General features: G+C 42.9%; 3 protein-coding genes across 7 annotated transcripts; 1 reads left to right on the forward strand and 2 right to left on the reverse strand.

The window, feature by feature from the left end:
* Positions 1–10,670: 10,670 nt before the first annotated feature.
* On the reverse strand, positions 10,671–53,386 carry CA13 (carbonic anhydrase 13). Of its 4 annotated transcripts, none has more exons than XM_069601213.1 (7): positions 53,018–53,386; positions 47,664–47,861; positions 34,940–35,058; positions 28,327–28,422; positions 27,000–27,062; positions 26,329–26,484; positions 10,671–12,802 (listed from the first exon to the last, which is right to left on the reverse strand). In XM_069601213.1, exons 1-7 carry the CDS (start codon positions 53,052–53,054, stop codon positions 12,683–12,685), a joined length of 789 nt encoding a protein of 262 aa, XP_069457314.1. In that variant the 5' UTR covers positions 53,055–53,386; the 3' UTR covers positions 10,671–12,682. The 4 variants fall into 4 exon arrangements, with proteins under 4 accessions (XP_069457314.1, XP_069457316.1, XP_069457313.1 ...); XM_069601212.1 differs by lacking the exon at positions 10,671–12,802 and adding an exon at positions 20,745–21,434 and having other exon boundaries at positions 53,018–53,146; XM_069601215.1 differs by lacking the exon at positions 34,940–35,058 and having other exon boundaries at positions 53,018–53,142.
* A 24,083-nt stretch (positions 53,387–77,469) lies between these two features.
* Positions 77,470–85,173, forward strand: RBIS (ribosomal biogenesis factor). Its single transcript, XM_069600693.1, has 4 exons — positions 77,470–77,930; positions 82,441–82,557; positions 84,662–84,778; positions 85,044–85,173. Exons 2-4 carry the CDS (start codon positions 82,444–82,446, stop codon positions 85,113–85,115), a joined length of 303 nt encoding a protein of 100 aa, XP_069456794.1. The 5' UTR covers positions 77,470–77,930; positions 82,441–82,443; the 3' UTR covers positions 85,116–85,173.
* Positions 85,157–118,525, reverse strand: E2F5 (E2F transcription factor 5). 2 transcript variants are annotated; one of them, XM_069600691.1, is made up of 8 exons: positions 118,118–118,525; positions 92,236–92,345; positions 91,245–91,406; positions 89,922–89,965; positions 88,228–88,292; positions 86,665–86,932; positions 86,097–86,144; positions 85,157–85,925 (listed from the first exon to the last, which is right to left on the reverse strand). In XM_069600691.1, exons 1-8 carry the CDS (start codon positions 118,253–118,255, stop codon positions 85,816–85,818), a joined length of 945 nt encoding a protein of 314 aa, XP_069456792.1. In that variant the 5' UTR covers positions 118,256–118,525; the 3' UTR covers positions 85,157–85,815. The 2 variants fall into 2 exon arrangements, with proteins under 2 accessions (XP_069456792.1, XP_069456793.1); XM_069600692.1 differs by having other exon boundaries at positions 86,097–86,141; positions 118,118–118,512.
* Positions 118,526–124,601: the final 6,076 nt, after the last annotated feature.

The following is a 124,601-nucleotide window of genomic DNA, read 5'->3' on the forward strand; positions in this document are numbered from 1 at the left end:
TGTTGCTTCCTGGCCTGCATACAGATTTCTCAAGAGGCAGGTCAAGTGGTCTGGTATTCCCATCTCTCTCAGAATTTTCCACAGTTTATTGTGATCCACACAGTCAAAGGCTTGGGCATAGTCAATAAAGTGGAAATAGATGTTTTTCTGGAACTCTCTTGCTTTTTCCATGATCCAGTGGATGTTGGCAATTTGATTTCTGGTTCCTCTGCCTTTTCTAAAACCACCTTGAACATCAGGAAGTTCACGGTTCACGTATTGCTGAAGCCTGGCTTGGAGAATTTTGAGCATGACTTTACTAGTGTGTGAGATGAGTGCTTCTATCACCAGTCACATCCACAGCTGGGTATTGTTTTTGCTTTGGCTCCAACTCTTCATTCTTTCTGGAATTATTTCTCCACTGACCTCCAGTAGCATATTGGGCACCTACTGACCTGGGGAGTACCTCTTTCAGTATCCTATCATTTTGCCTTTTCATACTGTTCATGGGGTTCTCAAGGCAAGAATACTGAAGTGGTTTGCCATTCCCACACAGCTATGGAGGTGACTGGTGATAGAAGCAAGGTCCGATGCTGTAAAGAGCAATATTGCATAGGAACCTGGAATGTCAGATCCATGAATCAAGGCAAATTGGAAGTGATCAAACAGGAGATGGCAAGAGTGAACATTGACTTTCTAGGAATCAGTGAACTAAAATGGACTGGAATGGGAGAATTTAACTCAGATGACCATTATATATGCTACTGTGGGCAAGAATCCCTCAGAAGAAATGGAGTAGCCATCATGGTCAACAGAAGAGTCTGAAATGCAGTACTTGGATGCAATCTCAGAAACAACCGAATGATTTTTGTTCATTTCCAAGGCAAGCCATTCAATATCACAGTGATCCAAGTCTATGCCCCAACCAGTAACGCTGAAGAAGTTGAAGTTGAATGGTTCTATGAAGACCTACAAGACCTTTTAGAACTAACACTCAAAAAAGATGTCTTTTTCATGATAGGGGACTGGAATGCAAAAGTAGGAAGTCAAGAAACACCTGGAGTAACAGGCAAATTTGGACTTGGAATGCAGAATGAAGCAGGGCAAAGACCAATAGAGTCTTGCCAAGAAAATGCACTGGTCATAGCAAACACCTTCTTCCAACAACAAAAGAGAAGACTCTACACATGGACATCACCAGATGGTCAACACCAAAATCAAACTAATTATATTCTCTGCAGCCAAAGATGGAGAAGCTCTATAAAGTCAACAAAAACAAGACCAGGAGTTGACTGTGGCTCAGATCATGAACTCCTTATTACCAAATTTAGACTTAAATTGAAGAAAACAGGGAAAACCGCTAGACCATTAAGGTATGACCTAAATCAATCCCTTATGATTCTACAGTGGAAGTGAGAAATAGATTTAAGGGTCTAGAACTGGTAGACAGAGTGCCTGATGAACTATGGAATGAGGTTCATGACATTGTACAGAAGACAGGGATCAAGACCATCCCCATGGAAAAGAAATGCAAAAAAGCAAAATGGCTCTCTGGGGAGGCCTTACAAATAGCTGTGAAAAGAAGAGAAGTGAAAAAGCAAAGGAGAAAAGGAAAGATATAAGCATCTGAATGCAGAGTTTCAAGGAATAGCAAGAAGAGATAAGAGAGCCTTCTTCAGTGATCAATGCAAAGAAATAGAGGAAAAGAACAGAATGGGAAAGACTAGAGATCTCTTCAAGAAACTTAGACATACCAAGGGAACATTTCATGCAAAGATGGGCTCGATAAAGGACAGAAATGGTATGGACCTAACAGAAGCAGAAGATATTAAGAAGAGATGGCAAAAATACACAGAAGAACTGTACAAAAAGTATCTTCATGACCCAGATAATCATGATGGTGTGATCATTCACCTAGAGCCAGACATCGTGGAATGTGAAGTCAAGTGGGCCTTAGAAAGCATCACTACGAACAAAGCTAGTGGAGTTGATGGAATTCCAGTTGAACTATTTCAAATCCTGAAAGATGATGCTGTGAAAGTGCTGCACTCAATATGTCAGCAAATTTGGAAAACTCAGCAGTGGCCACAGGACTGGAAAATGTCAGTTTTCATTCCAATTTCAAAGAAAGGCAATGCCAAAGAATGCTCAAACCACCACACAATTGCACTCATCTCACGTGCTAATAAAGTAATGCTCAAAATTCTCCAAGCCAGGCTTCAGCAATATGTGAACCATGAACTTCCTGATGTTCAAGCTGGTTTTAGAAAAGGTAGGGGAACCAGAGATCAAATTGCCAACATCCACTGGATCATGGAAAAAGCAAGAGAGTTCCAGAAAAACATCTATTTCTGCTTTATTGACTATGCCCAAGCCTTTGACTGTGTGGATCACAAGAAACTGTGGAAAATCCTGAAAGAGATGGGAATACCAGACCACCTGACCTGCCTCTTGAGAAATCTGTATGCAGGCCAGGAAGCAACAGTTAGAACTGGACATGGGACAACAGAGTGGTTCCAAATAGGAAAAGGAGTACGTCAAGGCTGTATATTGTCACCCTGCTTATTTAACTTATAGGCAGAGTACATCATGAGAAATGCTGGACTGGAAGAAACACAAGCTGGAATCAAGATTGCCGGGAGAAATATCAATAACCTCAGATATGCAGATGATACCACCCTTAAGGCAGAAAGTGAAGAGGAACTAAAAAGCCTCTTGATGAAAGTAAAAAAGGAGAGTGAAAAAGTTGGCTTAAAGCGCAACATTCAGAAAACGAAGATCATGGCATCCGGTCCCATCACTTCATGGGAAATAGATGGGGAAACAATGGAAACAGTGTCAGACTTTATTTTGGGGGTCTCCAAAATCACTGCAGATGGTGAGTGCAGCCATGAAATTAAAAGACGCTTACTCCTTGGAAGAAAAGTTATGACCAACCTAGATAGTATATTCAAAAGCAGAGACATTACTTTGCCAACTAAGGTCCATCTAGTCAAAGCTATGGTTTTTCCAGTAGTCATGTATGGATGTGAGAGTTGGACTATGAAGAAGGCTGAGCCCCGAAGAATTGATTCTTTTGAACTGTGATGTTGGAGAAGACTCTTGAGAGTCACTTGGACTGCAAAGAGATCCAACCAGTCCATTCTGAAGGAGATCAGCCCTGGGATTTCTTTGGAAGGAATGATGTTAAAGCTGAAACTCCAGTACATTGGCCACCTCATGTGAAGAGTTGACTCACTGAAAAGACTCTGATGCTGGGAGGGATTGGGGGCAGGAGGATAAGGGGACGACCCAGGATGAGATGGCTGGATGGCATCACGGACTCGATGGATGTGACTCTGAGTGAACTCCGGGAGTTGGTGATGGACAGGGAGGCCTGGTGTGCTGCGATTCATGGGGTTTCAAAGAGTAGGACACTACTGAGCGACTGAACTGAACTGAACTGAACTGAGATGAGTGCAATTGTGTGGTAGTTTGAGCATTCTTTTGCATTGCCTTTCTTTGAAATTGGAATGAAAACAGACCTTTTCCAGTCCTGTGGTCACTGCTGAGTTTTCCAAATTTGCTGACATATTGAGTGCAGCACTTTCACAGCATCATCTTTCAGGATTTGAAATAGCTCAACTTGAGTTCCATCACCTCCACTAGCTTTGTTCGTAGTAATGCTTTCTAAGGCCCACTTGACTTCACATTCCACGATGTCTGGCTCTAGGTGAGTGATCACACCATCGTGATTGTCTTGGTGGTGTAGATCTTTTTTGCATAGTTCTTCTGTGTTATCTTGCCACCTCTTCTTAATATCTTCTGCTTCTGTTAGGTCCATACCATTTCTGTCCTTTATTGAGCCCTTCTTTGCATGAAATGTTCCCTTGGTATGTCTAAGTTTCTTGAAGAGATCTCTAGTCTTTCCCATTCTGTTCTTTTCCTCTATTTCTTTGCATTGATATCTGAGGAAGGCTTTCTTATCTCTTCTTGCTATTCTTTGGAACTCTGCATTCAGATGCTTATATCTTTCCTTTTCTCCTTTGCTTTTTCACTTCTCTTCTTTTCACAGCTATTTGTAAGGCCTCCCCAGAGAGCCAGTTTGCTTTTTTGCATTTCTTTTCCATGGGGATGGTCTTGATCCCTGTCTCCTGTACACTGTCACGAACCTCTGCCCGTAGTTCATCAGGCACTCTATCTATCAGATCTAGGCCCTTAAATCTATTTCTCACTTCCACTGTAGAATCATAAGGGATTTGATTTAGGTCATACCGGAATGATCTAGTGGTTTTCCCCACTTTCTTCAATTTAAGTCTGAATTAGGCAACAACGAGTTCATGATCTGAGCCACAGTCAGCTCCTGGTCTTGTTTTTGTTGACTGTATAGAGCTTCTCCATCTTGGCTGCAAAGAATATAATCAATCTGATTTCAGTGTTGACCATCTGGTGATGTCCATGTGTAGAGTCTTCTCTTGTGTTGTTGGAAGAGGGTGTTTGCTATGACCAGTGTGTTCTCTTGGCAAACTCTATTAGCCTTTGCCCTGCTTCATTCTGTATTTCAAGGCCAAATTTGCCTATTACCCTAAGTGTTTCTTGACTTCCTACTTTATTGTATAACAGACCTGAAAATTGTCTTTAAAAGCCTTTATACCTGCAAAGTCTTCAGTCTCAGAATTGTGAATAGTCTGATTTATATTTACCACGGTCGATGCCTCCCACCTATAGCCCTGATTTCACCCTTTGGTTTCTCATCTTGGCCGACTAAGTAAACAGTGCATCTGTCTGTATCACATATTAAGTTTGCCCAACTTAAATGTCCGTCAATAGATGAATGCCAAAAGAAGATGTGGTATGTATATACACCATGGAATACCACTCAGCCATTAAGAATAATGAAACAATGCCACTTGCAGCAACATGATGGATCTAGAGATCAGCGTACTAAGTGTCGTAAGTCAGAAAGACAAGTACCACATGATACTCTTATATGTGAGATTTAAAATATGACAGAAATTTACTTATCTACAAAACAGAAACAGACTCCCAGACAGAGAGAACAGAACTGCCTTTGCCAAGGTGGGGAGGGAGGGATGGATTGAAAATTTGGGATTAGGAGATGAAAGCAATGGTATACAGAATGAATAACAGCAAAGTCCTACAATAAACCATCACGGAAAAGGATATGAAAAAGAATATACACATATCATTTTAATGTGCAGTAGAAATTAACACAACATTGCAAATTAACTACACTTCAATAAAATTATTTGCCAAAAAAGGTCCATCTAGTCAAAGCTATGGTTTTTCCTGTAGTCATGTATGGATATGAGAGCTGGACTATCAAGAAAGCTGAGCACCCAAGAATTGATGCTTTTGAACTGTGGTGTTGGAGAAGACTCTTGAGAGTCCTTTGGACTGCAATGAGATCCAACCAGTCCATCCTGAAGGAGATCAGTCCTGAATATTCATTGGAAGGACTGATGCTGAAGCTGAAACTCCAATACTTTGGCCATGTGATGCGAAGAACTGACTCACTGGAAAAGACCCTGATGCTGGGAAAGATTGAAGGCAGGAGGAGAAGGGGAGGACAGAGGATGAGATGGTTGGATGGCATCACCAACTCAATGGACACGAGTTTGAGTAAACTCCAGGAGTTAGCAATGGACAGAGAGGCCTGGCCTGCTGCAGTCCATGGGGTCACAAAGGGTCGGACACGACTGAGTGACTGAACTGAACTGAAATAAAATGCTGTTTCCCTAGGAGAAAATCACCATAAAAATAAAACAGAATAAAATGAAGGAACAGGATATACTGAATTCTTTTTAATATGCTGTCTCATTTTTTGTTTTCTTTTATATCCATTCAGTAAATAGAGTCAAATAATACCATTGTTAGTCTTGAAAGATTTACTGAGACTTTCCAAGGGAAAATAAAAAGCCTTGAGAATAAGAAAAATAAGTTTAAAAGTTTACATATCAGCTAAGTAGGTCTATGAGTTTGGTTTTGTAATCTATCTATTATGAATAAGAGCAGACACTTGAAAACTCTCCTTAAAGGACAGAGTGGCCTTCAGATTTTAAACTCTAACTTGAGTGAATGTGACTTGTCCAAAAATAAGTGCCAACTGGGGAAAAGGTTGATTAGTCACAAAAGAACAGAAAAAAGGAAAATTGCAGAGGCGCATATTAATAAAGTTTATCCAAGCATGACCCAATGCTGAGAAAATATTAGCCAACAGACCAAAGTTCTTCTGCCAGAATTATCCGTATTTTAGAGGCAGTGCTGTGTAGATACAACCAACAAAATTCTATCATTATGGTCTCATTTAAAAGCACCCTTTTAGGGACTTGGATGTTTCCTGCTCTTCCAGGTCTAGTCATATGAAACGCTCACTGCTTCTGCTCATCCTCTTTGTTCTGAGTTCCATACTCACCAAGCAAACGTTTGATTCAGTTTTCTGTGTATGGTAGCCTTCCTAGTGGAACTCAGTAAATGTCCCTTGAATGAGTGACCCAGCTAAGGACCATACTCAAGGTCCAGCTTGAATATCCCAAGCTAAGGTAAGACTCGTATCACTCTTCCTAAATTAATAACTTGAGTTTTGTTTTATATAACAGCCTTGCAAACTCTCTTTTTGTGGGTGTGCACTTGAAAAAGGCATTCATTGTTGTGACGAATTGGGCTTCAGACCTTGCAGAGCTGAGCCCTGTGTCTAGACCTGGAGAGTCCCGTCAAGGCAGATCAGCTCGTGAGACTTCTTAGGAAAGTATTGTGATGGCCAAGACCTGGCTGCACCTCGCCCTCTTGTAATGCTATGACCCAGCAAGAAAGCAGAATTATAACTAACCTGACAAGACAGCTACTCTTTTCCAAGAGGAGAAGCAAGAACTGGAAGATAGAGGCCCTGGAGGGATAATTCCCTGAGGATGGAAGAGAAAGAGATACGGAAAGGGGATCATTAAATGTAAAAGACGGGGTTAGGAAAGGATGTGACAAGGAAACTTGAAGGTCATGGTCAAAAGCGTTCAGAAACACCCAATCGGAAAAACAGAAAGGGCTGGGAAGAATTTTTCCAAACTGAGTACTTATAACAGAAGGAAGAGAAGTTTGCTAGGAGCAAAAAGTCAGTGGAAAATTTCTGTTAGCAGAACCCAGAGAACTACTATATAACTCGAGTGACTACAATAAGTAGTGTGGGCTGAATTCAAGGAGTTAACCTAAATTTAGGAAAAAATTATGTTGTTCCTTTAGGACCTAAACAGGAATTAATGCAAATTTCTTGACCTTGAACTTGATATTAGGAAGAATAAATCTAGAAGTACCTGAAATTAAGTGATTAATCCTATGTCAAATAATCTGAGACTATGGAGAAGGCAATGGCACCCCACTCCAGTACTTTTGCCTGGAAAATCCCATGGACGGAAGAGCCTGGTGGGCTGCAGTCCATGGGGTCGCTAAGAGTCGGACACGACTGAGTGACTTCACTTTCATTTTTCAGTTCATGCGTTGGAGAAGGAAATGGCGACCCACTCCAGTGTTCTTGCCTGGAGAATCCCAGGGACGGGGGAGCCTGGTGGGCTGCCGTCCATGGGGTCGCACAGAGTCGGACACAACTGAAGAGACTTAGCAGCAGCAGCAGCAGCAGCAGCATGTGACCACCATTTACCTTTTCTATGTGAGTAATGCATATATATGTGCGTACATGGGCTTCCCAGGTGGTGCCAGTGGTAAAGAACCCGCCTGCCAACGCAGGAGACTTAACAGCTGTGGGTTCGAGCCCCAGGTCAAGAAGATCCTCTGGAGGAGGGAAGGGCACCCTACTCCAGTATTTTTGCCTAGAGAATCCCATGGAGAGAGGAGCCTGGTGGGCTACAGTCCATCGGACATAACTGAAGCGACCTAGCACCCACGCGTGCACGTGTATGACTACTAATACTATTTACATACCACTTACAGTCACAGCCCTGACGCTAAGAAGCCAGCAGTTTTAAACATCATTGCTTTTGCACCAGCACTCCAAGTGTCCAGTAGTGAAAAAGGCAGATAGCTTCCTGGGCAATTAGGCAGTGGTTTTCTTTTTCTTTGGGTTTTTTGTTGTTATTGTTGTTGCTCATTTGTTTGTTGTTTTTTGAATTTGTTACAATACTGCTTCCTTTTTTTTTTTTTTTTTTTTCTTAATGCTTTGTTTTTTTGTCTGTGAAGCACGTGGAATCTTAGTTCCCTGGCCAGGGATCAAACCCTCTGCCTGGGAAGGTGATGTCTTAACCACTGGTCTTCCAGGGAAGTCCTTGTTTTGTTTGGTTTATTTGGCTGTGCTAGGATCTTCCGTATTTTCAGCGGTATGTGGGATCTTCAGTTGTGGCATGTGGGATTTAGTTCCCTGACCAAGGACTGAACCCAGGATCCTGGCGTGGAGAGCTTAGAGTCCTAGTCACTGGACCACCAGGGAAATCCAGAAAATAGTTTTGACTTCATTGACCCCTTGAAACTGTCTCAGAACCCTCAGGGGTCTTCAGACCAGACTGAGTGCCGCTGGTGTGTACCATGTGCTGTGGAAGGCAATTCTCTAGTTGTCCAGATGAGGGCGGTAGAAGGTTTTACTCGGAGGAGAGGTATGCGAACCTGGGCTTTGGCAAGAACCTGTCTGGAGACCGTCCTGGGGACCCTGGTGGCTCAGATGGTAAAGAATCTGCCTGCAGTGTGGGAGACCTGGATACAAAGAGTCGGACACGACTGAGCGACAAGGCACAGCACATCCTGGGGAGAGGGCGTCCCGTTTAGTTACAATACAACAATGCAACCTATAGTCCCTACACATTTATCTTGGCTTAATTTCACAACTGGTAAAGTAACATTTCCCTTACAGAACAAATTGTTTGGATTTTTAGCTTCCCTGGTGGTTCAGACAGTAAAGAATCTCCCTGCAATAGGGGAGACCGGGGTTCGATCCCTGGGTCAGGAAGATCCCCCTGGAGGAGGGCATGGCAACCCCCTCCAGTATTCTTGCCTGGAGAATTCCACCGACAGAGGAGCCTGGTGGGCTACAGTCCATGAGGTCACAAAGGGTTGGACACGACTGAGCGACTAACACACAGAGTACAGATCAGTAACTTATGGGCACTTGCCAGTTTATTGAGGAAGGACACATTTCAGGATGTGCTAAGTTTACACAGAATCAGAGCAGTTATCCATTTGTGTGTTGGCTGGTTAATTCTTTCAACAGATGCTTCTTGAGCCATCCATAAATACATGGCCCTGTGACTAGTAGGCATCATCACTCCACACCAGTTGATGGGCAAGTCCGAAGGAGGCTGAAAGAGTTGAGGACAAGATCTAAGTGAGACACCTTGCTTCCCGGGAACCTGAGAGCTCACCGGAAGACAGACCACAGTGGTCAGAAGCCGGTGTCTACACACGGAGGACCCGCTGATCCGCTGGGTCTCTGTCCCGCATAGGCCAGGTTTTCTGGCTCCTCCTTGGGTACCACATCTGCCGATCTCTGTTCTTGCCTCTCACTGGGGGAAAGGAGCCATTTATCACTTCATGAGAGTTGGACTATAAAGAAAGCTACCTGCTGAAGAATTGATGCTTTTGAACTGTGGTGTTGGAGAAGACTCTTGAGAGTCCCTTGGACTGCAAGGAGATCCAACCAGTCCATCCTAAGGGAAATCAGTCCTGGGTGTTCATTGGAAGGACTGATGTTAAAGCTGAAACTGCAATCCTTTGGCCACCTGATGGGAAGAGCTGACTCACTGGAAAAGCCCCTGATGCTGGGAAAGATTGAAGGTGGGAGGAGAAGGGGACCGCAGAGGATGAGATGGTTGAATGGCATCACTGACTCCATGGACATGAGTTTGGGTGGACTCTGGGAGTTGGTGATGGACAGGGAGGCCTGGCGTGCTGCAGCGCATGGGGTCACAAAGAGTCAGACACGACTGAGTGACTGAACTGAACTGAAATGACTGAGTTACTTTCAAATGGCATAGGCAGTGATTAAAAAAAAGCAAGGTTAACCTCATGGAACTGATTCTTTGGAAAAGACTCTGATGGTAGGAAAGATTGAAGGCAGGCGGAGAAGGGGACAACAGAGGATGAGATGGTTGGATGGCATTACCAACTCAATGGACATGAGTTTGAGCAAGCTCCAGGAGTTGGCAATGGACAGGGAAGCCTGGTATGATACAGTCCATGAGGTTGCAAAGAGCCAGACACAACTGAGCAACTGAACTGAACTGAATCTCATAGCTAGTTTAGCCATGGTTGTGTAGGGTTTCCCAGGTGGCACAGTGGTAAAGATTCTGCCTGCCAGTACAGAAGACAGAAGACACACAGGTTTCATCCCTGGGTCGGGAAGATCCCCTGGAGGAGGGCATGGCAACCCACTCCAGTATTCTTGCCTGGAGAATCCCATGGACAGAGGAAACTGGCGGGCTATATTTCATAGGATTGCAAAGAGCTGGACGTGACTGAGTGACTGAGCGTGCACACACACACACACACACACACACCAGTTCTGTAGGATAATGTCCTAACTTGTGAAAATATACACCAAAGTTTCGGAGATGATGCAGTAACCTGTTGGCAACTTTACTCTCACATTCAGAGGAAAAAAAAAAAAAAAGTGTTCACAGTTTTCCTGTGAATTTGAAATTGTCTTCTAAATACAGAGTGTAAAAGTGTAATTTCATTCTGTATCTTGCATAAACAAGTTCAAAGTTTGTCTCATTATCTTTATTGCAATTGAATCCAATTTAAGTTGAAATATAAAATGCTTAACAAATATAGATCCAATCTAGGTGGGAAACAAAAGATTAGTATTTACAACTCTTTAATCTTTTCAAAAGATAACAATTTTGGATAACACTTAGACCTTTTGCCTCTGAGAGATAAATAAATTAGCAGATAATTTTCAAGGAAATCCATGCTGTGCAGACTTTTTGAGTCTACTAAAGTCCAATTTGTAGCATAGAACTGATGGAATACTGTGGCAGAAACCGTGAATTACAAACTGGTAATGCTCATACACAGTAGTTAGAATCCCTGTCTTGCATGCTAGTTACTTTCTCTGAGAAAACAGACTTCTTTGACTCACTCACTTTAACTTCTTTCCCAACTAAAGAAATTCATTCAACACTGATCTTTCTAAAGCCATTAGAATGTCTGGTTACACAGGCAGATTTAATAAGTATTCCTTTAAGAAAAAAATAATTTTCAAGAGATAAATTGGACTTTATTTGTTACCTGAACTTAACAGTGCATTTGATTGCAAGCAGCAAGATAACTACCGAAGATACAAAATAAAGTTTTTAAAACATTCAATTAATTACATATTTATTATATGTCAATCTCCTACAAGGCCTCAAGCTAGATAACGTAAAGCGAAAAAGAAAATCAAAGGAGCTTTTGTCTTAGGAACTCATCTTAATGCAAATATATATGTCATTATTGCACAACTTTCTACTGGATTCTTTCAATTATGATACTCTACATCCAGAGGAAGACAAGTGTCTGAAACAAATCATCACAATTAAGGAAACTCAATTAAGTTCTTTCAGAAGATGGCAGAGAGGAGTATGTGTTCGTCTTAAATTTGGTTATTAAGTTAATGCTGAGTGTCACTGCCTTTGTACCAACAAGAGCAGAAGGACCTCACGGTAATGACATTCATTAAGGTGAATGTCAAGAGCCAACTTACAAAACTGCTTAAGAGATGGAGGGACACTTGTGTCAGGGGAGATAGGTGTTGCTATGGAAATGGGTTGATGGGACTGTGGACTGAGAAAATATTTGAGACTCAAGTAATTTTCCCCATTAGTTGATAAAACAGTGATCTTCACAGGACTGCTCTCTGCTCTGCTGTCAAAACACAGAGCAAAATTAGGCAGTCTGTCCCTCGAGCCCATGGGCATGCATGGCACCTCGTTAGTTTCAAACCACGCCCTAAACATCATTTATGCCATATACTGACAATCACTGTGTCTGATCAATTATTAGCCAGTTTATTATTAGCATCACCAAGTGAATGAGATAGGTGGTGTAAGTCATTAAAGTTTAAATAGCTACTTATATCCCGGGGAAGTCCTCTCCAAAATTGGATGGGCTCTTCTTGAGCTGTGGAATAGATGCTTTAATTCACTATATCCCATCTCTCCATAGCTCTCATTCTGTTTGGTTTATTAGAAGTACTCTGCAATGAAAACCAGCAACATAATCCAAATGAAAATTCACTTGAAAAGGAAATAGTATCTACTTTTATGAATTGGAATGATATCAAGATATCCAGCAGAATCACCTGTTTAGAAAAAGGTAACACAATCCTATTATTCTGGGAATGAATTTAGGTATATTGCCAACACCACTGAGAGATGTGACTGATCAGTCTCTATGGCAAGCGACGATTCCTAACACATTCTGAGGTTTACAATGCCCGTCATGTGGTCACACAGGTTAAAACAGATGTATTCCATGGGCTTTAACACATCAAACAATGTCTGCTGCTTATAAACCTAAGAGTGCAAATCTGAGACAGGCGACTTAGGTCAGTTTGATGCAAAAGATCTGATTTCCTTTGGGCACAAGCTGGTGGCAAAACGGCTATGTCACCCCATGAACATCACCCCATAAATTACAATTCTGGGAAAGAACAGTTAGTCGGGAGTTTTGTCTTTGTTTTGTTTTTCTCTCCACAGGCATGTCTGGGGTGGTCTCTTGGCGACGACTTTTAACGGAAAGAGGCTCTCACTTTTCGGCCCTTCAAAGGCTGTGGTGGACGGTGATTGCTCAACAGAAAAGCCGCCGTTTCACCCTCCCTGCTGCACAGGAGGGTGCGGAATGCAGCCAGCTGTTGAAGAAAAGAGGAGAATTCTTAGCAGAGAAAGTCACACCAGTGTTAATGAACTGCTCTGCCTGGAAAGTTAAGAAGCTTATAAGCTTTCTTCTACTAGGAATTAAATGTATTTCCATGAAAACTTTCTACGTTATGGCTCATATGTCATAAAGCAACTCTTCTGCCAGAGTCTTCAGTTCAGTTCAGTTCAGTTGCTCAGTCATGTCGACTCTTTGCGACCCTATGAATCGCAGCACACCAGGCCTCCCTGTCCATCACCAACTCCTGGAGTTCAGACTCATGTCCATCGAGTCAGTGATGCCATCCAGCCATCTCATCCTCGGTTGTCCCCTTCTCCTCCTGCCCACAATCCCTCCCAGCATCAGAGTCTTCCAATGAGTCAACCCTTCGCATGAGTCTTACCACTATACAAATACCTATAGCTTCAAAAATAAGTATAGAAGCAGTCTTCATTTGAAGATCAAATAAGGGAGAAAAAATATTTAGGATGTGGTTTAGAGAGAACATATGTAGAAATCAGAAAATGTGACCTCCAGTGGCAGAATGAAAGTGGGAAGGGCTTTGCAGGTGGGGTCCCACTCCTCGTCTGCTACTAGTGAGCTCTGTGACTTCGGAAATTCACTTACTGTCTTTAGTCTTCAGTTCCTCCCCTATAAAGTGAAGCCTGGATTAGATTACCTCAGCAGGAGCCATCAGTTCTTAGAATTACACTCAGCACTTAAAGCACTCCAATATAATGGGAACCACATGCTATTCATCCTATACAATGTTCATCTTTTATGGACTTTTTTCCTTAAACAGTGATTTATCCCTCACCATAACTGTGCCTTATAAGCAAATAACTAGGGGAAAAGCCTAGAGTCCTCCAACTGCTGACAATAGTTCAATACAATTTAAGTGATACAGGCATATTTCTCAACACAAACATTTACTTTTTCATATCACACACACAACAAAATGCTTGCTTACCTTATAACCTTCATATAGTACACAAGTGTCAAGAAGAAAATAGAAATTACTAGTAATCACATCACAAAATTTAACCCCTGTTCACATTATGGAGTATATCCTTCCAGAAGTTTCTCTGCGTATAAACGCTATACACTGGTGCATGCATTCGATAGTTTCAGTGCAAAATAAGCTCAATATACTTATGCATCTGAAACTTTATTTTTTCTCTTAATATATATCCTTTGCTTGTCAATAGGTATTAGTCTACTTTTTTTAGTTGTTGAAAAGTTTATGTTATAAGCATGTTTATGAGTTATTCAGGAGTTCCTTGGTGATTTAACATTACTAAGATTAAGAATAGGTTTATAGTCATAAAATGAAAGTTGGGTAAAGTATCTGGATAACTCTGCTGTCTCAAAAACACTCACTGAAAACATGCTGCCACATGAGTAAGTTTTTGGTGCTTTGCTGTTTGCGTGTGCACAAATTATTAAACTGTTGGAAACAGCCTTTATTCTCTAAGCTTTGATAGTCATCTAATCAAAGAGTCACAGAAATTCTGATCAGGACACGTCACTTAGGTTTCCATCATTACCATTTATCTACAGCCTAAAACAGTTCTCTTACAGGACTAGCCAGGATAGGAGGCAGAGGCGATAGCTGTCCTTCATAATAAATAGGCAACAGTTTATAACCATGCTCCACGGAGATAAGTTCAAGTATCACACAAGCAGTCATGTGTTTCCACAGTGATATTTTGAGGTGTCTTTTCAAAGAGTAGAGATATGAGGAGTATAAGATAAATATTTACAACTTGCTATTACTCATGTTTCATTAGACCACGTCACTGCGGCAAAAGCAAGATGAGAAAATAATTCTCTGGTAAAGTCAAGCTGGAATCAAGATTGCTGGGAGAAATATCAATAACCTCAGATATGCAGATGACACCACCCTTATGGCAGAAAGTGCAGAGGATCTAAAAAGTCGCTTGATGAAAGTGAAAGAAGAGAGTGAAAAAGTTGGTTTAAAGCTCAACATTCAGAAAACTAAGATCATGGCATCAGGTCCCATCACTTCATGTCAGATAGATGGGGAAACAGTGACAGACTTTATTTTTGGAGGGGCTCCAAAATCACTGCAGATTGTGACTGCAGCCATGAAATTAAAAGACGCTTACTCCTTGGAAGGAAAGTTATGACCAACCTAGACAGCATATTAAAAAGCAGAGGCTATGGTTTTTCCAGTAGTCACATATGGATGTGAGAGTTGAACCATGAAGAAAGCTGAGCACCAAAGAATTGATGCTTTTGAACTGTGGTGTTGGAGAAGACTCTTGAGAGTCCCCACTGCAAGGAGATCCAACCAGTCCATCCTAAAGGAAGTCAGTCCTGGATGTTCATTGGAAGGACTGATGCTGAAGCTGAAGCTCCAATATTCTGGCCACCTGATGGGAAGAGCTGTCTCATTTGAAAAGACCCTGATGCTTCAAAACATTGAAGGCGGGATGAGAAGGGGATCACAGAGGATGAGCTGGTTGGATGGCATCACCAACTCAATGGATATGAGTTGGGTGGACTCCAGGAGTTGGTGATGGACAGGGAGGTCTGGCGGGCTGCGGTTCATGGGGTCGCAAAGAGTCAGACATGACTGAGCGACTGAACTGAACTGAACTGGAAGTCAAGTTGTTGTTGTTGAGTTGCTAAGTTGTATCCAAATCTTTGCAACCTCATGGACAGTAGCCCATCAGGCTCCTCTGTCCATGTGATTTCCCAGGCAAGAATACTGGAGTGGGTTGCCATTTCCTTCTCCAGGGGATTTTCCCGACCCCAGAATCAAACCCTCATTTCCTGTGTTGCAGGAGGATTCTTTACTGCTGAGCCACCAGGGAAGCCCAATATACGCCCTTAGCCCTCTTCAATGCCTCTGTAAACTGATAGTGGCTCCCTACCTCTGCAGCGTTCTAGCCTCATCAGTTTAGAGCTGGAACTTAACTCTAGATCTTTCTCTGACCAGTTTGCTCATTTTGCTGAAAGTCTCTGAGCCCGTCCTGATGTCTCATCAAGTTCCTTCCTTTTCTGGCTCTGGCTCACCCTCCCAGTCACTTAGTCCAGCTTGGTAGACCCTGCATCTCCCAGGCCCTGCTTACATTGGTTTGTCTTGGCCGTGGGGTCCTCCACCGCCACACTGGCTGCAAAATGCAGCCCCTTGACTAGCCGCTACCGGCCCCTTGCCCTCCCCAAGCCTCTGGCTTCATTCCAGCAGAAAACCTGTCCCTCTGTTCCTAAGGCTGACACAGCCTCTTCACAGCTCCTGCAAGAACCTCCGCAGCTCAGTTGGAAGGCTGAGGAAGGTAGGACCTGTCTGACTGTTTTCTTGGGCTCTAATACTGAAAGCCTGCACTTCTTCTCTAGTAACCCCAGTAAGCAGATATCGCTTTTCTAATGTTTTGGAAACAGTTTTGATTAGTCACTCTCGGGCTCAAACGTCTTTAATAGCTCTCCATTGCCTGCCAAAGTTGAGTAATAATAAAAATAAGCTCTCTTCTAAAATATGATGGGCCAGGTACTATGCTAAGTGTTTCACATTACATATTGCATTGAATCCCCTGAACAACCCTATCAATAATATACTATTATCCCTATTCTAAAGGTGAGGGACTGACAAATGAACCATCTGGTAAATAAGACATGCACTAACCACAGCACTCCTCTGCATCTCTAAGTGTTTTCCTTGTTTTGTTTTTTTTCACCATTTTCTTCTGATCTTTTCTTATTTACTTTTTATTATGGAAACTTTCAGACATACACAAAGGTAGACAGGGCAACATGATAAACCATCGCCAGCTTTAGCAGTCATCAACACATGGGCAATTCTGTTTCATCCACACTCTCACCCATTCTCTCTCTCCATCTCTGAATCCTGCCCAAATTGTAGTATTTGGAAGCCAATTTCAACTGTCATTTCAGGTATAAACATTTCAAAATATATCTCTAACATACATGACATTTTGAACTTTATTCAGGCCCCAAAACAAACTTGTGGCCACAGCTGCTAAGCCTCTTGGCCACCTGGTTCCAAATCATCTCTCTAAATCGTCTTCTATTATTGCACGCACAGGTCCCAGGCGGTCTTGTGAAGAGGGTGGGGAGGGGGACTCAGAGAATCTGAATGAAAAGACTTAGGTTATTCTTAAAACTTCAGATTCCAGGACCTCATCTCAGACTGCTAAATCAGTTTTCTAATAAGGCTCAAGGACCCACATATCTTTCTCAGGTGATTCTTTACATATATAAATAACTTTATTTATGTATCTGGTTTTGGCTGTGCTGGGTCTTCGTTGCTGTGAGCCTTTCTCTATTGCGGTGGCCAGGGGGGCCTTTCATTTCACAGCCTCTCTCGTGGCAGGGCGGGGCTCTGGGGCACGCGGGCTCAGTAGTGGCAGCGTGCGGACCCTAGAGCGCAGGCTCAGTAGTTGCAGTGAGCGGCCTCAGTTGCTCCGAGACATGTGGGACCTTCCTGGATCAGGGCTGACCGGGTGTCTCCTGCACTGGTGGGCGGATTCTTCTCCACTGAGCCAGCAGGGGAGCCCTGTCAGGTGATATTTGCATACACTAAACTTTGAGAACCACAGGTGCAAAGTTACCCACATGGCATGATGCAAGAGATACAGACAAGTGTTTAAAAGATCCTTGTTCTCCAGCAGTTTAGCATCTAAATCAGAGGATACAATAAAAGCATAAAAACTATAACACAATGGCTTTGCTTGGTACCTTGAGAGGATGATAAGGTATAGGGAAGTTCTTGCCTTTATTTATGCTACTCCTTCTTGAAATCCCCCCTTTCTTCTTACCCCCAAACAGCTCCCACTTTTGAAACCAACCCAAATGGCAGCTCTTTCACGAAGTCTTTTCCTGATTTCTCCACTGAGAACTAGTCTCTCCCCATGTGAACTTCCCTGTACCTTATCATCCTCTCAAGGTACCAAGCAAAGCCATTGTGTTATCGTTTTTATGCTTTTATTGTATCCTCTGATTTAGATTCTAAACTGCTGGAGAACAAGGATCTTTTAAACACTTGTCTGTATCTCTTGCATCATGCCTTGTAAGAATTGGCCATTATTAAACAATTCCAGAAATGACTTGTAGTGTCTTCTATGATTTAAAACTTTAATTGCAAAGCTAAGTAGATAGAGTTTTATATATTAGGTCAAGCAATGTTGAAGTGCATGAATTCTTTTCCCCATTTCACCATAGTCTAATGAGGCAGAAGTTAGGAAAATTTTCCTAGACTGTTAATTATCATTCATTACAAAATACAAAATTTTACTATTAAAAAGGACATTAGAGTTTTGATTCCAGATATATCAGACTAAGAGCCCTGCAGACAACCTTCCTATAGAAGATAACTCTAAAACCCAAACACAATACAAAAAAACAGCCAGCTGCAGGTACTGAAGAGTGAAGGGAAGTACAAGGATTCAGACGAGAAATTCATGTTCACTCAGAAAGGTGAGTTCCTGTCTCTACAGTTTTTCAGCTGGACAGCTGCCATCTGTACTGGAGGCATACCTGCCTTGCAAGGAAAGAGCCAGAGAGAGGATCCCCAAACTCTATACCAAGAACCATACATGGCTTTACTGGGACTGAAACTACTGCAAAAGAGAGAAAATTTCCAATTCAAGTCAAGCCAAGAAATGTATCTGCTAATCCAAAGGAAACAATCGTCATCAGAGAAGAACAACAGATCCAGAATCTCCACAACTTAATGTGTATAACATTTAGGCTGCAATGCAAAGTTACTCAATATACAAAGAACCAAGAAAATGTAAACATGATCAAAGAAAAATCAATGAAGTCAGACTCAAGATGAACCAAATGTGGAACTCACAAGGATTTTAGAGTGAATACTTTCACTAACTGTGAGCTACATGAAGTTAAACAAAGCACATTTCTTAGTGCGTGAGAAATCCCAGTAGAGTAATGGGAATTCTCAGAAAAGAAATAGAAACAAGAAAATCAAACAAATTTTAGAACTAAAAACTATAATTTCTAAAGCAAGAAATTCAGTGGCTAGAATTAACAGTCAAATTGACATGACAGGGGAAAGAACAAATGAGCTTGACTATAGATCAACAGACACTATCCATGTAAGTTCAGTTCAGTCGCTCAGTCGTGTCCAACTCTTTGAGACCCCATGGACTGCAGCACGCCAGGCCTCCCTGTCCATCACCAACTCCCGGAGTTTACTCAAACTCATGTCCATCAAGTCGGTGATGCCATCCAGCCATCTCATCCTCTGTCGTCCCCTTCTCCTCCTGCCCTCAGTCCTTCCCAGAATCAGGGTCTTTTCCAGTGAGTCAGTTGTTCGCATCAGGTGGCCAAAGTACTGGAGTTTCAGCTTCAGCATCAGTCCTTCCAATGAATATTCAGGACTGATTTCCTTTAGGATGGACTGGTTGGATCTCCTTGCAGTCCAAGGGACTCTCAAGAGTCTTCTCCTACACCACAGTTCAAAAGCATCAGTTCTTCAGTGCTCAGCTTTCTTTATGGTCCAGCTCTCACATCCATACATGACCACTGGAAAAACCATAGCTTTGACTAGACAGACCTTTGTTGGCAAAGTAATGTCTCTGCTTTTTAATATGCTGTCTAGGTTGGTTATAGCTTTTCTTCCAAGGAGTAAGTGTCTTTTAATTTCATGACCGCAGTCACCATTTGCAGTGATTTTGGAGCCCAAATAAATAAAGTCTCTTACTGTTTCCATTGTTTCCCCATCTATCTGACATGAAGTGATGGGACCAGATGCCATGATCTTAGTTTTCTGAATGTTGAGCTTTAAGCCAACTTTCTCACTCTCCTCTTTCACTTTCATCAGAGGCTCTTTAGTTCCTCTTCACTTTCTGCCATAAGGGTGGTGTTATCTGCATATCTGAGCTTATTGATATTTCTCCCAGCAATCTTGATTCCAGCTTGTGCTTCACCCAGCCTGGCACCCATTGTGAAGAGCAGAAATTTTAAAAATATTTGAAACTAATAGAGCTTGGGATCTGTTTTGAACAGGTCGAATATATGAATAATTAGAATATAAGATATGGAAGCAATCTATAAGTCTATCATTAAATGAATGGATAAAGTTGTGGGGTGTATTATATATGGTACATATATACATACGGTGTATATGTGTGTGTATGTGTGTATATATATATATACACACATAGACATACACAATAGTACATTACTTTGTCATTAAAAATGAAAATGCCATTTATAGCAACAGGAACAGACCTGGAGAGTATCAAAAAATAAGTCAGAGAAAGACAAATGTTGTGTGTTTACACTCATATTTGTATCTACAAAATCAGTGAATGACTATCAGAAAACAGAAACAAATTTACAGATACAGAGGAAAAACTAGCGGTTATGGAAGGTAGAAGGGTTGGGGAGAGGCGATACTGGTGAAGGTGATCAGATGCACAAACCATCAGGCGGCACAGAATAAAGAAGTCACAAGGATATAAGGAGCAGGGCAGGGAGTGCAGCCAGCACTTCACAGCAACTTCACACAGAGTACAAACAAAAACATTAGATAATTATACTGTACACCTGAAACATACAATATTATAAGCAAACTACATTCCAATGTAAAAAAGAATATCAGAAGGAAAGGAAAGATAATGGAGCATAGCATACACAAAATTGATTCATAAATAATACAAGACTAAAAGGTAGGAGCTAAAACTATTACTTAAAGTAGGAAAAATATTTTGTGGCATATAGCCAGGCAAAGATTTCTTAAACAGGACACCAAAGCACACACTGTAAAAGGTATTTTGATAAAATGACCTTCATCAAGATTAAGAAGTTTTCTTTAATTTTGGCTCTTCAAAAGACATGGTGAGGGCAAAAAGACAAGTTTTGTAAAGCAAATGTTGAAAACAGGGCTTTTATCCAGACTGTATTAAAAAAAAACCCTTGCAACTCCACAATGAGAAGACAAACAGTTTAATTTTAAAGTGGACAAATTATCTGAACAAATACTTCACAAAAGAAGATATAAGCATAATCAGTAGTTATATGAAAAAGTGCTCCACATCATTAGTCATCAGATAAATGCAAATTAAAAATCACACACACCATACATACCCACTAGAACGGCTAAAAGTTAAAGTTACAAAACCGACTGTTAACAAGGATGTAGAAAAACTAGAAACGTTTTGCTGCCAGAAGCCAGTGTGAGGAATCCCGCCCGTGACAAGGTCATGAGGAAGGAAGCTGACATACGAAAGGTGTGCTCAGACTTCAGGGACCCCTCTGGAAATTCCTAAGCATGTACCCCAACAAAAATCTGCCGGCTTTTGTGCTCTGCTTTTCCACTCTTCTGACATTTTCTGGAAAAAGTCAATTCAGGGCTTTAGTCTTCTGCATTTGAAAGAGTGTTTCAATCCAAAAAACCCTCTGATGGCTTTCTAGCCTGCCTGCAGGACTCGTACAGCTGCGCGTGTGATTGTTTGAGGCCTCCTGACTGCAGGAGGCACAGGAAGCTTAAAACATCCTAGGAATGTAGGGGCTTCCGAAGAGTCAAAATCTTTAGAATAGGACTGATTAAAAGTTTCATTTGTTGAGTCAATGCTTGCTGCCAAATTTTCATATCCTTTATTTTTAGATATAGTTGGTATCTAGAAAAACAAGTAGTAAGACCTGGTATTAGCAACATTAGATCTTTGAGTTAAGTACCTTCTTTGTTATAACCCACTGCACCTTTGTTCTATAGAGATGTAACTTTAATGCTTTAAGGAGATGCAGATTAAAGAAAAACACTTCAGGGGAAACAAAATTAACATTCATTAAGGAAGAGAGCCAAAAGGTGTTAACAAGCCTCTTGGCCAGAAGATAATGTAAATCACCTGAGACCTTTTGTATACAAAATGATGTATAGAAAGAGTCTGGGCTGCGAACGCTACATAATTTTGTGTTATCCATTGATCTCCGTGTTTTATCAAAAGTATAAAAGGCCTTCTGAACAATAAAGAATGGGACCAGCTTCTCGGACCAGTTTCTGGGCCTAGTCTCTCGGCCTGGTTTCTTGGGACTCTGGCTCCCCCCGTGTCTTTCTCTCTCTCTTCTTCTCTCCCTTTCCCTCTCTCTGCTCTTTACTTTAATTTCAGGCTGAATCTCCACCTGGGGCGCAGAGGCTCTCCAGGTCTACTTACTTGCCCTGGCTGTTAAGACCCGCGAGAAAGGGAGCCTTAGGCGAGGCACCCTTAGATATTCAAGCGGGCGCCGGTGGCCCAATGTAGACGGTGCAAATTCCTTGTCTGGAATTTTATTGGTCTTCCTCGTAAACCAAGCTATTCAGCCCTCTTCCTCCACTTAATCTTCCTACTATACTATTGTTTCCTAATATAATCTTATATCAACCAATAAATAAGTCTTTCCACGCCAACGCCGTCCACCCTTTGAATTCCCTGGATCCACCGGGGCTGGACCCCAGCATTTTGCATTGCTAGTGCAAACGGAAGACTGAAGAGTCACGTTAGGAAGCAACAGGGCAGTCCCTTATAAAAGTAGGCGTGACCAGTAACCCAGTGCTAGGTATTACCACAGGAAGTGAAAATATGGGTCCACACGGAAGTGTATATGCCAATTATTCCTAACAGCTAAATATGGGTAGTTGCTATTTATAATGGTCCCAAACTGGAAGCAACCCAATGGCTAATCAGTTAGTGAACAGATTTAAAAAGAATGCGTATCCATACCATAAATATTGCATGCGTGCGTGCTAAGTTGCTTCAGTCGTATCTGACTCTTTGAGACCCCATGGACTGTAGCCCGGCAGGCTCCTCTGTCCATGGGATTCTCCAGGCAAGAATATTGGAGTGGGTTGCCAAGCCCTCCTCCAGGGGATCTTCCCAACCCAGGGAGCAAATCCGCATCTCTCATTATCTAACCTGCTTTGGCAGGCGGGTTCTTTACCACAGTCGCCATCTGGAAGGCCCATAAATATTACTCAGTAACAAAGAGGAAATCGATATAACTTAAAAATATTATGTGAAATGAGTGAAGTGAAGTCGCTCAGTCGTGTCCAACTCTTTGCCATCCCGTGGACTATAGCCCGCCAGGCTCCTCCGTCCATGGGATTCTCCAGGCAAGCATACTGGAGTGGGTTGCCATTTCCTTCTCCAGAGGATCTTCCCGACCCAGGGATGGGATCCGCATCCCCTGCACTGGCACATGGATTCTTTACCTCTGTGTACTATATGATTCCATTTTAATAAAATTGTAAAAAAGACAAAATTCTTGGGACATCTCAGCGGTTGCCTGGGGCATGGGTGAGGAAGAAGGTGGACTATAAAGGAGCACAAGCAAACTTTTGGATCTATTCCATACTTTGATGGCAGTAGTAGTTGTTGCAATAATCAAAATCATCACCTGCATACTAAAATGTATGAATCTTACTGTATGCAAATATCATAATAAACGACAAAGTTTTTTTGTTTTTTGTTTTTTTCAAAAAAAGGAGCTCAGAACTAAATTCTGCACATCAAATTTTGGCAGATGAGGAAGCCAATTTAGATAATCTGGGACAAACCACAGAGACTTGGCAAGAGACGTCAGCCTTCCAAAGGATGACAGATCTGTTATGAGAAGTATCAAAACAGTGTATCTTTTTACTGGCCTGGCAGTTAAATCAAGCATTTCAGTAAATGACTCTAGGGAGAAAAATGGACTTGAATCAAGAAAAAGGAAATGGAAACCATCTGATTTGCCCTTTAGGTCAAACAGTGACTTGGCAAGAAATAGAAGCAGGAAAAAAACCTTGAAAAAATCGGCACCAACTTACTAAAAAGAGGATTTAATCTTCACAACTAGTGACATTATATAGTGGAATTGGAAATGAAATAAAAACAATATTTTCCAGATTCTTCTAAAATAAGGACCGCTAAAATTAATATTAAAAATTATCTTTTGTAAAGTAACTCTCAAGTCAGTGGAGTACACAAAAAGGACCTTCATTTAACTTTATACAAAAGAGCTAAGCAACTAAATAATCTTATCAACCCTCTCATGTGATGGAATATTTTAAAATCTGCTTTTTATTTTAGAACAGTTTTAGATTTACCGAATTACTGCAAAGATAGAATAACTCTTGTATATCCCACAATTCAGTTTCCCCTGTTTTTTTTCTTCTTTCACTCTTAAAGAATGCACAAAGAAGTGCCCCCTGTTATTAACATTCTGCATTAGCATGGTACATTTTTAACAATTAGTGAACCAATACTAATATTATTAACTGAAGTCCACCCTTTATTTCAATTTCTTCTGTTTTTACCTAATATCATTTTCTGTTCCAGGATCCTATCAGGAAATAAATTCATACTTGTTGTCTTGTCTGCATGAGTATTTCATGATTATGACAATTTTTTATGTTTTTCACAACCTTGTCAGCTTTGATGATTATTGATCAGATATTTTGAGAACTGGGCACTGCCTGATGCTTTTCTCATGGTTAAAATGGGACTGAACTTTTAAAATATCTTTTACTTCATTCTTTAAATCTTAAAATCACCATAATAATTTGAATTACTAAGCTATTATAGTCATCATAATAATTGTGATTACTACTCAAATAATCATTTCAATCTGACTGAAAATGTCTGACAGTGTTCCTGCTACAGAAGATTTAAGTGAATGCCTCAGAATAAGTTATCACTCACACTAAAGCTCTAAAATGCAGCTATTATTTTATAAACTCTAATGGCATAAAAACCACATTAATAATTAATATTAATAAATGGAACCTCAAAATGAATTATTGCTCACACTAAAGTTCTAAATACAGTTATTATTTTATAAACTGCATAAAAACCACATTAATAATTAATGTTAATGACTAAAGTGAGGTACAATAGTGAATTCACATCTAGGCAGTCATTTGTACATTTGCGGGGTGTTATTTTTGATTAGGTTAAATGTATGTATTGTATGTGCCTAAATAATATTTTGATATATCCTCTTCCAAATCACAGGTGGATTAAAAAAATATATTTTTCAACTGGTTTTAATGGATAAATTAATTCTTAAAATATGAGAAAAAACACGATTCCCTTATTATTACTACCTTATTAACTCTTACTATTAACCTGTTCAAATTTAATAAAGAAAAGTAAAGCAAACCACTTAGTGCATGAAGGGGAGAAAAATGAACTGCATTAATAAAGCTGCTGAGTCCATGAGAGGTCATTTTTCCCATGATGCAACTCACGTTATTTGACGGAAAAAATCCACAGGATTTCCATGTCAGTCAAGCTCTGGCTATCTACCCAGATTTTTATAAAATGTTTTAATAAGTATGAGCCAGATTATTTTCTGGCTTTCATCCTAAACACAAGGTCAGAAGTTGGATGATTCAATACCACAAGGGGAAACATTACCTGATGTGACCTTCGTAAAGGTGAACCAACTCTAGTCTTTGCTTAGGGGAAAGATGAAACAGTTAGGTGTGTGGGCCAGCCCACAAACAGAGTACATCATTAGCTGCAAAAATTACCAGGCTGTGTTCTTGCCAAGATTTCACAGCATATAATTTGAAAAAGAAAACAATAACAAAGCCAAAACCAAATCCATTAGGCAAACAGCATCCACCTGGCAGACTGGTCAGTCCCATGGTGGGCTTCCCCGGAAGATGCAGATTTGACCCTTGGGTCGGGAAGATCCCCTGGAGGAGGGCACGGCAATCCACTCCAGTATTCTTGCCTGGAGAACCCCAGGGACAGAGGAGCCCCACGGGCTACAGTCCATGGGGTCTCGAAGAGTGGGACTGGACTGAGTGACTACACCACCACCATGGGGGTCACAGCTCTATCTGGAGTCTCTAGGCATCAAAGACACGTTGAACCTGCCAACTGTTGGGCCCACCGACCCTGGGAGCCTGATCAGAACGAGAGAGGAAATGTGTTCCCAGGAAGAGCTCAGGTGGCCACCCACAGCTTCTAGGCAAATGCTTTAAAGCCCCTCAGCCAGCTTCACAATAGCTTTGTCAACAAAAGCCAAAAGATCAGATGGATTTCTTCAATCTAGCAAGTACAGAGTGCCGGGCCCACGGCTGTTCTCACTGTTCCGTTTCTGAACGTGGAATCTGCAGGAGGAGCAGGTCCAGGCACCGAGGTCAAAAAGGAGAATGTCGCCCTTTGAAGGAAGACTCGCTCCTGATTTTCCCTTTTGTATCTCACGCAGACCTTTAATACCTCGGACCACACAAGAGAAGAAAGAGCAGAGCCCTTAAGGGGGCACGGCACGTCCATCCATGCCTGTCTGCACATCACATTTCTAGAAACTGGGAAAGAAATAATCTAATCATAGAAGGTCAAACAAGAAAGGAAGAGAAACCTCACCGGGTTCAACCACTCATCTGACTAATGAAAGGAAAACACAGGCTTCATAACAGCAGAAACGAAGGGCAGGGTTTGAAACACAGACACACACACACACACACACACACACACACACACACACACGATTCAGCCCAGTCTCCTCTAGAGAATCAGGGTCAGCGTGGAGGAAGCGATGTACCTGTTGAGAGCTGATGTTTATGGGCTGCTTTAAAATGATCCAAGTGACGCTCTCCAGAAGAGGTGGGACCGTAAGAGAGCCAGGATACGTCCAATAATCCCGGCATGGAGGGAGCAGACATACTGGGTCGAAATTTGTGAACCGAATTTGTTTACCCTGAGGAAGAAAAGAATTCTCATAAATGACAATGGGAAAGCTTTACACAGACCTCAAAAAAATAAATATCTGTGAAATGCTATTTCACTGGAATTCTGTAATTCATGGAATGATTTAGTATCTGCTGTTAGGTCTTTAAAAAAATCTATCTGCCTTACTCTAAAAACTAAAGATGTATTAGCGCCTCACCTAGATTTATTTAAGCAGCACTGGATTTCTTTTTAATGTAAGTGGCCTGACATTATTTGTTTTAGATAATTTTGGAAATTTTAGATAGTTTACATAAAATTTAATGTAAATTTTAATACTTTACATTATTGTTTTAGATAATTTAAGATCCCTTCATAATTTTCAAGAGATAAGTGGCAATGTTACTTCCGCTCTATTGGTCAAAGATGTTTCAAACCCGCTTTCAAGCCAGCAGCATATGCTACGTCAAAGTCTAACAGAAGATAAGAGAATTCAGGAGAAAACAGGGAACATATTAGTCACTGGTAAACAGTAATTAATTTTACCTTTTCTTTAATGGAATCCAAAATGTCAGTAATCTTTTGCAGCTGGGGATTATGTTCACCAATCTGAAAACACAACATTGCAAAAGAAACGGTTACTGACTCATTTTGTTCACTATTTTTCATTTTTTTTTAAACCCTAAGTCAACTCAGAACAAGCAGTGATTGTTCTATAATGAGGCTCTTTTTCACCTGCCAGCCGTATCACACCAAAAAAATCTAAACAACAGGATACTATTACAGGGCTCCTTGGCTGAACTATATCTTTGATTCCAAAGCTGGAAGTAATGGCTTCATATTCTTCCAGCTTTATGAACGTTTAGGGTACAGGTTCTCTCGAGAGAAACCTTGCTTAGGAAACTCCTCCATAACACCTGCACTGTTTAGCTAGATGTGACTTTCAGACCCTGATTCTTGGTGACATCAAACATTAGAGGAAAACATCTCCCACTTTCCACTTAAAATGACTTGAGGTTCTGAATCAACAGACTGTCATCATGAGTAGAAGCCTTCAGAAAATATATATGTACTTATTTTCCTTTGTTTGGGGTGTCCTGAGTTATCTGAAGGTGGTAAGTCATTCAGGGTTCAAGTATAATGCCTTTCCCCACTTGGCCTTCACGGCCACCACCAGACCTGGGGACCAAAAGGAGCTGCTGCTGTGCACGCTGGTCTCCGCTCTGCCCCCGGCTTCCCCCATTCCCGTGCAACGAGTTACACCACACGCAGAGCCGCTGGCATCACAAGAGGGCACACCCTAAAGAATCTGGCGCAGTGGGGGTTGAGCCGCCCTGCCCTTTGCACAGGTATCAGGACACTGACACTTGTCTACCTCATATGAATCCCAGACAAAGGGAAACACAACAAAATCTTTAAAACTGATCATGCGTTTGGGATAATAAACCATAATAAACTAGTGGTGAAACTAGTGCTTCAAGAATCAGGAACTTGAACTTTACCCTAACCTGTATCTCCAAATATTGAGCAATCAGGAAGAGCCTATCATAAAGATTTTCTTCTCAAGGTATCAGTGCAACACTTCTGCTGTTAGGTAATACTTCTGATATTATTGTTATCGCAGCTACATTTGCTATTCACATAAAACTGATCTGCGGAAATAAGATGAATCATAAGACAAGCCTCCTAGGGCAGTCTTAGAAGGACCATAAACTAACATATAAAATGTGAATATTCACTTCAAAAGGAAAACTGCAAGCCTAGAACAAGTTTACTATTATTGAGTAAAAAGTGGTAGACTACTCCGCAATGAAACTCTTTATCCAACACGACTGACTAGTTATTCAAAATGAAACCAGTGGATTTTTTTCACCTGTAAAAATATTCCCAAGACAGCTAGTCCATCTGGCTCATGAGCTGCCTCAACAAAGCTGGGGTATTTGTCTGAATTCCAGTGAACAACGTGGAGCTGAAAGGGAGGAACAAGACATAATTCAAACATTATTTTTTAAACACCTTTAAAAACATAAATGCAAATAAAACATTTATTTATATCTTCCTGTCCTATGCATGAGAACCTTGGACAGAATCCTCCTATTTACTTTGGTCTGAAAACTACACAAGGGAAGGATCCTGTCACTTAGCTGGTCTGTGGTGTCCTGTGCTGAGGTCTACATCATAGAAGGTTCTAGAGCATCCTGCCAAGCCTCTCTAGCCCAAAAAATCTCCAACCATTGCTCCCAAGAGACTTGGGGCTCCCCCATGTCCACAGTTCAGTTCAGGCACTCAGTCATGTCTGACTCTTTGTGACCCCATGAACCGCAGCACACCAGGCCTCCCTGTTCATCACCAACTCCTGGAGTTCACCCAGACCCATGTCCATCGAGTCGATGAGGCCATCCAACCATCTCATCCTCTGTTGTCTCCTTCTCCTCCTGCCCTCAATCTTTCCCAGCATCAGGATCTTTCCCAGTAAGTCAGTTCTTCACACCAGGTGGCTAAAGTATTGGAGTTTCAGCTTCAGTATCAGTCCCTCCAAAGAACACCCAGGACGGATCTCCTTTAGGATAGACTGGTTGGATCTCCTTGCAGTCCAAGGGACTTTCAAGAGTCTTCTCCAGCACCACAGTTCAAAACACCTACGTCCACAGACGGAACTGCAATTGTGCAGCCTTCGGTCAGACCACCCCCCGCCCCTGATATTATTGTTGGCGGCTGGCGGCTGAGTCCAGCACACAAGCTCACGCTCACGGATGGGTGGGGAAATCAACCCCCCAATAGAAGGTAATCGGGCACAATCCTGCTGCTAAGGGCAGTGCTCAATTGTCCTTGAAAAGTTTTAAGTCTTAAACATTTAAGACTATTTATGCCTTGAAAACGCAAATTCACCTTAAGAATAATTGTTTTTAGCAACAGTTACATATATTCTACTTTCTATGAATGTTCAAATTCTTTGCTGAGAGGAAGTTTTAACAGGAAAAAGAGGCCTCAGGGTATGCCAAACAGAGGCATCTCAGGAAGAAAATGAGAGGCAGCTGCTGCCACTGACGAGGGGAAAAGGAAAATCAGGGAGACAAGCAGGTGGAGGGCCTGGCACTCTAGCAGACAGGCTCCACCCGCGTCCAGCTCTCTCGCAGGAGCGGCTGACCGCAAGCTCCAGAGGTGTGCCCCGTGTCCCATATGGGACGCGATGCAGAATCCCCAACTCACAAACAAGTGTGAAGGGCTGCAGAGTGGCAGCAAGGCGGAAAATCCTTCCTGGAGGATCTGCATTCCTGGCTAAGGGAAGGACAAACTGAGGCAGAAGCCAGGGGGCCGCGAGGCACCCACCTGACTCGGCCTAGGTCACAGCTCGGCCCTGCTCAGCAAGGACCCTCCCTGAAGGACGGGCTTCAGGTAAGACCTCCATCAAAGGAGCCCTTCTGGCGCTGAGGGAGGAAACGCCTGTGAAGGGTTTCTTGCACAGATCACCCTTCTAGCTATTACAGAGAGGATTTAGTACCATCAGTGGAATGGTTTTAGCCATTCCTTTAAACATAACTTCCCATCTTACAGGCAACTAATATGGGAAGATTATAAGATAAATAAGAATTCTCAACTGTGAACTGTAAAAACTTTAAAATAGTGCACCATCCAGAAACAATCAAGGAAGACTGGAACACCCAGACAGGTAACACAGGGCGGATTCTTGCGGTGCCATGTTTCATGCTGATTTGAGGTAGTCGGTGGGGGGGGGAAGCGCAAAGCACCTGAAAGCATTGGATGAGGAAACAAAATTCATCTGGCTCAAAGGAGAGCAACGCTGTTCCACAGGGAGGGAGGGGCAGGCAGGTACGCTGAAGCTGTTTGAAACGGCTCCAAGGCAACACAGCAGTTCACTTGGTAAGAGATGAGAGCAAAGAGACAGACAGATGTGAAATGCCCTCTTGAGGTTCACAACCCCAAAGGGCTAGAAAAGGAATGTGCCACTAAGGAGATGTAAACCCATCTATCATCTTTCCACTGGTTAAAAAGCAACAAGTATTTGAAATACTATGGGAAACTAAAGCAAGAAAAATCTTTTGTTCTTTTAAACGAGTGCTTCTCGCTCCCACACACCTTGCTTAACTGGAAGTGTCACCTACGGGGAACTGACGCAACTTTTATCAGCATTCCTATATGAACTAAACTTCAAACAAGTAACAAACGCACATTTCCGAACAGTGACAGCCACAGTGATTTGAACTGAATGACAAAAAGTCATCGCAGCCGATGTATAAACGGAAATAAGACTCTCCTCTGTTGAAAAGCAGTTTCTAAATAACAGCATTATTCAACTTCAGTGTTTTTAAATTGCATACTACTGATACATAAAATGAGCTCATTATGCTGAAAGTTCCCATTAATGTTGAAAGCATAATTTTACTATCAACTACATAGTTAATCTGCTTATCATATATTTGGTATAAATTATAATCAGATAAAGTTCTAAATATGCAATGGACTATTAGCCTACTTTTTTTATTAATAGATATGCGACTCGAGATAAAGTCTTCCATGATTTAGATTATTTTAATCTCTGTAATGTCACAAATCATTAGATTAGGCTCCAAATTAAACTTTTTATATAGGTTACAGCCTTAAAGGGCTTCCCTTGTGACTCAGCTGGCAAGGAATCTGCCTGGGTTCGATCCCTGGGTTGGGAAGATCCCCTGAAGAAGGAAAAGGAAAAGGAGAATTCCATGGACTGTATAGTCCATGGGGTCACAAAGAGTCAGACCCGACTGAGTGATTTTCACTCACAGCTTTAAATGGTTTTCCCTTTCATTTTTTTCTTCATATTTTTATTTTTTAAGAGGATACAACTTGATGATAATTCTGAAGTTAGGTACAAAAGTAGCTGGAAAAACTACTTTGGTAGTTTTGGTAGTAGCTGGAAACTCTTTGGAATCACTTCTATAGCCAAGCACAAAGGGATACTTTTGAACGGAAACCAAATGCAAATGACTCCCAAATGCCTCCGTTGGCAGCTCTGACCTCTTCTTTAGACTCAGGTCTGTATCCAGAACCCTACTTGAAGGCGAGCCTGGAATATCTATGTTGTCGCTGTTCAGCTGCTAAATCACGTCTGACTCTTTGTGACCCCATGAACTGTAGCCTGCCAGTCTCCGCCATCCCTGGGATTCTCCAGGCAAGAATACTGGAGGGGCTTGCTATTTCCTTCTCCAAGGGAACTTCCCCACCCAGGGATCAAACCCGTCTCTTAAGTCTCCTGTACTGGCAGGTGGATTCTTTACCACTGAGCCACCTGGGAAGGTAAGCCCGAGGCATCTCCAAATTAACACATCCCAGCAGTTAATTCCTGTCTCAGCCTGCTCCTCCCTGAACTTTCCCATCTCAGCAAAAGCAGAACCATCCTCACAGCTGCTCAAGCCAAAAGACTTGAGTCTTTTGGCTTGAGTTCTCTTTTTCTTTCCTCCAGTCTTGACGCCCTTCTCCTGGACAGGTCGCAAGGATTTTACCTCCTAAACATATCCCGCACCTGTTTAACCCTTCACCTCCACTACCTCATAACACAAGTCACCATCATTGCGCATGTGAACACGTTCCCTGCTTCCTCCACGTTTGCCCAACCTCTTCGCCACAGAACAGCTAGCTATATTTTATAAAATATAAACCAGAATATGCCATTGCCCTACTTGAAACCCTCCATGGATTGGTCCTGCTACACAGAGATAAGCTACAAACTGTCTGCCAAGCCCCCAAAGCCCGATGCAGCGTGGTCCCTGTGGCCTCTCCGGGACACGACTTAAAACTTCTCTCGTTCGTTCCAATCCTGGAAGCCAAGGTCTCTCTTCTTGAACATGCCAACCTCATCGTTTGCCTGAGAGCCTTTGTACTGGCTGTTCCCAATCACTAGAAAGATCTCCCTGGATCTCCTCCAGGTGGCTTCTTCCGGCCATTCAGTCTCAAAAATGATCACAGGTCATCCCAAAGAGGCCCTCCGTAAGCACACAGTCACTCCACCAGATCACATGGCGGTGTTCCTGTGACACACCTCACCGCGTACGCTTTATCTACTTGTTTACTGTCGACGCCGAACACCCCCGACCCCGAGGTCTGACCCAGACCGCCCCTCCCTCCAGTAGCCTTCCTGTCTCTCGCCAGAAACACGGAGTCCTCCTCGCCCCACGCCCCCCCCCCGCCTCCGATCAATCACCAGACCCCAAGGAAGCAGCACTTCCGCCGGCCAACGCTCCAAGGGCACCCTCTTCTATTCCCTGGAACTGCCCCCAAAGCCTCCCCACTGACTCCCTTGACCCACCCCTGCTTCAACCCAATCCGTTTGCAAACTGTAGCTTAAATTGATATTTTTAAAGCACAAAGATGATCACTTCTTGATTCAAAGACAGCCAGCGGCTTCCCGCTGCACTGAAAGTGTTTGTGATACGTACAGGATTCACCTGCGAACGATCAGGCCCCTCCGGCCTCCCCGACTTCACCCCTGACAACCCCCGCTTTGTTCCTCAGGCTCCATCCACACCGGCCATTCTGTTCCTCGAATGTGTGACGATAGGTGATACTCTTCCCCGCCCCGAGTGCTCACGCACCAGTCTCTGCAGCTCCCTCTCCGCCTTGCCTGGCTCACTCCGGCTCCTCCTTCAGGCCTGCGGTTAGAAACCTCTCCCAGGAGGAAATGCTCCCTGACCACCCCTCCTCATTCCTAGTACTCCCTTCGTGATGAGCACGGGTAAGTGGGCCCCGACTGGGAACAGGCTAGGATCTCAAAAGAATGAATGAATGAGCGCATGCCTGAGCAGATGAAATAAACAGCCTGAAATACACACTAAGAACAGCATCAAATTCCAGTCAAAGCTTCAGCCTCCTCAAGAAGGAACACCTAAGAAGATGGTCATTGTTCTGCAAGTCAGGACTCTGAGCCACTGGTGGGCTGCAGTATCTGAGGGCCCTTTGCAGGAGGCCACTTGCCAGCTCGCAGTCAGCCTCTCTCAGAGTGTGCTTTCAAGTGTAGGAGGCTAGAAGGCGTAACCATAAAGCAAGGCGACTGGCTTGCCTAAGTGATTAGGAAAGTTGCAAGACAGTGACCCAAAGCCAGCTCTCAATCCCCGCAAAGCTCCTGAGATTTAGAACAAGATGTCACATTTAGAACACAAAACTCTAGGAAGCAAACACGAAAACTATTCAGTAGGTGATATAAACTGAGATGCCATACAGATTCAGGAGTCCCACTTTCCACATTCCTGGCATTTTTTTTTGGTCCATTTTAGATGTAGATCTTATTCCTCCAGCCCAGGGACAGGGGAGGTCACATACCCTAAGCACTCGGCCTCAAACAAAAGTGCTTTAGTAGGTAAAAAGGACGCTTTGATTGATGGCTTCAGAGAGCAGCTGTACACACCAATGGAAAAAGAAAACTGGAAAGAAATCTGAATCTGAATCTCTCTCATCAGCAGGACTATGAAAGCATATCTCAACTCCACAACTCAGTAATTAAGAGAAAAATGAAGAAAAATTGAACCTGCCTGGTAACATTGCTCTGTCTTGCTGAGATGACTCACAGGACACATTATATATTTTCACTTAAGTAGCTTTGGTTGAATCCTACAATGATTCACTTGCATCTCATGGTAAAACTAGGTGTTAGCAATATTTAACCATATTAAAACTTGAAGAATATTATGCTTTATCCTTTAACCAGAGGATTAGAAAAAGCAGAATATAATTAATGACTATCAGGTATAAGGAAAAGAAGTAACTCCCCAGTGGAAAAAAACAAGTCAGTGAACACTTCATCCTGTTCTACTTTACCAAGGACTTGAAGAATTAACAGAGACTACATTTTAATACTTGGGGTTGTAGAGGTAAGGTAGAGTTCAGGAGAGTTTGTGACTTTACTTTTTATCCCTAGAGGAATTTTGCCATTTACAATTAACTTTATAAGTACACAGTTGAGCCTGAAACAAATGTTTCTTTCCCTTCCCTCCACTTAATCTGTCTGCAGTTTATCCATTTCTAAACTGGGCACAATAACCCTAAGCTTTAAGGCTCAGAAGGGGCCAATTTGTGGCTCTCATGTTGATAAACTCTCATACTGACACAATAAAGCAATTTCAGCCACTGAGATAAATGAATCTGGTGTAAAGACAGTTGTCTCATGCGTCCCTTAAATCCCATCACAAAGGCAAGCTCCGTGAATATGTATAACTGAACCACCTGAAACTGACAGCACCCTAAAACAACTGTACTCCCATAAAATTTGTTAAAAATGATAAGGACGTATGTATAGCACAAGGAACTCTACTCAAGGCTCTGCAATAACCTATCTGGGAAAGAACAGATATATGCACATGCGTAACTGAATCACTTTGCTGTACGCCTGAAAGTAACATGACTTTGTAAATTAACTATATTCCAATAGGAAGTAAAAATCAAATTAAAACAGAAGGGAGAAACTCTGAGCCACGAATGCATGGCGGCTGACTCACCTCTGCAGCATATCTCACGCCGTCCACCATGTGCTCAGAGCCGTGATCATCAGCAGACCCCCAGTGAAGGTGAAACTGCCGTAACCTGTAGCTTCCAGTGAGGGGGCCCCCACGCAGAACTACACGTCAATGCAGTTTAAATTGTTAGCAAGAAAAAAAAACAAACAAACATGTAAATATCCTGTCCCCAAGCCACAGCATCGCCCTGGATCATCCAACATCTCCATGTCCTCCAAGGGATTTCCTTTATAATTGTGTCCTTCAGTTTGCTGGCAAGAATACAGCATTTAGGTAAGCAAGGAGTAAAACCAAGTGTTTTACAAGGTTAGAGAATCCACAATAGATTTTTACAGAATATCTGGGACATCGGATGTCTGGGAAACAGACAGGCTTGGTTAGAAAGTAGAAAAACTGGGAGTTCATAGAGGTAAAGAATTGCTCTGTGAAATGGAGGCGGTCAGCCTCTCTAAATAAGAATGTGAACTGCAAAGAGGCCCACCTTGAACTCGGGAGACCAGCCCAGCATTCCAGTCCGAGAACAGGCCTCAGTGTTAGAAGACCTGGGCTCACACTCTATTTACTGGGTCGTCTTGTACACACCCTCTAGTTTTGCAACCTCAGCTTTTCTGTCTATAACTTCAAGAATAGTATATCTCCTCCTAACGTCACTGTGAGAACAGAATAAAAACTGGAGGCAGAGCACTTATCACCGCCTGGCAGAGAGGCAGCAAGCCGGACACAGCTGTGACTGCTTTTGCACTGTGGTTACGATCACTACAGAAATTGGCAAAGTAAGCACATCTTCTATACTTGAATCCCATCCTCTCGGAGAAACATGAAATACAAAACAAGATTAACTCTTTTAAATTAATCCATCACATCTTTGTCACTTTGGCAGAGTATATTTTAGTCCTTTGCCTCAATACATATGATCTCTAAAACCATGCCAACAGAATCATATCTTAAGTATAAGCTTCTTAGTAGAAAACAGTCCTAAACTGTCTCCTCCCAATTAATCTTTATTGGGCGAATCTTCAAAGGATATGTGAGGATAAGAAAGCAGGGTAGGCTGATTACATCAAAAGCATGACTAATCTCTCATCAACACCAATAGGCTTGACTGTGGATCGGTGAGGTGCAGCCTTAAACAGTAGTTTAATTTAAATGACCCTCCTCTTCAGAAGAAACATATATACATATATATCTCAAAACTCATCAAGAATGAGCCACCTCATATAAGCAGCAAAAGATGTTAAGCAACATCATAAAGTTTTCTACAAACAAGAAATAAAAGACAAAACAATTATACAGAGTGAAGTAAGTCAGAAAGAGAAAGACAAATACTGTATATTAACACATATATTAGAGAAGGCAATGGCACCCCACTCCAGTACTCTTGCCTGGAAAATCCCATGGACGGAGGAGCCTGGTGGGCTGCAGTCCATGGGGTCGCTAAGAGTCAGACACGACTGAGCGACTTCACTTTCACTTTTCACTTTCATGCACTGGAGAAGGAAATGGCAACCCACTCCAGTGTTCTTGCCTGGAGAATCCCAGGGACGGGGGAGCCCAGTGGGCTGCCGTCTATGGGATTGCACAGAGTTGGATACGACTGAAGCAACTTAGCAGCAGCAGCAGTAACACATATATATGGAATCTAGAAAGATGGTATCAACGATCCTACATGCAGGGCAGAAAAAAAAGACACAGAGGTAAAGAACAGACTTTTGGACTCAGTGGGAGGAGAGGATGGGATGATTTGAGAGTAGAGCATTGAAACACACATTACCGTATATAAAACAGATAACCAGTGTGAGTTCAGTGCATGAAGCAAGGCACCCAAAGCTGGTGCTCTGGCACAACCAGGAGGGAAGGGACACGTGTATACCTATGGCCGATTCATTCTGATATGTGGCAAAAAAAAATCATAATATTGTGATTATCCTCCAGTTAGAAGAAATAAATATCAACATTAAAAAAAGAAAGACAAGGTAATACATTTGCCTAAGGCACACTCCTCTCCCAGCCATTCTGTAGGTGAAAGAATGATCCAGACTCCATCCGTATTGACCAGTACAAGTGAATTCATTTCTCCTTTGCTTAGTTTGACTCAGCTGAAGTTGAACACCAGTGATTAAGAGTTGGTGATTAAGATCAAGGAATAGTCTCAGCTCAGCAACTAAACTGTGCCATCTTTCAAAACTCACTTAAGTGTCTGTGGGCTTCAGCTCTTATCTATGTCTTTAATTGTTTGACTATTTTTAATTAGGAGATTGGACTGAATGTTCTTTAACTTCTATGATCCCCAAAACTGCCTAAGGAAAAACAAATCAGGGGCACATGTAATAAAATCTTTTGTGAGACTGAATGGTTGGGACTTCCTTTAGATTCATTTACGTCTAGATTTCTTTAAGACAGATAAAGAGCCCTCTGAAAAACAGAAGGGAAGAGAGAACCACTTATACCAAACTCTAGAGCTCACTCTTCTGTTACTCTGACACAAAGAGAAAATTGTAGTTTCGCCTCCCACAGGACAGGAAGACAGACTGTCTGCTGGGATCCCTGCTGCACATCCACCTAGTGGGGTAACCATCACAGAGGAGTAAATATTTGATGAAGGGATGAATCAAATATTTCATTTGTATGTAGACAAACAGTTTCAAAGATGGTTCACAGATAAATTAGTCTAAAAGGCGCATTTCCCTAAGTGACTCCATACAGCATGGATGTAGCGGCATTTCAAACAGAAAGAAACCAACACTCCTATTGTCTCTTTTCCCTTGCTGTTGCATAAGAAGGTCTGAGCTGAACCATGAAGTCATTCCTTCACATATAAAAACCAGATTAGAGAGCCTGAGGGATCAACGCAGAATTAACTTTGGAAGAAGATGCAAACAAACTGGCTCAAGAAAAGACAGTGATATAAAAGTCACACACACGTTATTAGGGAATGTCCAAGAACACTGGGTAATCTCTTGAAAGCTTGCTCTGAATCCAGGGTTTAAAAGCCAGATTAGCACAACTCTGCTTAGTTAAGCAATGGAGACTGCCTTACTCTTTACGTATCAGGACTTTGTTTCGATTAAAATGTCCAACCTGGGACTATGATCAGCAAATGTCTAATCACGAAGACCATTCTCGAGGAGCAGTACTCTACCGAAGAAACACAGAGTGGGAAAAAGTGAGTCCAAATACCAAGGCTCATCACAAGTGTTGAGATGGTCTATGAAAAAACAGCTAAACAATGCTATAAAATGAATAATGGTGACAAAAACTGTTTTTAATGAAGATGATTTAGTGTTTGCAAAAGTCAAATTATTCATCTTACTTTTCAACCTAGATTAATAAATATATATTGTTGCCATCTTAAATTTGAAAATTAGCAATTATTTCACCCAAATCATGTATATATATGATCTCCAGGGGATCTTCCAGACCCAGGGATCAAACCCAGGTCTCCCACATTACAGATTCTTTACCATCTGAGCTACCAGGGAAGCCTCATATATATATATATATATGCCTCCAATAAGATTTTAAAAAACTATTTCAAGTAAAACTCAATAAGAGGTCTACACCAATTAAGAAAGCAGGGTTAATTCTAAAGTTTGGGAAATTGCAATACCTTAGTAAATAGATATCAGTCATTTGCTCTATGCTGCAAAGACCAACCAGAAACGTACGTGTAACTCAGTTGAACTTAACTTTCTAAAATTGTTAGCACATGGTAGTCAGTTGCCCAAAATGATAAGCAAGGCTGGCAAAACAAAATTTAAAAAAAAATTAATTTTAAAATAGAAACACTTGTCTGTCCACGCATTTACCGTCTATCTCGCTAGGATACAAACCCCCTGAGAGCAGAACTGGCCTCATTCTCGTGGAAAACCGGTGCGGATGACGGTGCCCGGGTCAGTGAGCGTCATAAAGTAAGCAAGAGAAGCGGTCCTTCACAACCTTCAGTTCGTACGGATGCTACTGAAGCAGCCTGGGCGCCGCTAAAGAGCACAGTCTTAGGACTTGGTGAATCTAATGAGCGCCGTGTCCTGATCATGGTGGGGCGAACAGCTCTCTTCAGAGAGTAAAGAGTAAGCGTAAATGAACGGCACGCCTATGTTTTGGTTGGAATCTAGGAAAAGAGGAAACAGAGAGCACGAATCCGCCGGGATTATAGCAAGAGAGAGAGAGGAGACAGGAACGGTCCCAGCTGCTGGGGCTTGAATTCTTTGATCCAGGAAGTCTTCACTAGTCTGGCTTCCTCTCCTCTGAGCACACGCACGTCAGCTTACTCTCCGCTCACTCATTCGTACAGCAACCCTTAAGAGCTTACAGTGGGCCAGCAACTGTGCTCGGGGTAAGGACACGTGAGCAGCGCCATCTCTGTACCTTGGCTGGGAAGGGGGTGGGGAGCATGACTAAGGTGTGCTCACACGCCCCATAACTGCTTCTGCTTCTTCTTTTTTAATGTGTGATTTGAGATCCTGTACACTTGGTTAACTTCGGGCAGTTACCTAGAACTAGTTAACAGGATTATAACTGAGAAACTGACAATTTTCAGAGCTAAAAAATTAAACTACAACCACTGAATCCATCAAGTGACTGGTATTCCTTTGTTGTTCAGTCACTCAGTCGTGTCTGATTCTTTGTGACCCCATGAATCGCAGCATGCCAGGCCTCCCTGTCCATCACCATCTCCCGGAGTTCACTCAGACTCATGTCCATTGAGTCCGTGATGCCATCCAGCCGTCTCATCCTCTGTCGTCCCCTTCTCCTCCTGCCCCCAATCCCTCCCAGCATCAGAGTCTTTTCCAATGAGTCAGCTCTTCGCATGAGGTGGCCAAAGTACTGGAGTTTCAGCTTCAGCATCAGTCCCTCCAATGAACACCCAGGACTGACCTCCTTTAGGATGGACTGGTTGGATCTCCTTGCAGTCCAAGAGCCTCTCAAGAGTTTTCTCCAACACCACAGTTCAAAAGCATCAATTCTTCAAGGCCCAGCTCTCTTTGTGATACAGCTCTCACATCCATACACGACCACTGGAAAAACCATAGCTCTGACTAGACAGACTTTTGTCAGCAAAGTGATGTCTCTGCTTTTTAATACACTGTCTATGCTGGTCATAGCTTTCCTTCCAGGGAACAAAGTGAAAGTGAAGTGAAGGGAAGGGAAGTCGCTCAGTCATGTCCAGCTCTTTGCGACCCCGTGGACTGTAGCCCACCAGGCTCCTCTGTCCATGGGATTTTCCAGGCAATAGTACTGGAGTGGATTGCCATTTCCTTCTCCAGTGGATCTTCCCGACCCAGGGATTGAACCCAGGTCTCCCGCATTGTAGACAGACGCTTTACTGTCTGAGCCACCAGGGAACAGCTTTCTCTTAATTTCATGGTTGCAGTCACCGACTGCAGTGATTTTGGAGCCCAAGAAAACAAAATCTGTCACTGCTTCCACTTTTTCCCCTTCTATTTTCCATGAGCTGATGGGACTGGATGCCATGATCTTAGTTTTGAGTTTCAAGCCTCCTTTTTCACTCTCCTCCTTCACCCTCATCAAGAGGCTCTTTAGTTCCTCTTCCCTTTCTGCTAATAAGAGTGGTGTCATCTGCATATCTGAGGTTGTTGATATTTCTCCCATCAATCGTCAGTCATAACACCAGCTTGTGAGTCATCCAGCCCAGCATTTTGCATGATGTACTTTACAAATAGAGCTTCCCAGGTGGTGCTAGTGATAAAGAACCCACCTGCCAACACAGGAGATGTGGGTTCGATCCCTGTTTCAGGAAGATCCTCAGGAGGACGGCATGGCAACCCACTCCAGTATTCTTGCCTGGAGAATCCCACAGACAGAGGAGCTTTACAGGCTACAGCCCATAGCAAAGAGCTGGACACGACTGAAGCGACTTAGCACAGCACTGCAGCACTTTCCATGTAAGTTAAATAAGCAGAGCAACAATATACAGCCTTGACGCACTCCTTTCCCAACTTGGAACCAGCCTGTTGTTCCATGTCTGGTTCTTATTGCTGCTTCTTGACCTGCACACAGGATTCTTAGGAGGTAAGTAAGATGGTCTGGTGTTCCCATCTCTTTAAGAATTTTCCAGTTTGTTGTGATCCACACAGTCAGTCTTTAGCATAGTTAATGAAGCAAAAGCAGCCGTTTTTCTGGAACTCCCTTGCTTTCTTGATGGTCCAATGAATGCTGACAATTTGATCTCTGGTTCCTCTGCCTTTTCTAAATCTAGCTTGTACATCTGGAATTTCACAGTTCACGTACTGCTGAAGCCTAACTTGAAAGATTTTGAGCGTAACTTTGCTAATATGTGAAGTGAATGCAACTGTGCGGTAGTTTGAGCATTCTTTGGCATTGCTATTCTTGGGGATTGGAATGAAAACTGACCTTTTCCAGTCCTGTGGCCACTGCTGAGTTTTCCAAATTTACTGACATATTGATTGCAACACTCTAACAGCATCATCTTTAGGATTTGAAATAGCTCAGTTGGAATTCCATCACCTCCACTAGCTTTGTTCATAGTGATGCTTCCTAAGACCCACTTGACTTTACACTTCAGGATGTCCTGCTCTAAGTGAGTGAGCACACCATCTTGGTTGTCCGGGTCATTAAGATCTTTTTTGTACAGTTCTTCTGTTTATTCTTGCCACCTCTTTTTAATCTCCTCTGTTTCTGTTAGGTTCTTACCATTTCTATTCTTTATCATGCCCATCTTTGCATAAAATGTTCCCTTGATAGTTCCAATTTTTTTTTAAGAGATTGCTAATCTTTCCCATTCTGTTATTTCCCCCTGTTTTTTTGCATTGTTCATTTAAGAAGGCCTTCTTATTTCTCTTTCCTATTCTCTGGAACTCTGCCTTCAGTTGGGTAGGTCTTTTCCTTTCTCCCTTGCTTTTTGATTCTCTTCTTTTCTCAGCTATTTGTAAAGCCTTCTCAGACAACCTCTTTGCCTTCTTGCATTTCTCTTCCTTGGGGATGGTTTGGTCACTGCTTCCTGTACAATGTCACAAACCTCTGTCCATAGTTCTTCAGGCAGTCTGTCTGCCAGATCTAATCCCTTGAATCGATCCATCACCTCCATTGTATAATCATAAGGGATTTGATTTAGGTCATACCTGAATGACCTAGTCATTTCCCCTAGGTCTTCCTTCATCTTAAGTCTCTATTCGGCAATAAGCTCATGACCTGACCCATGGTCAGCTCAAAGTCTCTCTCCCTTTTTTTTAACTGACTACATAGATCTTCTCCATCTTCAGCTGCAAAGAACATATTCAGTCTGATTTCAGTATTGACCATCTGGTGATGTGTAGAGTCATCTCTTGTGTTTTGGAAAAGGGCATTTGCTATGACCAGCATGTTCTCTCTTTTTTTTTTTTTTTTTTTAATTTTAGTTTTTTATTTTTTAAATTTTAAAATCTTTAATTCTTACATGCATTCCCAAAACATGAACCCCCCTCCCACCTCCCTCCCCATAACAACTTTCTGGGTCATCCCCATGCACCAGCCCCAAGCATGCTGCATCCTGCGTCAGACATAGACTGGCGATTCAATTCACATGATAGTATACATGTTAGAATGTCATTCTCCCAAATCATCCCACCCTCTCCCTCTCCCTCTGAGTCCAAAAGTCCGTTATACACATCTGTGTCTCTTTCCCTGTCTTGCATACAGGGTCGTCATTGCCATCTTCCTAAATTCCATATATATGTGTTAGTATACTGTATTGGTGTTTTTCTTTCTGGCTTACTTCACTCTGTATAATCGGCTCCAGTTTCATCCATCTCATCAGAACTGATTCAAATGAATTCTTTTTAACGGCTGAGTAATACTCCATTGTGTATATGTACCACAGCTTTCTTATCCATTCATCTGCTGATGGACATCTAGGTTGTTTCCATGTCCTGGCTATTATAAACAGTGCTGCGATGAACATTGGGGTACATGTGTCTCTTTCAATTCTGGTTTCCTCAGTGTGTATGCCCAGAAGTGGGATTGCTGGGTCATAAGGTAGTTCTATTTGCAATTTTTTAAGGAATCTCCACACCGTTCTCCATAGTGGCTGTACTAGTTTGCATTCCCACCAACAGTGTAGGAGGGTTCCCTTTTCTCCACACCCTCTCCAGCATTTATTGCTTGCAGATTTTTGGATCGCAGCCATTCTGACTGGTGTGAAGTGGTACCTCATTGTGGTTTTGATTTGCATTTCTCTAATAATGAGTGATGTTGAGCATCTTTTCATGTGTTTGTTAGCCATCCGTATGTCTTCTTTGGAGAAATGTCTATTTAGTTCTTTGGCCCATTTTTTAATTGGGTCGTTTATTTTTCTGGAATTGAGCTGCATAAGTTGCTTGTATATTTTTGAGATTAGTTGTTTGTCAGTTGCTTCATTTGCTATTATTTTCTCCCATTCAGAAGGCTGTCTTTTCACCTTGCTTATAGTTTCCTTTGTTGTGCAGAAGCTTTTAATTTTAATTAGATCCCATTTGTTTATTTTTGCTTTTATTTCCAGAATTCTGGGAGGTGGATCATAGAGGATCCTGCTGTGATTTATGTCTGAGAGTGTTTTGCCTATGTTCTCCTCTAGGAGTTTTATAGTTTCTGATCTTACATTTAGATCTTTAATCCATTTTGAGTTTATTTTTGTGTGCGGTGTTAGAAAGTGATCTAGTTTCATTCTTTTACAAGTGGTTGACCAGTTTTCCCAGCACCACTTGTTAAACAGATTGTCTTTACTCCATTGTATATTCTTGCCTCCTTTGTCAAAGATAAGGTGTCCATATGTGTGTGGATTTATCTCTGGGCTTTCTATTTTGTTCCATTGATCTATATGTCTGTCTTTGTGCCAGTACCATACTGTCTTGATGACTGTGGCTTTGTAGTAGAGCCTGAAGTCCGGCAAGTTGATTCCTCCAGTTCCATTCTTCTTTCTCAAGATTGCTTTGGCTATTCGAGGTTTTTTGTATTTCCATACAAATCTTGAAATTATTTGTTCTAGTTCTGTGAAAAATGTGGCTGGTAGCTTGATAGGGATTGCATTGAATTTGTAAATTGCTTTGGGTAGTATACTCATTTTCACTATATTGATTCTTCCAATCCATGAACATGGTATATTTCTCCATCTATTAGTGTCCTCTTTGATTTCTTTCATCAGTGTTTTATAGTTTTCTATATACAGGTCTTTAGTTTCTTTAGGTAGATATATTCCTAAGTATTTTATTCTTTTCGTTGCAATGGTGAATGGAATTGTTTCCTTAATTTCTTTTTCTACTTTCTCCAGCATGTTCTCTTGACAAAACTCTTAGTCTTTGCCCTGCTTCAAGGCCAAACTTGCCTGTTATGCTGGGTATCTCGTGACTTCCTACTTTTGCATTCCAGTCCCCTATGATGAACATCATTTTGGGTGTTAGATCTAGAAGGTCTTGTAAGTCTTCATAAAACTGGTCAACTTCAGTTTCTTCAGCATCAATGGCTGGGGCATAGACTTGGATACTGTGATTCTGAATGGTTTGCCTTAGAAGTTAACCGAGATCATTCTGTTGTTTTTGAGAATTCACCCAAGTACTGCTTCTCAGATTCATCTGTTGACTATGATGGCTACTCCATTTCTTCTAAGGGATTCTTGCCCACAGTGGTAGATATAATGGTCATCTGAATTAAATTTTCCATTTCTTGTTCATTTCAGTTCACTGATTCCTAACATGTCGATGTTCACTCTTGCCATCTCCTACCTGACCACTTCCAGTTTACCTTGATTCATGGATCTAACATTCCAGATTCCAATGCAGTATTGTTCTTTACAGCATCAGACTTTACTTTTACCCCCAGACACATCCATGAGTGAGCATCATTTCCCCTTGGCCCATCCACCTCATTCTTTCTGGAGCTGTTAGTAGTAATTGCCCTCCACTCTTCCCAGTAGCATACTGAACACTTTCCAACCTGGGCAGCTCATTGTCGGTGTCCTATCTTTTTGCCTTTTCATACTGTCCATGAGGTTCTCGTGGCAAGAATACCAGAATGAGTTGCCCTTCCCTCCTCCAGTGGACCACGTCTTGTCAGAACTCTTCACTACAAACCATCTGTCTTGGGTGGCCCTGCACAGCATGGCTCATAGCTTCATTGAGTTACGTGAGCCCTTTGCCAAGACAGGGCTGTTATTTACTATATTCCAGGAGCTATTTCACTTTTTAAAATTTCAAAATTAGTACCACAGCCTATAAAAAAGTCAATGTTTGAACAATGAATAATCCACCAATGTTTAAGCTATTTACGTATGAAATGGTAAATATTAATTGATTGTTGGTGGTTTACAGTTTTATTGAGATTTTGCCTACATAGGGCTTCTCTGGCGGCTCAGACAGTAAAGAATCCGCCTGCAATGAGGAAGACCTGGGTTCAATCCCTAGTTTGGGAAGTTCCCCTGGAGAAGAAAAAGGCAACCCACTCCAGTTTTCTTGCCTGGAGAATCCCATGGACAGGAGAGTTGGCAGGCCACAGTCCACGGGGTCACAAAGAGTCGGACACAACTGAGCAACTAAGCACAGCACCTTTGCCTACATATGCCATAATGCCATATCATGGTATTTTCCATATCCTCCAAAAAAATTCATCCCCCCAAAATATGCTTTTAACTGAAACATCCCTTTATTGATTACTTTCTGTGTGCTAGGCGCCATGCTAGGTAGATGAGTAAGACACAGCTGTTGCTCATTTCAGCTGAGTGGAAAGAAACAGCTGGCAGTCACTGTGTAGTGTGGGAAGTTCTCTAGGAAGGAGTCTGGGATGCTACAGACCACGTGGAGGAGCCAGGCAGGTGAGATTCCCGGAGAGACAGGATCCTGTCTGGTTTCAGAAAAATCAGAAGCTCGGGCGAGAGCACTCTTGTCTTTCCTCATCAGATTATTATTTCCCTTCCTATGGCCGATAGGAGTTCTTCCTAAGAAATTTCTTCCTGGGTGAATTTCATATCCACCTGTCCCCCTTTTACAGGACCATTAAAATCCTGAAAGACAGCTCCCCCAGGTTAACCACTGGTCGTGCAGCAGCCCAGCCAAAGAAGCCCCGCCAGGACCGTACAGAAAGCTTCCTGCCTGTGATTCTGTGACAGGTGGGATTCAGAGTTAGCTTGGGGAAGAACTGCCTCTTTACAAAATGGAAACTGCTTTATTCAAATTAAAGTGACCTGCTACAGAAGTATCTGTGTTTTTTATCACTTGTATTAGCTATGGCGGTCTCCACCTTTTAAATAATTTAACCCTTCAAATCACCATGAAACATCCCCTTCATTTATCGTGAGAAAAAAAGAATGAGGATCATGACCTCTGTTTATGCAGCTTCTGGATCAGAGGAATACAAAGGCCCTTATGGTGATTGACAATTAACCCTGGTAATTTCATTGTGATCTAGATAGGAATGAGACCCTTGCTTATGGGTGAAGGCACACACTACCCATCACAGACCCAGCATCAAAGGTGGAAACAGACAAACTGATTCCACGGATTAACATGAGAGAAACAGAGAGGGAAAGAAAGGGAATGAGAAGACCCAGATCATCACTGGGCAAGTTAGAGGAAGAATTTTTCATAACTAAGGTTTTTTGTGATGAAGTACAAGCTAATCAGTTCTTACTCTAAAAGTCAGAATGGATAGCCTCAATTTTTTGCTTGCGATATCATAAATAGTATCAAACTACTAACGAGGGTATAAATTTTGTACGAAGAAACCTTGGACTGCTATAGTGTACCTACCACATCAATCATGTCTACTAATACAGGTTCATAAAGTTGAGGGCTTGAAATACAATTTAATACATGTAACAAGTGAGGTTGCTTCTCCCCTCCCTTATGCATTTACTAAAATGTTCTGATGAAAATGAATCACTTTTATAAAGTTAAGAAAGATGAGGAAGAAATGGAATGGGCATATCATTTTTGCTAACAACATAACTATATAAACACAAGAAGACATTATTACTTATCTAAATCTAAGCTTAATGAATAAATGGGGGACTCCCTGGTAGTCCAGTGGTTAGGACTCCATGCTTCCACTGCAGAGGGCCTGGGTATGATCCCTGGTTGGGGAACTAAGATTCCTCGAGTCAAGTGGCAAGGCCAAAATAACGAATGCATGAAGACTTCTAAATAAGGATTTTTATAATCTAACAATTTTTCATTAATAAATACAGCATCATCCTAGTGTTACACTAAAAATTAAAAAAAAATTGTCAGATACCTTTAAGGTATTCCAAAATATGATTCTCTCTAATTTTCTCTTTCATCTACTTTTAAACTTGGTATCATCTATTCTTTGGGCAAGAAGTATACTTGAAGGAGGATTAAATGTTCATTTTCAGGAAACGCTCTTTTCTACTTCATTCAGTTAACAAATACACTAGTTTTGTGGTGTTTTTTTTTTTTTCTGGTTGGCCCATTATTTATTCGCAGTGTGAAAGACCTTATCCTGTGAACTAATCAAACACAACTTTATCACAAGTTCTAGCAGAGTACTAACAAGGAACACACAAGTGTTTCAAATGTGGAAGATAAGCATGAGCCATCCACTGATTCATGCTGATGTTTGGCAAAACCCAACACAATCCTGTAAAGCAATTATCCTTCAATTAAAAATAAAGAAATTTTTTAAAAGAGAAGAAGAATGTGCCATCCAATCATTCAAGCTCCTCACCCCCAACCAAAAAAAAAAAAAAAAAGGTAGAGCCAACCTGATTTGTCGTCCGTGTCATCAAAGTCAACGTTGAAGGAGTGGCCGCTGTTACTGATGATTTTAGCTGAGCTGGCGTCGTACTTGATACCAAGAGGTCGGAGGGAAGAATCATACCTCACTTCTTTGGTTTTAATCTCAATCGGAGATTGTTGATCCCCATCAGCAATAGGGAAAAATTCATTCCAATGAACAGGACCTTCAATACACAGGACCAAGCACAAAAGAAACAGTAAGTTATTTCGTTCAACCAAAGGCCTGTTGAGTACCATGTGCTGTACTTGACTTTGACGAAAACACGCAGATGAGTAAAAAACGACCTTTACCTTCAGGACTTTAACATCTGACTGTTTTGCTCCGTTTTACAAGACCAAGTGATAGTATGCAAACCTCTTGGTTCGACTGAATTCATCTTCAGAATTAAACTCACCCTTGTTGACAAAGGAATATGTAAGTTTCATAAAGTACTTTGCAAATGCCTTCTACCAAACTAAAAAAAAAAAAAAAAAACGGCAGAGTTCATCACTGAAAACAACGAGACTCAGGCTCAGCTCCAAGAACCAACTGTGGCACAGGTCAGGCTCATGAGCTAAAGGAGCTAACGTCGCGGAGAAAGTGGTCTAGTGAGGAAAGGGTGTCGTCCTTTCAAGTGTTCTTCCCACTTTTCTTCATTCACTGTATCCCTGGGTATCACCCAGGCCTCAATTTAATTTCCTGTAAATAATATGCAACAGACAAACTAAAGAAGTATATAAAATTTTCACATAGCATAATCCATGTAAAATGACTCCACCATATCAGGAAATGTAATATGGTTGGTTTTCTGCAATAGAATCAAGTAGCAATTTATTTCTCTTTCTATATTCCAGAAGGTCCTTCCACGGTTGTTTTGCCAATACTACATTTGAGTTCCCACCCAAGGAACAACTGTCATCCCAGTCCTGCATTTATAGTAAAACTTGCATTAAATTCCCAAATTAAGCATGTTTGGTAAATTGAGGTGAACCAATAAACTGGCAATTCCCTTGTCCAGCCTCATCATGTCTCTGGGAGATTCATTCAAGCTCCGCCTCTTAAAATCAACAGCAAGACACAACTTCAAATAAGCTCCAAGCTAGCCTGCAGACTTTACAGGCTAGAGGTTCTTCTCACCTTCTCTTCTCTGCCTGCAATCCGCACAACCTCTACCAGGCCAGTAGAGAAGGCTGCTGACTGAGCTTTTCCCTGCTCACTAAGCAACTTACTTGATTTTTCTAAAACTCAAGTACTTACTAAAATGACACAGCATGACAATGAATTCAGCATTTGCTACTGACAACAAGAAATATTTTTTTTAAAGATGAGATTTAGAATGAAATTTCAAGAAGTACAAATATATCAGAGTTATCAATAGCTTCAGTCTCTAAATCAATGTTCCTTCTTATTCATCTTTGTGAAGGAGACAGTATATATTCCTCACTTCATACATGCATCAGGTGCAAAAAGTCAGAACATGAATCCATACCACACACATAACTTAGACATTGTTCTCTTATGAATCATACACTTTGGACTTGGAAGCAACTTGAAAACCAAAATTCTTTGGTTACATCTTATTACAGGAAGTTACTGCTGCTGCTGCTGCTGCTAGGTGGCTTCAGTCGTGTCCAACTCTTAGTGACCACATGGACTACAGCCCACCAGGCTCCTCCGCCCATGGGATTTTCCAGGCAAGAGCACTGGAGTGGGTGCCATCGCCTTCTCCAGGAAAGGTACTACATTTCCTTACTTACTAAGTACTGTAATTCACCTTTCTAGCCAGTCCTTTTCCAGTGTGAAAAAAAAATGTTCTATTTCACTGCCCACAAGTATGCATTAACCTATTGAGAATCCGACTTCAAATACACACGTGTGTCGTCGTATGTTGTTAACTATTTTTCTAATTAGGAAAGAGTTTCTTTCTACTCTTAATCCCTTTATGCTTCTATTTCCAGTTCTTTATAGCCAGAACTACTTTTTAAAACAGGCAAACCAAAATAAAATAAAAATAATATCACTTTGCATCAGTCAATATTATCTATTAAACACAATGGTATGTTCATTTCCCTGCCTCTTAAAAATGCCCCTTCTTCTTTTATAAATTCTCCATAACATGCAACTTTAAAACTCATCTAAACACAGGTGTAGAGATACACGGTAGTTCTTTCATTGATTCAGGAACTTTCGAAGACCCGTGGAGATACGTAGTTTTCAATGACTGTCACATTTCCTAAACCTAACTAGTAAAATCATCAAAGGTTCATGGGAGAAGTTATAAGTCGTCTGTGAAGGCTGTGGCACCTTCCAATGCCTCCCCTTTTGATGTTCCATTTTATCATTGCTACTATTCCCAGTTTATTTCCTTTAATCTCCTCATTCACTGCTCTTGCCAGTCTAAACTGAAAACAAGGAACAGAACTTGCCCAGTCAGGAAACAACACATTAATAGGATTTTGCCAAAGTTGATCTACTTATAGGCGTGGTCCTCAGAAAGCTATTGAATCTAAAATCAGGGAGTGTTAGCCAGTAGTATCCAACTCTTTGCAAATCCATGGACTGTGGCCCAACAGGCATCTTTATCCCTGGGATCTCCCAGGCAAGAATCCTGGAGTTTCATTTCCTTCTCCAGAGGATCTTCCTGACCCAGGGATCGAACCTGGGTCTCCTACATTGCGGGTGGATTCTTTACTGTCTGAGCCACTGGGAAGTCAAAAGCAGGGAACAGCCCTACAATTCTTAGCAGAAATATAAAATAATTCCTTGTTAATGGCTTTTCTAAGAAGGATCTTTCTTTTATGCTTTCAATTTTTAATTTTTTCCTCCAGTTTTATTGAGATGTAATTGACATGCAGCACTATGTAAGTTTAAGGTGTACAGCGTAACAGTTTGACTTACAATACATAACCCATGATATGATTACCACGAGTTTCGTGAACATCAATCACCTCATATCCATACAGAATTAAAGAACAGACAAAATACTTCTTCACTGTGATGAGAACTAAGACTCTCTTAACTTTTCTACATAACATACAGCAATGTTACCTATATGCATCATGTTGTGCGTTAAATCCTCAGCACTGTTATTTTATAACTGGAGTGACCACCTTCATCCCGTTCCCTCCCCTCCCCAACTCACTCTGGTAACAACTGTAAATCTGGTCTCTTTCTCTATATGCTTGTTTGTTTCTGAAGCATAATTTATCTACAACACGATGTTAGTACCTAGTGCACAACACAGTGATTTGATGTTTTTATACACTTCAAAAGGACCGCCGTAAGTCTAATTACCATCTCTCAGCACACAAAAGTATGACATAATGTTCTACCACATTCCCCACTCTGTACATTTCATCCTCATGAGTCATTTATTTTGTAACTGGAAGTTTGTACCTCTTAATCTCCCTCACATATTTCTAAGATGGATTTTTAAAACTTCAGATGTACTTCACTGGAACGAATATTTTCTAATCTAAATTAATAAAGAGTAATCAATATTCATTGATTGAAAATACCCTTTTCCTTCCTAATCATAGTCAGGGCACTGTTAGTACCGAGAAACTATTAAATAGGGAAGATCCCCTGAAGTAGGAAATGGCAACCCACTCCAGTATTGTTGCCTGGAAAATCCCATAGACAGAGGAGCCTGGTGGGCCACAGTCCCTGGAGTTGCAAACAGTTGGACAGGACTGAGCATGCAGCCACACAAGTATTAAATAACAACAAAAATTATTCCAGCGGAGGGGAATTAAAAGAAATTTCAATTTTCCCAAACATAAATTGAAGATTAGCAAAATGTAAGATTATAACTAGTCTCAATCAAAGAGAAATCCACCCATATAATACTTTTCATTATTAAAACTCTTTCACTTGCTGCCATTTTTCAACTGGCAAGTTTATCATAGTCTCAAAAATGCTACAATTAGAAATGAAACTCTTCTGTTTCTTTGTGAAATTAAGCTTTCTATAAAACTAAGTGTACAATACTGCTCAATAACATGCATGTTGATCCAAGGAAAGTATTGTTACTATTATTATTCACAGATCTAATATTGAGAGTAAGACTTTCTTGGAGTCCCTTTGCACATAATGGCTATTTGAAATAATCAGTTTAATGTAAAAGTAAGAAAAAATAGTTTACTTTTGATAACTTAGACTATACAAGAAGAAAAGTATACATATTATTTACTGTTGCTCCCATCAATAAACATGTTTTGACCAACGCCTTAAAATATCAATGATCCGTTGCTAACTGCCAGTCTCTGCAAGATTGAGTGTGGAAGGAGAAAGAAAAAGCGTGGAGAAGTAGTTTAAAATATAACTTCGCTTCTCAAAAAGAACCTAAAATCTTGCTAAAATCAGCCATTCCAAGCAACCAACTGCAGGTTGCTGGGGGAACATTTAATAGTAACAGCTATTAAGAAACTTGCTGGCCATTGGTGGCCAGGAAGACAACTTAAATCTCAGTGTTGCGATTCAAGTCATTAAAATTTCTTAAGGATATTGTCACATATTGTCCACGATTTGCCCCCCCTAAATGAATAAAGAGCTTAAGGGACTAAAAAAGCAAGCTTGCCCTCAGCTCATAGAAGTCTGCCGTCAGATCTGTGAACTGATCTGCGAGCCTTTGACGGGTCGCTGGTTACTGCTGGGGGCAGCTCTCGGCTGGTCGAACGCCAGGGAGCAGACGCGTCTGAAGGTGGGGGGCCGGGGTGTGTGGACCGGGGTCACCCCCGGCGCTGTCCGCGTCTACACGGCGCTCAGGCCCTCACCCCGCGCGCTGTCCGCGTCTACACAGCTCTCAGCCACTCGCAGCGCCCCGGCGCTGTCCGCGTCTACACGGCGCTCAGCCCCTCACCCCGCGCGCTGTCCGCGTCTACACGGCGCTCAGCCCCCTGCAGCCCCCGGCGCTGTCCGCGTCTACACGGCGCTCAGCCCCCTGCAGCCCCCGGCGCTGTCCGCGTCTACACGGCGCTCAGCCCCTCACCCCGCGCGCTGTCCGCGTCTACACGGCGCTCAGCCCCGCGCAGCGCCCCGGGGCTGTTCGCGTCTACACGGCGCTCAGCCCCCTGCAGCCCCCGGCGCTGTCCGCGTCTACACGGCGCTCAGCCCCGCGCAGCGCCCCGGGGCTGTTCGCGTCTACACGGCGCTCAGCCCCCTGCAGCCCCCGGCGCTGTCCGAGTCTGCACGGCGCTCAGCCCCTCGCGCGCTGTCCCCGTCTGCAAGGCGCTCAGCGCCCCCGCAGGGCTCCGCGGAGCGCCGCTGTCTCCAAGGAGGACCCCAGAAGCCCCCCGGCGCGCGGACCCCCGCCCGCCCCCCGGCCCGCGCGGCGCTCACCGTCGCGCTCGCCGTAGCCCCAGCTGAACCCCGACATGGCCCCTCGCGGCGGAGCCAGCGGCGGGCGGCCCTGCTCCAGGGCCCGCGGCCCCGCCCGCCCTCCTCTGCCCGGCCCTGCTCCGCCCGCCCCGGGGCGGTGTCGGGGTGCAGCTGGGGGCGCCCTGGGGCCGCGGCCGGGCGCGGGGCGCGGGGCCCGTCCGGTCGGTTTGATCCAGGGGGAGAGACTGGTCTCGGCGGGGAGGCAGGGGCTGCAGACGGAGAGACCGGGTGGGAGGAGGGGAAGGCGGCCCTGGGGGCTGCTTCTGAGCAGGGGTCCTGCTGGAGGGGAAGGGCTGCCCCAGGGCCGTCGGGGACCCGGGAGCCCCCTGGCTGTTTAACAGAGTTTCATTTAATGTTTAAATGTAGTGTAGTTTATGAACAGATTTGTGCAAAGAGCTTCTTAATTGGCATGAACCAGTGAATTGTCTCAGTCTTGTCCGACTCTTTGCGACCCCATGGACTGTAGCCCGCCAGGCTCCTCCCTCCATGGAATTTTCCAGGCCAGAATACTGGAGTGGGTAGCCTTCCCTTCTCCAGTGGATCTTCCCGAACCAGGGATCGAACCCTGGTCTCCCGCACTGCAAGCTGACGCTTTACCATCTGAGCCTTCCCTCCCCTAATTACCTCCCCTAATTGGCAGGACCCTTGCATAGACCCTGATGGCTCAGCTGGTAAAGAAGCTGCCTGCAGTGCAGGAGACACTGGATCGATTCCTGGGTCGGGAAGATCCCCTGGAGCAGGGACAGGCTACCCGCTCCAGTGTTCTTGGAATTTCCTTGTGGCTCAGCTGGTAAGGGGGATCTGGGCTCCATCCCTGAGTTGGGAAGATCCCCTGGAGAAGGGACAGGCTACCCGCTCCAGTGTTCTTGGAATTTCCTTGTGGCTCAGCTGGTAAGGGGGATCTGGGGTCCATCCCTGAGTTGGGAAGATCCCCTGGAGCAGGGACAGGCTACCTGCTCCAGTGTTCTGGCCTGGAGAATTCCGTGGACTGTGTATGTAGTCCATGGGGTCAGAAAGAGTGGGACACGACTGAGCGACTGTCACTCACTCACTTGCATAAGAGACTGAAAGAATGACTGAAAATCTTCCATTTTCTCTTGCCGCCCACGTGGCTGCTGCATAATGTGGTGATTGCAAGTCCCAGAGGTCCGTCCAGCTTTAGGCAACCACTCATTGTTCAGGGGCCACTAACTAAGGATGGATTTGAACTGTTCTCTGGACTTGATGTAAATGCTCTACAGGAGCCAGTAGCTCCTTCTGCTTGTATAGATCTTAATGATGTTAGAATGCAACAGAATAGAAGAGAATGCAATTAAACACAATAAACAATGCTTCTTTTGCACCTAGGAGAAGGCCAAGGCTTTCATACTCCACATTCTATGGCATAACTGGATTCATTTATGCCAATAATATAATAGGAACCAAACTTTTAAGAATAAGGTCTAATCGATATTTATTTTTCACCACAGAAGACAATATTCACATATATATTTATTTACACATATATGGGTACATATAGGGACTTCCCTGATGGTTCAGACGGTAAAGCATCTGCTTACAATGCAGAAGACCCAGGTTTAATCCCTGGGTCAGGAAGATCTGGAGAAGGAAATGGCAAACCACTCCAGTGTTCTTGCCTGGAGAATCCCATGGACGGAGGAGCCTGGTAGGTTACAGTCCATGGGGTTACAAGAAGTGGGACCTGACTGAGCGACTTCACTTCTACTTTTCACTTTCATGGGGCTTCCCAGGTGGTGCTTGTGGTAAAGAACCCGCCTGCCCGTGCAGGAGATGTAAGAGATGTAGATTCAGTCCCCAGGTCAGGAAGATCCCCTGGAGGAGGGGATGACAACCTACTTCAGTCTTCTTGCCTGGAGAGTCCCTTGGACAGAGGAGCCTGGTGGGCTACAGGGGCTACAGCCTGCGATCCCACAGGGTCGCACAGAGTCAGACCCAACTGAAGCGACTTAGCACACATACATGGGTGTATATAAGATATAAAAGTACTTATAACATATACATGTGTAAGATACATATAAGTATCTTAAACTTATTTAAGAATGTTGTCTTGCAAAGTTAAATCTGGGTCACTTAGCTAAGTGCCCTAAGTCTGCACTAAGTCTATAGATGTAGTTGGGGATATATTATGAATGCGCTGAAGGAGATTGTGAAAGCTCAAAACTCCATAAGCCACCTTCTCATGGCGTCCTTGTCTCAGATCAACTGTCTCATATTTTATAAACTCAAGGAGCCTCTCTGTAAGGAGCTTGGTGTCCCCATTTCCAGCAACTCAGATGACTTAGCACTTCAAGGTTAATGATGGTCTGGTCAGTTCCTAGTGCTCAAGGATAATCCTTGGACGAATGAATAAATAAATGAATGGACCAAAATTGTTAAAGAAGTTCCAATTAGTGGGCTTTGAATCCTTCCCAAATTGTTCATTTCACTGCTTAGGTTCACAGTGTCCTCTGGCTTGAATTTATTGTGTACTCTATCCAGTTTTCCAAAACAGCAAGCTAACTATTGGAATCAGACTACCGTTTACAGAAACTGGTTAGATAATCCGTAGAGCATCCGCACAATCAGCTACTGCCAATAGTTGAAAAGAATGAAGAAGATCTCCACGAACAGAGACAGGATGAGTCCTGGGACAGATCCAGTGGGGGGAAAAATGAAGAGGGAAAAAAAAGCAAAGGTGCAAAAGAATGTATGTAGAATGCTACATTTTCTTATTTTTTAAGAAAAGAAAAGTAAGAATTTCAGACTATCTGGTTTAGGTTGGGAGTCATACTGAAAGGAAGTGATGGGAAGGAGTATGTCACGGAGCATGTTGACCTTTCTGTCGACCATTTGTAGGTCGTGGTCATGCGTGGGACTGGCCGTGTCTTGCCACGCTGTCAACCTTAGATTTGTACGGGGTGACACCACTGTTTATGGACCGGTCTAAAAGCCCTGTCAAGACCAGGAAAGTACTATCAGCAGAACTTCTGGGTGAGGACACGTTACGTGGAAATGACAGCTGGCCTGCCTTTTGCCTTTTAAAAATATCAGTGGTTGATGCATCTTCAAGCCTTCCCTTTCATTCTGGATCACTATCAAGTGGGAAAATAAGGGGCTTATCACACTCATAAGCTCATACCTTGGTTATCTGTAGCTTCAGTTCAGTTCAGTTCAGTTCAGTCACTGAGTCGTGTCTGACTCTTTGCGACCCCATGAATTGCAGCACACCAGGCCTCCCTGTCCATCACCAACTCCCGGAGTTCACTCAAACTCATGTCCATCGAGTTGGTGATATTATCCAACCATTTCATCTGTAGCTTAGGGAATAGTATTCTCACAACTATCTCCTGGATGATAGATGGTTAATCTTCTAAAGTTTTTAGCATTAACTACTTTACCAACTGAGCTATCAGGGCTTCCATGGGTGGGGAAGATCCCCTGGAGAAGGGACAGGCACCCCACTCCAGTATTCTTGGGCTTCCCTGGTGGCTCAGCTGGTAAAAAATCTGCCTGCAATGCAGGAGGCCAGGATTTGATCCCTGGGTTGGGAGATCCCCTGAAGAAGGGAAAGGCTACCCACTCCAGTATTCTGGCCTGGAGAATTCCATGGACTATATAGTCCATGGGGTCGCAAAGAGGTGGACATGACTGAGTGACTTTCACTTTAACACAAACATATATAAAACTATTGTATTTTCCTTCTTTAGTAAATGATACTAAAATAATCATGGGCTTCCCAGGTGGCTCAGTGTTATAGAATCCACCTGCCAGTGCAGGAGACTCAGGAGACATGGGTTCAGTCCCTGGGTCAGGAAGATCCCCTGGAGAAGGAAATGGCAGCTTGCTTCAGTATTCTCGCCTGGGAAACTCCAGGGACAGAGGCACCTAGGGAGCTACAGTCCACGGGGCTGCAAAGACTCCTATAGGACTGAAAGACTGAGCATGCACCCACACATACATATTTGCAGATTTTCTGAAAAAAAAAAAAAGGATAAACTACAAATTACCAAAAACTGTTCCATATAGCGATGGCTGAGGATGGAGTGTAGGTATAGGGATGAGAGTGAGATTTCTCAGTACATCTTTTTAACTTTCTAGTCATAAGTGTTTTATATTTTCAGAAAAAATAAACATAAAAAACAAAACCTAAAATTGAATTTTGGCAGAAACTAATGAACTTAACTGTATATTAATGAGATACTGTAATAACACAGAAAAAAAAAGTATGTTTTGAATAGAGTACTCTGGTTGTATATCCTTAGTAGAATATATTACATATTAAGAAGAACAACAAAACAGTCTTGAACTTTACTGCCAGATTTAATTTTGATAATACTGTTAGTGTTGTGACTGAGAAATCATTTTTGTGTATACTTCTTATGTTAAGACTAATGAGTAAATATATTGTTTTACACACTGACTTTCATTCTGGCTAATACAAATGTGAAATGCAAAAGCGAAGATGAACACTGTGGAACTGGATTTGAATATTCTGTTCACTGACTCTGAAAGCAATAATACCCACAATGCCAGGGAAGCTAAGGAAACAAACTTTATAGCTCATCGTGGATGGACCTCTTGTAAGTCTCAATGCTTGATTTTATATTTGCAACTTTGCATCCCTCTTTTTAAAAAAGACAGTTTTGAAAATTATTGCGTTGGCTTAAAGGTTCATTCACGTTTTTTCATAAGATGGCTGTAGTAGCACTTGGTTGTCTTCAACTTCATTTACAGCACTTCATATCGTACCATTTAGCTGTCTTTAACTTCATTTGAAACAATTTTGTAAGTTGTACTGTGTCAGTTCAGTTCAGTTCAGTTCAGCTCAGTCGCTCAGTCGTGTCCAACTCTTTGCGACCCCGTGAATCGCAGCAAGTCAGGCCTCCCTGTCCATCACCATCTCCCGGAGTTCACTCAGACTCACGTCCATCGAGCAGGTGATGCCATCCAGCCATCTCATCCTCGGTCGTCCCCTTCTCCTCCTGCCCCCAATCCCTCCCAGCATCAGAGTCTTTTCCAATGAGTCAACTCTTCCCATGAGGTGGCCAAAGTACTGGAGCTTCAGCTTTAGCATCATTCCTTCCAAAGAAATCCCAGGACTGATCTCCTTCAGAATGGACTGGTTGGATCTCCTTGCAGTCCAAGGGATTCTCAACAGTCTTCTCCAACACCACAGTTCAAAAGCATCAATTCTTCAGCACTCAGCCTTCTTCACATTCCAACTCTCACGTCCATACATGACCACAGGAAAAACCATAGCCTTGACTAGACGGACCTTAGTCGGCAAAGTAATGTCTCTGCTTTTGAATATACTATCTAGGTTATTCATAACTTTTCTTCCAAAGAATAAGCGTCTTTTAATTTCATGGCTGCAATCACCATCTGCAGTGATTTTGGAGCCCCCCAAAATAAAGTCTGCCACTGTTTGCACTGTTTCCCCATCTATTTCCCATGAAGTGATGGGACCAGATGCCATGATCTTTGTTTTCTGAATGTTGAGCTTTAACCCAACTTTTCACTCTCCTCTTTCATTTTCATCAAGAGGCTTTTTAGTTCCTCTTCACTTTCTGCCATAAGGATGGTGTCATCTGCATATCTGAGGTTATTGATATTTCTCCCGGCAATCTTGATTCCAGCTTGTGTTTCTTCCAGTCCAGTGTTTCTCATGATGTACTCTGCATATAAGTTAAATACTGCATATAAGTTAAATACTGTGTCAACATACATTATAAAAAATTGGTGAATGTTTCTGTAGCCATTAATGTTGAAGATGGAAGAAAAATGTAACATTTTTAGCATATTATGCTTCATTATTTCAAGAAAGATAAAAATGCAACCAAAAATTTTAAGAAAGATTTCTGCAGTGTATGGAGAAGGTGCTGTGACTGATAAAACATGTCAAAAGTGGTTTGCGAAGTTTTCTGCTGGAGATTTCTCACTGGTGGGTCAGCTAGACCTGTTGAAGTTGATAGTGATCAAATCAGACATTAGTTGAAAACAATCAACATTATACTATGCAGGAGATAGCCAACATACTCAAAATATCCAAATCAAGTGTTGAATATCATTTGCACCAGCTTGCCTTCTTCAGTGATCAATGCAAAGAAATAGAGGAAAAGAGCAGAATGGGAAAGACTAGAGATCCCTTCAAGAAAATTAGAGATACCAAGGGAACATTTCATGCAAAGATGGGCTCGATAAAGGACAGAAATGGTCTGGACCTAACAGAAGCAGAAGATATTAAGAAGAGGTGGCAAGAATACACAGAAGAACTGTACAAAAAAGAGCTTCATGACCCAGATAATCATGATGATGTGATCACTAATCTAGAGCCAGACATCTTGGAATGTGAAGTCAAGTGGGCCTTAGAAAGCATCACTACAAACAAAGCTAGTGGAGTTGATGGAATTCCAGTTGAGCTGTTTCAAATCCTGAAAGATGATGCTGTGAAAGTGCTGTACTCAATATGCCAGCAAGTTTGGAAAACTCAGCAGTGGCCACAGGACTGGAAAAGGTCAGTTTTCATTCCAATCCCAAAGAAAGGCAATGCCAAAGAATGATCAAACTACCGCACAATTGCACTCATCTCACATGCTAGTAAAGTAATGCTCAAAATTCTCCAAGCCAGGCTTCAGCAATACGTGAACCATGAACTTCCTGATGTTCAAGCTGGTTTTAGAAAAGGCGGAGGAACCAGAGATCAAATTGCCAACATCTGCTGGATCATTAAAAAAGCAAGAGAGTTCCAGAAAAACATCTATTTCTGCTTTATTGACTATGCCAAAGCCTTTGACTGTGTGGATCACATAAACTGTGGAAAATTCTGAAAGAGATGGGAATACCAGACCACCTGACCTGCCCCTTGAGAAATCTGTATGCCGGTCAGGAAGCAACAGTTAGAACTGGACATGGAACAACAGACTGGTTCCAAATAGGAAAAGGAGTACATCAGGGCTGTATATTGTCACCCTGCTTATTTAACTTATATGCAGAGTACATCATGAGAAATGCTGGACTGAAAGAAACGCAAGCTGGAATCAAAGATGACACCAGCCTTATGGCAGAAAGTGAAGAGGAGCTAAAAAGCCTCGTGATGAAAGTGAAAGAGGAGAGTGAAAAAGCTGGCTTAAAGCTCAACCTTCAGAAAACGAAGATCATGGCATCTGGTCCCATCACTTCATGGGAAATAGATGGGGAAACAGTGCAAACAGTGGCAGACTTTATTTTTCTGAGCTCCAAAATCACTGCATATGGTGACTGCAGCCATGAAATTGAAAGATGCTTACTCCTTGGAAGAAAAGTTATGACCAATTTAGATAGTATATTCAAAAGCAGAGGCATTACTTTGCCGACTAAGGTCCGTCTAGTCAAGGCTATGGTTTTTCCTGTGGTCATGTATGGATGTGAGAGTTGGACTGTGAAGAAGGCTGAGCACCGAAAAATTGATGCTTTTGAACTGTGGTGTTGGAGAAGACTCTTGAAAGTCCCTTGGACTGCAAGGAGATCCAACCAGTCCATTCTGAAGGATATCAGTCCTGGGATTTCTTTGGAAGGAATGATGCTAAAGCTGAAACTCCAGTACTTTGGCCACCTCATGGGAAGAGTTGACTCATTGGAAAAGACTGTGATGCTGGGAGGGATTGGGGGCAGGAAGAGAAGGGGACGACCGAGGATGAGATGGCTGGATGCCATCACGGACTCGATGGATGTGAGTCTGAGCGAACTCCGGGAGTTGGTGATGGACAGGGAGGCCTGGCGTGCTGTGATTCATGGGGTCACAAAGAGTTGGACACGACTGAGCGACTGAACTGAACTGGTTATATTTATCTCTGTGATGTTTGCATTCCACACAAATTAAGAGGAAAAAAACCTTATTGACTCTTATTTCTCTATGTAAACATAAAGAAAACATTCCATTTTTATGGATTAAAGATCTAAATGTAAGACTGGAAACTATAAAACCCCTAGAGGAAAACATAGGCAGAACACTCTCAGACATAAATCACAGCAAGGTCTTCTATGACTCACCTCCTACAGTAATGGAAACAAAAGCAAAAATAAATAAATGGGACCTAATTAAACTATAAGCAAGTTGAACAGGCAGCCTTCAGAATGGGAGAAAGTTATAGCAAATGAAGCAACTGACAAAGAATTAATCTCCAAAATATAAAAGAAGCTCATGCAGCTCAATTCTAGAAAAATAAACGACCCAATCAAAAAATGGGCTGAAGAACTAAACAGACATTTCTCCAAAGAAGACATACAGATGGCTAACAAACACATGAAAAGATGCTCAACATCAGTCATTATCGCTTCAGTTCAGTTCACTCAGTCGTGTCTGACTCTTTGTGAACCCATGAACTGCAGTACACCAGGCCTCCCTGTCCATTACCAACTCCCAGAGTTTACCCAAACTCATGTCCCTTGAGTCCATGATGCCATCCAACCATCTCATCCTCTGTTGTCCCCTTCTCCTCCTGCCCTGAATCTTTCCCAGCATCAGGGTCTTTTCAAATGAGTCAGCTCTTCACATCAGAGAAATGCAAATCAAAACCACAATGAGGTACCACTTCACACCAGTCAGAATGGCTGTCATCAAAAAGTCTACAAGCAATAAATGCTGGAGAGGGTGTGGAGAAAAAGGGAACCCTCTTACATTGTTGGTGGGAATGCAAACTAGTACAGCCACTATGGAGAACAGTGTGGAGATTCCTTAAAAACTGGAAATAGAACTCTCTTATGGCTCAGCAATCCCACTGCTAGGCATACACACCGAGGAAACCAGAATAGAAAGAGACACGTGTACCCCAATGTTCATCGCAGCACTGTTTATAATAGCCAAGACATGGAAGCAACCTAGATGTCCATCAGCAGATGAATGGATAAGAAAGCTATGGTACATATACACAATGGGGTATTACTCAGCTATAAAAAAGAGCGTATTTGAGTCAGTTCTAATGAGGTGGGTGAAACTGAAGCCTATTATACAGAGTGAAGTAAGTGAGAAAGAAAAACACCAATACAGTATATTAATGCATATATATGGAATTTAGAAAGATGGTAACAATGACCCTATATGCTAGACAGCTAAAGAGACACAGATGTAAAGAACAGACTTTTGGACTCTGTAGGAGAAGGTAAGGGTGGGATGACTTGAGAGAATGGCACTGAAACACGTATATCACCATATGTGAAATAGATGACCAGTCCAGGTTTGATGCATGAGACAGGGTGCTCCAGGCCAGTGCACTGGGATGACCCAGAGGGATGGGATGGGGAGGGAGGTGGGAGGGGGGTTCAGGAAGGGGAACACATGTACACCCGTATCGGATTCATGTCAATGTATGGCAAAAACCACCACAATATTGTAAAATAATTAGCCTCCAATTAAAATAAATTAATTTTAAAAATAAATAAAATTATATGACAAAAGAAAGAAAACATTCCATTTTTAAAACAAATTGTGATGGGTGATGAAAAGTGGATACTGTACAATAATGTGAAAAGGAAAAGATTGTGGAGCAATCTAAATGAACCACCAACCACACCAAAAGCCAGTCTTCATCCAAAGAAGATGATATTGTGTATATAGTGGGATTGGAAGGGAGTCTTCAATTATAAGCTCCTTCTGGAAAACCAAATGATTAATTCCAAGAAGTACTGCTCCCAGTTAGACCAACTGAAAGCTGCTCTCGATGAAAAGTGTCTGAAATTAGTTAACAGAGAAAGCATAATCCTCCATCAGGATAATGCAAGACCCCATGTTTCTTTGATGACCAGCTTCGCTGGGAAGTTCTGATTCATCTGCCATACCCACCAGACACTGTACTTTCAGATGTCTATTTCAGTCTTTGCAAAACTCTTTTAATGAAAAAATGTCATTTTCCTGGAAGACTGCAGAAGGTACCCGGAACAACTGTTTGCTCAAAAAGATAAGTTTTTGGAAGATGGAATTATGAGGTTGCCTGAAAAATGGCAGAAGGTCGTGGAACAAAATGATGAATACACTGTTCAATAAAGTTCTTGGTGAAACTGAAAAATGTGTCTTTCATTTTGAGTTAAAAAAAAAAAGGGAAGGAAACTTTTGGCCAACTCAGTATATTAGCTTCAGACTCTGCAAATCTGCACCTCCCTCTTGCTGTGGAGCACCAGGTACCCAGATTGCTCTTTACAAGGACTCAGAGTCCCTTGGAGAAGTGGCTGCTTTCAGAAATGAACAAGGAAAGATCAAGGTGAGCCTAGAACATATTTTTTTATGCCGGCAACCTAGAAAGTATTCAAAAACTGAGTCAAGACACAGACAAGCCATAGAACTGGAGAAAAGGCTTTCCCAGATAGACACAATACTCTTAAAACTTAACAGGAAAAACATCACTTGATTTTTAAAATGTGCTAAAGAGCTTAAGAGGCACCTCACCAAAGAAGGAATATAGATGGCATACAGGCTAGGTCACTTCTCACATCTGACTCTTTACGAGCCTATGGGCTCTAGCCCTGCAGGCTCCTCTGTCCACGGGATTCTCCAGGCTGGAAGACTGGAGAGGTTTGCCAGGCCCTCCTCCAGGGGATCTTCCTGACCAGGGATCGACCCCACATCTCTTACATCTCCTGCATTGGCAGGTGGGTTCTTTACCACCAGCGCCACCTGGGAAGCCCTATATGGATGGCCAACAGGCACAGCAAAGAGGCTGCACATCAATACGTCATCAGGGAAATGCAGGTTAAAAAAAGATGCCACCTATTAGGACTGGTGAAAACCCAGAACACTGACAAGACCAAACGCTGGCAACAATGCAGAGCAAAATGAACTCTCACTCATTGTTAGTGGGGACGCAAAATGGAACAGCCATTTCAGAAGACAGTTTGGCAGTTTCTTACAAAACTAAGCATGCTCTTACTGTACAATCCAGCTATTACACTACTTGTTTGGGATTTACCCAAATGAGTGGAAACGTGTGCCTTCATAGAAGTCTACACATGGATGTTTATAGCAGCTTGATTTATAATTGCCAAAACTTGAAAGCATCCAAGATATCTTTTAGTAGGTGAGTAGATAATATTACTTAGGAGTAAGAAGAAATAAGCTGTCATCATAAAAAGACATAGAGGAAACTGAATTGCAGATTGCTAAGTGAAAGAGGCCAATCTGAAATGTCTACATACTATATGATTCTAACTATATGATGTTCTGAAAATAAAAAACCTATGGAGACAGTAAAAAGGTCAAAGGTTGCCAAAGGGGCGCCAAGATGAACAAGCAGAGCACAGACAATTTTCAGGGCAGTGAAATCACCTGAAACAGGGCAATATCCATACAGTATCACCACTAACAAAACAGTGTGTGATACTACCATAATGGACACGTTATTATAAATTTGTTCAAATCTACAGAACGTAAAACACCAAGAATGAACCCTAATGTAAGCGGTGGTCCTTAGGTGATTACGATGTGTCAGGGTAGGCTTATCAAAGATATCCTCTGGTGGGAAACCGTTGAAAGTGGTTGAGGTTATGCATGTGTAGGGGTAAAGGGTGTTTGGAAACTCTCTGCACCTTCCTCTCAATTTTGCTGTGAACCTAAAACGGCCACCCCAAAATAAATCATTATAAAATGGACCCATAAGAAAACTACTAGGGTCATGTAAAACACATACGCCTCCCCCACCCCACCCCCGCAGCCTCGCCATGTGATCTAGCTTGCAGGAGGTCCCACTGCCAAATTTGGGACAATTTGGCCATCAGAAAGAAAAATGATACTAATACATTAAACCTCTCCGTCAAATGTCCAGGGGTCCATAGTGATACAGAACGAGAGAGACAGTGAGAGAGCATGAACTTCCTTATGAGAGAATAGCAACTCATGCAGAGGAAATGATCAGATGTTAAGCAGCCACTTTTGCAAGGCCAATGTTGCGCCCATTTCTGGCAAGGATCAGGAGCAGGTGCTAAAACTTCTGGGTGGAAGATTTCATTATTGGTGAATAAACTACCTAGGACTAAGAGACGAAAGGTACACATCACCAAAACACAATGTGTAAATGCTTTAAAAAACCCCACAGTGTGTGACCTCAGTTACATTGTAGACTGGGGGGAAAGCTGTCACAGATGCTTTGGGGACGACTGGAGAAATATAAGCAGAGATGCTGTGTGATACTGAAATGACGTAAATTTTCATAGGTGTGATGGTGGAGCACTTTAGGAAATGAATGTTCAAGCTCTAAGGCTGAACTACCTGATGCTGGCCACTGAGTCTCAGTCAATAACTGGGGCATTAGTTGAGGGATGTCCGGAAGCTAATGATGCCATCCTTGCCATTTTTTCTGTGGGTTTTAGCTTTCCAAAAGAATCTGTGGGGACAAAAACCTTCTACTTCCTCAAAGCAATGAACCTGTTAACTTGCTAGGTAATTGTATAGCTCTGTGTGGACTTTCACTCACAAGAAGCCTCTGTCTGAGATCACAGTCATCAAGTAAAGTGAGCTTCGCAGTAGCCAGAAAACCCAGAAACCCTGACCGACGACATGACCATGCCCTCTACTTCACCCTCGAATGAGTTAATCCAATACAAGCTTCCTTTGCAGGAGAGCATGCTTAAATCACCTCTCCTCATTGAATCAGATACTGTACGTATGTGAGGCACTCCTATGTAAGTTTTCACCCCAGCCATGCAAATATTTGATTAAACATAGCAGCAGATTAAAGAAATATCAAAGTATGAATTAAAATTCTTTTCTTAGGGGACATACACAGACTCTTTCTCTGAAATACACATTTTTATCCAGGGATTCTTTTTAGAAAGTCTAAATGTCAACTGAAGTGGCTATTTTCATCTGACTTTTGGCTGTGGTTTAGTCGCTAAGTCGTGTCCGACTCTTGTGACCCCAGGGACTGTAGCCCACCAGGCTCCTCTGTCCATGGGATTCTCCAGGCAAGAATACTGGAGTGGGTTGCCATGCCCCTCTCCAGGAGGTCTTCCCAACCCAGGGATTGAACCCAAGTCTCCTGCATTGCAGGCAGATTCTTTACCAGCTGAGCTAGGAGTTACCTATCAGGAAAGCAACACGAACAAGGTTCCCTATTCCTCGCTTAACTAGAGAGGCAAGCCTCACAGGCAGGAACACTGCCTCAGTCTGCAGAGTCCCAAGTCCAAGGTGCTCTCACTTTGCACCCGTTTCCTTCAGTCACCAAGTCCTGTGATTTGCACCCCTGAGACTGATTAACCAAGAGACTGTCTTATCATTTGCTTGTTTGATGTCTTGCAGAAAGTGTTGATTTTATGGAGCTGATATGGTAAGGCGGTTTTGCTGTCTTTAATTTTCTATTCCTAAGGTTATCCTAAGGTTATTCCTAAGGTTATCCAGCAGAGGAACCAGAGATCAAATTGCCAACATCCGCTGGATCATGGAAAAAGCAAGAGAGTTCCAGAAAAACATCTATTTCTGCTTTATTGACTATGCCAAAGCCTTTGACTGCGTGGATCACAATAAACTGTGGAAAATTCTGAGAGAGATGGGAATACCAGACCACCTGACCTGCCTCTTGAGAAATCTGTATGCAGGTCAGGAAGCAACAGTTAGAACTGGACATGGAACAACAGACTGGTTCCAAATAGGAAGAGGAGTACGTCAAGGCTGTATATTGTCACACTGCTTATTTAACTTCTATGCAGAGTACATCATGAGAAACGCTGGACTGGAAGAAACACAAGCTGGAATCAAGATTGCCGGGAGAAATATCAATAACCTCAGATATGCAGATGACACCACCCTTATGGCAGAAAGTGAAGAGGAGCTAAAAAGCCCCTTTTGAAAGTGAAAGAGGAGAGTGAAAAAGTTGGCTTAAAGCTCAACCTTCAGAAAACGAAGATCTTGGCATCCAGTCCCATCACTTCATGGGAAATAGATGGGGAAACAGTGGAAACAGTGTCAGACTTGATTTTGGGGGCTCCAAAATCACTGCAGATGGTGACTGCAGCCATGAAATTGAAAGATGCTTACTCCTTGGAAGAAAAGTTATGACCAACCTAGATAGCATATTCAAAAGCAGAGAGATTAGTTTGCCGACTAAGGTCCATCTAGTCAAGGCTATGGTCTTTCCAGTGGTCATGTATGGATGTGAGAGTTGGACTATGAAGAAGGCTGAGCACCGAAGAATTGATGCGTTTGAACTGTGGTGTTGGAGAAGACTCTTGAGAGTCCGTTGGACTACAAGGAGATCCAACCAGTCCATTCTGAAGGAGATCAGCTCTGGGATTTCTTTGGAAGGAATGAGGCTAAAGCTGAAGCTCCAGTACTTTGGCCACCTCATGTGAAGAGTTGACTCATTGGAAAAGACTCTGATGCTGGGAGGGATTGGGGGCAGGAGGAGAAGGGGATGACCGAGGATGAGATGGCTGGATGGCATCACGGACTCGATGGACGTGAGTCTGAGTGAACTCCGGGAGATGGTGATGGACAGGGAGGCCTGGCGTGCTGAGATTCATGGGGTCACAAAGAGTCGGACACGACTGAGCGACTGAACTGAACTGAACTGAAGGTTATCCTGAGGTTAGAATTGCATAAGGCAGGCTCTCCAGGAGACTACACTGAGGCCCAAAGCTGCTAAAGGTCTTGTTCAAGGGACTGAGATTTCACACCTGGATGAGAACTCTCAGATCAGAACTGGAAAGTGTCTATCAAGAGTCAGTTCTTAAGCCACTTCCCAGATTACAACTTTCAGAAGCTAAACAGTTTGTCCTTTAGGATCAGAGAAGAGCACATTGCTAGAACCCTGCCTTCTACATTTTGGTCTTTTGTTTAATCTCACATTGCTTTTTAAACCAGTAGAAATGTATCCATACCCTATTTTATAGTATTTTGTGTCTTATTTGAATGTAGTATAAAAGCAGATAAAGAGTGACAAAGGAGAGCCAAGATTACTTAAAAGAAAAGGAAGTTGCATAAACATCAGAAAGGTGTTGAAAAGTCCAGATAATTGATGCCAGAATAATTCAAGTGCCAAAGAATTTAGTTATTCCTTGACTTGGAATGAGTAAGTCAATGTCACTCTATTCCTGCCAACATTTTGAAACATAATGACAGAGATAAATTTGGGTGCTAACAGACATTCTGTCATCAGCTCTTCTAAAGCTTATTTATCCTGTTTTGTCCTCTAGGAAAGGGCAGTCTATTCTATCAAGAACAGTACCCATATCTCCATCTCATTACCAAGCAAGGCTTGATACAGCCTCACCTGGACCCCACCATTCCACTACTGAAGGTCTGATGCACTACCCTTGCACACTTAACAAAACCTCCCACTCTGCACACCATTATATCCTTTATAACTGACATTACCAACCCCACACTATCATCATTGCTATCAGCATACTAAGAATGTGTTCTAGAATTTTCTCTCTTAGGGGGAAGTTTCTCCCAGCACATACTTAGAGCTCCCATTGGCTACCCACCCATCGCCTCTGGTATTTCTTGGGTTTTTCTCTCTATGTGTATTCAGTCACTCAGTCGCCACCAGGCTCCTCCATCCTTGGACTTTTCCAGTCAAGAACACTGGAGTGGGTTGACATTTCCTTCTCCAGGGGATCTTTCTGATCCAGCCATTGAACTTGCGTCTCTTGCATCTCCTGCATTGCCAGGCAGATTCTTTACTGCAGCACCACCTGGGAAGCCCTTTTCTCTTTCTATTCAACTATGTTAGTAAGTTTTATCCAGAGATACAAGCGCACACAGTGCGGGTGTGTCTGTGTTGTAAAGATGTTTATTATAAGGAATTGGTCCACACAACTATGGAGGCTGACAAGTCCCCAGATCTGCAGGATGACCCAGCAAGCTGAGGACCCTGAAGAGTCAATGGTGCAGACCTGGTCTGAAGGCTGGCCAGTGGTGACCCGGGAAGAGCCAGTGTTTCGGTCCTAGTCTGAGGGAGGTGAAAAGCTTCTGTCCTGGTTCATAGGTGGTCAGGCAGGAGGAAGTCTGCCTTACTTGGGAAAGGCTTAGTCTTTTTGTTTCATTCAGGCCTTCAGTTGAAGGGGAAGAGCCACACACATTGAGCAGGACAATTTGCTTCACTCCATCCACTGATTTCAATGCCAATTTCATGCAAACACATCCCCATAGAAACACCCAGGATAGTACTTGACCAAACATCCTGGCATCCTGTGACCCAGTCAGGTTGACAGAAGAAATTAACCATCACACAAACCTTTAAATTTTGGGGGACTGGGCCTCCCCCCAGGATCTCTCCTCTCTCTGCATGCTCCTCTAGGTCCTTCCATCAATTTCCAGGATATAATCTCCAGAGATCAGATATCCACTTTTGCTGGATATCCACTAATGATGGATAATGCTCTTCCAGCATTATCCACATTTTACATTCTCAACTGTTTACATTTTTTTTTTAGAAAAGTGGAAACAAAAGTGACGTTTGTTTAAGTGATGTGTCTTATTTAACCCGATATATCCAAAACCTCATTGTTTCAACATGAATTAATAAAAAAAATTAACGAGTGTGCCAATTATCAGTTTATTATTAGTGATTAATATTAGATTAAATGCCATTATGAAATTCAGCATTGAACTACCTGCTCTGTGATAACAGAGCTTTAAGAATCTCTTTGCAGCAAGCACAAAGGGTGTTTTCTCCGTGGAGGGACTCTGTAAGGGGGGAGACTGCCTTCCTGGTTCTGGCATGCTGTGTTTTTTTATGTTTTCTTCTTGCTCCTCTTGGGCACCTGGCAGGGACACGTGTGAGTGTGCTTGCAGGGGCGCCTTGCCGCAGCCTCACACCAAGCGTGCGCAGTCACTCGGCAAGCTCACAGCCTCAGCCCCAGCCCAGTGACTGTCTCTCTGCCCCTCCCAGGGCGGACCCCACATGGCCCAGCTGCCATGCCACCCTGTTGGCACAGAGACGCCCCCGCTCGCTGTGCCCAACTGCTCACCAGCCTCAGGCGGTATGCCCCACGGACAGCATCCACCACGGTGCTCATGACCAGGACCTGTACCATACACTCTAGGCTGTGTATCGCCCTGACAAGAGCTGATTTCCCATCCCTGAGTCCCTTTTGCAAACCTGCATGCCAGACGTATTCCTCTGTACCCTGGAAGGGTGTTTCTGCTTGCCTGGCATCTATGGACCAGCTCCGATCTGGGCCACCTTGAAACTTCTCTTCTGTCCAATGGGCAGCAACCAGGCTTCTCCATTGATCTGAGTCCTCACTTCGGACAGGAGGCCAACCACCAAGCTTGTCCTTCCTTGGAAACTCTCTTAGCCGAAGGGTATTCCTGAGTGTTCTCTGACATCTTACTCCCTTTTAGAGTTAATAATTCTTTACAGTAAACGTTTCCTGTTCAAGTTACTGTGTGATTTCTGTCTCCTGGTTGGATCTTAAGTGAAACACTGTATATTCTAAATTCTTTTTTCTTAGGAAGTCTTCTAAACCTGATTTGTATTTCACTCTGACAGACTGCCTCTGTTCACCCCGCCTTATTATAAGTGACTGATGGCCGTATGGGCTCAGTGGCTACTATGCTGGGCAGTGCAGTTCTGGATCCCCTGGACTGTACTCAACTGCTGCAAGTTCAGCTGTCCAGTAAGGAATGACTTCTCCCTCTCCTCCGCCCCGTTCTCCTTTGCACAAATTTCTCTCTGTCATTAAATGGCACTATCACACACTCAGCTGCACAAGGCAGAAACCTGCTACTCATATTTCCAACTTGTCTCTCCCCTCACCTCTAAATTTTATCAATTTTGACTCCTTAACAACCTGTTGATGTGACAAAAACATAAGAGAAAGAAAACGGCACTTTAAACATATAATGAAGTTCAAAAGACATAGAATTCTATAAAGGTCTTTATGCACTTTCTTCCTAACCAAAACTTCAGTTTCTTAAAAGGCATCAACATTCCACATTCATACGGATGCAGTGAAATAGGCATGTCCATACACTGTTGGTTCAGTTCCGTTCCAGTAGCTCAGTCGTGTCCGACTCTTTGCGACCCCATGAATCACAGCACGCCAGGCCTCTCTGTCCATCACCAACTCCCGGAGTTCACTCAGACTCACATCCATCGAGTCCGTGATGCCATCCAGCCATCTCATCCTCTGTCATCCCCTTTTCCTCCTGCCCCCAATCCCTCCCAGCATCAGAGTCTTTTCCAATGAGTCAACTCTTCACATGAGGTGGCTAAAGTACTGGAGTTTCAGCTTTAGCCTCATTCCTTCCAAAGAAATCCCAGGGCTGATCTCCTTGCGCTGGATTTCCTTGCAGTCCAAGGGACTCTCAAGAGTCTTCTCCAACACCACAGTTCAAAAGCATCAATTCTTCGGTGCTCAGCCTTCTTCACAGTCCAACTCTCACATCCATACATGACCACAGGAAAAACCATAGCCTTGACTAGACGGACTTTTGCTGGCAAAGTAATGTCTCTGCTTCCCAATATGCTATCATCATTTTCCTTCCAAAGAGTAAGAGTCTTTTAATTTCATGGCTGCAGTCACCATCTGCAGTGATTTTGGAGCCCCAAAAAATAAAGTCTGACATTGTTTCCCCATCTATTTCCCATGAAGTGATGGGACGAGATGTCATGATCTTAGTTTTCTGAATGTTGAGCTTTACTCTCCTCTTTCACTTTCATCAAGAGGCTTTTTAGTTCCTCTTCAATTTCTGCCATAAGGGTGGTATCATCTGTATATCTGAGGTTATTGATATTTCTCCCAGCAATCTTGATTTCAGCTTGTGCTTCTTCCAGCCCAGCATTTCTCATGATGTACTCTGCATGTAAGTTAAATTAGCAGGGTGACAATATACAGCCTTGACGTACTCCTTTTCCTATTTGGAACCAGTCTGTTGTTCCATGCATGTCCAGTTCTAACTATTGGTAGAAACATAAAACATATATTTCTATTTCTGGAAACAATTTGGTAACTTAAATCAAGTATTTCAAGTATGTATAATCTTAGATCTTATTCATCGTCATGCTCTCCAAGAAAATCTTAGATTGCTCAAAGGTTTATGTAGAAGGGTGTTCATCACAACATATTCATAAGAGAAGAAATCTAGAAACAATGGAAATGATGATATGATGATCGAAATAATATCAAACATCAACAAGATGTAACTTTAGAAAGATACTAAGTATATTTTAAAATATGCTTATTAAGTGTATATGTTTACATTTATAAATTATAAATTATCGAAAAAAATTCCAATTTTTAAGAAACAACATAGTTTATCTGTTTAGAAAAAAAGGCTGCAAAGAAATATATTTTTAGAAAGTTAAGTGGTGGAATTTATTCATTGTTCAAAACTATCTGTTGGGCTCCCTTTACTTGCCAGGCACTGTTATAGGCACAGAGGATACAGCTGCTGCACTAACCAGCTTCCAAGATAGTCTTCAATGATCCTCACCTAGAGTTCAGCTCCTTTTGTAGTCTCCTCCACCGAATAGGGCCAGCAGGTATAACTGTAAAAAATTCAGTGGAAGCAAAGGTGTACAACTTCTGAGTCTAGGGCATAAAAGATATTGGAGTTTCTCCCTGGCTTTCTTGGGTCATTCAGTCTGGGACCAGCCCACTTCCACAGCAGAGGACACTGAAGCAGTCCAGCAGAGAAGTTCAGGAGGGGATTTGGGGCAACCTGGCAATAGCCAGCACCAGCTTGCTGCCATGTGAGTTGCTTTGCAAGAAAACCCTCCAGTCTCAGCCAAGCCCTCAGATGCCTGGAGTCTCGGCCGATATCTAACTGAATCTCTTGAAAGACCCTGGGCCAGAACCATCAAGCTAAGCCTCTCACAAATTCCAAGCCCACTGAAATCATGAGAAAATAAATGAAGACTCTTATTTTGAGCAACTCAATTTTGGAGTGATTCATTATGCTTTAGAGAACTAATACAGCAGCACATAAAACCAGATAAAATGCTTTGCCTTTATGGAGCTCACATTCTAGCAGGAGGAGCCGGGTAATAGGCAAAGTAAACAAACATATGGGATGCTATGTGGTGATAATAGATGGTGGAGAAGGAGGGCAGGGATGTGGGAGGCCTTGGAATTTTACAGAGGCAGTCGTGAAGCCCTCACTGAAATCAAGGGCGTATGAGAGAAGACAGGAAAGAGGTTCCCAGGTGGCACAGAGGCGAAGAATCTGCCTGCCAATCCAGGAGACGCAGGAGTTGGGTGGGAGTTGACGGAGGGTGGGCTGCAGGGTGCGTTTCGCTCTCTGGGTCGGGAAGATCCCTTGGAGGAGGAAATAGGAACCAACTCCAGTATTCTTGCTGGAAAATCCCATGGACAGAGGAGCTTGGTGGGCTACAGTCCACGGGGTCACCATGGGTTAGATATGACTGAGTGACTGAACACACATTCAAAGAGGAGAGGGAGGAGCTTTACAGATATTTAGTGGGTGAGCACTCCAGGCACAGAAGTAAGAAAGCATTCAGGGTTCAGGGGTGGGGTGAGGAGGTGGGGGGAGGAAGGTTGTCAAATAGGGCTTCACTGGCCATTTTAAGGATTTTGGCCTTTATCCTAAGTGATGTGGGAAATACTGGAACTTCTGAGCTAAGGAATGACATGATCTGATTAACATCTTGGCAGGATTCCTTCTGGGATGGGTAGAGATTACAGCAGGGGAACCAGTTAGGAAGCTATTACAGTAATCCAAACGAGAGAAAGACTGTGGTGAGTTAAGGCAGAATGCAGTAACTGCTGGCTGTTCACTTCCTTCTTTATGCTTTTCTGAATTTCCCGAATTTCTACAAGCACTCTTCATGACTTTTCTAATCCAAAAGGATAAAAAGATGTTCATGAAATCCTTATAGTTTTCAATAATTTCTATCTTATTTTTAAAAATATAGACAATTATATAAGTCTTAGTAGGATTTCAGAACAACATAGCTCTGAACAAACCACACACAAAAAGACAGTCGGAAACTGTCGACTTCAGTCTAGATATGATTTTGGGTGGCCTGGGCCTGCAATGCCTTGGAGCACGGCTGGGGCTCCCAACCAGAGATGGAGGCTGGGTCACAGCAGCGAAAGCACCAGATCCCAGGGACCAGACCAGCAGTTAGTGACAAGGGCCCCGGCCCTTTGGCGCTGCAGAAAAGAACTTCCACAAGACAGAAAGTGGTGAAGCACATATTTATTAGGAGGAAAAGTACAGTACGTATGGATAGACACATGGGCAGGCTCAGAGACAGAGTCCCCGAGTTGTGCCCTGGTGGCAGTTTAAATCACGTATGTGCGGCATTTCTTCCAGATTTCCTCTGGCCACTCATTTTGATTTGCCTGGGTTCACAGTCCATATTCTGTATATTTCAGGATCTTCCCATGTGTGTGCACACATCTTAGCCAAGATGAATCCTACCAAAAAGGCATCTGGGTAGAACAGCAAAGGAGCCTTTTATGTGCATATGCGGCCAGGGAGGGTCTCCTGACCTTGGGACGAGAAATATGTGGTCTGTGCAGGGTCCAATCTTCTCCCTTTGATTGCCCTGCTATTCTTGTCTTGGTGTTTTGGTCAGTAGAGAATGAATCTGTACTTTACACTGGGGTAAAGTAGATTGCTTTACCCTGGGGAGCCCATATGCCTCCTGCCTCATATAGACTCTGAACAGAACAATATCAACAGAAAAAAATCTCAAAATCATTGCTGAGCTTTAGGCAACTTGAGTGTTTACATTGTCAACTAAACATGGTAATTACAAATCACAGCAGCCTTTAATTTTGCTTTAAACACTGTTGAAATCTGGAGTGCCAAATGATAATTTAATAGCTCACTGTCTCCTTTGCAGTTACCAATTTTCTGTTTTAAACATGTATTTTCTAAGTATTCCCCAATTCCTATAACTTTTAACCATTGCTTGCATTTTAACCTAGTATCACAAAAAATGTGAAAGGATTTCATGTACTCTGAATACCTTTATTGCCTTTGTGATAGGGATTTCATTGTTCCTCACCTTCAGATATTTCATACACAAGCCATCCTTTGTGACTGTAATTAGTTCAGGTTCAGGATTTCTAAGCATTTGGCCAGGATATTACTCTGAATAAAATCTGCTTAATTAAATTAAAAACATATTTGTCAAACACATATCACTTCCAAGGAACAGTACTACAAGAAGCTAAAAAGAAGTGTTCTGGGTATTTTTCAGTCGTGCTAAAGCTGATAGTCATTTAAAGCTTTAAAGCTTTAAAGTCATTTTTAGTGTATTGGCTACAATCTCTTCTCTGCTTCTTATACTTAAGGAAATTGTATTTCATTCAGCAAATGTTTATGCCACACCTTCCATGCACTGGAAATATACAATCCTGAATGGAAATATAAAGGTGAGTAGTGAACCTGGCCCCTGAAGAATGTATGTACTAGTTGAGAGACAAACATACATACCAGTAATATGATATTTAAGTTATAGAAAATAAATAGTAATAATATAAAGCCTGTGATCCACCTCCTACAGCTTTAGAATACCTTATATGCAGAGTACATCATGAGAAACGCTGGACTGGAAGAAACACAAGCTGGAACCAAGATTCCCGGGAGAAATATCAATAACCTCAGATATGCAGATGACACCACCCTTAAGGCAGAAAGTGAAGAGGAGCTAAAAAGCCTCTTGATGAAAGTGAAAGTGGAGAGTGAAAAAATTGGCTTAAAGCTCAACATTCAGAAAATGAAGATCATCGCATCTGGTTCCATCACTTCATGGGAAACAGATGGGGAAACAGTGCAAACAGTGTCAAACTTTATTTTGGGGGGCTCCAAAATCACTACATATGGTGACTGCAGCCATGAAATTAAAAGACACTTACTCCTTGGAAGAAAAGTGATGACCAACCTAGATAGTATATTTAAAAGCAGAGATATTACTTTGCCGACTAAGGTCCGTCTAGTCAAGGCTATGGTTTTTCCTGTGGTCATGTATAGATGTGAGAGTTGGACTGTGAAGAAGGCTGAGCTCTGAAGAATTGATGCTTTTGAACTGTGGTGTTGGAGAAGACTCTTGAGAGTCCCTTGGACTACAGGAAAATCCAAGCAGTCCATTCTAAAGATCAGCCCTGGGATTTCTTTGGAGGGGATAATGCTGAAGCTGAAACTCCAGTACTTTGGCCACCTCATGTGAAGAGTCGACTCATTGGAAAAGACTCTGATGCTGGGAGGGATTGGGGGCAGAAGGGGACGATAGAGGATGAGATGGCTGGATGGCATCACTGACTCGATGGACGCAAGTCTGAGTGAACTCCGGGGGTTGGTGATGGACAGGGAGGCCTGGCATGCTGTGATTCATGGGGTCGCAGAGTCGGACACGACTGAGCGACTGAACTGAACTGAACTGAGGAAGTGTCGTTTTTCCTTCACTGCAGAGTGTTACTGATTCTTGCCGTACAGATATTTCCAGGAACCTGACCTTGACAAAAAGATGGAAGGTCCTGTCTGCTCTACTTTATTATATAGAATATGTTATAAATGATTAGGCTTCCCTTGTAGCTCAGTAGGTAAAGAATCTGCCTGCAGTGCAGGAGACCCGGGTTCCATCCCTGGGTTGGGAAGATCCCCTGGAGAAGGAAATGGCAACCCACTTCAGTATCGTTGCCTGGAAAATCTCAGGGACAGAGGAGCCTGTCCATGGGGTCGCAAAGAGTCAGGCATGACTTAGTCTGAACATAAATTCTTCTGTCACTGACGGGTTAAAGGAAGAAAAGACTCTGCATTCCTATAATCAATCATGAAGCTTTTCATGACAATTAATGGGCTCCTCACAAGAAACGCATATTTCATTGAAGGGTAGCTTTCAGTACTAGAGAGGGAAATACCCACTCCAGTGTTCCAGCCTGGAGAATCCCACGGACACGACCGGGCGGCTCTCACTTCATTCTTGCTGCATGGCTAGTTTACTTTCCTGTGCGTCTGCCGTACTGTCAGAAGTTCTCATCTGACTCAGGAAAGCACTTCAACTCCAGCTCATTACAGTCCTCCCCTAGGAAGTCCCAGCGCTAGCCCTGGATCCGCTCAGACCCTAGGCGCTCTGCGCCGCCCAGCGAGCCTGGGGCGCCCCCAGCGGCGCGCGGCGCCGCGTCCCGGGAGTGCTGCCCGGCCAGCCCGCAGGACGCGGCCGAGGGCCGACCCCTGTGAGACGGCCCGCGCGGCTCTGGTGACCAAGACGCGCCTCCAGGCTTCTGTACGCGAGCCTGCGCGAGGAGCTCGAGGCGCGCCGCGTCTTCCGTGTCTCCCCGGGGGAGAGCGCCTCAAGGAAGCAGCGAGCCAGACACGCTACCGTGCGGGACTTCACACGGCGGGCAAGACGTCGCGCTGCGGGAGAGGCTGCGCTGCCTTCAGGGGCGGGAGCTCCGCGGCGGGAGCTCCGCGGCGGAGACGGCCCTATGGGCGGTCCTACGTCGAGTGGGTGGGAACCAGCGTGGGCGGAAAGGGCGGGGCTTATATTCGATACAAACCGACCTGTGGGACGGGACCGCGCTCTGGGACCGCGCTCTGTGGGCGGGGCTTACCTGTCTACCCACCGAGCTCTGGGGCGGGACCACGCTCTGTGGGGGGGACCGCGCTCTGTGGGCGGGGCTTACCTCTGTCTACCCACCAAGTTCCTGGACCGGACTGCGCTCTGTGGGCGGGGCTTACCCTTGTCAACCCACCGAGCTCTGGGGCGGGACCACGCTCTGTGGGCGGGGCTTACCTCCTCTCCCCACTCCCCAAGCTCTGGGACGTAAACACGCTCTGTGGGCGGGACTTTGTCCGGGGGCGGAACCGCGGCCCTGAGGAGGCCCTTTGATAGGCCCTCTCATCCCGGAACTTCCGGGCCTCGCGAGTGCAGATGGCATCGCCTGGAACTTGAGAGGCTACGCGAGGGTGTCGGAGGCCTGGTGAGAGGTTAGTGAAGGACACTTCCCGGGCGCTAGCGCGAAGCTTCGCGGGGCTGGGGCGGGCCTTGCGGGCCGCTGCCGTCTGGAGGTCGGCTTGGTCGCTGTCTGCCTTGGGCAGCTGTCCTCGGCCGCCGGCCCGCGGGCTCAGGCCGGAAGGCCGAGTCCTGGGCCCTCAGCCTGGGGCGGGGGACCAGTGTACAGTCGTTGTTTTGTCATTCGTTTCCACGGGGTCGCCATGGGCGACCCCTGTACCCGCCCTGCCTACCGCTAGCTGTCACCTTCTTCACGAGCCTTCCCCGAGTCCCCAGGCCCGTTGGATCTTTCCGTTTGCTCACTCCGCTTTATGCTGCCAGTCTCAGCCCCTGTCTATGTGTCCTGTGTTTGTATATGTTTCATATGATGCATATGAGTTCTGTACCGCACTTGGCACATAGTAATTGGTTAATGAATGATCGGACTCTGGTTACTTATTGGAAGGATTTTAGATTAATTTGGAGTGACTTTCTATGTGTATTTTATGCTTCTATATTGCGTATTTTCTACTGTTCTTTTTTTTTAAATTAGGAGTACTATTAGGGTTGGGGAAACTTTGCCGTTTCTGTTGTTTCCTAAAGTGTGACATTGAAGGAGAGATACAATGTGAGCAAAGGGAAAAAAGGAAGAATGTGCAAAGAGTCTTCAGAGATTAATTAGTATTCTAAGGTGGAAAATTCTGAAAGAGATGGGAATACCAGACCACCTGACCTTCCTCTTGAGAAATCTGTATGCAGGTCAGGAAGCAACAGTTAGAACTGGACATCGAACAACAGACTGGTTCCAAATAAGAGAAGGAGTACGTCAAGGCTGTATATTGTCACCTTGCTCATTTAACTTATATGCAGAGTACATCATGAGAAACGCTGGACTGGAAGAAACACAAGCTGGAATCAAGATTGCTGGGAGAAATATCAATAACCTGAGATATGCAGATGACACCACCCTTATGGCAAAAAGTGAAGAGGAACTAAAAAGCCTGTTGATGAAAGTGAAAGTGGAGAGTGGGAAATTTGGCTTAAAGCTCAACATTCAGAAAACGAAGATCATGGCATCTGGTCCCATCACTTCATGGGAAATAGATGGGGAAACAGTGCAAACAGTGGCAGACTTCATTTTTGGGGGCTCCAAAATCACTGCATATGGTGACTGCAGCCATGAAATTAAAAGATGCTTACTCCTTGGAAGAAAAGTTATGACCAACCTAGATAGTATATTCAAAAGCAGAGACATTACTTGGCCAACAAAGGTCCGTCTAGTCAAGGCTATGGTTTTTCCTGTGGTCATGTATGGATGTGAGAGTTGGACTGTGAAGAAGGCTGAGCTCTGAAGAATTGATGCTTTTGAACTGTGGTGTTGGAGAAGACTCTTGAGAGTCCCTTGGACTGCAAGGAGATTCAACGAGTCCATTCTGAAGGAGATCAACCCTGGGATTTTTTGGAAGGAATGATGCTAAAGCTGAAGCTCCAGTACTTTGGCCACCTCATGCAAAGAGTTGACTTACTGGAAAAGACTCTGATGCTGGGAGGGATTGGGAGCAGGAGGAGAAGGGGACGACCGAGGATGAGATGGCTGGATGGCATCACGGACTCGATGGACGTGAGTCTGAGTGAACTCCGAGAGATGGTGATGGACAGGGAGGCCTGACGTGCTGTGATTCATGGGGTCGCAGTAAGCGACTGAACCTGAACCTGAAGGTGGCTACAGAGATATAGCAGAAGATACCTTTGACACATTTATGCTAGAATCAGGTTTCCTGCAGCGTCAGGACAGAGAATATTGCTTGTGAGTTGGAGAAGCCATTGAAGGATTTTAACATTGGGACTGTTCATGTCGTACCACTGTGCAGGATAGACTTGAATGCATATGGCTTAAGCCAGGGCTTGACAGTCTTTCTTAAAAGGGCCAGATAGTACCGAATTTTGGCTTTGCAAGCCACAGTTGTAGCAGGAAAGCAGCCACAGACAATACATACATAATTAAATGGACAGAGCTGCGTTCTAATAAACAGTCATTTACAGAGGCAGGTGCCTGACCTGATTTGGTCTGTGGGTGCCGGGGTCCAGCCCCGGTGGATCCAGGGAATTCGAAGGGTGGATGGAGTCGGCGAGAAAAGCTTATTTATTAATATAAGATTAGATTAGGAAGAAATAGCGTAGTAGGAAGATTAAGTGGAGAGAAGAGGCTGATTAACTTGGGTTACGTGGAAAACCAATAAAAGTTCCAGACAAGGAGCTTGCACCATCTACGTTAGGCCGCCGTTGCCCGTTTGAATATCGGAGAGTGCCCCGCCTTGGGCTCTCACAGATTTTAAAAGCCAGGACAAGTAAGTAGACTTAGCGAGCCTCCACGCCCCAGATGGGATTCGGCCTGAAATTAGAGTAAAGAGGAGACACGGGGAAACTAGTCCAGCGACTGGCTCTCCTTCTATTGTCCTTCAAGACCTTTTATACTTTTGATTACACATAGAGATCAATGGGTAATACAAAATTATTTAGTGTTAGCAGCCCAGACTCTTTCTGTATATCTTTTTGTATACAAAAGGTCTCAGGTGATTTACATTATCTTCTGGCCAAGAGGCTTGTTAACACTTTTTGGCTCTCTTCCTTAATGAATGTTAATTTCATTTCCCCTGAAGTGTTTTTCTTTAATCTGCATCTCCTTAAAGCATTAAAGTTACATCTCTATAGAACAAAGGTGCAGTGGGTTATAACAAAGAAGATACTTAACTCAAAGATCTAATGTTGCTAATACCAGGTCTACTACTTGTTTTTCTATATACCAACTATATCTAAAAAATAAAGGATATGAAAATTTGGCAGCAAGTATTGGCTCAACAAATGAAACTTTTAATCAGTCCTATTCTAGTGACTTTGACTCCTCGGAAGCCCCTACATTCCTAGGATGTTTTAAGCTTCCTGTGCCTCCTGCAGTCAGGAGGCCTCAAACAATCACACGCGCAGCTGTAGGAGTCCTGCAGGCAGGCTAGAAAGCCATCAGAGGGGTTTTTGGATTGAAACAGTCTTTCAAATGCAGAAGACTAAAGCCCTGAATTGACTTTTTTCCAGAGAATGTCAGAAGAGTGGAAAAGCAGGCAGATTCTTATTTTTGGGGGGATGGATGCTCAGGAAATTCCAGGGGGAAAACCTGAGGTCTGATTAGCCTTGCCATCAGAGCTCTGCCGCATGACCTTGTCACGGGTGGAATTCCTCACGCTGGCTCCCGGCATGTGGGTAAAGTTTGTCCAACCCAGAGTCTAACCAAATAGTCCTAGGGACTAAAGCAATAACCTAGTCCTGAACTAGGCAGTACTAAATCGTGGTTTTGTGTTTTATTTTTATGTATATGTGAGCCCGTGTCACATAATGAGAGCTCAGGATCTAGTCTTTTGGCTTTGAATCGTGGCATCCCCTGACTACTAACAGTGTGACAATGGGTAGATTAACTTCTCTCTGCATCAGTTTTTTTATCCATAAAATGAGGATGAAATTGTACCTCCCGTAAAGTATTTTTGTAATAAGTAAATTAGTTAAAAAGCACATAAAATGTTAGCATAGTGCTTGTACATGTAGTCAAAGCTTAATAAATCTTAACTATTAATATTTTTGAAATTGTTCCTCACATGCATTGTTAAAGACAGGTTTGAGAGAGGTTTCTGAACATCAGAAGTAGAATTTATAGCCTTAGTGTGTTTAGCTATAGAACAAAGATAACATCTGAAGTTTTTAGGCAAGAGCCATTCACACAGAAGTGATGAAGTCATGGAAGTCATGAAAGTAAGGCTGGGATTTGGATGTGTGAGATTAAGTATTGATTTTGAGGAGCTGGGGCTTCCCTGGTAATTCAGAGGTAAATAATCTTCCTGCAGTGCAGGGGACCAGAGTTCAATTTCTGGGTTGGGAAGATCTCCTGGAGGAGGGCATGGCAACCAACTCCAGTATTCTTGCCTGGAGCATCCCATGGACAGAGGAGTCTGGAGGGCTGCAGTCCATGGGGTTGCAAAAACATGACGGATTGACTAACTTTGAGGAGGTGCACACAGGAGTAAAAATGGGGCAAGTAAAAAGGAATGAAAGAAGGAAGTAGAGAGTCAGTCTTAAGAGTATGAAAGGAACCCCAGTGGAATCCCAGTATGTAAACTAGCAGGAGGATAGGTGGTGATGGTTATTAGCATTGTCAAATGCCACAGAAAGTTGAAAAAAAAACAATTGTGTTGATAATATTACTTAATTTTTCTAACTGGCAGAAATTAATGTGGAACCTGTTACAGTCCAGGTGCTGGAGATGCAGAAAAGAATTAGATACTCTGCACTCAAACAAGAGAATCTGTAGGACAAAAAGACATGGAATTTAATACAAGTAGCAGTTTTAAAAATAATCAGGAGTAAGGTGGATCTTCTTAGTCGGTACCTTTACTTCCTAAATTTTAATTGATTTACAGTTCATAAATGTGGGCAACTTAATTGAGCTCTTTTTTTTCCTAGACAATGGCCAAGAACAAACTAAGAGGGCAGAAGTCCAGGAATGTATTCCACATAGCCAGTCAAAAAAGCTTTAAGGTTAAAAATAAAGCAAAACCAGTTACCACTAATCTTAAGAAGGTGAGTATCACTTAAGCACTCTGACTTTACTGTTTACAAGCAAAGCATAATTGTAAAGCTACTGAAAACCTGAATGTTAATATTTAAAGTAGGTTCTTAACTTTTCTTACAAAAGCAAGATGATTTTAAGTATTTGTTTTAAAAAGAAAAATGATGAAGAAAAATAACCTCCCTTTCTTGAACCCAAATGTGTGAAAGGAAAACATTTTAACCGCAAATGTATGAGCCTCCAAGTAACAGTTAATTCTGAGAGCCTGGAAATCATTAAAAAAAAAAAAAGTTATGGAAAAGTTCTCTCTAAACTCATATATATTCAAGAAGCTCTCAACAGAGCCAAGACATGGACTGTCAGTCAGCACCCATTCTTTTTCTCCTCAGTTAATTCTTACTTCTCTGTGAAGATACCTAGAACTCAAATAAAAACCTGAAAATAGCTTAAGTTTTTTGTTCCCTAAAATACAAAATGAAAAGAGTTGTTTTATCTTTTCAAAATATTTGGGGAATGAGAAATTTCTTCAAGTAGATGCCTTAAGATGATTCAAGGAAATGTTTTCAAGCTTAAGTACTAGATGGAGTCAGCTCTCAAGGACTTATAATCATCCATAGAAATGTAACATTTTATCTTTCCGTCTTCATGAACTAGATGAATTAAACTTTTTGGTGGAGCAGTTTCGTGTCTTTGGAAATGCTAAAAGGGAAATAAAGCTGACTGATATGACTGGAGTTTGGGGGTGACAACTGTAGATTTGTCTTCAAGGTTGATGCTGAAGCCAAGACCTGCGTGACAGGTGCTAGTGACGCCAAGAGCAGTTAAGTATTGGGAGCAGCAGTATGCTCTAGGCAGGAAGAAGAGTGAGTGCAAAGGCCTCCAGCTGGGGAGAGCTTGGTGTGTTTGAGAAAGATTACTTTGTTTAGAGAAGAAGTCCCAGAAACTCTGTGGATGCTACTGGAAAAGACCTGTGGGTAGGCAGCCTGGTTGGAGAAAGTATCAAATAATTTTCTCAGAAAGTAGCCTAACTTATTAGGGTAAGAGTGCCAGGCAGCACATAAAAAAGGTAAATTGAAGTTGGTGGAAATGAACTTACACAAAGCCAGGCGGCCAGTTGTGACTTGCTACAGCTTCCGTTTCAGGCTCAGAAAAGGCTGATGGTTGAGTTTAACCAAGTTGCCACGCAAGTCTGATCAAGGGAAAGGAGGAGAGTTAAGAGGGTATAAGGAATGACTGACGAGTGGTCATGGGATCTGTGTAGGCTAAAGGAAGAAGTGGAGGTGGAAAATGTGAACAGTAGTGAACTTAGAAAAGGTTTCAGTGAGATTTAAGAATTACTAATAAACTAAGTGAACTAGAGGGACAGGAAGGAGGTGATGCAGCCTAAGGCACCGCATGGCAGTGATGGCAAGGTAAGTCATGGGAAAGATCCCTGGAGATGAGGACCTGAAAAGATTAAGCAACCATCGGATAGGTTCTTGTTGAGGCCACTAAGCAGTGATGCCAGGCACGAGGGGGCGGTCAGTGAGCCAACTTTTGAGATCTTTCACAAAGGAGGAAGTAATCATGGTTTAGGTAGGCGACAATAGTGAGAAGGATGTCAGAATGTCCTTGAGCGTAAGGTGCAGAGGAGCTGGGATTTTGAAGGAGAAACGGTTGGGGCGCAGCGGTGAACAGAATGCCACCCCTGCCTTGTAGACTCAGGCACGGAGGGCTGCACGGGCCACTGTTCTCAGGAGACTTGCCAGGCGCTGCCGTCGAGGAGGATTTGGAGAGGCGCTGTTGGGACTGGAAGGGTTCTATCCAGGGTCCTCGTTTCACAGATAAGAGATGGTAGCATCATAGCCTGGAAAGATTATAGGCATGTGTTCTGGCCTGCTTATACCAGGAAAGTCAAGGTAGAGGTATAGCTACGTAATTCTTTTTTTTTTAACAGAACCTTTTGTCTATCGTGTCTCAATAAGACTAAAAATTTTAGTGTGAATTATCTGCACAAATTGGTAGGATGGATAAGAGTTTATAGATTTGGGGGTTTAATAAGATTAAAGTTGCCTATATGTTATCTGTAATAGTTTTAAGATCATGAATTACTGCTCTTTTTTCTTTTTTTAAAAGATAAACATTATGAATGATGAAAAAGTTAACAGAGTGAATAAAGCTTTTATAGATATACAGAAGGAACTGGCAAACTTCTCAAAAGGCCTTTCCCTTGAACCTCCGCAGAAACAACTGGTGAGTAGAAATCACTTGCTTTTGTTCTGGCTAATAAATTCCAAATTTTCAAAGCCCATATTGATTGTAATTTTTAGTGCTTGGCTCTGTAGTATGTATAGCACATTCAGATTTTAAAACATTTGAGTCTAAATATGGGAATTTTCTACTTCCAAAGGTACAACTGGAAGAAATCATATTGGATAATAGGTTATACGTCAGTAGACTGTGTCATTTTTGTTTGCAGTTGTTATCTAAATTTTTAAATGTAATTTTTTCTCTCTAGATGTCTCAGCAGTGTCATGAAAACGTACCAGTTAACGTTGATGAAGCTACAAGGTTAATGGCTCAGTTGTAATACACCAATGATGCATCAAATTCCCCAAAAAGACCAATAAATTTAATCTTTTATACAATTTTATTTAAAAAATCTTGTTAATGTACAGGCATTGGCACATTTTAAAAACAAACTACATAAACAGATCTTTCCTATAACCTAGGAAAGTGGAATGTCAGAAGTCAACAAAATGTGATAAACTTAAAGTGCTAAAACAGAAGGCACTTCACAAACTCTGTTCACTGAGACAGTCAGTATACCCTAGTTCACACCCTTCACTTCACAAGTGGCAGTGAATGTCTGGCCTGGAGGACACAAACACGAACAGTCTTGCGGCAGTAAACGTGGAAGACAAAACAACTGATGAGCCCTTGGCCAACTTTTTTGTTTTTCGTGACCTGAAGTCTGCTTTAACTGTCTTCTCATATAAGGGGAAAAAAAACAGAAGGGTTCAGAATGGGAAGAAAAGTTGAAATTTCAGAAAGTAATTACTTGAGGGTGGAGGGTTGGTGGATGTGAAGTCATTTTTTCTCCTGAAACAGTCAGAATCCTTTGTTTTTATGGTTGAAGTTTTGTGAAGCAAAAAGAAAGTATTAGGGAAGAACATTTCAGAATCCGTGAACTAAAAAGGTGTTACATTCATTATTTTAAATACTTAGGTTATTAAGTCTAAAATGTTACACAGTTAGAGGTAGATAACAGTCCCAAGTTTCCATGGAATCTAATAATTTAGTATCTGGACATCAAACAGATCACAAACGCCTTCATTGTCATCTAAATTAAAGTTGTAGTCATCTGCTGGGGTCGGAGAAAGCCGTAAGAGCGGAAACACTGCAAGCAAAAACACAAATGCAGTGTTAAAGGTGGTTTCTGCATACAGGTAATGATGTCTACGATAAATACCGTCAAAAACATCAAGCCAAGTCTTTCAAATCATAATGCCACTCATAAATTCTAGAAAAGCATTATTAATATATAAGGTTAGTTATTTTAACTACTTACCATCAGAAGACATTAACTCATCAATGATATCTCCACTAATAGATCCTGCTGGAAAAAGAAATGTGATAGAGTTTTTTTACATTTCTTTTTATATATTTTAACAGCAAAAAAAAAAAAAAAATATATGGTTTAATTCCAAAATGGAATCCTAAGGAAAACTGTAAATACATAGATATTTACACAGTCTATGAAACAAGTAGTAGTAATACAATTAAATGGAGAGGGAATTGGCAACCCACTCTGGTACTCTTGCCTGGAAAATCCCATGGACAGACGAGCCTGGCGGCTACAGTCCATGGGGTCGCAAAAGAGTTAGACACGACTCAGCGACTAAACAACAAAATGTAATTAAAGACAGGATCTGTTTTTAAATTTTCCTCATAATACATATTCCAGCGTTGGGCACATAGACACAAAATTATTACTTGTTGATTAGGTTTACTATTTTGCCTCCTATACTAGATAAGAATAACATCACAACTAAGAGATTCAGAAATGCTTTCTAACTTGTCCAATGCAGTCTTCTTATTTTCTCCTCTGCTTCTGAAAACAATGGCTCTGAACTCACCTGAAGACAAGTCTGTGGCCGGCGTATGCTGAAGAGTCTGGCTTCGTTCAGAGACAGTTGGCTCAGGCAAGCTCTGAACGGCCGTGCTGGACTTGTGTGGAGGCACTGGGGTGGGGGGCTGAGAGGGAGGCTGCGTGAGGTCGTCTGGTGGGGGCACTGGGAAAACCACAGGCTTAGATGAGCTGGACTCTTTATTTATAAGCAGCACGTGGATAGGTCCTGAATGACTCTTTAGATTGATCTGGTATTTCTTTTGTCCATTCTGACCCTATGAAGTTATTGGGCATAAACAAATGAACAAAGGTCAACATCTCTAACCAACGTGAAACATTAAAAATGAGACCGGCAACTACTGTATCCTACTTCTCTGTGTATGCATTCTGTTCTTGAGAGTTTCATGTTGAAACTCCAACTAAAAATCTTTATTTACTTAAAATAACTAATGGAACATACATAATGGAACTCTACTTAAAAAAATAACTGTAATGGAACATCCATACATGGTGGAACCCTGTAACCTTGTTCTATTTTTTCCAAGTCTACTATAAATGTGTTATCATATTTTCATTTAAAAAAAAAAAAAGAGGCAAAGCTATAGGGACTGACTGACTACAACAAAGTCATTAAGTCAAAATAGTGCAGCAACCAGGAGTAGAATGGGATATTGAGGACTACGAAGCCCTTGACCCTAGAAAGTAAGCTTTTCTCAAATAGTGGTCATCAAAAACTCCCAGCTGTAGAATGCTGGAAGGCATCTATTTTTGCTGTAATGATATACTCCGTGCTCAGCAGTGCTCAGAGCATTCCCCTCAGCTGTGGAATGTCATGTCCTTTGGCGGCAGCAGTCATGCTTACGGTGATCATCTCAACATGTGGTCTTAAACGGCACAAGGCAAGGTTTGTTTCCATTCAGCAGAGCACAAAGACAACTGATTTTTCCTACAGAGATATAAATGTAAATCCCCTCCATTTCAAAAGTAATTTGTATCCTGAGGCTTCAGAAACTATAAATGCCTAAATACAAACTTCTAGGATAGCTGGGAGAAGCAAAGGAGGTAATAGGAAATAACAGTAATATTTTTCTACCTTTTTAAATTGTTAGTTTTCAAATCTGTTTTAGGAAATTTGAAAATGAAAGTCATGAAGTTTATATTAGTATAGAGTCAACAGATATCTTTGACTCAATAAGCCAGAAAATGTTTTTTAAAAGACCTAATTTAAAGCAGTATATTATTGTTGATATTTAAAGTGAACTTTTTCCTCAGGACTGTTATATTGGCTATAGGTTGGTCATTTTTTAAGGTTATTAACTGTATCATCACTCATTCCTTGATGTCTTCTAGCTCAAATAAGATTTTTTAAAAACTAATGTTAAATGATCAGTCATATCCATAATTTTGCAAAAGTACTGAAGACATCTAAATTCAGATATAAATACTTACAGACAACTTAAAAGCAGTAACTTGTTAAGTGTTTACAATTAGCTCACGTTCAGCTCCAGAAAACGTTTGTCCCTCATGACACAGCAGATCCATTTTAACAAAAGCTATCCTACATACGTACCATTTCTGGAATAGGTACCTCCAGTTGTGTACCAGAAGGTGCTTGAATGGCCAAAAGTGTATCACCTGGTCAAAAAAAATTAATAAAGATTTTTACATTTTAGGAACACTATTGATCTTGCAATACCTCGGCCAAGAGAGTGGGCTGTGGAATCAGAATGCTCGGACTTGGTGACCTCAGGCTCTGGTTCTTATTCTGTAAAATGGAGGTGACATAACTTACCGCACAGGGTTTTTGAGGATTAAATGAGGTAATATATCTGTCAGTTTTATATATAGAAATACAGATATTTATAATGTCATTTAGTCCTCAAGGGCTTTCCTGGTGGCTTAGATGGTCAAGAATCTGCCTGCAATGCAGAAGACCTGGTTTTCACTCTTGGGTCAAGAAGACCCCTTAAAAAAGGGAAAGGCAGTCCACTCCAGTGTTCTTGCCTGGAGAATTACACGCACAGAGGAGCCTGGTGGGCTACAGTCCATAGGGGCCACAAAGAGTCAGACATGAGTGAGCGACTAAACACACACGTGTTAGTAGGTCTTACAACAGGGTAAATGTATTCACTCTATTCTCATTAACAAATTCTGCTCAAGTTAATTTGCTTTCACTCAGGCTCATGTCATGTCTGAGACTCTCAAAACTTCTTTTAGCCTTAGTTAGATAACACTGTGTAGTTAAGTATTTATACTACTTAAATAGGTATGATACAGTGAAATCTTAAGCTTACATGACCTTTTGAAGCCAGATTCTACAGCAGTATCTGCTGGGCTGAACATTAAGAGTATGTTCCCAAACTTTCTTTGAAAGCTTGGGAAATACGGTGACAAAGTAGAGCAATAAGGCCGCATGTAAAACCAGCATGGTCTTAGAGTCAGCTTCTACTTGGCAAAGGGTTTGGCAGATTTTTTTTTGGTGTGTGCATGACACCAGACTGTCCTTTTAATAGCCCGTGCATATTTTACTTGTGTTATATATATTATGGGAATTTAGCCCCCATCCCCATTTTAGTTATTCATAGTGGCAAAGATCCTGCCTGCCAATGCAAGAGATGCAGATTCGATGCCTGGGTCAGGAAGATCCCCTGGAGTAGGAAGTGGCGACCCACTCCAGTATTCCTGCCTGAAAATTTCCATGGACAGAGGAGCCTGGTGGGCTACAGTCCACGGGGCTGCAAAGAGTTGGACGCAACTGAGCATATCATCTTAAGGGGAAAACATGGAAGCCGGGGATGGAATACGGTGAGGAATAATTTTCCAGATTATAAATGGATAAACCTTACTGTGTCCTCATGCTTTCTTTGAGCATTTTTTGTGCATTTTTTACCAGCTCACCTGCTACATATATTTTTATAAACAGTACCAATGAGAACCATGTTCTAGTTCAAGTTTAGTCATTGACTCTGTGATTCTATGACTCTGAGACTGTTATTTATTCCCTCTCTGTTTTAGCTGCCTCTCCCACACAGAGTTTATACCTACCAAGGCAGGAAATGAAGTGAAAGCTGGGAAAAGCAGTTATTGTCATGAGAACAGAAATGAGAGCAGCCTATCAACCCATAGCACATAGAGGGAGACCAAAAAATGTCCACAAATCCAGAAAATAACGACCTGAGGTGACTGCATGGGGCATTTTAAATCACATTACACTAAATACGTTGATCAAAGGAAGAACATAAAAAATTTACTAACAGTACTTACCATTAAAACAATTACAGATGTCTTCATGAGTTACATAGGAAAATGTACTGTCAGAGAGTTAAGGAACAACATTTATATCAAGGCCTGGATATATAAATTAAGATAATAAATCTGAAGGCCAAAGTGACCAAATGCATGAAGGGACTGTCACACATGGTCAGATCAAAAAGAACACAAGTCTTTTGTCTGAAAAGGCAAAGATCCGTAAGAGAAGTATTCATCCTTTGCTCTAAGAAGAAGCCACTTTGGATTTCTGTGTCATCTGAGGACTCTTGGGAGAGGAAAGGAAACACATTCCATGGAGACAGGAGCTTCTGGGGGAAGTACACTGATGGGGGGAAAGATGCTGTCGGTGGGAGTGAAGAGTCAACTACAGAAGTCGCTGCATCGAGACTCTCCTTGGGTCATGGTCTGGGGAACTGGGAGTGCCCACGATCTTGGCAAGCAGTGCAGCAAAGTGCGTGATCAACTAGTTCAGTGCTTTTTGGAATTTCGGGGCTCCACAAGGCACAGCTGAAAACCCCCATTATTATCAAACTGTTAAGGAGTTCTGATTCTAGAAAGGAAATAACAAATGACATCATGGACTTTTTCACCAAAGACAAGACAACGTGAAAAATAAATTATATACACAGTCAAAAGTTCATGAGAGGTGGTACAAGATAAATGTAGTTAAAATGTTCCATATGAGTACGGGTAAGTCACAAATCAACAGTCACATATCTGAAAGAACTCAGTGGTCATAAGGGACACATGGAGTACATCACTAATGTTTTTCCCCAAATATGGTAGATATACCAGCTTTGGGACCCTACGCTCTACTAAAGTACTATCTTTGGGTTAATATGAGGCAGAATGTATCCTGGACTGATTGCAGGCCTGTGTGATATTTCATTTTCAAACCAAAATTAATTTTTTAAAAAACTTTGAAGAGTTGCTGAACTTTTAACCACTTTGAAACACTGAATGATTTAGCTTCAGAACAATGATTTAACAACGACCTCCAAATTCGCAGACTCCCTGTAAGCACACACTAGCTAGCGTACTGTATCCTGCCAATGGGTAGACCAAAGATAGGGGAACTTGCAACAGACACATCAGCTTGCTAAGAGATGTACTATATGACTTACAAAAGTAAAAATTTAAAAATATTCATATAAATTATTAGAAGAATGTTACAAAATTAAAATGTTATTATCCCTTGCAGAACTGAAGTCTCTGAAAACACTAGAATAAAGTAACTGATGTTCAGACTGAAAGAATATATAAATACATATATCTATGTATTTAAAGATGTAAAAGGACTTCTATTTAAAAGGATATCTATTATTAATGGAGTCGTCCATCACATTTTTGATGCTTTGCTGCAGCCACAACTTCTGCTGATCAAGTTCTCTCTCCTTCAGTTCTAGATCTTCAATTTCGGCTTTGAGATATCTTAATCTATCTATGACTTCTTTAGTGTTACAGCCAGCACCTACACCTCTTAAAAACACATGAAAATTAATATCCCCAGTATTAGACCCAGGTTAACATCACTTAATTTTTATAGTAAAAATTGTAAAACTCACTGCATATATTTAAAACAAAAATCTTTACACTCTTCTAAAACCATTAACCATTAAAATCTTTAGAAAACTTAAACACCCAAATTACAAAATTCTCAATCTGTCCTAGTGTGCTCTTTGTCATCTAGAAGGGCGACTGGTGACTGAGGCACCACAGGATGCTGGAGTCGAGTGGACACACTGGTAGTCTCATTACATGGACTGAGATGCGGGTAAAACAGATTATCATCTTTTAGTATTTTGTTGGGATTTTTGGCTAAAATAAACTGAAACGTGAAGGATAAGGGGGGCAAATTTGTGGAAAAGAACATGTTTGTTACAGTCAAACATACAACAGTTAACAAATGACAACATGCATTTCAACTAATCATTATTTACAAAGTACATATTCTTGTATGTATGAGACTTAGTTCCTGTTTTCAAGGAGTTTATATTAGGTGAGTACATAGAACAACCAGGTAAAGAAGGATCAATGATACAGAGCAGGATGCAGTGTGTACCAAGTGAGCAGCTGGAGGAAGACTTGAACTTTGAGAGTGCGAATTAAACAGCGGAGTGAGCCACGGGCCATCCCGTGTCACACAGGAGGACGACAGAAGCCCAGAGGCGTGCCAGGGACACGCGAGGGGCCGTGTGACCGGTGTAGACGGCTGGGACAGAGGACTCAGGAGACATACACAGCAGAAAGGTCAGCGTTCACAGAGCACTGAGAAGAAAAAGGTAGACTAGAGCAGTCTGTAACTTACTTCCATTGTATACTGTTTTTTGACTTTTTTTCAATTAAGTCAATTCCTTCCAAGACATTGGTGATATCATAAATTCTTCTTTTTTGCCTCACAGCCAAAGTATCTGCAGCCTGTTTAAAAAAAGGGGGTGGGGAGGTGAACAAAGAAATAAATTACCATTCATATTTTAAGGCCAAAAAGGCTTTAGTTATTAAGGTCACAGCATGAGAGCCCAGTCTTAAATTTGACCCGGTCAGTTGCTTGGGAACAATAGCAGGGTATGTGCAAAGCAACCCTCAAACACTGAAAATACCAAAGAAATGATTCAATTTAAAAGTCAGCAGATGTTGGAACGGAGGAAAAAAATGAAAAGGTCATGACACAAAGCCCACAAAAATAAAAGAACACAATGAGAATACTTCATATCACCTTATGGGCTAATCCTTAAGAGGCGCTGCTAATTGTCTGCCCCTGTCACTTCCTATCTTATTTCTCTGTTCATAAACACAGTCTTGTTTAAAGACAGCTAAGTTACCTTTTTTTTCTTTTGAAACTGAAAAATTATATCTCAGCGATTTTTAAATAATGAAGTCAAGATACTTGGGAGAAAATTCTAAATTATACACACATTGTATAATACCTTGAAATACACAATCTGCATTTTCTAAATTCAATAAAAATAGAGGAATGAATCATGCCATCCCAAAACAAAGCATAAAATTGACAAGAAATAAAAACCTATTGCATAAGGTTGTGGTACTAGCAAATACAAAAGCTTTGTAGTGTCACTTACATTAGGTAAGACCAACAAAAATATTTCATGCTACCATGTCACGAATGAATTGAGGAATGCTGTTATAGTGCCTCTAATTAGTTCTCACTCACATTTCTGACATTTCTTCCCCAGCAGTATAAACAGAACCTCAGAGAAGAGGTTACCTGAAGGCTCTTTTTTCAGAGTAGATTCAGTAGACTATTTTGAATGCGGAGTCACATTTAAGATTCACGGTAGTAACAAAAAAATACATGTATATCCTTACTGACAATATTCAGTACATTATCTACAGAATTTAGTCTCAGATGATTAGTTACTGGCTACCCCAGGGCGTCACTAACTGCTTCATTCTATAAAGTTCCTCCTACAAAAACCAGGGCAGCATTTTGTTTCCTTCCACAGGGAGCAAGTGTGACCAACAACGGCTCACTCTGCAGGCATCTGGAACCTCTAAGTGAGATCTGGTGGTTGTATCACCAGAAACACCAAGTGCCTGCTGCCAACCTTTGAGGTCTTCAGCAGGGGATTCGTGCCTCAGAGAGCAGACCAGAAGGGTGACTGGATGTGGCAGAGGGAAAGAAGGAAGAAGCAGAGCATGAGGCTGTTTGAATCCCCAGCTCTGACTACGTGGCTCATCTCTTCTAGAAGACGAGAAAACGAAGAGGGCTCGCCCCAGTTTCACCTATACCCTCTTCACTGTACTCGGCGGTTCCCTCCCTGTCTCATCTACCAGCAGAGTTTCTGTTCTGAGTGCGAGGCTGTCTTTCTCAAGAGTAATAGTCTGCCGCAAAGCTAACTATAAGAATCTTAAGTTGTGAATTCATGTCTCATTTCCCTCTTGAGAAGTAGCCAGAGCACTCCCAGTTCTGCGTCATCCGTAGCTATGGACTCACACACCAAAGCCATTACAACCTTAGCAACAGCTCACCAGGCATGAACCAGGTCACAGAGCTATTCTAGGTCACTAGGCAAAGAGCCATGAGATCTCAAGTTTAGTTCAAAATTTGTAAAAAGTTATCTCATTTACAGTTTATTTGTTGTTGTTCAGGCACTAAGTCATGTCCAACTCTTTGTGACCCCATGGACTGTACCCTGCAAGGCTCCTCTGTCCATGGGATTTCCTAGGCAAGAAGACTGGAGTGGGTTGCCATTTCCTTCTCCATTATTATTTATCACTGCTTAACAATTAACAACTCTGGGAGTTGGTAATGGACAAGGAAGCCTGGCGTGCTGCAGTCCATGGGGTCACAAGGAGTCAGACACGACTGAGTGACTGAACAATTACAAAATCAAATCCCTGATTCCCAAAACGAAGTATCATTTCTTAAAAAGCTATTAAAGCATATAAACATACAAATGACCAAACTTAAAGAGGATCTCCAGGAGGCTTTTATTTTAGCAGCTGCATCACCTGAAGTCTGGTTCTGGAGCTGGGCACACCAGCTCCAGATGCAGCCCAGCCCTGCCACTTCCTGTCTTCAACTGGCTTCAGGCTCTTTAAACCTCATTTCCTTTTCATAAAATGGGATAATAACATGCTGAATTGTGGGGGCTATGCAGGATAATCTTAGCATACTGTCCTCTAGGTAATTTATACTTAAATGTTGCTAACAGCCTCATCATCAAATACAGGTTGAAACAAGGGATCAAGGGTTAGAGTTGGCATGGATATGGACCTATCATATTTTTCACATAGGGTTTTAAAAAGCTGCATTAAATTCTTGATTTTATTAAGTAATCCAAGACCTCTGTATTCATAAACCCATACCATGAGTCATCTCCAACTTCATTCATTTCTTCAGCTCCCACGGGGTGCCAGGCTTGTTCTGGGTCTTGAGGATACAGTGGTGACAGAACAATGCCCCGTCCTCAAAAGAGGGAGGCAGTGACTAGTGTATTAACGTAGGTGTTCTCTTAGGAGGAACGCATTTAGGCCGGTACTGTATTTGACAAACTTTTCAGAGAAGGGCTCCCTGATAAAGTGAGTCTGAACTGAAGACAGTGACCCCGGGAACACCTGGAAGAGATGCGGGGGAGCACAGGAGGAATAGTGGGGGGGAGCGGGAGGCAGGGAGGGAGGAGGCGGGAGAAAGAGACAGAGATGGCAAGAAGAAAAGGCGGCAGCCGTTGTGAAGACCGGCTTCCCCCCCCTCCGAGACAGAAAGCCACTGGAAAGCTCTGAGCGCTCGGGAACTTGGCTCAAGGTTTTAAAAGGTTCCCTGGGGCTGCTCTGGGTGGAAGCAAGGAAACCACTGAGGAGGCAGCGGGGACAATCCGTTCAAGAGGCAGCCGTGGAGACTGAGAAATGGTGGCATCCAGGACCTGTTTTGAAGGTACGGCAAGCGGGCGATACTGAGACAGCAATTGACAATGACTCTTCCCTTTTTGACGCGGGCAGCTGGAGACAGGAAAGCTGCAGGAGGGGCAGATTCAGAGCGCTAGAAATCAGGAACTCTGCTCTGGCCGTTTGGACACCCCAGGGGAGAAATCAAGACCACTGGACATGAGAAGTGTGTGGGTTAAGGGAGAAGTCCCAGTGGAGGTACAGTATCAGGAGTCATCAGTAAGTAAGCCATTAGGACACATTATGACACAGCATGGCACCAGCTGGATTCGCCTAGGAGGTGAGCACAGACGCAGAAGACGTCTAAGGGCCAACCCTTGGGTTTGGCAGTTTAAGATCCAGGGAATGAGGAGCAGGCTGCCACTGAAGTAAGCAAAGTAGGGAGAGTGGGATCTTGAAAGTCAAGAGCCAAGAAACAGCAAGTGTGTCAAGGGCTGCTGGCAGGGGGAGCCAGTTCACCAAGACTGCATCCGTGGGTTTGACTATGGAGACATCAAGGTGACCTTGCAGCCAGTTTTGACAGCAACAGACTCGAAAGCCTCCTTGGAGAGATTAAGACAGAGTAAAGGAAAGTTAGTTCTAAAAAGGTCTTGTAGGTCTTCATAGAATTGTTCAACTTCAGCTTCTTCAGTGTTACTGATTGGGGCATAGACTTGGATTACTGTGATATTGCGTGGTTTGCCTTGGAAACGAAGAGAGATCATTCTGTCGTTTTTGAGATTGCATCCAAGTACTACATTTCAGACTCTCTTGTTGACCATGATGGCTACTCCATTTCTTCTAAGGGATTCCTGCCTGCAGTAGTAGATATAATGGTCATCTGAGTTAAAGTCACCCATTCCAATCCATTTTAGATCGCTGATTCCCAGAATGTCAACGTTCACTGTTGCCATCTCCTGTTTGACCACTTCCAATTTGCCTTGATTCATGGACCTGACATTCCAGGTTCCCATGCAATATTGCTCTTTACAGCATTGGACCTTGCTTCTATCACCAGTCACATGCTGAAGCTGAAACTCCAGTACTTTGGCCACCTCATGGGAAGAGTTGACTCATTGGAAGACTCTGATGCTGGGAGGGATTGGGGGCAGGAGGAGAGGGGATGACAGAGGATGAGATGGCTGGCTGGCATCACTGACTCGATGGATGTGAGTCTGAGTGAACTCTAGGAGCTGGTGATGGACAGGGAGGCCTGGCGTGCTGTGATTCATGGGGTCGCAAAGAGTTGGGCCCGACTGAGTGACTGAACTGAACTGAACTGAACTGAACGGAAAGTTGGAGTGGACAGCTCTTCTGAGGATATTTACTGGGAAGAGGAACAGAGAAGTGGGACAGTGGCTGCAGGAAACTATGGGGCCTCCCCAGGAAGTTTCCACTTTCCTTCATCTCTCTTTCCTTTTAAAGGGAATGATTTCCACACGTGAGGATGCTGAGAGGAATGACCTGGTCATGGGGGTAGGGGGATAATTCATGATGCAGGAAAGAGAAGGGACAGCCACCAGAGAGCGGAAGGTGGGCAGCGGGGGACGTGACCAGACGAGCAGGGGCGATCAGCCCTAGACAGTAAGAGGGCACGTTACCAACCGGAGCTCCGCAGGAGCGCACACATGCAAGACGGTAGATACAGTGAGAGGTTATACGGCAGTAGATGTGGTGAGAGGTTACAGGACGGTAGATATGGCGAGAGGTCACATGACGTTAGGTGCGGTGAGAGGTTACACGGCAGTAGATACGGTGAGAAATGACGGTAGATGAGGTGAGAGGTTACACGGCAGTAGACACGGTGAGAGATTACACGATGGTAGATACTGTGAGAGGTTACACGACGTTAGATGAGAGGTTACATGACAGTAGATACGATGACGACAGTAGATACGGTGAGAGGTTATACGACGGTAGATGAGAGGTTACACGACGGTAGATGAGAGGTTACATGACAGTAGATACAGTGAGAAGTTACACGATGGTAGATACGATGACGACGGTAGATACGGTGAGAGGTTATACGGCAATAGATAGTTATACGATAGTAGATACGGTGAGAGGTTGTACGACAGTAGATAAGGTGAGAGGTTAGGCACCTCCTTCTGGGTGCTTTTCCTCCAGGAGAGAAAGGAGAGAAGTGGCTGAGAGAGGAGAAAGTGTGATCCTTGTCTAGGAGAGCCCGAGGTAAGCAAGCCTTGGAGCAGCAATGCTGGGCCCCACTAAGGCCCCGTTGGGCTCAGTGGTCCTGAATTCAAAGTGAGAGCCACTGGCATTACTGGGCATTTCCCTGAGGCCCTGCAGATTGCTGGGGTGTTGACGAGGGACAGAGAGAACAAAACGGGCACGGCTTCATCCCATGCTGCCCTATAGCACTGAATAAATGCCCATGTGTCAAACGTAGCAAATTTACTCTGAAAGTTTACATTTACTATTATAACACCTGACCATAAAAGGTGAGCATAAGCCATAAAGGAAGCATCTACTAGATGCCTGAGTTTTCAGGACAGACAGAACCCTTTGACACAGATCTCCCCTCCAAATATGAGATCTTTTTCTAAAAATTGCTGGGGTCCTGCCTCAGCAGAGTCCAGGGATATCCTCAGGATGGACGACGTCAGTGAATGAAGAAAGATAGATAAAGAGATAAAGAAAGAGACACGGGGTGACTAAGCTTCTTCGAGCAAGGCCTGTGTACTTTATTTTTCTCGGGGCTTTTATACCCTGAGTTATACATACAGCAAGGTGAAAAATGCAGAGTCAACTCAACACTCCATCAGTAATAACTTTTATCGATATCAGGTTCCTTCCTGTAAAAGTCTTTTTTTGTACATCATCTTCTATTCCGGAGGCCTGCTGATATTCCATGACCTCCTTTTGATAAAGGTTGGTCAGCCAGAACACCAGAACAATGATTTTTCCTTAAAGTGTTTCTTTTAAAATTTTTAGCCTGTGTCACCCTTAAAGTACGCTGTTACATTTTTATGGAGCAAAGATTCAGCGGGTTATAACAAAGAAAGAACTTATTAACTCAAATCTAATGTTGTTAATGCTAAGGCTATTACCTGCTTTTCTACATCCTGACTATATGCACTCCCAGGAACACAATGGATAAGGGATGTGAGAACTTGGCAGCAAGCATTGCATAGGCTCAATAATATTGCAAGAGTCTGGATAAAGCCGCCAAGTAAGCTAGAATGCTAACGGGGTTTAAAACACTCCTTTCATGCCCAGGAGATTTATCAGCTAGAGGCCTAAGTTAACTCTTTTGGTCAGGGACAGCCCCCTGCTAATGTCAGAAGAGCTGGTGAGAGACATAAAATAATAAGACAGACAGATTCTGGTTCGGGGGTAGATGCTCGAGCAAGTTCAGGGGGTCCCTTGAGTCCTGATCTCGCCTTTGCCTGTCAGGCCTCTTCCTCATGACCTTTGCCACGGGTGGGATTTTCCACACTGGCTCCTAGCAAAAAATGTCACCACCAGTAAACAAGTGATATCCATAGTTGGAACAAACTAAGAGCCTGTGATGCTTTAAGAGGTAGACAAGTCAAACAACCCAGAGAGCTGACAGAGATCACAAGTAAGTGCTAACAGGGCTTCAGGGACATTCTGGCCCCGCCCCCTCACTTTAGCAGATGACTCCAGTAAGACCCGGTGCTAACTCGGGGATGGAGAGATGGCTGCTAGCTTTATTTGCGTTAGGATTAGTTGCAGCTCATTTGCTCAAGGATGTTATCCTCATGGAGCCTGACACTGCATTCAAACGGGCTGACATAAACACAGTAACTATGGAAACGTTCTGTCTTTCAGGCTCTCCATCTGCAAAGCAGAAACTCCACTCTCTTCCAGGACCACAACTGTTGACACACGTGCACTCGATGTCTTAGCTACTGTGCTTCTGAGACTAACATTACAGCGAGGAGGTCCAGACGCAAAAATCAAAACTGTGCAACAGAAACACTACAAAACATCAATTAGTATCCACACATGCACACAAACATGCACAAGTGATGGGATCCTGAAAATAAGGTAGGAGCACCTCAAGTGATGCAACAAGATGGCTTATAAAATATTTTAATGAGGACTTTTTAAAAACCTGAGCAAATTCATTTTCATGTGCTCGATACTGTTATTTTGCTTTATCTCTTGATAAGATTACTCATTTCAAACACTGTTAAAGATAATTGAGATGTAAAATGTTTGATTTCAACCCACCGTTAAGAAGAATCATTTATAAGCCAGTAATGGGGTAACTGTGTAATAGAATCTTTCACAGATATTATCTAATGTTCACAACTGCTTTGTAAAGTAGGTATCATTCTCCCTGTTTTTTAGGAAACGGTTCAGAAGGCTAATGAACAGTCAGATGGAATTTGGCATTAATTATACATTTATGAAACACATTTGTGGCAAAATATTTTCAAATGGGCTATCATTTTAAAAGACTTTAAATACATGTGGTAGACAGTCAAAAGTTCCCAAGCTATACAGATGCACTGAAGAGCAATTCAATTACCACTGATGGTTTCATTGAGAGTACAAAAATGGTCTGAAAAAGCAGAAAGATCTTCATTTCCATGTATTTATTTATTTTAAAATGATGACCAGTAAAAAAAAATTGTAAACATATTCAAGACTTCGAGACCATGGCTACCACCTTCCAGAATGAGGCTGAAAAAAATGAAACAGCTCTGGAAAGTGAACTCTTATAAGAGACTGAAAAGAGAGAGATTACTGAAGGTGGGGGCAAAAAGGTCAGAGTTCTTGGAGGAGGCTGCTTTTGTGCTTTCAAGGCATCTGTAAATGTTAAATTAATAAGGAAATTAAACACCACAAAATAACTTACTTACCTTAAGGAAACAAACTGCTCCCTCCAGAAGCAGCACTAAGCATGCAAGTGTTTTCAATCAGTGACCTTTTCCTGAGGGAATCTCTCCTTAAAAGTCTGCGGTACTTTCAGTACCCCAAAACTGCTACTGTATATGATATTTTCAAGTGCACAAGTTTTAATTTTGTTCTAATTCTTAAAATGTTTGAACAGACTCTGCATAAGCTTTTAAAAAGAAGGTTAACTGTACTGTCTTACACAAGTCACCAAAGAGTTCTCAAAAGGAAAAAGACGACAGTTGATAAAATATCTAAGTAGGAAAAGCCTGCTAAGACTCAGTTCTAGAGATTGCTCGCCAAGTCCCCAGCTGCATGCTTTGAAATTCTCATGTATGTTACGTTGTTAAACCAGGAACCAAACTAAGCAGCATCTACTATTCTACCACCCGGCTCTGCATCTGCATATTTTTTATAACCCTGATAGTCAGTCATGTATGGATGTGACAGTTGGACTATAAAGAAAGGTGAGCACCAAAGAATTGATGCTTTTGAACTGTGGTGTTGGAGAAGACTCTTGAGAGTCCCTTGGACTCAACCAGTCCATCCCAAAGGAGATCAGTCCTGAGTGTTCATTGGAAGGACTGATGCTGAAGCTGAAACTCCAATACTTTGGCCACCTGATGAGAAGAGCTGACTTATCTGAAAAGACTCTGATGCTGGGAAAGATTGAAGGCGGGAGGAGATGGGGAGGACAGAAGATGAGATGGTTGGATAGCATCACCAACTTGATGGACATGAGTTTGAGTAAGCTCCAGGAGTTGGTAATGGACAGGGAGGCATGGCGTGCTGCAGTCCATGGGGTCGCAGAGTCGGACATGACTGAGCGACTGAACTAATGGTTAGAAGTTAGGAACCATAGAAGTGGCAAAGAAGTCAGGGACATGGGCTAAGCTGTGAGATAGCAGTTAAGATGTTGAGGAGATTAAATGAGTATATCCAAAATACTCAGGAGAGTGCCTTGCACAAGTATCACACTGTGTTAGTCATTACGACTATTATTGATCCAGTTTCTCACTTATAGTAAGAAGACACTGACCTCTGAAAAACGTATCATGGAATGTAAAGATCATCTTTATTTATCCGCAACTTTAACACTTCAGAACACAGTCAAGCACAATGAAGTAGAAGGGCAGGCTTCTGTAGAAGCAAAAACCTGTATTTTACTACTCAAAAAGAGTTCACTCATTTGGATCCTATTTATTCCTTTTCTATGATTCCTAATGGTGGGGCTATTTAATGTCAATGTGCACAAGAAAATGAAGTACCATCCAGGACACTGGTGAGGAACCGCAACAACCATCAAAGGATGTGGCAGAAATTATAGAAAGGATAAAAAAACTCACAAAGCAGACAAAGCTGAGGCCATTGGACACAGCAATAATCCACCAGACTTAGAAAAGCTTCGGGGTTATCACCTCTAAAGGATACAAAGAATAATATTCATCGTGACTAATTTGAGTTACACTAAAACTAAGCGCAGTCTTTTCAGCTTTAAATTGCAGACATGTAATGGGTTTTGGAAATTTTTCAAACCAAAATGGTTAAATGTTCTTCTATAAGAAACATTATTAATAGACATAAACCCTCAGCTAATCAGAAAACTCCTGCTATGGACAAAAATCTTATTATGTAAAGGATAAACAATGGTTTCAGAGTACCTGGACTTGTCACATTCAAGGATACACTAGTCGGATTTTAAAATGAACCTAAATATCTCAAAGGGATTACCCTGCATGTGACCAATGGCTGAGTTACACTCCATTTTCATATCAGTTTCCTTCGTAACTGTGACCAGCAGCCTATTCTGAAGTCTGATTAACCCCCACCCCCAAATAACTGGGTATCTGTCTCAAACACACACACACACACACGTATATGCATCAAAACATCAAAAATTTCCTTCATCAAAAACTTCTAAATGTCAAATCTATAGAAGAAATTAAAATGAAAAGATAAAGATTTGAGTATTTCAATAATTAAAACTCACATATAAGAAAGCATTAAAACCACAAATTAAAACAGGCAAAAGACACATTTCACACCCCCAAATTAACAGCCTTAAAAAAGTTTTCAAAACTTTTAAAAAGTCAACAAAAGAATAAAGAAATGCAAATTGAAACAATGAAAATACACCTCTACACAAAAGACTTGTACCTGAATAAAAGCCCAAAGTATAGCTACAAAACTAAATACCACTCAGGGACAGAGAGAAATGAACTACTGATACAGGTAACCACAGGCGTGAGGAACGCAGCTCAAGCCGGAGCGCATCCTGTGTGAGCGCATTCCTGTGAAGCTCTGAGTTTTAATCCATGGAAAAGAAAACGGAGCGATGGTCCTCAGTGGGGTGTGGAGGTTGGGGTGTGGCTGGGAGAAGGCAAAGGGAGCTGTTTGGGGTGATGGACATTCTCTACACCTGGCTGTGGTGGTGGTTACAGGTACAAGCCTTTGTCAGACTCATTGTATCATACACTTAGAATGGGAGCAAAGAGTCAGACACGAGGGAGTGACTGAACTGAACTGAATGAGTGGAAATCATACCTTTATAAAGCTGATGAAAAAAAAAAGCAGAGATATTATCATTCATCACCTTTCAAATCTCCAGAATATGAAAACATCAGAATACCCCCAGTTATCTACTTGGAAACAGCACTTACAATGTGCTGGGCACTTTCAGTGTTTTAAACGTAGAACTCCCTTTAGCCATTTGTATAACAACCATTTTCACCATTTTTGTGAAAGCAGAAAGTAAACTCAGTAACTTGCCCAAGGCCACTGAACATGGTAAATAAAGTCAGGATGTAGGCTTCCCTGGTGCCTCAGACGGTAAAGAATCTGCCTGCAGTGCAGGAGACCTGTGTTCAATCCCTGGGTCGGGAGGATCCCCTGGAGGAGGGCATGGCAAGCCATTCCAGTATTCTTGCCTGGAGAATGCCCATGGACAGAGGAGTCTGGTGGGCTGACCTTTTAGCCACTGGGCTGTTCCTGATGTGGTGAGAGTTCCTGGTCATGATTATACACTTCCAGTAGACTGTAAGTATCTAGCAGACTGTAAGTATCATTGTTTTGTAAAGCAGTTTGGCAACAGCCATCAAAGTGTTTTGCATTTTTAATACCTTTTGATCTACTCATTGTCTAGTCATTGTTTAGATTATCATAAGCAGAAACCATTCAAAATGTCTAAATGCCAAAAATGTTTCCTGGACATATGTTGCTAAATCCAATGGATACTACAAAGTCTTGTATCCTCCAAAGCACTTGACTCTGCTTCCCTCTTTCCTCAAACACTGTTCCCTGGCCTTGCTGCCTTCAGTCCACAGGTTTATTTCCTCCTCGGTCTCAGGCTGTTTTCTCTCAAGTCTCCTTTTTCTCTGCTGCTTCTGGGCTGTGAGTGTTTCCCAGAATTTCACTTATTTCTCTGTCCACTCTAAACCTCATAAACCAATCATTTCCAAATCAAACTGGTAACCCTGGTCTCTTTGTGGGCTCCAGATTCATAAATCCCACAGGTCGCCAAATATCCACTCAAGGATGGCCTGCAGGCATCTCACACAAGCCTAGAACTGAACTTCCCTTTCCTCCAAATTCCTTTTCTCTTTTTGTAACCTCTAAGTGAAAATGACCACCATCCACTCTGATGACCATGCCATTACTCGGCAATCTTTTGCCTAGACTCAGCATCCAAGTTCTGTCCCTTCTAAAACTAAATATTTCTTCACTTCTTTATATTTCCACTGCCTCTAGAGCTAACCCATTTGAAAAGACCCTGATGCTGGGAAAGACTGAAGGCAGGAGGAGAAGGGAACTACAGAGGATGAAATGGTTGGATGCCATCACTGACTCAATGGACGTGTTTGGATAAGCTCCGGGAGTTGGTGATGGACAGGGAGGCCTAGCGTGCTGTGGTTGAGGGGGTCGCAAAGAGTTGGACACAACTGAGCGACTGAACTGAACTACCTTAGTTCAGGCCTATAATCATGCCTAAATGACAACCACATTCTCTAAATAGTCATCTGATTTATAGCTTCTTAAATGCACCATCTCTTTCACTGGCCTTTGGCACTTAATACCCTGCTGGGAATGCCTTTTCACCTAAGTCAAATTTGATCACATCCATTCTATTTGTTGGAAGCTGATGACAGACTGGCTGGATCAGTCCATGTCCTGTGTGTACTGGTACTGTGTGTACACAGTCCCTCACCTCACAGGGCACTTGGTCTAGAAGGGAACCACAGGCAAATAAAGAAAGAAAGAATCAACCCCATTTGTGATAAAGGGTATTAAGGAAAAGAACAGGTAACTGAGAAAGAGGATAAACAGGAACTAACTTCAGCCACTTCAGATTAAAGGAAAAGAGCCAGAAAGTACATCTGAGCCAGTCTGCTATTGCTGCTATCCAAATTACCACTAATGTCAGACTTTATTTTTTGGGCTCCAACATCACTGCAGATGGTGACTGCAGCCATGAAATGAAAAGACGCTTACTCCTTGGAAGGAAAGTAATGACCAACCTAGATAGCATATTCAAAAGCAGAGACATTACTTTGCCAACAAAGGTTCGTTAAGGCTATGGTTTTTCCAGTGGTCATGTATGGATGTGAGAGTTGGACTATCAAGAAAACTGAGCACCAAAGAATTGATGCTTTTGAACTGTGGTGTTGGAGAAGACTCTTAAGAGTCCCTTGGACTGCAAGGAGATCCAACCAGTCCATTCTAAAGGAGATCAGTCCTAGGTGTTCATTGGAAGGACTGATGCTAAAGCTGAAACTCCAATACTTTGGCCACCTCATGCCAAGAGTTGACTCATTGGAAAAGACTCTGATGCTGGGAGGGATTGGGGGCAGGAGGAGAAGGGGACGACAGAGGATGAGACGGCTGGATGGCATCACCGACTTGATGGACATGAGTGTGGGTAAGATCCGAGTGGGTGATGGATAGGGAGGCCTGGCATGCTGCAATTCATGGGGTCACAAAGAGTCAGACACGACTGAGCGACTGAACTTAACTGAACTCAACATAGATGTATTATCATATAGTTCTGTAAACAGAAGTCCAAACATGCCTCTCTGAGTTCAAGTCACAGCGAAGCTGTGGTCCTTCGGGGTGCTCTAGCGCAGACCCTGCCTTGTCTTCCAGTCTGTGGCACTCCTTGACCAATGGCTTCTCTCCTCCAGGGCTTCCCTGGGGGCTCAGATGGTAAATAGTCTGGCTGCAGTGCAGAAAACTCGGGTTCAATCCCTGGGTCTGGAAGATCCCCTGGAAAGGGAAAAGGCAACCCACTCCAGCATTCTTGCCTGGAGAACCTCATGGACAGAGGAGCCTGGTGGGCTACAGTCTGTGGGGTTGCAAGGGTCAGACACAACTGAGTGACTTCACTTCCCTCTCCTCCAGCAATGGTCTGGCCGAGTTGTTTCCACACGGCCATTTCTCTGGCTCCATCTCTTCTGCCTCCCTCTTCCACTTTTAAGTGAAAGTGAGTGAAGTTGCTCAGTCGTGTCCGACTCTTTGCGACCCCATGGAGTGTAGCCTACCAGGCTCCTCCATCCATGGGATTCTCCAGGCAAGAATACCGGAGTGGGCTGCCATTTCGTTCTCCAGAGGATCTTCCTGACCCAGGGATCGAACCCGGGTCTCCCGCATTACAGGCAGACACTTTAACCTCTGAGCCACCAGGGAAACCTCTTCCACTTTTAAAAACCCTGGTAATTATCAGTGGGCTTAACTGCGTAATTCAGGAAAATCTCCTCATCTTAACAATACCAGCTGATCAGCAACTTTAATTTCCCTTAACTGAACACATTCATGGGGCTTCCCTGGTGGCTCAGTGGTAAAGAATCCGCCTGCCAACGCAGGAGACATAACAGATGTGGATTCGATCCCTGGGTTGGTAAGCTCCCTTGGAAATGGCAACCCACTCCAGTACTCTAGCCTGGGAAATCCCATGGACAGAGGAATCTGGTGGCTACAGTCCACGGGGCCGCACAGTCAGACACGGCTGAAGCCGCTGAGCACGCGGCACAGTCGCAGGTCCCAGGCATTGAGCCATGGGCATCTTTCAGGAGTCTTATTCTGTCCACCACAGCACCTAAGGAAACATTTAAACTGAGGCCACCGGGTTTAGAGCATCAGCCAAGGTGGGGTGGGGATAGTGCGTGCGTGTCAAAATGCACTCCAGGCAGAAGGGAAGAGGGCCCTGTGTGTATGTGTGTGTTGGTGTGTATGTGCTCCAGGCAGAAGGGGGAGGGGCAGTGTGTGTGTGTGTAAACATTTGCTCCAGGCAGAAGGGAAGGCCCGCTCTTGCAGCCCTAGGGCAGGAGTAGAGGGCAAGGCCCCAGAAGGACTACGGCTGGAGGGCTGGGTGCTGGAAGAGGCTGGGGTGGAGGTGGGTGGGTGGGGATAGACGCCTGGAGGGGCCTGGGTCCTTGAGGCGCTGGGTGCTGCTCTAAGGAGAGAACCATCTGTTAGATGCTTATGGTGACTATAATCACATTCTTTCACATCTGTGATTTCAGGCCAGTGATGGTAGACAGAAGTGAAGTGAAGTCACTCAGTCATGTCTGACTCTTTGTGACCCCATGGACTGTAGCCTACCAGGCTCCTCCATCCATGAGATTTTCCAGGCAAGAGTACTGGAGTGGGTTGCCATTTCCTTCTCCAGCGGATCTTCCCAACCCATGGATGGAACCCATGTCTCCCACATTGTAGGCAGATGCTTTTACCGTCTGAGCCACCAGGGAAGTCCCTAAGGAGAACCACCTGACCTTAAATGCTCACACTTCATATGTGACAACAGCACCAGAGTCTCTGAGGGCTGTGGAGCCGGCTCGCCCCTCACTGGCCCCTGGAGGCTCTCCGTCGTGGTCCCAGGCTCAGCAGGGCGGCCACACCTCTCTGAGCCCTGAGAAGGGTCCAGCTCCCAGCAGAGAAGGGTCCCGTCTCCCTCCCTCTGCCCCACAGCTGTAAGCTCCAAGCTACTAAGGAAGGGGCCAGGGTGAACACTGGTTAACTCGTATTTACTGAATGAAACGGAAAAAACCTAGAATCAACTTATATACCAACCTATAAGAATGGTGAGTTCTTGATGACAACTCTAAATTGAGGCTCTCAAAATTTATGTTTACAATTTGAGAAAATAAAGGTTAATACCTCAGTTGTGTAACAAACTGGGGAAATACTGAAAATTGAAAATAGTGGCTCTCTTCGGGTAGTGGTGTACTGGATAGTTTTTATTCTGGACTATATTCATTTTTTCCCAAGTTTTCCACTATTTATATGCTATTTCAACAGATAACTTTAAAAAGGTAAACCTCCCTTGTACAAACATATTAAGTTTAAGACAGAAAGGGAGATCCATGAACTAATAATCGGGGAAATTTCGTCTTAAATGGCAAAATCTAAAAGAAATATATTTATAAGAAATATTTGCCATACCCAAATTTACCATACTAAAGAATAATATAGAACACACGTCCAGACAAATGCACGTGTGATCCATGTTGCTATGCACTATTTAAACAATGACTTTTACGATTCACCTTTGGATTATGATCTCTATCAGTTTATACCATTGAGTGCACCTGATATTAAGGTAGACTTTCTCTGGAAATTAGTCCCTTCACTCCGGATTTCTCTTTGCCTGGTATACTGCAATTAAAAATTTTTGATTCCTTTGTTGGTGCTTTTCTTTTAGACAACAGATGCCTGAATTTTTTCCATCTAAACCACCTTACTAAGGAGAAAGGAACTGGATACATTCACATACTGGAGAAACTAGTAGGTTTCAATTATTACTCATTTGATATTTTCTGTGTATTATGCTTTCATGCATTTTATCTTTTTATCCTTTTCACAGCTTTCTCTGTTATTTTTTCCCCTGTGAACTAGTAATTCAAAGTGTGTCTCTAGTCTGTTAAGTTACCTTTTGAAGAAGGAAATGGCAACCCACTCCAGTATTCTTGCCTGGAAAATCCCATGGACAGAGGAGCCTGTCAGGCTACAGTCTATGGGGCCACAAAAGAGTTGGACACAACTTAGCCACTGAACAACAGCAATGCTACCTTTAAAAATGTAACAAGATGTTGCTAAAAAGAAAATGATGCATAAAATTAGCAAAAGCTCAATACTTGGGCACTCTGCTAACGAAATCTCTGTTAACTGAGGGTCTCAACTAAATCCTTCTTACTCTTCCCCTGCTGCTGCTGCTGCTAAGTCACTTCAGTTGTGTCTGACTCTTTGCGACCCCATAGATGGCAGCCCACCAGGCTCCCCCATCCCTGGGATTCTCCAGGCAAGGACACTGGAGTGGGTTGCCATTTCCTTCTCCAATGCATGAAAGTGAAAAGTGAAAGGGAAGTCGCTCAGTCATGTCCGACTCCTCGCGACCCCATGGACTGCAGCCCACCAGGCTCCTCTGTCCATGGGATTTTCCAGGCAGGAGGACTGGAGTGGGGGGCCATTGCCTCCTCTGACTCTTCCCCTAGACAAGAATATACCTAACATGTCTCCAGTTGTGCCTACACAGTTTCCAGTCAAGGAGAGAATCTTCCCCAGTGACGGAGGGCCTTGCATCATGTGAGCATCACTTCATCCACTGCTCAGTCCCCTGGAACACAAATGATGATCAGCCACAATTATGCCAATCTTGTTCTTTTTAACAATATAAAATTTTAAATCTTGTAATTTTCCTAGATGCCCTCCCACTCCAGGGGATCTTCCCAACCCAGGGATCAAACCTGGCTACAATATGCTGCTATTCAGACATAAGCAGACTATTCCAGAGCATATAAAAGAGCAATTTCTTCCATCCGTAGCCTCCAACATTTCCCCAAGAGTAGCTCTCATCAGTTTTAGTGAGCTCCTAAAGGGTCAATTATGTTCCGACATTTAACTCCTTCTACTACCAGAACTGACTCGATGGACAGGAGTCTGAGTGAACTCCAGGAGTTGGTGATGGACAGGGAGGCCTGTCATGCCGCAATTCATGGGGTCGCAAGGAGTCGGACACAACTGAGTGACTGAATTGAACTGAACTACCAGAACAGTGCTTTCTGATTCATGAATAAGGCAGAAAAGAGGCGGCAGGAGAGTTCATTCCATGGTTCTCAGATGTCAGTATGTATCAAAACCACTTGGGGGTATCTATTTAAAAATACCAATTCCTAGGCTCCTTCTCTAGCCCTACAGGATCTGATTTCCTAGGTCCGATGTTAGAATCTATTTTCTTTAAAGATACAGGAGATGCTGATGCATTTGACCTTTTGTCTACACACTGAGAAAGTCGGTATAATCCCTTTCAAGGCCTCCAACTTTCTTGAAGCGTTGGGGTGGAGAGCCTATTGTTTTGCACAAAGATAAAATCTGCCAAAGGTCCGTCTAGTCAAAGCTATGGTTTTTCCAGTAGTCACATATGGATGTGAGAGTTGGACTATCAAGAAAACTGAGCACCAAAGAACTGATGCTTTTGAACTGTGGTGTTGGAGGAGACTCTTGAGAGTCCCTTGGATTGCAAGGAGATCTAACCAGTCCATCCTAAAGGAGTCCTAAATGCTCATTGGAAGGATTGATGTTGAAGCTGAAACTCCAATACTTTGGCTACCTGATGCAAAGAACTAACTCATTGGAAAAGACCCTGATGCTGGGAAAGATCAAAGGCGGGAGGAGAAGGGGACCACAAAGGATGAGATGGATGGATGGCATCAATGACTCACTGGACATGAGTATGAGCAAGCTCTGGGTGTTGGTGATGGACAGGGAGGCCTGGTGTGCTGCAGTCCATGGGGTCACAGAGTTAGACACAACTGAGTGACTGAACTGAACTGAAAATCTGCCTGATGCCTCTCAGTTCACAACTACTGCCACCACTTAGGACGGCTCGTGCCTCCTTCCTACTTCCACCTTAACGGTAAGACAGAAAGGATACGGGACACGGCCAAGAACACTGTAGACAAGCGGCAGAACTCTTAGTACTCTTTTAGCTGTAAGCCTGTCCAGAACTGGAAAATGAGACCGTTGGTTTCTCTTTTTGTGTGTATTTTCTTGTTCTCTAAAAAAAGTTGTTCTGCACATTACACAAAAACTTTGGAGGTAGGCAGGTCTGATATCAGATTATCTGGGTTCTTACCTCCTTTTCTGTGGATACTGGTTGTAGCCAATTAACCTCATTAAACCTCAATCTCCTAATGAGCAAAATGCAAGTATAATAACTCATTTATGGTTTTGTTACATGGATGAAATGTATTGTTAAAAGTAAAGCACCTGGTCTAGTGCCAGTCACTTAGTATTAGCTATTAGTAACCATGTGTACTCTGCATATAAGTTAAATAAGCAGGGTGACCATATACAGCCTTGATGTACTCCTTTTCCTATCTGGAACCAGTCTGTTGTTCCATGTCCAGTTCTAAATGTTACTTCCCGACCTGCGTATAGGTTTCTCAAGAGGCAGGTCAGGTGGTCTGGTATTCTCATCTCTTTCAGAATTTTCCAGTTTGTTGTGATCCACATAGTCAAAGGCTTTGGCATAGTCAATAAAGCAGAAATAGATGTTTTTCTGGAACTCTCTTGCTTTTTCCATGATCCAGTGAATGTTGGCAATTTGATCTCTAGTTCCTCTGCTTTTTCTAAAACCAGCTTGAACATCTGGAAGTTCATGGTTCACATACTGCTGAAGCCTGGCTTGGCGAATTTTGAGCATTCCTTTACTAGCGTGTGAGATGAGTGCAGTTGTGCAGTAGTCTGAGCATTCTTCGGCATTGCCTTTCTTTGGCATTGGAATGAATGCTGGGTTGGAAGAAGCACAAGCTGGAATCAAGATTGCCGGGAGAAATATCAATAACCTCAGATATGCAGATGACGCCACCCTTATGGGCAGAAAGTGAAGAGGAACTAAAGAGCCTGTTGATGAAAGTGAAAGAGGAGAGTGAAAAAGCTGGCTTAAAGCTCAACATTTAGAAAACTAAGATCATGGCATCTGGTCCCATCACTTCATGGGAAATAGATGGGGAAACAGTGGAAATAGTGTCAGACTTTATTTTGGGGGGCTCCAAAATCACTGCAGACGGTGACTGCAGCCATGAAATTAAAAGATGCTTACTCCTTGGAAGGAAAGTTATGACCAACCTAGATAGCATATTCAAAAGCAGAGACATTACTTTGCCAACAAAGGTCCATCTAGTCAAGGCTATGGTTTTTCCAGTGGTCATGTATGGATGTGAGAGTTGGACTGTGAAGAAAGCTGAGTGCCAAAGAATTGATGCTTTTGAACTGTGGTGTTGGAGAAGACTCTTGAGAGTCCCTTGGACTACAAGGAGGTCCAACCAGTCCATCCTAAAGGAGATCAGTCCTGGCTGTTCTTTGGAAGGAATGATGCTAAAGCTGAAATTCCAATACTTTGGCCACCTCATGCGAAGAGTTGACTCATTGGAAATAAGACTCTGATGCTGGGAGGGATTGGGGGCAGGAGGAGAAGGGGATTAACGAGGATGAGATGGCTGGATGGCCTCACCGACTCAATGGACGTGAGTCTGAGTGAACTCTGGGAGTTGGTGATGGACAGGGAGGCCTGGCATGCTGCGATTCATGGGTTCGCAGAGTAGGACAGGACTGAGCAACTGAACTGAACTGAAAATTAGCATCTTAACCCTTGTTCAAGTGTACAGTTTAGTAGTTTTAAGTACCTTCACACTGCTGTGCAATCAGTTCTCCAGAGTTCTTCTCATGTTGCACAACTGAAACTCTACACCCACACTACTAGTTTGCTAGGGCTGCATAATAAAAATACCACAGGCTGGGTTGTTCAAACACAAGAAATTAATTTTGTCACAGTCCCAGAGGCTTGAAGTCCAAGATCAAGGCGTGGGCGGGCTTGATTTCTTCTGACGTCTCTCTCCTTGGCTTGCAGATGGTGTTCCTCGCCGTGTCCTCATCCGCGCTTCCCTCTGTCTGGGCGTCCCCAGTGCCTGTGGGTCCAGACTGCCTCTTCTCACATGGGCACCAGTCAGATTGGCTATGTACTCACTCTAATGGCCTCATTTTAACAGAATCATCTCTTCAAAGACCCATCTCCAAATACATTCACATTCTAATATACCTGGGGTAAAGACTTTTACAGAGAGATTTTGAGAGAGCACAACTGAGCCCTAAAACATCCACGAAGTAAAAACTTCCCATTCTCCCCTCCCCTAGCAACAACAACTCTGCATTCTGTCTCTATGAACTTGACTACTCCGATCACTTCATGTAAGTGGTATCATACAGCATTTGTCTTTTTGTGACTAGCTAAGGTATTAAAGGAAAGTTATGACCAACCTAGATAGCATATTAAAAAGCAGAGACATTACTTTGCCAACAAAGGTCCATCTAGTTAAAGCTACTAAGCAAGGGGCCAGGGTGCAAACCGGTTAACTCATATTTACTGAATGAAATGGAAGAAACCTAGAATCAACTTATATACCTACCTATAACAATGGTGAGTTCTTGACAACAACTCTAAATTGAGGCTCTCAAAATTTATGTTTACAATTTGAGAAAATAAAAGTTACCACTGCAGCTATAAAAAGGTGTAACAAATTGGGGAAAGTGTCTAGCCTGCATGTGCGGACTCAACCTGCAGGCTTTCGGACTTTAGTTTTCTTACTTCTGGTATCTGTGTCCTGGTAGTTAAGGCTGGTCTAGAGGCTTGTGCTTATTTAACTTGTACACAGAGTACATCATGAGAAACGCTGAGCTGGAAGAAGGACAAGCTGGAATCAATTGCCGGGAGAAATATCAATAACCTCAGATATGTAGGTGACACCACACTTACAGGCAGAAAGTGAAGAATTAAAGAGCCTCTTGATGAAAGTGAAAGAGAGGAGTGAAAAAGTTGGCTTAAAGCTCAACATTCAGAAAACTAAGATCATGGCATCTGGTCCCATCACTTCATGGCAAATAGATGGGGAAACAGTGTCAGACTTTATTTTGGGGGCTCCAAAATCACTGCTATGGTTTTTCCAGTGGTCATGTATGGATGTGAGAGTTGGACTGTGAAGAAAGCTGAGCACTATAGAATTGATGCTTTTGAACTGTGGTGTTGGAGAAGACTCTAGAGAGCCCCTTGGACTGCAAGGAGACCCAACCAGTCCATTCTGAAGATCAGCCCTGGGTGTTCTTTGGAAGGATGCTAAAGCTGAAATTCCAGTACTTTGGCCACCTCATGCAAACAGCTGACTCAGTGAAAAAGACTCTGATGCTGGGAGGGATTGGGGGCAGGAGGAGAAGGGGATGACAGAGGATGAGATGGCTGGATGGTATCACTGACTAGATGGATGTGAGTCTGAGTGAACTCTGGGAGTTGGTGATGGACAGGGAGGCATGGTGTGCTGCGATTCCTAGGGTCACAAAGAGTCAGACATGACTGAGCGACTGAACTGAACTGAACTGAAAATCACTGCAGATGGTGACTGCAGCCATGAAATTAAAAGATGCTTACTCCTTGGAAGGAAAGTTATGACCAACCTAGATAGCATATTCAAAAGCAGAGACGTTACTTTGCCAACAAAGGTCCGTCTAGTCAAGGCTATGGTTTTTCCAGTAGTCATGTATGGATGTGAGAGTTGGACTGTGAAGAAGGCTGAGCGCCAAAGAGTTGATGCTTTTGAACTGTGGTGTTGGAGAAGACTCTTGAGAGTCCCTTGGACTGCAAGGAGATCCAACCAGTCCATTCTGAAGGAGATCAGCCCTGGGTGTTCTTTGGAAGGACTGATGCTAAAGCTGAAACTCGAATACTATGGCTACCTCATGCCAAGAGTTGACTCACTGGAAAAGACTCTGATGCTGGGAGGGATTGGGGGCAGGAGGAGAAGGGGACGATAGAGGATAAGATGGCTGGATGGTATCACCGACTTCATGGACATGAGTTTTGGTAAACTCCAGAAGTTGGTGATAGACAGGGAGGCCTGGCGTGCTGTGATTCATGGGGTCGCAAAGAGTCAGACATGACTGAGCGACTGAACTGAACTGAAGGTATTAAAGGTTCATCTATGCATGTGTCAGAAATCTCTTCCTTTTTAAGGTCACATAACCTTCCATTATATGTATATATTAGCACATTTTGCTTATCTAATTCATTTGTGGATGGGTTGTGTCCACGTTTAGGCTATTGTGAATTATGCTGCTATGAATATAGTATATAGGTATATGTTCAAGACACTGTTTTCAATTATTTGGGGTATATACTCACAAGTTAAATTGTCCTGTGAAGATTTAAGCACATACTAAAGTTCTGGCTGTTCCATCTAAATCTCTCTCCCTAGGATAATCCTTGCTTTATTCTCTAACATCACATCTTTGCTCAGTGTCACAAACTGAGGCCTTAGATTAAATCATGTGTTTCTTGCAGGATGTGTATTAATCAGCTAATCATAAATGGCTGTGAGTCAAGGACCTGTGAGATAAGAAACACCATAAATATTTTATCATATGAATCCAGGTATGATTCAGGCAACTGATAACTTTAACATTATAATAAAAAAGATAAGCAATCAAGCATACTTTAAAAACTTGAATATGGCATCAAAATGGCAAATATGAAAACCTAGTTATAATAGGAATTTTTACAACAACATATAGACAGTCATAACTATCTTAACTTACTTAAATTCTTAGTTCTAGACAAATAGGACTAGTTTAATTTATGATATATTATAGAATTTGCCATCAATATCTTCATTTTCAATGCAGGAGATTAATCCTTTCTCTTCTATCATGAGTAGAAGTATAATAAAAATAATCACGTATTTTTCTTTAAAGAAAGATTCCATGCCCTTACACAGATGAAAAACGTAAATAAGAAATTAACTTTTTTAGGAGTACTGAAAGGCCATATAGCCTAGAAAATAAGAAAAAAATGGTCTAGTTTCAAGTCACAGCTGTCACTCTCTACTGTGTGACATTAGGCAAGTTACTTAACCTACCAGCTTTCTCATCTGTGAAGTGGGGATGATTAGCCCAAATTTAAAGTTAGGAGGATAACACGAGTTAGCATGTGTAAAATGCCTGGCATATACTAAACTTGCAATAAATGCCAACTACTAACAGCATAAATTGACAAACTGCATAAATGGAGAGGCCCATGATGTAATTTGTCATCTCACTGGAATAAACAGAGTAACTACCCCACTCCCACTGTTGTAAATGAGGCTATGCGGTGGGGGTGTAGGAGGAAGATACTGAATAAAAATATCTTAAACTACTTCAAAGGTGTTTCCATTCCTTCCTTATGGTTAAATTATACTAGATTATCTTTATTAGAATGTGTTTGCTTTGTTAAGCTATGTCCTCAATTAGTTAAATTACTAAGAAGAAAGTTATCACTAAGATACAGCATTATGTTCTTATTTTTCAGTAGTATATGTCCTAAGTTAGGAAAAAAATAGCATGTACCTGGTGTGGATATTTTATGGATATCTAAGACACTTGGTTAAATACACATGCAAGTAAAAATTAATATTTTTTATATTCATGATATTCACAGAAATCTTTCATTAATTGCTCTTAAAAAATATCAAGTGTATAAGGTTGAAATAAACCACTTCCGAGTAAGAATGTAAGAAATACACCACTCCCAACTAAGAATATAAAATGATTTTATAATTAATTTCAAATTAGAGAAACTTATCAGAGTTAATCCATCTTCAACATGTATCATCAAAAGTCGTTATGATCTTTTACAATGGTGCACAGTAAAAAACATCTTTGGAAAGATTTCAGTATATGATTTTTTTAATATAAGATTTTACACATATATAAGCAAAAGTGAATAAGTGAAATTTACAAACATATTCATACATATGTAAAAAAGATTACTGGTTTTTCAAACTGCTCTCTACAAGTAAAAAGTCATTAATATAATGAGACCTACTGTTACTGCAGAAACCTTTGAACTTTTAGGAAAGTTTCAGGATGAATGAAACAAAGTTGTTATGAAATATTAAAACTCCACTTCCCGCTCACTGCCTTTTTGACTTCTGGACAGCAAAATATGACCACAGATGAAACAGGAAGAACACAAAAAATTGAGAGAAAAGCAAGGGCAAAGTTCCATCCTATTCCAAGGCAAGTTGTAGAAGCCCTCACAGTCAGCCCTTTAGAGCTCAGTTTCATCTGGAAAACCCCAAATTCTCCTGATTCCGCTCTGAAGTCACAGGCTACAACTGAATTTCTAGATCCTGAATAGCAGTTTGCAAGCTGTGTTGTGTAACATCCCTGGCTTTCATCGATGACCTCACGACTTACTGTGACATTCTTTAAAGAGAATCCAATTTAGTTCATAACTATTATATATGCTGTAAACCACTTTTAGGGAGGGAGAGAAGTATGGAAGAAAGAGCTGGGGGTAGGGGACAGGGAAGAAAAGGACCAGAATCTCCAAAAGGTGTAGGAAAATTCTAGAAATAACACTTCCAAATAAAAAAGACTAGAAATCACTTCCAAAAATGCAAAATTTGTGCATTACGCCTTGTTTGTATAAAGTAGAACAATTCAGATAACTCAACAATCACTTACTGAACACCTACTACACCAAGGAGATGGAGAGAACATTCCAAACACACCTCACCTCTCAGGGCAACCTGAGAGGAGGGCTCCTAGCAGGGGCCATCAAGTTGGCCTCTTTTTTTTGAGTTTCAGGTCAGGGAGAACTAGAAGACCCTCTCTGCTCAGATGCTGCAGCCTCCTTTCAGCACAGTCTTGATAACTGCAGCCTTCAAGGGAGGTAAGGTTGTCCCAGCACTCCCTTAGGGGCTAGGCCCAATCCCCCGTGTCAGACCAGATTCAGGGGTAATGACTAGGAAAGGCCTGCGATGCTTACTGACTCATTAAATTTTCCTTTGTTCTTAAAGCTTTAGTTCTTAAACTGGGTGTGCTGGCTGAATTTTAATTCAAGTGATCACATTCTCTTGCTCCTCAGCTGTGTGGAATCCTTCCAAATCCGGCCTGGAACGGTTAAGTCACTTTGTTTAACAGAACAGCTTTTGATGCATGTTGTTGTTTGAAAATTCTGAAACTGTAGTAACAGACCAAGCACACGGTCTCGGGAAACCGTGATGGAGAGTTTACGCGGCGCTTCCATCTCTTTTGGTGGAAGTTATAAAACATCCCCTCGTCGTGTGATGGCAAGTCTCACTTTTATACATGTGTATCAGATACCATATTAAGTCGAAAATCAAACATACCCTAGTCATCAGGGTTATGAAAAGAAGTGTAAGAGCCAGAGGTGTTTTTATTTACTATTATTATTTTAAGAGGAGGACTGAAGAGTTCACTTCGTTTTTGTTTCATCCAGAAGAGGTGGCAAACTCGGGTTTTGTTTGCTTGCTTCAGATACCAAATTAACTCACAAATCAAACATACCTCTCAGTCATCAGGATTGTGAAAAGTGTGAAAGAGGAGTTTTTATTTACTATTATTAAGAGGAGGACTGAAGAGTTGACTTTTTTGTTTCATTCAGAAGAGGCGGCAAACACCGGTTTCGCTTGCTTGCTTCAGATACCAAATTAACTCACAAATCAAACATCCCTCTTAGTCACCAGGATTGTGACAATAAGTTTAAGAGGGAAAGGCGCTTTTATTTACTATTCTTATTTTAAGAGGAGGACTGTAGAGTTCACGTTTTGTTTCATCCAGAAGAGGTGGCAAACTCGGGTTTTGCCTGCTTGCGTGTTTTCAATAACCGACAGACGCCCTCACAGGAATCGCCTACAACAGCCGCCAGTCCGCACCAGCGGAGACCCCCAGGGCGCCCCGGCTCAGGCCCCGCGCGCTGAGGGGAACGCCACGCGGGCGCCGCGGCTCTTTGTCGGCGGCGCGGCCCCTGCTCACGCCCCGCGCCCCTCACCCAGCGGCCCGCCCTTCCTCCTCCTGAGACCGCGGCCCGCGCTCACCGCCTTGAGGTCCAGCACGCCGTCCTTGGCCTCCTGCAGCAGCGACACGAACTTGGCGGTGAGCAGCCCCAGGCTCTTCTCGTGCCGGCTGCTGCCGGCCCCGGGCGGCGCGCAGCTCGCGGGCTCGGCCGCCGCCATCGCGTCCCCGCGCTCCACCACCTGCAGGGCCGGACCCGCGGCGGCCGCGGCCGTCGCCGCCCGCCGAGGGCGGGACGAGGGGTCGCGGGCTCCTGGCAGCTACAGGTGCGCGGCGCCCACCCACCTGAGGCCTCCACCCCTTCCCTCCCCTCCCCAAGCCCTGGGCCGTGAAGAGGGGGCTGCGACCGGGGGCGGGGTGCGAGCGCGAGCCGGCGCGCCGGGGGCGGGGCCCGCCTTTAAATGGCCGGAAGTGACGCACTGCGCGCTGGCGCTGGGAAACGCGCTTCGCTGAAGGCGGGAGGGGAGGGCTGGGCGGGGCGGGGCGAGACGATAGGGGCGATAAGGGACGAGGCGGGAGGGTGGGCGGGGCAAGAAGGGGGCAGAGCGGGAGGGGCGGGGCGGGAGGTGGGTTCCGCGACTGGGAAAAGGGGCTTCAGTCCAGTTCAGTTCAGTGGCTCAGTCGTGTCCGCCTCTTTGCGACCCCATGGACTGCAGCACGCCAGCTCCTGTCCATCACAAACTCCCGGAGTTTACTCAAACTCATGTCCATTGAGTCGGTGATGACATCCAACCATCTCATCCTCTGCCGTCCCCGTCTCCTCCCGCCCTCAATCTTTCCCAGCATCAGGGTCTTTTCAAATGAGTCAGCTCTTCGCATCAGGTGGCCAAAGTATTGGAGTTTCAGCTTCAGCATCAGTCCTTCCAATGAACACCCAGGACTGATCTCCTTTAGGATGGACTAGTTGGATCTCCTTGCAGTCCAAGGGACTCTCAAGAGTCTTCTCCAACACCACGTTTCAAAAGCATCAATTCTTCCGCTCTCAGCTTTCTTTATAGTCCAGCTTTCTGTTTAGCATCAGTGATTTCCAATACCCTGTCTTCCAGGTTGCTGATCCATTCCTCTGTATTATTGAGTCTACTGTTGATTTCTTCAAGCGTATTTTTCATTTCAGTTACTGTATTCATCTTTGTTATCTGTATTTTCTAACTCTGCTGTTAAATACTTCCAGTTCTGCACTAAAGAATTCCATTCTTTACCAAGTTCTTTTATCATCTTTAAAAATCATTCATCCTGAATTCTTTCCAGGTAGATTGCCTATCTCCACTTCTTTTTCTGGAGTTTTATCTTGTTCCTTCATTTGCAACGTGTTCCTCTGTCACTTTATTTTGCTTGACTAGATGTTTTATTGCTGTGTATTTGGTAGGTTGCTTATATTTCCCAGCAGTAGCTTTTTGTAGGAGACACAGCCATGAGTCCCAGCAGTCTTCTCCCCTCTTGTCGCTCTAGGGGTACCTCGATGTGGGCTGCTAGGGTCCTTTTGTTGTGGCAGGCTGACTACTGTGGGCAGTCTGGTAGGCTTGATTAGTCCCTGGTCCAGCTGGTGGCCAGGCCCTGCCTTGTGTGGAGACTGCTGACCATTGGTTGTTGAGACCAGGTCATGAGGTAGCTGGCTAAAGAAGCTCAGAGGACTAATACTCACTCACCAGCGCAGTGGGCTGGATCAGTTTCCAGGAGATCCCAGGGTTGCTTCCTGCCCACCGGTGGGTGAACTTGGGGCTAGTGCTAACCTTTTCGCAGGCATAACCACATCCTGAGGCCCACTTGCAGGAGTCCCAGAACTGATGTTGGATAGCATTGGTTCCTGACACCACTCTCATGTTCTGTAGCTTGGGTGGGCCTGCCGGTGGGTGAGGCCAAGGCCCACCCATCCCTGGGCTCGTGCTGGACCGCTAGTGGGTGGGCTGGGTTCATAGACTGTGGGGGTTCAGTTATCCTGGGGTTAGGATTAGCCCTCTGGCCTCTGAGGATGGTTCCAAGGCTAGAACAGGCTCACTGGTGGGCAGGGCCGGGTGCCTGCCCGCTAGTATTGGTGACTGTAGGCTGGTGAGTAGGGGCAGGGTTGGGTCCTGAGGCTTATGAGCTGAGGGAAGATTCCACATGGGCACGTGCCAGCGCCAGTGTCCATGAGGTAGAAAGGAACTCCCTAGAATGGCTTCTGCCAGCGTCTAAGTCCCTAGGGCGAGCTCCAGTTGCCTGCTTCCTCTCCAGGAAACTCTCCCAAGATCCCCATGTAGGTCTGACCCAGGCTCCTTTCAAATCACTGCTTCTGCACTGGGTCCCAAGTATATGAGCGTTTGTGCACACCCTCTACCAGCGTAGTTTTTTATGTTTCTCTACGTTGGAGACTGTCCCTGCTGGCCCTCCTGTGTGGCCCCAGTGTCCTCTCCTCCTGTCACCCAAAGGCTAGGGTCCAGCTGGTCCCAGGAAAGAGTCTGGCCTGCATGCGCAGACTCAGCCTGCAGGCTTTGGGGCTTTAGTTTTCTTACTTCTGGTATCTGTGTCCTGGTAGTTAAGGCTGGTCTAGAGGCTTGTGCTTATTTAACTTGTATGCAGAGTACATCATGAGAAATGCTGGGCTGGATGAAGCACAAGCTGGAATCAAGATTGCTGGGAGAAATATCAGTAACCTCGGATATGTAGATGACACCACACTTTTATGATGGCAGAAAGTGAAGAACTAAAGAGCCTCTTGATGAAAGTGAAAGAGGAGAATGAAAAAGTTGGCTTAAAGCTCAACATTCAGAAAACTAAGATCATGGCACCTGGTCCCATCACTTCATGGCAAACAGTAGAAACAGTGACAGACTTGATTATTTTGGGCTCCAAAATCATTGCCAATGGTGACTGCAGCCATGAAATTAAAAGACGCTTGCTCCTTGGAAGAAAAGTTATGACCAACCGAGACAGCATATTAAAAAGCAGAGACATACTTTACCAACAAAAGTCTGTGTAGTCAGTGCTATGGTTTCTCCAGTAGTCATGTATGGATGTGAGTGTTGGAGTATAAAGAAAGCTGGATGCTGAAGAATTGATGCTTTTGAACTGTGGTGTTGGAGAAGAATCTCAAAAGAATCCCTTGGACTGCAAGATCCAACCAGTCCATCCTAAAGGAGATCAGTCCTGAGTGTTCATTGGAAGGACTGATGTTGAAGCTGAAATTCCAATACTGTGGCCACTTGATACAGAGAACTGACTCATTGAAAAAGCCCCTGATGCTGGGAAAGACTGAGGGCAAGAAGAGAAGGGGACGACAGAGGATGAGATGGTTGGATGGCATCACCGACTCAATGGACGTGAGTTTGAGTAAACTCCGGGAGTTGTTGATGGACAGGGAGGCCTGGCGTGCTGCGGTTCATGGGGTCGCAAAGATTTGGACACGATTGAGTGACTGAACTGACTGAGAGGCTTGTGCAGGCTTCTAGGCAGGAGGGGCTGGTACCTACACCTCAGGGGTGGGGCTGGGTCTTGGTACCATGGTGGGCAGGACCACGGTGGCTGTGGGCTCAGAAAGTCTTGAGGAGCCTGTCTGCTGACCAGTGGGGCTGTGTTGTTTGGCCTGAGGCATTCCATCACTAGTCTACAGGCTGTTGGGTGGAGCCAAGTCTAATGATCCAAGCAAGATGTCTGCCTCCAGTGAATTCACATAGATGAGCACTCCCCTGTATCTCTGCCATCACTGTTTATGTCCCCAGGCCAGGCAGAGCTACCCCTTGCCTCCTTAAGAAACCCACCAAGACCAGCAGGTAGGCCTAGTCTTGGCACTTACCAAATTACTGCTTTCTCTGTTGGTTCTGGTACATGTGAGATTTTGTGTGTGCCCTTTAAGAATGAAGTATCTATTTCCCCCCAACCCTGTGAAGCTTCTGCAGTCAAGCCTCACTGGTCCTCAAAGCTGAATGCTCTGGAGGTTTCTCTTCCCAGTGCTAGACTCCCAGTCTGGTGGCCCTGATGTGGGAGGGGCTCAGAGCTCTCCCTCCTGTGGGAAAACCTCTGTAATACAATTATTCTCTAGTTTGTGGGTGGCCCACCTTGTGGGTATGAGATTTTATTATATCATGGGTCTGCCTCTCTTGCCAGTCTCATTTGGTTCTTTCCTTGTCTTTAGTTGTAGAAGATATTTTCTGGTAGGTTTTGGTCTTTGAAAATGATGGTTATTCTGCAGATTGTGATTCTGGGGTGCTCCTGAGAGGAGGTGAGCTTAGGTTCCCTCACCTCTACCACCTTGACTGCTTTTCTCCTGTAGTTTTCTAGTTTTTAAAGAGGAAGTGTGACTTTTCCAGCTTTTCCTTTTTGAAGATTGTTTTGGCCTAGATTCCTTGAATTTCTATATGAATTTTAGAGACATGTTGTCAGCTTATGCAAATAAGCTAGCTAGCTGAGATTTTGGTGGGGATTGTATTTAATCTGTAGATGAATTTGGGGGAGAATTACCATTTTGTCAATATTGTCTTCTATTCCATGAATATTTGTCTTTTAATGTTTTGTAGTTTTCAGAGTATGAGATTTGAACATTTGTTAAATAAAAACCTAAGAATTTTATGTTTAAAATTTATTGTCAATGGAATTTAAAAAAATTTAAACCAATTTAGGTATGATTGACATGTAAAAGCTGTACATATTTATTCTACACAATTTTATGAGAATAAGTATACACATATGAAATTATGACCATCATAAGGAAGTAAACATATTCATTAGCTTCCAAAGTTTCCTCCCACTCTTATTGTTATTTCCATGTATTCATTCTTGATTCTAATAATTTAAGCCTTTTTCCCTTAATTAATCTACCTCAAGATTTGTCAATTTTTCAAAGTTAAAAATTTAGGTACATTTTTTCTTGCATTAATTTTTGCTCTAATTTTTCTTTGTCTGCTTTGGCTGTAGTTTCCTCCTTTTCAGCATCTCATACGTGGAGGGCTTCCCTGGTGCTTCAGATGGTAAGGAATCTGACTGCAATGCAGGAGACACAGGTTCCATCCCAGGGTTGGGAAGATCCTCTGGAGAAGGGAAAGGCTACCCACTCCAGAATTCTTGCCTGGAGAATTCTATGGACAGAGGAGCCTGCTGGGCTATAGTACATGGGATTGCAGAGTCGGCCACGACGGAGTGACTAACACTATAGGTGGAAGGTTAGGATGTTGATTTCAAATATTTTTCATATAGTTGCTTGCAGACAAAGATTTCCTTCTAATTACTTTAGCTACATCTCGTATTTTCTATTTCCATTCGCCTCAAAGAATTTTTCTAATTTCATGATTTATTCTTTGATCCAGTAGTGTTCCACACTGTAAATTTCCCAAATTTGTTATTCTTTTCTAATTTCAGTTCATTGTGTTGAGAGAGCATCAGTTCAGTTCAGTTCAGTTGCTCAGTCATGTCCAACTCTTTGCGACCCCATGGACTGCAGGATGCCAGGCCTCCCTGTCCATCACCAACTCCTGGAGTCCACCCAAACCCATGTCCATCAAGTTAGTGATGTCATCTGACCAGCTTATCCTGTCGTCCCCTTCTCCTCCTGCCATCAATCTTTCCTAGCATCAGGGTCTTTTCAAATGAGTCAGCTCTTCATATCAGGTGGCCAAAGTATTACTTTGTGTGATTTCAATAATTCCAAATCCACTGAGGCTTACTTTTTGATCTTGCGTCTCATCTGTACTGCAGAAGGCTCCAGGTGCACTTCGGAAGGATGTGAAGATTCTGTTCTTAAAGTGTTCTACGGTTGCCTGTTAGGCCTAGTAGGTTTAGTATTGTTGAAGTCTTCCATTTTCTTGCTGATCTGCTTCACTTTCCGTTGTTGGAAGTGGTGTTTTCTTACTGTTTCTTTGACTGTACCGGGTCTCTGTTGCTGAGCGTGGGGTCTCAGTTGCGGGGAGCGGGGTCTACTCCCCAGTCGCAGTGCATGGGCTTCTCACTGGGGTGGCTTCTCTTGTTGCAGACCTTGGGCTGAAAGTGCACAGGCTTACAGCTGCAGTGCTTGGGCTGAAGTAGCTGTGGTTCACCAGCTCGAGCACAGGCTTAGTAACTCTGGCGCATGGGCTTAGGTAATCTATGGCACATGGGATCTTCCTGGTCCAGAGATCAAACCTGTGTTCCCTGCATTGGCAGGTTGATTCTTTACCACTGAAACACCAGGGAGGATCTGTGTTCCTATTGAATAATCTCATCCCCCACCCCATTCCCACCTTCAAGTCTGTCAGTTTTTCCTCATGAATTTGGGGACTATGTTGTTAGGTGTATCCATGTCTATACTTATTCCTGATGAATTGACATTGTTTCATCTCTTTTCTTCTAGTACAATTTTTTAGTCTCTTTTGTCTGATATTAGTCACTCCATCTTCCTTATGGTCGCTATGTTTTCTATCCTTTTACTGGTATTTCCAACCTATTTGCATATTTGAAAGTGTTATGTAGTTAGATTTTGTTTTCTTACCCATTCTTTTGATTGGATCATTTAATCCAGTCACACTTAACGTAATTATTGATACAAATTATGCAAATTTTAAA

Source organism: Ovis canadensis, chromosome 9 (genome assembly GCF_042477335.2).
Source record: "Ovis canadensis isolate MfBH-ARS-UI-01 breed Bighorn chromosome 9, ARS-UI_OviCan_v2, whole genome shotgun sequence".
Classification (NCBI taxonomy): domain Eukaryota; kingdom Metazoa; phylum Chordata; class Mammalia; order Artiodactyla; family Bovidae; genus Ovis; species Ovis canadensis.

Bases quoted from the DNA above. Each gene is read 5' to 3' on its own strand.
- E2F5 (XM_069600691.1), bottom strand. From the start codon at position 118,255: ATGGCGGCGGCCGAGCCCGCGAGCTGCGCGCCGCCCGGGGCCGGCAGC. The intron at 91,407-92,235 runs GTAAGTTACAGA...TGTGTTTTTAAG, and splicing joins AAAAACAGTATACAATGGAA to AGGTGTAGGTGCTGGCTGTA. The intron at 86,145-86,664 runs GTGAGTTCAGAG...TTCTTTTTCCAG, and splicing joins GGCCACAGACTTGTCTTCAG to CAGGATCTATTAGTGGAGAT.
- RBIS (XM_069600693.1), top strand. From the start codon at position 82,444: ATGGCCAAGAACAAACTAAGAGGGCAGAAGTCCAGGAATGTATTCCAC. The intron at 82,558-84,661 runs GTGAGTATCACT...TTTTTTTAAAAG, and splicing joins TTACCACTAATCTTAAGAAG to ATAAACATTATGAATGATGA. The intron at 84,779-85,043 runs GTGAGTAGAAAT...TTTTCTCTCTAG, and splicing joins AACCTCCGCAGAAACAACTG to ATGTCTCAGCAGTGTCATGA.
- CA13 (XM_069601212.1), bottom strand. From the start codon at position 53,054: ATGTCGGGGTTCAGCTGGGGCTACGGCGAGCGCGACG. The intron at 47,862-53,017 runs GTGAGCGCCGCG...TGTGTATTGAAG, and splicing joins GGGCTACGGCGAGCGCGACG to GTCCTGTTCATTGGAATGAA. The intron at 28,423-34,939 runs GTGAGTCAGCCG...CCTCCCTTTCAG, and splicing joins GCGTGAGATATGCTGCAGAG to CTCCACGTTGTTCACTGGAA.